Source organism: Mustela erminea, chromosome 1 (assembly GCF_009829155.1).
Source record: "Mustela erminea isolate mMusErm1 chromosome 1, mMusErm1.Pri, whole genome shotgun sequence".
NCBI lineage: Eukaryota > Metazoa > Chordata > Mammalia > Carnivora > Mustelidae > Mustela > Mustela erminea.
The window spans coordinates 55453594-55597772 of record NC_045614.1 but is presented as its reverse complement, the minus strand read 5'-3'; the positions used below and the strand labels follow the sequence as shown (position 1 = coordinate 55597772).

Below are 144179 nucleotides of genomic sequence, written 5' to 3'. Positions count from 1 at the left end.
AGAAGAGGTCCCCAAGGACTGGCTCAGTCCCTGGCATGGAGTAGTCTGCTCAAGGAAATCTGTAGAACGGCTGTCCCTGGGGTTGGTTGGGGGCTCAGAAATTACTATGCTTTCTGATCACTCATCTGTCCTGGCTAAGCTGGATGTTGAGTTGAACGTGTCTGTTCAGACCCCAGAGCTGCCCAACTGTCTGTGGCCCCCACTCCAGTGGACAGGCCTATTGCCAGAACCCAGCTGCTCTCCACTCCCCATCCTCTTCCTCATGTCTTTGCAGGAACAGGATAAAAAAATGTTACTTTGGTTCTTCATCCACTGTAATCATTATCTTTGTCAGCTGGGGCTGCCACAACAGAATGCCAAAGACTAGGTGACTTAAACCACCAAAATTTATTTTCTCACAGTTCTGAAGACCGGAAGTCCAGGATGAAGGTGCCATCAGGGTCAGTGTCTGGCAAGAGCTCTCTGCCTGGTGTGCAGATGGCTACCTTCTCACGCATCCTTAATGGCCATCCTTAATGGCTCCCCTGAAGAGAGAGTGCTCTGCTGTCTCTACCTCTTCTCATCATGAGGACCCATCCTCATGACCTCATCCAACTCTAATCACCTCTCTAAGTCCCCACCTCCAAATACCATCACACTGGGGTTAGGGCTTCAGCTTGAGAATTGTGGAGAGAGGTTGGGGGGGACACAATTCAGTCCACAGCCCCCATCTACTATGTGTTGGCTCAGGGCATAAAAAGTCAACAAGAGAGACATAGTCCCTGCCCTTGTGGAGCTTACATTCTAGCTGGAAAGGGAGAAAAAAATGGGAGAAAAGTTAAAATATATATGAGATACAATGAGTGATGAGGAGAACATAAATCGGGGGGGACAATGCAGGGCTAGTGTTTAAGGAGAGATCTGAGTGGTGAGAAGGCCATCATGGGACACATGGAGCACTGAGGAACGGCCCCAGCAACTGGAAGATCAGGAGGCAAGAGATGGCGGTCAACAATGAGGTCAGAAAAAATGACAGAACCTGATCCCACAGGCTCTGGAGGCCCCCATAAGGCATTTAGATTTCACTCTAAGGGCAACCGGAAACCACAAAGGGGGTTTAGGCAGGGGAGAGATATGGTCAGATTTATATTTCTAGAAGTTCCTTTGAGGTTTTGGGTGGGCTCCATTCTGCAAGGGAGTAGACTTCAAGAGGGATGAAAGTGGGGTGGCAGATGGAGGCCGGGTTGAGGTCTAGAACTGAGCTAGTGGCCTGGGGCAAAGCAGTGGCATTAGGGACAGAGAAGGTGGGGAGTTACACAGCAGTATCACTATACAAGGAAGCTGATACAGAAGGAAATAGGTTGGAGTGCACTGGAGGCAGAGTCAACAGAGGATGCTGATGGTTTGCTTGTGAGAGTGAGAGTTGGGGAGAGGTCAAGGAGGACCCCAAGGTTTCTGGGTGCACAGGGTCCCCTAAATCTCAACAAGGAAGAAAGAGTCCAGGAGGCTAGCAAGAGCACAGGTCTGATGGAGAAGATCAAAAGTCCCATTCTATTTGCTCTGACAACAGAGAGTCATTGAGGGCTCTCCAGGCAGGACAGTGACCTGGTGACAGTGACGAAGGGGATGCTCTCTTCGCTAAATGCCTTCCCTGCTGTGGGACTTTCCCAGAAGGCTGAACTTCAACAAATGTCTTTTGTCCATTTTGTTCCCGGAGAGAAACAGACCGTATCCCCCCTTTTCCAGTTGCTAGGACACTAATCTCTTTGAGAAAGGCGTGGGAACATCTGGTTGGTGGGAACAGTGCTTCTGGGAATCTCCTTTGTATCTGTGACTCTATTGATTCTCCCGGTGCTCCAGGGTTCTCCAACGAGGCAGCGTGGCGGCTCACGGCCAGTCCTGCAGGCAGCAGAGAGGAGAGCTGGCAGAGGGGAACGGAGTCCCTTTCAGTGAGCACTGATTGGATGCCAGGCCTGTGCTGAGGCACTTGCCTTTGTGTGGGAACCATCATTTATCCCAGAGGGGCCAGCGCTCAGAGAGAAGAAGTGGCATCCAAGCTTTAGCTTTCTTTCAAAGGAATATACTGGTTTTGCATCTGGTATCCTCCATCTCCTCACTAGAATTCCACGAAGCTGATCCTTTGTTCACTCCTGCACCCCTCGTGCATCGAGAAACGTCTGATGTGAAATAAGAACAGCACTTAGCATTTGTGGGGTGGTTCCTAGCTGCCTGGCACTTTGGTAAATGCTTTGCATGTCTTACTTCTCTTAGACTTCAACATGACTCCAGGAAGTGGATATTGTTTTGTCCCTGTTTTACAGGTGAGGAAGCTGAGCACAAAGAGATGAAATAGCCTGCCTAAGAAGTAGCGGAACTGGTGATCCCAGGCAGTCTGGCTCCAGAACCTGGGCTCAGAGCAGTAAGACAATTTATTGAATGAATCAATGACCCTGCCCCTGACACACAGAAAAACTGTGTTCCTCACTAGGACCTCCCATCCCCCTCCTTCATACAACAGTGGCAGGCTTCCTCTGCTGTCATCTTTGTGGGATATGGACTTCGGGGGTGGGGGGGCTAGGTTTCCCCACTGCTCCCTCTGGACCACAGGTGGATTCTGCTCAGAACCACCCAAGTGCAAGGCTGCTGGCTTCCCTTCAGGGCATGAGCAGATTGCAGGCTCCGGGCACTTTCATCACCACGGATGGAGTGGGCAAGTAGGGGGCTGTGTACCCACTAAGTCAGAGCCAAGAGATGCCTCAGGGCTCAGACAGTGTCCTTCCTGCTTCTCTGTCAAGCAATGGTTCTCATAGGGTACCATTGAGAACAACCAGACCCTTTCAGCCTCCGGCTCCTTGTGTAGACTCTGCTGACCTCATCCCTCATCATGGCCTCACCTCCCCTCTTCCTCAATTCAGAAAACTGTTCAATATTCTGAGGCCCAGGACACCTGGCTCTTCGACTGTTCTTCCCAAGTCTATTGATTAGAACATGAACCTATGCTCTGACTCAGGGTTTCAAACCCAAAAGGCCAGACTGAGAAAAATCAAAATGGCATTTGAAACTTACCAATCCTCGCCTTGGAATTGAGAGTTCCTGGCATTTGAAACTCCAAAGTCTAGGCTTTCAAAATGGAATGGGTGGTGCTGGGAGATAGGGAGAGGACCAAGGATTCAGGGATAGGGTAGGGTGTGTGTGTTCACATGTATGGGGGAAACATCAGTAAATATTTGTGGATGAAAGGTTAACAAAACCTTTTCCTTCTCTTAAGAATAGATTTGACCTTGGGTTAACGTACTAGCTCTGTCAACCCTAGAAACCAGAAAAAAAGGTGGAATGTTGGCTGTGTTGCCAGGCAACATTGCTTATGTTAAAAATGGCTCTTGACCGGTGAATTACATCTAGACTAGAAGGACAATGAATGAATGAATTATAAGTGCCTAATAGGGATGCCATAATGTTGAGCTTTCTTGTGTACAAAGACTCCTAGAACTGGGTGTGTCCTTGCAGGCACCCTAGAAGCTTTGATATGGAGCTGCTGTTACAAGAGACATAGGCTACTATGGCATGAGTCTGGATACCCACACCCGCCCAATGTACATCTCATTTCCTGGGCCAAAGTCGTCACCTGGGGACCAAACATGACTAGCTCTTGGACTGCTGTGGAGACTCCTGGGAACAGGAAAGTCCTGATGCTACCCTTAAGCAGGCTATTCTTGGACTGCAACAGGCAGGTCCTATGGTCAGGTATGAATTTCATTGTTTCCATGAATTCAAAGAAGACGCCTCCCCCCATAGACTTCCTCCGTTAGCTCATGTCTCTGCTTCAGTTACAGCTAGCGAAGCACTTGGAATAGTTAACTTAGCTAGAGCAACATCTAAAGGAGGGGAAGGCAATGCTCACTACTGGCCTAGGACTTCAACATACTGTATAAGACTTCATATCATCTCATATCACTCCATTCAGGTGAGGATAATCATGCTTGTTTTATAGATTAGGAGACTGAGACTCCCAGAGGTAGAGACTTGCTGAAGGCCATGCAGAAAACAAATGGCAGAGCTAACATCAGATTTAACTGCTGATCTCTTGGGGCGCCTGGGTGGCTCAGTGGGTTGAGGCCTCTGCCTTCGGCTCAGGTTGTGATCTCGGGGTCTTGGGATCGAGCCCTACGTCGGGCTCTCTGCTCAGCGGGGAGCCTGCGTCCACCTCTCTCTCTGCCTGCCTCTCTGCCTACTTGTGACCTCTGTCTGTCAAAAAAAAAAAAATACATAAATAAAAATCTTAAAAAAAAATTAAGTGCTGATCTGTTGCGTACAAGCTGGCAGGTCTTGTGGGCTATTGTGAACCTCAGTCTCTCCCTAGAAATAAGTGGATGTAATTACACTACCATACAAGGAGGCCATGAGGCTTGAGAAAGTCCACTTTTCAATGTCAAGTGCTAAGTGCAGCAGAATTTAAAATCTCCCCCCTCTATCATCATCCTGTCTGATGCCAACCCACCCCAGGGCTCTACTATCTAGCAACAGTCTGTAGTTGCCATTGGCTGCATGGCAGATGTCCCCAGTTCTGCAGAGCAGTGTTTCCAAGGCACAGATTATCCCAGATCACAGCTAGAACAGAGGTCCTGGCTGTGTCAATAGCCAAATCTGATTTAAAATGGGGACCCTGATTGCCAGCATTCCAGAATCACCTCTGGCAAATGTGAGTAAACATAGCTGTCATTAAAGCAGTTAGAGAGAGTCCATTCGTTCAATAAATATTTGATGAACACCTGCCACATGTCAGGCATTGTGAATACCATTTTCTATGAGCATGCATAATCCTTGCCCTTAGAGTTTCAGTCTGGTTAGGAAAACAGACATTGATCAAGTAACCACTCAAATTAATGTATATTTTTTCAACTCTAGCAAATGTTGCAAAGGCAAATTGCAGGGTACTACAAAAATTTGTAACAGGACATCTGTTGTAAACTGCTGTTGTTATTACCCACCAGCCTCATTCCCTCATTTTCTCAATTTTCATTTGGGGACCCATGTTTCTCTCTCATCAGCCCATGTGATTCAGATGGGTATGAGCTGAAGGTAGACACATAATGCCAACCAGTCAGAACATTCCACTTCCTCACCACTTCAATGATTGGTCAAAGATTTGCATGTGACCTAAGTCTGGCCAATGAGATTAAACTCTGGGACTTTTTTAAGGACAATTAGGGAAAGTAAGTTCTCTCTGTACTGGGGTTTCTAAATTTAGAAAGGTAGAAAATCTGGGTCTGCCATGGGGACCCCACGCCCCCGGGACAGACTACCTAAGCGTGGAGTCCCACAAAAGAAAGTTGAGAGATTTGTCATTAGGCAGCTTCCCGTGTCATCTGAGACCCGAGGTCCAGCTCTATCTGAAGCCATTATCCCTAGGCTTTTCTGTTATCTGAACCAACAGTCACTGTTTTTGGCTTAAGTCAATTTAAGTTTGCCTTTCCACCACTTGCAATTGAGAGCTCTGCCTAGTACAGGACCAAAGGATCTTGGAAGACTTCCCTGAAAAGTGACATTCACATTGAGTGCTGAAGGACAAGTAAGAGTAAACTAGGCAAAGAGGCCAAGTCTGAAATCAGGAGTTTTGGACCTTGAAGACCTTAAGAAATACAGGAAAGGGGAGGGCCCTCATCCTGTGTGCAGAAAAGGCATTCACAAAGGGAGATCATCATGGGGAAAAGGCAAATCACAAATCACACCTAACGCTTCAAAAACACATTGTCTTTTGTTCCAATAGGGACAGAAATGCTCATCTCTATTCACTTTTGATAAGACCTACCTACGTTATAACAATGAGTTCCTTTTGCAGACAGAAAGATGCCCTTCCCTGCACTGGCCATTCCCAAGAGGGCAAGGCCCAGGCATGCCTTTGAAGCTTCTCTCCTTCTGGCTTTGGAGGCAGGAAGTATTTTTTTAAAGGGAGGAGGAAATTAAAATAAAAAGTAATAACAGACTGAAAATGGGGCCTGTTTCAAATGCAAATAACCATTTCTTAATTTACCAGTTTTATAACACAGTGTAATTTTGTGTTTCAGATTTTTTAAATTTTTAAGTGTTAGTTTTTTTCATTATGAAAGTAATATAACCACATTTTGGGATATGCAGAAGAGAAAAAAAACCCAACTCTTTATAATTCCCTCATTTCCACTCAACCAAAGTTAGTTTCTTTGGTGTTTTTCTTCCTTTTGTTTGACTAGTTCCATGTTGTGTGTAGCCCAGCGCTTTTCAAACTCTGATATACCAGCAGATCACCTAAGGATTTGTTAAAATGCCAATTCTGACTCAGTAGGTCAGAGGCAGGGCCAGGGAATTTTAATAAACTCACAGGTGATGTCACTGCTGGTCCTGGACCACACGCTGAATCACACAGAGCTGGGGTAAACCCCAGGCTGTGTGGTTTTAGGCAACCCACTCAGCCTTTCAGCTCCAGTTCCTAAGTCCTGGTTCTTGGGGGGGGGGGTCTGCCACTGATGGTAAGAGACGTCCAAGGCACCCATGACTAAGCACTGCCAAAATGTCACTGGGAGGACTATGTGGGTTTGAGGAGCCACTGAGGTAGGGATGAGATTCCTGAGGAGCCCACTCCAGAGGGAAGCTCTAAGGAGGGTGAACCAGTAACTTCAGGGCTCTGTCTTACTGGGGCCAGAGTGGAACTGCTCAGGGTGTGGAGCGGAGGCGGAAGCTGCCACCCACATCTCCCATTCTCCATCCTCCTACCATGCCCGCCCCTCTGCCACATGAAGGTTACACAGATTTCATTAATCTTGGCTGCTGAAGTGGGACAGATGATTTCAGTCTCAGCCTTGCCCCTGTCCACTGGATGTGTTCCCAGCTAAAATCTTAGTTTATTAAACCCTAAGGTGTCTGGTTGGGAGGGGGCCACTTTCAATAAGAGATGTGTGTTAAGTCTCCACAGTTCTAGGGAGAGCTGATCATCTCCCTTATGCCTACCACACACAGCATCTGCTCCTCTCCCCAGCATCCCACAGCAGAAAAGCGCCCCCTCATAGCTTGGCGCTTGACGGTTTATGATCTGATCCCTTGTAGCTTTCCTGCCTCATTTTCTTCTGCCCCACACTCTAGCCACACTGAAAGGTTCCCAAGCCCAACTTCCATGCCACTGCCGTGTTACTTCCTCTGCATCAAATGCCCTTCCCTACCTTGATCATCGAAGAACGAGCTTCAGTTTATCCCTCGGAACCTGTCACAAGTCTCCTTCAGAAGCCTTCCAGAACCTCTCATGCAGGGGCTGACCTCTTGCCCCGAGCCTCCTTCGTGCCGTGTCTTGACCTTCGTGACGTGTCTTCGTGCACGGACCTGACACGGGGCACAACTCTTGTTACCAGGTGGCTTAGGAAAAAACGAGGGGGAGGATTCATTGGTTTGCCTATGGGAAAAGTCCTGGTGGTAGAGCTGGTTTTAGACACAGCTGAGACAAAGGATTAAACTGTGCCCCTGGAACCCTGCTTCTAGCTGTGGATTGGCTCTGCCTTCCTTTGTGTGGGTTTCTTCCTCACGAAGTCCCTCACAATCGCACACACCACCTCTTACCTCTAAGTTCCGGGAAAGACTTCACTCTCCCAGTAGCCCTGCAAAAGCCCCAGAATCAAGTCTCAGTGTCTGGCTTGGTCACGTGCTGATCCTTGAACCAATCACTGTGGCCGGGGGAATCAAGGGCTCTCATTGGCCCAGCCTGAGTGACGTAGCCACCCCGCTCAAGCAACAAGTACTAGAATAGGGAGGGGCCGTTTTTGGAGGGAAATCGGAGCTCTGGAACCAGAGGCCAAGTAGGCGCCAGGCAGCCCACCTTGGATGTCTTAGAGCACTTTTCACATTGTATTATTTGTTTATACCTCTCTCTTCCAGCTAGTTGGGAATGAGGGTCTTTCTAATTTTTAATTCCGGAACAGCATTCCAGCCTAAGGGGCAAGGAGCTTAATAAATGGCTATTAAATTGTACATTTTAGGCATTGCCTTGTGGTGTGACCTACATAGCAAGTAAATCAGAACAGGTTTTGACAACGAGTTTTGTGATATGTATATTAAGATAATGCTTCCTGACAATTTTTTAAAATTATAAAGTGAGTTTTTTGCTCAGTGTCAGTGCCCATACAGGGCGAGTCCGTGGGTCTCTTGTGGAATCCTCCGGATGCTGGAGAAAGCAGGGCACCCTCTGTCCTCAACAGGCGAGAAAACTGAGGGGCCCAAATCACTAAGTAGATTATCTGAGGTAACACGGTGGAATTGGTGGGAGTTAATCCCACCCAGGCTGACTTTCCAGGCCTGGCTGACGGTTTGCTGAAGGGGTTCTCAATTCAGGGGGACACAGAGAGAGAAAGATCTCAGAAGCACCTTCTGGGGCTTTTTGGAAATATTTCCCTTCGTTTGGGTTCCCTCAGAGGCAAACCCCGAGATGAAGATTGAAGTGTCCATGCTTCACTTGGGAGGGGATCCAGGGTGCACTGCTGAGAAGAGTGTTCGAGAGTGTTTGAGGGAACCCAAGAGGGGAAGGCAGCCAGTGGTGCAAGCGCCAGGCATGGACACCGCTGTGAACAACTGGAGCGGAAGGCCGTGGAGACCAGCTGAGGGCCAGGGAAGAGCTCAGAGCAGTCCCACCCCCGGGGAAAGGGATCTGGCCTGTTTTACCCTGACTCTCTTCAGCCATTGGTTGGGGCTGCTCCCTGGGACAATGCTTTGCCAGGCTGCCCAAGGCTAGAAAAAGGCCTCGCCACACCAGATGGACAGACCGGGGGCCTCACAGGGGGCACTGACAGAAGCTGCTGCCACCCTCGTCCTCCCAAGCTGGAAGTGGCTCTTCAACAGAAAAACAGACCAAGATATTTTAAATCGGGGCTGTTCCAGTCCCCCAACAGTGGAGCACATCAGGCGCTCACCTCATCGCCCAGAGCCTGGGAAAGCCTGAGGGGGAGGTGCTGGAAGGGCCAGTGTTTCCCCTAGGCTGTTGCTTCTTCCTGTTCTCCCTTCACTTTTCTTACTGTTTCCCTCAAGTATTAATGAGTGTCACACAAAGAGGCTCCTGAAGAGTGTCCGGAGGGTTTGAAATGTGGTTCCTGGGGTTCGGTAAACAACACAGGTTGATTCTTTTTCATTTCTTCTAAGAAAATAATGATCAAATATTTTAGACAAAGTGGAAGAACAGAAACGTCGCAGAAACCCATGTACCCACCCACAAGCTTTAGAGCTAGACCATTTCAAGCTGATTCCATCTTTTCAAGAACCACCATTAGAGGGGTGGAGGCAGGAGCCCGAGCTTCCAGGCTCCACTCTGCCCTTCTCGGCTGTGGTCTTACAGGTTCATTTCATTGAGTCTCAGTTTCCTTTTCTATGAAATGGGGATCATGGCAGAACCTACCTTAAGGGGAGAACAAGCTAATGAGGAAACATAGGCAGTCGGTGCCTTTTGTTCTGGTGAAATGTTTCATTGATTTCTTGATAAGCCTGAGAAGTCTTCATCTTTTTTCCTTCTTCAATGGCTGCAATCTTCACTCATGATGTTGGTAGCACAATAGAGTTCTTAGTGAAAAATGAGTATAGGCAAGGCTGGCCATTTCTCAAGTCTTGTCAGCAAGCAAGTACAAGGATATATATACTTTTCGCTATTCTAGGAGGGGGTCACATAGGTTAGCTCATGAGCGAGTATGGGTCTGTTCCAGTAAATATTCACTTATTTGCTTATGCAGGTGTCCTCATTGTGTGCGTGTGGGGGGCAAAACATGTGCATGAACTTCGTGTCAGTGGATACTATCCCCTGACACACTTTTATCTGGTTACATTTTTTTCCTGTCATGGCTAATTTTGGGTCATTTTAATCCTGTTATAGTAATATCCAAATATTCTGACATTCCTTCAAAAATCCTCCAGTTTTTATTTTCTCCTTACTGCCAAGAAAAAAGAGATAAAAAGACCTTACATTCTAAGTCACACACCCCGTGCCCTTCAAGAACAACTTCAGAACAGAGGGGCATCAGTTAGCTACTGCTGTGTAACAAACACTACAGTCTCAATGGCTTAAAACAATGAACACTGTTGCTCCTGAGACTACAGGTTAGCTGGGTGATACTTCTAGTCTCAGCTGGGCTCACTCACATGTCTGAGGTCAACTGAGAGTCCTGTAAGGAGCTTTTTGATCTGCTCTGGGCCCTCTTGTACTTTTGGAGGTCAGATGGCTGGAAGCTGGTCCAGGATGTGAGCTGGGACATCAGGGCTCTTCTCCAAGTGCTTTTACATCCAGCGGACTAACCTCCTTTGTTCACATGGTATGAGAGAGAGAGGAAGTGTGCAAGTACTCACAATTTACACAACTCACACCATCATTTCTGCCACATTCTGGCCAGAACAAGTCATGAGTTCAGCTCACTTTCAAAGTGGTAGAGAAATAGACTCATCTCTCAATGAGAAGGGCTGCAAAGTCATATTGCAAAGGGACATGAGGACAGGGAGGCCATTAATACAAAGAACCTACTACAAAAGGGAAGCGTTCTGGAATGGTCAGCCTATCTCCTTTGCCACTACCCACAGCTGAGGCATGCGGGTCTTCAAATTGGCAGGTTCAGCCTTGCTCCAGCGAAGAAGGGAGGGAAGGAGGGAAGAAGGAAGAGAGGACTGGGATCTTGGTAACACTATGTCCCCTCCCCATCCTCGCCAACAGCCAAGGGTCTGGGAGGGATTCACTCTGGCACTGAGTGTTCCAGGCATCCAATTTGGAGTTCCTAATACTTAGTGAATCCCTGAGACAGTGCTGTAAGTTGGTTTAATAGGGCATTACTGGTGCATAAACTAGCAACTAATTGTTTAGCATATTTACCCACGTCTTTAAGCAACAAGATAAACATATGCAGTCTGTTCCACTGTCATTGCTGCCATGATGATCATGTTCATTTAATCCCTCTTTCAAGAACCGTATGTTAAAGGGTGTTCCTTGTCTTAATTCGGGGTGCCTGAGCTTTAGGGTACTCCATCAGAGGGAGTTAAAGGCGGTATCCCTCCAGTCTCACTGACCATCCTGTGGACTTCAGAGTCTCCTCCATGCCAGCTTCCCCACCAGCTTCTGCCTTGTCCCTGGCTGGGCACTCAACCGTCCGTTGTCATCCCCCATGCCAATCACTTGTCTGCCTGACTTGGGTGACAGCAGCCCTGGGAGTCAGATTTGGCTCCAAATCTGGGCTCCACTGTTCTTCTGAGTTGCTTCGGGACATTTTTAAAAACCTCACTGAAACTCAGCTTTCTCATCTGGAAAATGGGCATTAGATGATCCAGATTGCTGGTGAGGTTCATTCAGAGTAAAAGAGGTTCACTCAGAGTCAAAGATGGCGAAGGTTGAATAATCTGGCCCCTGTTCCCTCCCTGAACTCTTCCGCTATTCAGCAACCTCTCACTCATTTTCCTCTGGCTACATGAGCCTCCTTGCTCTTCCAGGCAGGCTGCTTCCTGGGGGCTCTTAAACATGCCATTCCCCCAAGACAGCCACATGACTCTCTCCCTCACACCCTTCCTGCCTTTGCTGAAACTCACCTTCTCCCTGTCTGCCAGGTCTGTCTAGAGAACTTTGCGACACTCCCCATCTAGCTTCCCTGCTTGATTTTTCTCCTCATTACTTAGCACTGTATAATTTACTCCACAGTTCATCACATTCACACATCGTCAAAAGCAAAAGGAGCCATTAGTTTTGTACCACATAGGAGAAAAAAATACCACCAATTAAACCGTAGAACAATGCGAAGACACCATTGAAGGCAGGATATACTCTGATTTCAGACATGTTAAATGTGAGGAAAAAATCCCTGTCATAGAATTGATGAAATATGATGTATTTTACTTATTTAGGTGGTTTCTTTTCTGTTCTCCTCACTGAATGACAGCTCCAGAGGATCTTTGCCTGTTTTGTTCAGTGCTGGGTCCTTGGCACACATGGCACTGCCCAGCACCTGGGAGGTGCTCACGCAATATTGTTCAACGTTGAATGCTGTCTCTTCACTTCCTAGAAAGTGCAAAACCTTAGAATTGCCTTAATACTGCCCAAATGGGTTGTATGAATACCTGGCATGAGATACAGCATGTCAAGAAAGGGATCAGGTGGAAAAGCAGCCCCCTGGATAGTGGGAGGGAGGGAGCTCTACGCATGTTGTAAATGCTCACTAAGTATTTATTCATGTATGATTCGATGGTCTGAGATGTCTTGGATCCCAAACTAAACACTGGTGTGGGGCCTCTCCAGAGCGTGGGAGCAAAGGGCTTGCCTCTGCAGGAACTCATTGCTACAGTGTGGATGGCGCCCCCTAGGGTTGGGGGACACCCTGCTTGAATGGTCAAACACAGCCACCCTGGCTTCATGCCTCCTCCCTGTCCCCGGGACGGGACCCAATGAGAGAGGGGTGTGAACAAGTGAACATGGCGACTCATGGGACCTGTCACAGGTTGGGGAGTGGCAATTCGTCCCATCCTCACCACGGGCCTCTCACATTCAGAATTGAGACAGTCCAGGAAGGTCACATTCTGTGTGAATTTTTAGTCAGTGCTTTGTAAAAACATTAATGAAGTCTAATTTTAAATGCAAAACTGGAAATAATACAAATATTTCCCTTTACACACACACACACACCAGTAAGTGGAAGGAAATTCAAGAGTCAAACACTTTCATAGAGGGCAGGCCAAAAGAATTTTAAGTTGCCCTGCGCTGCTGCCACACGATGGCGCCACGCCAGCCATAGAAGAAGTTGCCTCTGTCCTGTCCTTGTTGGCCTCTAATTCTGAGAGTGTTGAATTATGCAAGGTCTTCAGGAACACTTCCCTCACATACCCCTTGTTGTCTTGTTCAATGCATTCATTTGTTGATTTGTGCCATTTAAAATATACCACTTTGTGACACCATTTCTTCATTATTTGCTCTATAGGAGCCCCCGAACATGGAAATGGCCCAGAGTCCGTTGGCTCTGAGATGCCCCAAAGATTTATTTTCATTGACCCAGAAGAGGCAGCATCCTCTTGGATGAGTTCCCCCATCCATACATCCCCGGAGACTTCCATGTGCACATGCACGAAGCAAATACTCCCCCACACATACCCTAGGAAAGTCTTCTGCTGGAAACCAGATGTCAGAGATGGACCAGATGGGCTCTTAGGCACCTAGAGGCTACAGGCTCCCAGGGGAGACCTCGTGGAGCAGATGATGTTTGAGCTGAGTCTTGACCTTTATTGGGTTGAGAGTGTGAACATGAACATAAAATTATTAATTACCCATCTAAGTCTTTGTCTCATTGGAAGAACTACAAGCTTCTTGTGATCAGGATACACATTTTATTCATTTATTTTTCTGCCCTTCTATTTAACATAGGAACTGGAAAGTGAATTAACTATGCAAAGCCCTGCCTGACATGTAGTAAAGACTGTGTAAGCATTTGCCACCGTTATTGGTCATGGTGTTATGTTGTAAGTAACCAGAATCAACTTATACAGAATGAGCGAGTGATGTGGTGGGAAAAGGCTCAGATCAAAGACCTAAGGTTTGGATTTGAATCCAGGATGTGTCCCTGACTAGCTCTGATCCTCAATTCAATATTGATAAAATGGGGATAATAAAATCTTTCAGCCCTGGCATTTTTATGGTGAAATGAAATTTGAGAACATGGACAGAAAGCAACCAGACTGTGGAAGGTGCTCCATGCTAACTCTGTTCACCCTTCTCATGTTATGGCCCCCTAGCACCTAGCATAGGACTGGGGGTGTGTATGGGCTCAATAAATGTTTATTAATGGATTGATAAGTAATAGTCTCATTGCTTTTAGAATGTTAGTCATGAGGGGCACCTGGGTGGCTCAGTTGATCATGAGTCTATCTTTGGCCCAAGTCATGATCCCAGAGTCCTGGGATTGAGCCCCATGGGAGCCATCTTCTTCCTCTGCCCTCTCCCCAGGTGCTCATGCTCACGCTCTCTCTTTCTCTCTCTCTCTCTCAAATAAATAAAATCTTAAAAAAACAAAGAATGTTAATCATAAGACATGTTCAGTGTCTTAAACTCTTAGGCAGGAATGGGAAGTATCTGACTTATGACTCTGCTCACTGCTCAGCACCCAAGGCAGACATTACTAATCAACCATGAGATTCTACCGGTTAGGACTGGCCAGTTAGGGTCAAGCACAACTGGCCAGATGCTTCAGGTGAGGGCAGTGAACAGAAGTGAAGAGTTGGCCCTCCTATGGGTCCAGGGGAAGAATAACCAGAAGCCTTCCTGAAACTCACTTTGGCTTTGTCCAGAACTGGTTGTGAAAAAATAAACTGGCTTCTGTGTTGACTCGCTTACATGAAGAGAAACCCAATTTCTTTATGATAAAATACCTCTCACACTAATGAGTCTCCCTAGAGTCTTTACAAGTTGGGGTTTGATTTGGCTTTTTGTTTGTTCTGAATTACCAGGAAGACTTTTTTTTTCTTTAAGTGGCAGGAAGCATCATTCCATCTGAAAAAAATCATCATGATGCCTCTCTTTCCTGGGTGGTTGACTCACTTGCTTGGCTCCAGGAGGCGCTGCCACTCAGTTCTGGTTAGGGGTGGTGCGCACGCCAGTGTGTGTGCACGCCCACAAACCACGGGCACACACACACACACACACACACGCACACACACATGCACACACACACCTGCTAGGGGCAAAAACACGCCATGCTTGAAGTGGGTGTGTCCCCCACGCCTGGGGCTGCCGACAGAAGCCATTCTGCAAAGGCTTGTTAATTCTTAGATGGCAGGGTGTGAATATCGTCTGACATTTCTAGCGCGTCTTCTCTGCGCTTCGTCTCGCCCACACTGAACCATGCACCTGCAGAAGGGAGCACGAGCGTGCTTGGAGCAGATGTTGTGTGCCCTGGGAATGCTTAAATATGTACTGTAACGAAGGCGTTTGTTATCCAAACACAGGACCAGAGGGAGGAGGAGCTGGTGGGGGGCATTGCTCTGGCTTCCCCAAGTCTATGTCTGAGTGACCTGGGTGGGTAGCTTGTTAAATCCCAGGCTTGGATAAAAACAAAAGGCTATCCTGGCTTTATTTTTTTTAAAACAAGCTCAGGGAGATGTTAGAGTTTATTATAGGGGGGGAAAAAAAAACCAAACAACACATGGGCTGTGGAGTCAGAGAACCCTGACTTTGAGTTCCAACTCTACCATTTAACTTAATGGGTGAGCTTAGGTCAGTTGTTTAGCGTCTCTGAGCCTCCTCACCTGATCTCTTAAAGGTATTTACCCCTCAGGATTGTGGTCAAGGCCACTAGGTTAGTGATTCATAAGCTGGATGCAGTGCTGGATATTATTTTCTTTATTTGAGCTGCTAAGTTAAGAGTGGCATGTCAGGGCAACTTTGTCCTGATACTAGAGATACTATGAACCTTTTCTAGTTGGCTCTGGTTCTCAGCTTCCTGTCCCCAACTCTCGCATTCCTGTGTGTCGTGGGGGTGGTTCCACAGGTCCACTCTCCTGCAGATCCAGCCCCTTCCCAGGCCTTGAAGGGAAAATGTATTATGTTGCTCAGTACTTTGCTGGTTGCAAGTGATGGAAAATGGGAACTTATTGATTTGTGTAATGAGAAAGTTCAGGGGTCTATCCGACTTCCTGAGGTTAGACATGAGGCACAAACAGGCCATCTGAACTTGATTTTACCCTGTCTCTGTCTTCTCCACTTTCTCCAGGTTGGCTTCATTCTCAAGATTTTCCTCATGGCCACAAGATGGCTGCCGGCAACATTGGTTCATACTTAGCCTGAAAAATGTAAGTCTCTGTCCCAGCATTCTTAACAAAATCTTGAGACATACTTTGACCAAGCAAGGTGAGGAGAGAAGGAACTAGGCACCGTGTCCAAGGAATGCATCCCACTCACAGGCTGATGACACCGGGCAGGAAGACAGTGTGCAAAGTTACCTCCCCAAAGAAAACTTGAGGGTTCTTGCTCGTCAAGGAGCGTAGGATGCTGGCAAGACACACTGCAACCATCTACTACCTGTGTCAGCCTGAAGCTGTGGTCCAAGGGGCTCAGCATTGAGCCTTCTCATTGGTGCACTCCCCTGGGACCCAGTGTCCCTGCTCTGACCACAGGTCCATGACTCAGAAAGTGTTGGGAAAATGAAATTAAAGTACCTGCTTGGGTGTTGTGAGTGATCAATGGGGTCATGTAATTAAATGCTTACTTAGCTCATTGTTTGGAGGCAGTGCTTTATGCCACCAAGGTTATTTCCATCTCTGGGATGCAGGAGGAAAGAACATCCCTGCCTCCCTGCAGGGAGATCGGGGCCTTGGGGCTGAGTTCTGGCCAATGGGCTGTAGGTGGGAATGGCATACATACTCATGTCCAGGCCTGGCTGCCTTCCATGCCGCCTCTATCCCCTGCCCGTCTGGTGGAAGCAAAGTGCTCCACCAGAAACTGAAGCTGCCTTCCGAACCAGCACTAATGCCTCAGTCACTGTGTGGAGGCAAGCCCCCCCAGGAGATCAACTGGCCCCAGGTACATGGGACTTTGTGAAAGCAACAACCAAACCTTTGATACGTTACATCAGTAGTTCTCCAAGTGGGGGGGCATTTGATAATATCTGGAGACATTTTGGTCTCCGTTGAAAAGTGGGGTGGGGTGAGGAAATGGCATCTAGGGGGTAGAGGTCAGGGATGCTGCTAAACACCCTACAGTACCCAGGACAGGCCACCGCAGAGAATTACTTGGCCCCAAATGTCAATAGCACCAGGGTTAAGAAACCCTGCCTTAAAATATGAACACCTTGAGAGAAAAGATTTGTTATGGCCCTATTTAGAACCCTCTAACAGCTTCTATCACACCCAGGAACAATTCTGGACCCTCCCTACCTTGATCTATAAGGCCCTGTAGGTCTGGGATCCTGCCCCGCCCCTCCTACCTCACATCCTGTCCTCTCCCCCTCCCTCACTCAATGCCAAGCACCTTTGCTTCTTCATCTGACCTTTTTTAGACCTCAAGGCCTTTGTACCTGCTGTTCCCTCTATCTTAAATGCATTTCCCCCTGCTCTTCCAATTATGCAGGTACAAGTTACATGTCACCTGTTCAGAGACACCTTCCCTGATCACACAGTCTGTTTGAGATTCCCTTCCACCACCTCATGATTCTCCATTATCCCACCATATCACCATTATTGGTGATCACGACAAGCCCGATCTACAGTGCGGGAACGTGCTGGTTACCCGGGAGGGGACGGATCTGTTTTCCCTGTGGAACGTGAGGACACGAGGAGAGTGCCATGCCTGTGTCAATTATTTCTGTCTCTCCAGCACCTGGCACAACAGCTGGTGCCCGTGCAAGGTAAAAAATAAATGTGTTGAATGAATGAGTAGATGAGTAATGGGTAGAGAGAGCAGAGTCTTTGCAGTCAGCCACCCCTGGACTGAATTCTGGCTCTTCCACCAACTGTGAGTCATCTTCCATCTCCAAACCTCCCATCTGCTCATCTGTAAAATGGACATTAAGAATCCCATCTCCCAGGCTGCTATGAGGATATAGGAGAACAGTGTATGCAGAGTGCCGGCAGGATTCCCAGCACAGAACAGACGCTTGTAAGATGTGCAGTGAGTATCAGGTACATGGATAAACACACTTCCCTGTGTGCTCTCATTTTGAGGATGAACACTGGGAAGGGAGGAAGGAAGATGGAGTTGGAATGCCAGAGCCCAGTTTATCCAGCGGCTTCTGCTTCTCTCTTCCTCAATGATCCTATTCTGTACCCCACCCCTTCCTGTAAGACCATGACCCTCGTCCTAGTCTGCCCAAAGTCACAGGACCCAGCCTGAAGCCCGGTTTCCCTGCAGTCTGCCTCTCCTTTGCAAGATCCAGGAACAAGGCAGCCAGCACTAGGGTCCCTCTAGTGAGAGTCACAGCCCCTCCCTGTGGGTGCCTCCCAGTCCCTGCCTCTATCTGCATCCATCTAGACCATGCAGGAAATGAAAGTAGGCAGCCATCCTTTGCAATAAAGAGCTCCATAACACCCTGTGATGTCTGCAAAAAGGAATGTGATTCGGGGCCTCTTTCTTTCAAGTACAGTTTCATAGCAAACTTGGGGCCATAAAGAAATTCTGAAGAGTGAGGACAGCAGGCAGGATGCAGAGAAGGGGTGAATTGGAGAGGTGGGTGCAGGAACCCCACCTTGTGAGACAGACAGGCGTGTGAGGTTAGGAGCTCCCGCATGGTCTCAGCGCGGACATGGAACCTCTCTGAGCCTCATTGCCCTCAGCTGTAAAATGAGATGGCAACAGGCCTTGCCAGGTTAGGTTATTGTGAAAATCAAATAAGGTAAAACTTGCATAGCTCCACTTGACTGTGGGCTGACCCGGGTGACTTGCTTCCAAAGAGTAGGGGTGCCAAAGGTTAAAGATGCCTTATTAGTAGAGAAACCTGCAAATCGGGCCTCAAGCCAGGTGAACAAAGTTAATGTCAGTGATGAGTGACTTCAGCAGTCCCCAGCAGGCTTCACAAGCTGGCCTCTGAGCAGCCTGAGCTGGACGGGGGGATACACACAAACAAGCTTTCTCTTGTCCCATCTCTGCAGCCAGGCTCTCTGGCCCTCCTTTGGCACTTCTTAATGAAGCCCCAGGCAGTTTACAACCCCAGGCTCTCTGGGGTGGAGATTTTACAGTCTCTCCTCCCAACCAGCACCTTGGCTCCATCAGCCGTCCTTTTCCAGACTGGCCATGGAGCCTGTTCTGGGTTGAAATCTGTCTCCTCCATCAAATGGTGTATTGAAGTCTGAACCCCAGTATCTCCAAATGTGGCCTTATTTGGAAATACGGTCATTAACAGATGTAATTAGTTAAAATGAAGTCATATGGAAGAAGCTGGGCCCCCTAATCCAATATGCCTAGCAGACTTACAAAGGCTTACAAAGGCCTTGTGAAGACAGACACGGGGAGAAGACCAACCAAAGATGGAGGATTGGAGTGATGCTTCCACAAGCCAAGGGACACCAAAGATTGCCAGCAAACCACCAGAAGCTAAGAGGAGGTAAGGAATGACTCCCCAGGAGACCGTAGGGCTGTAGCCCTGCTGTCACCTTGATTTCAGACTTCCATCCCCCAGAACTGTGAGACAGTATCTGTTGTTTTAAGCCACCAAGTCTGGGCCTGGGAAACTACCATGGGGCCAGAAGGAAGGGTCTGCTTTGCCCCACTTCATGGCCTTTACCATCCTCAGAGGTATATCCCGATCCAAACATTGCCAGGTCCCTGACTTGCCTTCTGTGCTCCCTCTCTGGAGCCCCTCATTTGGCTTCAGGCCCCCCTGTTCCCTCCCACCAGTGGGGATGGTGTGGGGGTGGGGTTGAGTGTGGTAAGGCATCTTCCCCTGCTCTTCTCCTCAGAGGCACTGGTTGAGGTTGGGGGCAACACTCGAGACCCCATGATGGGCCTTTTTCTCCAGGTATAGAATTCTTTGTACCCTTTGTGTTCAACTGTGGCCTCAAGCACCAATTTCCCAGGTGGCAGGACAAGCCCCACTCACCATCCCTTTACCCCAGATTTGCAAGCTCAGGTGGGTTTTCCAGACCACCAGATAATCCTTGTCCCACCCCAGCTGTACCTTCAGGCTTCTGCTGGTATTCACCTGCTGGGCCCCTTGCACCCACAGTGACCTAACGACAGGTGCCTCCTTCAGAAATATTCTGGGGTCTGCTCTTATATAACATTTTCTCCCTTCCTCAGTAGAGTTAAATGGATGAATGAATAAATGAATGAATGGAAATGCGCTGCGGGAAGACAGTGTGATGTTCCGGAATTAGACTGCCTGGGTTCGAATCCTGGGACCAAGACTAGCTGTGTGACCTTAGTCAAGTTACTTAACATCTCTGGCTCTCAGTTTCCTCATCTACAAAATAAGGATAATAACAATACATACTCTTGAAGTCATTGTGGGGATTCAGTGAGATCTTGCCAACAACTGATTTGGGGCCTGATGCCAATAAAGGTTAGCTTCTTTGTCATCCAGGGCCCAAGTCTCGGTATCTTTCTGCCTCATCCTGTGTCTGTGCTTAGAACCTAATTTCCTTAGGTCCAGCCTAATCTTTTTCCACCCACTGGGTTCAGCTAATTCATCCAGTGCTGAGTAATTTATTATCACAGGCAGTGCTCTGGAGACAGACCAAAGGTTAAGACGCTACAGGCTAGACTCATGGGGGAGAGACACATTTTTAGTCTGAGGAAACAGGATATGTAGAAAAATGGTACACATGCCAAAAGGGGGCTGGGATGAAGAACCTCTTAACTGCCCATTAAAGCCTCACATAGCAACACAGGTGGCAGCCTGCAACTAAGCGGCTCTGAGACTTTGTGTTGGAAAAAATGACTCCAGGACCCCCTTTAAAAAGAAGAGAGTGGTTTGGTGGCCGTGTCCACAGGGAACTAGCTGCTGTGTGTTTCAGAAAGTATCCTCTCTCCCCCTTCTTTAAAACACCTAGGAGATTTGACAAAATCCACTTAGGAGATGAGCAGGAAGAAGATAATTGGTCTCCCACCCAGTCCCACCCCCTGGGGACCCAGCAGGGGGACAAAATGGACCTCAGAACGCTGCAAAATATGCAGCGTCATAACACAGACTGTCTTCAAGTGTGTGCCTTCTGCTGTGAGAAAACCAGCACTGTGCAAAAACTTCTGTATTCTCCAAGTGATGCATGCACATCGCCCGTCAGCTGGCAAACCATTTCTGTACCCTGGATCTCCAACATCCTGTGGGTCCAACCGGGTGCAAGAGCTGAGGCACAGAGGGGTGAGGCGACGTTCTCGAGGTAACTGAAGGGGTGCAGCTGGGACCAATCTCAGGCTCCTTGGAGGACAACCTGTGCTCTCTCTCACCAGGCTGGAGTACCTCTTTTCCTCTAGAACAAACCCAGGTCTGTGGTGTGTGGTCTGGCATCCGGTTGAGAAGATGACACCCTAGGAAGAGAATGACCTGGTAAAGAACATAAGGGGCTGTGGCCTCAATTTTCATATTTGGTAGCAGAAGGCAATTCCAGATGGACCCAGACGTTTGGAAAGCATCGAAGGAAGAATTTGAGGAAACAGGATATGGGAAAAATCACGGGTGTGTTCAGAGGGCATTTCGATCAGTCCAAGATGAAGCTTTCTCTGCTTCTCCAGACCTTGAAGTGTGTGAGGCTGAGGGAAATAACGGAGGTTCCTTGTTTTCTTTCTTAGTAATTTCAGTGGCTTGGTAGGAATTAAAGTCAGCTGGATGCCACTCTGGTGAGAACTTCTGGTAAAGGTGATGGTATAAACCTGCCTAACGAGCATGAGGATGACAGCAAAGGACCATGACAGGCATTACACAGAGAAAGCTAAACCCTTGGGGTCTTCTGGGCATCCATAAACAACTAAACTTTCTTTCCAGCTGTCCAAGATCAGAACCCCCTGAATGGCATCATTGCCAGCGGTCAGCTGGGCAAGAAAATTAAAGTTCATGATTTCCAGTCCGTCTTTGTCTTCTCCTTCTCCCCCTTTCCCTCTTTCTTTTATGTAATTCCTTCCTAGCCATTTTCGGATGGTTCCCCTCTTGACAAGGAAGTAATGTGCACAAAATTAATCCAGTGTCTTTGAGTTATTCTTTGACTCTAGGCTCCAGCACAAGCTACCTTGCAAAGGCCCTCTGGCATGTCTCTTAACCTCTTGGGTCTTGTTTTTCTCCTCTGTAAAATGGGGATAATAGCTACCATCTCTGGAATTATTCTAAGGATTAAGCCAGATAGATAACGCATGAAAAGAGTTACACACATGCCTGACATCCACTAGTGCTACTGCTAAACTCATCATTTCTATCAGATTCCTATGGTAGCGGTTGTCAAAAACTGACCTCAGTGCCTCAGAGCCAAAATAGAATGCATGGAGAGTTTGGGGTTAAGAGGAACGACAGCTTTATTGCTTTGCCAGGCAAAGGAGGCTGCAGCAGGCTAAGGCCTTCAAAACTGCAAGCCCTCCCAAAGGATCTGGGCTGAGGTGTTTTCTAGGGAAATCAGGATCTAGCTGGTTTTGACAGGAATTGTGTATGTGCCGCCAGCCTCATTTGTCATGTCTTTGGGGGTGATATGGAGTTCCTGAAAGAAAAAAGCTAAGAAGGGAGGAGGGGAGGTTTGGGGAAGAGAAGAAAAGGTTGTTTAGTTTAAAATTAAGCCTGGCTGAAGCATTAGTGCAGCTATTTTGATTTTTGTTCAATTTTGTGCTTTTAAACCATTTCATAATGAATTACCACAGATATAGTGGCTTAAAACAACATAAATTCTCCTATGGTTCTGGAGGTCGGAAGTCTGAAATGAGCCTTACAAAGTGTGATATTATGAATTATAATAAATCTACATTTGGTCTTCAGCCCACTTCCTGACCCAGATCTCCTAAACCCTTGGAATTTCCTAAGGGAAGACAGCAATAAAGGAGTCTTGTTTTGTTGATGAGTGACTTTTGGAAAGCACTGAAAGACAGGGGCTGGTTGCTTGGGGAATCATAACCCAGGTATGATTAGAGGGTTGGGATGCTCAGTCCCACCTCTGACCTTGGTGGAGGTCTCTACAGTAAAATGTAGGTCTCTACAGTAAAATGTAGAGATTGAGTTCAATCACTAATGGCCAATGATTTAATTAGTCATGCCTATGTAATGAAGCCTCCATAAAATCCTCTAAAAAAGACAGATTTCGGAGAGCTTCCAGGTTTGTGAGCATGTAAAGATTTGTGGAGATTCGTAGCTTTCTCAAAGAGGGCAAGGGATCTCCATCCCCCTTCCCACATACCTTGCCTTAGTTTATCTTTTCCATCTGGCTGTTCTTCTTTTTTTTTTTTTTAAGATTTTATTTATTTATTAGACAGAGATCACAAGTAGGCAGAGAGGCAGGCAGAGAGAGAGGAGGAAGCAGGCTTCCCACTGAGCAGAGAGCCCGATGCGGGGCTCGATCCCAGGACCCTGGGATCATGACCTGAGCCGAAGGCAGAGGCTTTAACCCACTGAGCCACCCAGGCGCCCCCCATCTGGCTGTTCTTGAATTACATTCTTTTATAATACAAACCAGTAATCTAGTAATGTTTCTCTGAGCCCTGTGTGCTGCTCTAATAAATCAATCAAACCCAAGGAGGGGTTCATTGGAACCTCCAATTTAGAAGCATAGGTGACAGCCAGGACATGGAATCAGTATCTGAAGTGAAGGCACCCTTGTAGGACTGAGCCCTTAACCTATAGGATCTGAGGCTATCTCCAGTTAGATAATGTCAGAATTGAGTTGAATTGTAGGACACAAGAAGCCACTGGAGAATTGCTTGCTGGTGGGAAGACCTGCACACATTGAACTGGGGTGCGGAATCGCTGCAAGGATAGAACCTAGAGGTCATGATGCTATACTCCTAGAGGTTCTGGAAGAGGGCTTCTTTTCCTTCTAGAGGCTGCCTGTTTTCCCTAGCATGTGGTCTTTGATCCTTCTGCCTCCTTTATAAGGACCCTTTTGATTACATTGGGCCCATCCAGATAATCTCCCTATCCTAAGATCTTTAATTTAATCATGGCTGCAAATTCCCTTTTGCCACAGAGGTAACATATTCAGAGGTTTTGGACATTAGAAGATGGACACCTTTGACCAGGGGTCATTAGGCTGTCTAATACAATCATTAATATTTTTACCAACACTAGCTCATTTAACTTATTTCATTCTCATTAAGTCCCATGAAGTAGATACTGTTTTACTCCCATTTGGAAATTGAGGCACAGAGAAGTTAAGTAACTTTCCCAAAGTCACATAGCCAGTAAGTGCAATTGGAAACCAGGAAACTCGCCTCTGGAGTTCATGTTCTTACCAGCTGAAATATGTAAAGTGGAACATAGTAAGTACTATATTCATGTTACCTATTATTATTGTTATTTCTACCAAGAGTAATATAATAATCTTATATAATATAATCACATATGGTTCTTGTGAGAACTAGATAAGTTAACCTGTGAGAAGCACCAGACAGTGCCAGTCATACTGCAGGTCTTCTAAAGGCATTTAGATCTTTCCAGTCCTACCAACCCGCCTTTCTTTTCACCACGAAGAATATTTGTGGTCACTACGCCCTCCCCAAGATGGCGCCACCCCAACACCAAAATCCGCCCCACTCAAGATGGCGCCCATTGCTCGAAAGCGGCATTCGCCCTTCTCAAGATGGCGCCAACACTAACTCTTGTTATCCTTTCTCTTTCTTCAAGATGGCCTTAACACTGGCCATTCTTTGACTCTCTCAAAATGGTGGCAGGTGCAATACGCACAACATCTGACCTTTCCAAGATGGCGCCGGTGTCGCATACTTATCGTCGCTATTATTACAGACTCTTCCGGTTGTGCGGAACGCAGGCATTTGAGGCCTGCGGGAGACATTGCCGGGTCCAGCTTTTTGCTGAGACACGCTGGCGGCAGAATGGACCGGAGGAAAAAGCCTTTGGATGTTACGGCCTCCTCGGTGAGTGCGGGTACAGGTGATGCTACGGGGCTCCGAGTTCTCATCTCCAGTAGACAAGAATCTCGACCTTGTTTCTTCACTCGGGAGACCCAGACCTGGCCTTCCCTCAAACAGGAACCCGGACCTGGCTTTTCTCGGATGGGGACTCGGGCCGACTTTCTTACTTACACTACGCGGTACTTGGCTTCTCCCCTCGGATACAGGAGCAGGATTCCCTCTTTAGATACAGACCTGAACCTGGTGTCTTTTCCTGTTTGAGTGTCCCTGCCTTCCCCCTGCGGCAACCCGGCCAGGCCTCCTTGCCAGTCCTGTCTCCCTCTGTGCTTGCTGTACAGACACAAACCGCCTTCCTCGTTTCCTTTCCACTCCACGGACTAGAAGGGGCCTCCCAGAACATGAGGGAGGGTGACTTATTCCCGGGGATCCGAGAGCGCCCAGCGTCCCGACCAGGAGCTAAACAGTGTGAATGCACCCATAGGTTGCAGTGCCTGCGGGTTGTAAGGTCTAGCAGGATGTAAGCAGTTTTTGTTAAATTAGTTACTTCTAGGGAGAAAACCTGCTCGAGTACGTTTCTGTGCACTATCTCACTGAATTCTCCCAACTGCATTAGGGAGTAGGTGCTATTAGTAACCGTGTTTTATAGCTGATAAATTTGAGGCCCAGTAAAGGAGGTGGCTATTCCCAGCTTACATACAGAATTCTTAGAGATAGAACTGGTGCACTCAGGCTGTTCCTCATCAAAGCTATTGCCTTTTCTGTTACATCAGAGCAAATTGCCTTATATTTGATTTAATCTTCAGTTTACTGCAAAGTATTAGGATGCAAAAGGAGTGCAAAGGAAAACTACTACGTGTCCCAATATTCGGATCTCTTTTTCTAGTCTCATATTGAAAATTAGTACTAGTTATTATGGTTCAGCATAAGGAACCAAAAAGCTGTAAATATTAAGGTTATTCTATCTGTCAGGTTAAAATAAGCAATAGCCATCGTAGAAATGCCATCTGGAAATGGACAGTTTTCAGAGCATCTTCCTTTTAAAACTCAAAAGTGGTCATAGAAGAGGAAAATGTGTGGCTATAAAATTGTTGCAGTTAAGAAGGCTCAGAAGAAGGAACCAAAGTTGTTGTGTTTAGAAACTTAGGGTATTAGGTCTTAGGATGAAACTGCCCTTAGCATTATTAAATCTCTGCCAAGGCTGCTTTTAAATTGGTGTCTTCCAAAATAGAAATCATTGAACTCAGTCATTTTGATTTCCCTTAAAAGTCAGTCTGTGATGCTGGGTTCTATAAGTATCTGATTTATAGGGAGCTGTATCCGGACCTTTAAAAAAGGAACTGGCATTTTGTATTTCTTTGCAGAGTAGACAGTGGTGATAGGTATAAGTGAGAGGTAGGCATGGATATTCACCCAGGAGCCCTGTTCTTTCCTGTTTTTGAACCCAGTGATTCAACCAAACTTAGAGTTTCCAGAACATACATAAACCTGGAGCTCTTCTCATTCACTCAGTCCACTTTATTTCTAACTGTTGAAATCTTGCCGATGTTTTTTTTAAAAGTTTATTTATTTAAGTAATCTCTACACCCAACATCGGCCTCAAACTCATACCCTGAGATCTAGGAGTTGTACTCTCTTCTGACTGAGCCAGTCACACTCCCATTGCCTATCGTTTAAAGCTCGGCTCAAGGCTGTCTCTGATCACTGTGGACAGAAGGAAATGCCCCTGTAGCTGAACTTCTGTGCTTTTTATTCCACCACCACCCCTTTTTAAAGATTTTATTTTTAAGTAATCTCTACATACAATGTGAGGCTGGAACTCACAACCCAAGATCAAGAGTCTCATGCTTCACCCACTGAGCCAGTCAGGTGTCCCTGTTTTCTTTCACTCTTAAAGTCATTTATTACATTTTACTGATATTATAAGTTACCTTTTTTTTTTTTTTTAAAAATTAGGTTGTAACTCTTTGAGGCATGGGAGTGTGTATTTCATGTTTGTATCCTGCTCTTTAGTGCTCAGATAGTTGATGAACAAAGATATTTTTCTGCAGAAATAATAAATTGTGATGATTAAATGAGGTTACAGTATAAAAAAGCCAAGTAAAATGTCAGGCATGGAGAAGGTATTTTAAATTGTTAGTTCATTTTTTTAAAATAATTTATTTGTCAGAGAGAAAGCACAAGCAGGAGGAACAGCAGGCTTCCCGCTGAGCAAGGAACCTGATGTGGGACTCGATCCCAGGACCCTGGGATTATAACCTGAGCCGAAGGCAGCTGTTTAACCGACTGAGCCACACAGGTGCCCCTTAAAGTTATTAGTTCAGTCTGAATCTAACAAGTGAAGACTTCATTTACTTTGCTTAATCACCTTCCCCTTAGCCCAGTATTGAAGGTTAGGGTAGAAATATATTACCAAGAGAACTGGAATGCTGTAGGACTTGGTTTTATTTTGTACTGGATTATTCATTCAGAGACATTTAATTTTGTATCCATTTTTGTGCATTTATAGGAACTTTAAATTTTGCTTTGAGAATTAGAATAATTTGGAAATCTAGTCACTCATTAGAATTAACTAAATGTTTGCTCATTGGTTTTATTCTAGTTGGTAGACCTTAAGGCTGAACTCTTCCGAAAACAAGAAGAATTCAAACAAGAAAAACTTCTAAAAGATTCCGGAGTTTTGGGAAAACCAAAAACAACTAATAAGGTAAAAATAAGATCTGGTTATCTCCATTAATTCCAAACATGGGGAAATTATACCATACCTAGGTTTTTTGAAAATGTCCTTCTCTGCTACATATAAAAATTAAGAGAAAATCCCTGGTAGCTGAACATCTGCATAAAATGTTTTATATTAAAATAGAAATTAGAGCATTTAAAAGCACATTATAATACTGTAATTACACAGCACTTCTTTTGCAAGAGTGCGTGTTTTAATTAGTGGTTTGTGTACATTCTTAGGAAAGATCAGCTGTATAGGTATTATTAATACAAACATATAAGCAATTGGATGATACAGTAATATAGCAGAAAATATCAGGGTCTTTAAGAGTTGTGACTAGGTTATGGTATTTATCACTTCTATTAATCTATCGAATTAAGTGTAATCATTCAGGAGATAAGAGATAAGTAATTCTGTAGTCGTGTAAAGGAATTCTTTATATAATTTAGGGCTTTTTTTTTTCAGCACTAGCTTTTCCTTGTATAGTTTGTCTGCATGACAAAGGTTGGCTCTCATATCTAGTTTTCTTCATAGATTCGTAAGGTTAATCTGTTTTTCTTCTGATGCGTAAGTAGAGATTTTTTTTGCAATCACTTGGTTCTGTTTTGTCTTTTTAAATAAATATGCTGCAGAAACCCAGTATCTGGAGCAAACAGAATGCAGGAGTTTCAAATCGAGCTGAGAAGGATACAGAACAGAAGATCGAGGAACAGAAGACTTTAGACAAAGCAAGGTAAAGTTAAGCTGTGCTAACTATAGTTGCCTCTGGGGCTACCCAAGCAGAGAAGTGAGAGTTCCACTTTTACACTTCTGGGTTAACAGTTTTAATTTTGTCATTTTTTCAGCCATATGCTCTATAAATATAAAATAGACACTGAAAATAATATAATTTGCAGATGTATTTGTAGTCTTAAGAGAAGACATAACCTCAGTCTGAAAGATGAAACAAGTTTTCATCATCAAGTTTTCAAGGCTCCCACTTTGAGCCTTTAATGGGCACTAAGATGGTCATCAAGTGTTTAAGAAGTGTCCACATAGTGGTGTGGTTCTGGGCTACTAGGGAATATTACAGTAGCATTTAGAAACTAAATTATCCCCCTTTTTATTTTGAAAAACTTGGAAACAACAAAATAGTTGAAAGAAGAGCACAGTGAATCTTCTAATATTCTTTTTTTTTTTTTTTTTTTAAAGATTTTATTTATTTATTTGACAGACAAAGATCACAAGTAGGCAGAGAGGCAGACAGAGAGAGAGAGAGAGAGAGAGAGAGGGAAGCAGGCTCCCTGCGGAGCAGAGAGCCCGATGCGGGGCTCGATTCCAGGACCCTGAGATCATGACCTGAGCCGAAGGCAGCGGCTTAACCCACTGAGCCACCCAGGCGCCCCTCTTCTAATATTCTTTACCTAAGTTCACCAATTAATGTTTTTCCACGTTTGTTTTTGCTTCTCTCTCTCTCCCCTGCCTTGGTGTATGTGTACGTAGAGAAACTTTGGTAAACATCATGATACTTTGCCTCAAAAGATTTCAGTATATATCTCCCAAGAACAAGGATGTTGTCCTACATCACTATAATAATGCTATCATACCCGTGAAATTTAATACTAATAAAATAATATTATCTATTTTATGGTATATAGGCAGAGTTCACCAGTTATCCTGGTACAGTTAAGTCCTTCATAGTTTTGTTTTGTTTTTCAATTTAATCCAGAATTCAAAGATTGCACATTGCATTTAGTTTTCATATTTTTCTTTATTTTACTCTTTTAAGGGGGAGAAATTTTGTTTATAGCACAAGTTTCTTTTTTTTTTTAAGTTAATTTATGTTTTTCTTGAGTAATCTCTAGACCTGACGTGGGGCTCAAACTCACAACCCTGAGATCAAGAATTGTACACACCTCCAACTAAGCCAGCCAAGCAGCCCGGATGGTGTATTTCTTTAGTCTCCTTTAATCTAGACTAATTCCCAGGCCTTTTTGTTGTCTGTTATCCCATTGCTGTTCTTGAAGAGTCCAGACCTGTTGCTCTGCAGTGTATGATTACAGTCACGTTAACTGTTTTTGGTTAAGAATAAAATGTATATGGGCGCCTGGGTGGCTCAGTGGGTTAAGCCTCTGCCTTCGGCTCAGGTCATGATCTCAGGGTCCTGGGATCGAGTCCCGCATGGGGCTCTCTGCTCAGCAGGGAGCCTGCTTCCTCCTCTCTCTCTCTCTCTGCCTGCCTCTCCAACTACTTGTGATTTCTCTCTGTCAAATAAATAAATAAAATCTTTAAAAAAAAAAAAAGAATAAAATGTATATGATGTGTTCTTCCTATTGGATCACAGTAGGAGACTCACAGTGTCAGTTTGAGTTGTTATTGGTGGTGAAGGTTGATCACTTGGTTAAGAAAGGCCTGCTAGATTTTTCCACTGTAAAGGTGCTCTTCCCCATTTGTAATTAATAATCTAAGGAGGGAAACTGAGATTATGAATATCTTGTTCACCAACATATTTCCACATAGTTATTATATTGGTGATTTCTAAGTGATGATTTTTCTAATTCTTTAATTCCATCTTTTTCTTTATTTTCATTCCATTTATTAACTGGCATTCCTCTGTAAAGAAGAACTCTCCCTTATTTGCAGTGTCACCCTAGATTTAGAGAGAATCCCAAGTTTTTTTTTTTTAATGAAATGATCGTCTTTGTTCTTCTTTTTTTTAATTTAATTTAACTTATTTATTTGATAGAAAGATCATAAGTAGGCAGAGCGGCAGGGGGGGGGGGGGGGGAAGCAGGCTCCCTGCTGAGCAGAGAGCCTGATACGGGGCTTGATCCGAGGACCCTGAGATGACCTGAGCCGAAGGCAGACGTTTAACCCACTGAGCCACCCAGGCACCCTGAGAATCCCAAGTTTTAATGTCTTTCATGACTCATGTGCTTTTGATTTATTGCATAATAAAAAGTGCAGTTGCAAACAGTGGTCACTAAGGTTGCTCAACTCTTCTGGGTCTGAAAAAAAGAGAATATTAGCACATTTGGGACACTGTTTTTCTTTGCATTGAACTATTCCCAGCAGACTTGGGGTATATTAATTTTTGAGACATCTGTCTCACCTCCTGGACATATTCTCAGAAATCTAATTTGTTGAAGGGTAAAGTTTCATTTATACATTGGTAAATGTTTTCCCAGATACTTTGCTATGATTTTTTTCTGTCCAGTGACCTGTTAATATAATACTTTGGCTTCTCTGCACTTGTGAGGGGTCAAGTCTTTCCTTGGTTGGCAGGATTTCTGAGTCTCCCAGAGCTCAGAACAGACAGGGGCAGTTCCAGAAAGGTATAAGGCCTTAGGCAAGTTACTTCTCCATTGAGACTTTTCTTATCTATGAAGTGAGGTGGTGTCTTCTCAGCTTATGGAGCTCTTGAGGGGATTAAAGGAGATACATAGTGTCTGGCACATAGTGATTCCAGATAAGTATTCCATACTCTTGCCCTCTGAATTCCATCTTACTGAAGAAATTTTTCTTTGAAGTCTCTAATTACTTCCTCATCTACTAAATCCAGTGGCCATTTCTCAGGACATCTTCCTTGATCTACATTACTCACTTGTAGACTCTCCTGCCATATTCTGTTACTGTATCCAGACTCCATATCCTTTCTCACATGTTGATGTACCTGCCTTTCTCTGTCCTTATTTTGTGCCCCTCTCTCCTGTGCTCAGCATCCTCCACAGCTCTGGTCTCTGCTTGAACATATTGAGCTCATTCCCACCTCCTCTTTACTCTGCCTCACTTGCTTTCTTCCCAAGATCCTGTCATGGTGGACTTCTTGCTCTCTAGGCCTTAGCTCAAATGTCACCTTCAAAGAGGTTTCCCCCGGCTACCTTTTCTAGTGTCCACCGGTTACTCTGTTCTGATGCCTGCTCTGTGTGTTTTGTTTTTTAATTAAAGTGTTATTTTCATGGAAACAGTAAGATTCTACACAGGTTATTACAGTAAGTCCCCCTGATGTAGGGCAAGTTAACCTTTTGGAAGTTGAAGGGCCTCCGGTGGTGACAGCTGCTTTTATTTCCTCCCCTTCTCAGCCCTTCTCCAAAATCCTCATTCTCATTGATTTATTATTGTCCTTCTCCCCTTCTATAAGAAGAACTATGTGAGCGTGGGGAAGGAAGGAGGCATGGAAGCAGTACTTGTTGAATGAATGTGCAAAATGGGAGAGGACTCTTTCTGACCCAGATGGCAGAGAAGGAGATGACATAACTGACGGCATGCTTTCGTGTGTGGTCTGGGTACTCTCCATGATAATCCTAAGAGGCAGTGGTGTTTTTTTTTTTCATCTATTCCAGATTTAGGAATTGGGACTACAAGAAAGGTGAAGTAATTTGAAGTAATTTGTTCCAGAGCACATAGCTCTGTGACCAAGGGACTTTATTGTCTCAGAATGCCATTAGAAATGAAATTTTCCGGGGCGCCTGGGTGGCTCAATGGGTTAAGCCTCTGCCTTCAGCTCAGGTCATGATCTCAGGGTCCTGGGATGGAGCCCCACGTTGGGCTCTCTGCTCAGCAGGGAACCTGCTTCCCCCTCACTCTGCCTGCCTCTGTGCCTACTTGTGATCTCTCTCCCTGTCAAATAAATAAAATCTTTAAGAGTAAAGAAAAAGAAATGGAGTTTTCCATTGTGATTAAGTGTGATTCCTCACAAGCAAAAGCTCAGGTGACCTTTTTGGGACTTCTCTTTACCATCATTAAGTATTTCTAGAATAAAGAATTGCCAGCTGTCTTAGTCTGTGTCCACTAAAAAATAAATGTCACCAGAATTAACATGAGCAGAGAGGCGGCTTTATTGAAATACCAGGGGCTGATGTTTGTTTTTTATTAGCTATGTGTCTTGAATAAATTATTCATGCTCTGTATAAAACAGATATCTCATATATATATATATATATAACATTCTTTAATTTAAATTCAATTAATTTACATATAATGTATTATTGGTTTCAGAGGGACAGGTCTGTCATTCACCAGTCTTGTATAATACCCAGTGCTCATTACATCACATGCCCTCCATCACCCAGTTACACCATCCATCTATCCCCCTCCCCTCCAGCAACCCTCAGTTTGTTTCTTATGATTGAGTCTCTCATGGTTTGTCTCCCTCTCTGGTTTTGTCTTTTTTTTTTTTTTTTTTTAAGGATTTTATTTATATTTGACAGAGAGAGATCACAAGTAGGCAGAGAGGCAGGCAGAGAGAGAGAAGGGGAAGCAGGCCTCCCGCCAAGGAGGGAGCCCTATGCAGGGCTTGATCCCAGGACCCTGAGATCACGACCTGAGCCGAAGGCAGAGGCCCAACCCACTGAGCCACCCAGGCACCCCTCTTGTTTTATTTTTTCCTCTCTTTTCTATGATTGTGTTTTATTTCTTAAATTCCACCCATGAGTGAGATCATATGGTAATTGTCTCTCTCTGATTGACTTATTTTGCTTAGCGTAATAACCCTCTAGTTTCATCCATGTCATTGCAAACAGCAAGATTTCATTTCTTTTGATGCCTGCATAGTATTCCATTGTGTATATATACCACATCTTCTTTATCCATTCATCTGATGGACATTTGGGCTTTTTCCATAGTTTGGCTATTGTGGACATTGCTTCTATAAACATTCGGGTGCACGTGCCCCATCAGATCACTCATTTGTCAGGTATTGTATTTTTAAGAGACTTATAAGAAGTTGGTCTTTAGCCCCCTTAGAGAAGCCTAATAAGCCATAGATGATCAGGGACCCTTGTCTGAAACAGTAATGCAAAGAGTTTACATTGAATTTGGTGATCTGTCTAGAAGGTTGTATATAGAAAATGTTTTTGTTTAAATATCTCCTTTTTTTTTTTGGTATTTAATTCAGGTTGCACTTTTCATTTGCATCTGGAATCTTACTTCATTATTTATTTTCAGGTACTGATTGAGAACTTGTGCCAGACATTGTTTTAGGCCCTGGGATACAGTCATGAATAACAGAAACATGGGCCTGACATTTAGTTGGCAAATCAGGTGTCACTGGATCTGAGGATCCCCTTAAGGTGGAGCGGTCAGCTCAAGTTACAGCTGCCGCACCATCAGACTGGGTTTCTCTGGTGCAGGGCATCACAGTCAGACAGGATTAGCAGGAATGGCAGGTGTTGGACCATTTCTAATACTTGTCTTTTTTTTCTTCTAGGGAGAAATTGGAAGAAAAGGCCAAATTATATGAAAAAATGACTAAAGGAGACTTTATAGGTAAATACAATAATTTATTTATACTTCTCTATTTTCTGTAACTCATACAGCCCTGTAATATTTTGTTATTTGTTAAAATAACCATAAGAACGGGGAGGAAATTTAAGGAATAATACAGATTACTTCCTGTGCTGGCGAGACCAGAAAATCTGCAATAATTGCTGATTGCCCAGCGTGTACCAGGCTATGTTAAGTGCTCTGAGGGAACAAACAAGATTCTCTGCCTCTGCCCTTAAGGGGGTCATCATCAATGGAGGCCAGTGGTGCAAAAGAAAGGTAGGAAACAAGGTCCAAAGAGACTACCATTATAAACTATTATAGCTATGTTAAAAAAAAGATTTGGAGGAGTTATGGGTATACAGGGTGTTGAAGTTATCTTTCCTTTTCTCTGTTTTTTGTTTTTTCTGTGATGTGCCTGTAATTGCTTCTAAAATAATAAAAAGATCCCCCTTTCCTCATACTGTCCAGAAAAGTAAAACCCAGTCTACATTTAGATAGGAGTAAAGAGATTTTATTTTTTTTATTTTTTATTTTTTTAAAATTTTATTTTCTTTTATTTGACAGAGAGAGAGAGAGAGAGTGGGACGAGCAGAGGGAGAAGCAGACTCCCTGCCAAGCAGGGGGACCGATGTGGGGCTTGATCCCAGGACTCTGGGATCATGACCTGAGCTGAAAGCAGACACGTAACCGACTGAGCCAGTTAGGCACCCCAGTAGAAGAGATTTTACAAGGCAGTGTGTATTTTATTGCCAAAAGGCACTTGGGGAAGTTCTTAGGGAGAAGGTAGGCTCTGATAGGGTCTTAAAGGCTTTGAATAGCTGGAGAAAGGATTCTGCCGGGGGAGAGTGGTGAGAGCAGATCTGCAGAGGGAGGAGAGGGCCAGTGTTGGCAGGATGGACTAGTGTGACTAGGCCCAATGAGCTGGAAAAGGGGGCAGTGGGGCAGCAGGAGAGGCAGGGCTGGAAACCTGGTCGTTGGCTACCCATACAGCCAAACTCCCTCTTCCCGGATGGCAGAGGCATGTACCCTGCATGGCACTTAAGCCCCGTGTGGGAGAATCAGGCACTCTTAAAGCTAGGGTACAGCAGAGGGGCCCTGTCTTCTTCCTTAAGAAGCAGCAGGGTGTCGGTTAACCAGGAGGCCTCACTATTATGTGGTCTTACAACTCTGCTCTGGGAAAGTACATCTCTTTGTCATGTGAGTTATGTTGTGGCTTTAAGAAAAATTAAAATCTTTTACTTTTTTTTTTTTTTTTTTTTTAAATCTTTTACTTTTGATTCAGACTTCACTTGTACTGTTACTCTAGAGACCAGGTCCAAAGGCCTGTGGATGTGGGGATGTGGTCCGAAACAGCAGGCTTATCTTATGATGGGCATAGTGTCCCTGTGTGTTTGGGCAAGTTGAGTTTTGAGCCTCAGTTATTCTCCCCTGTATGCTGGGGCTTAACACCAGATACTAGGATAGTATCTGCCCCGTACAGCACAATATAGTCCTCAGAAAAACTGGAGCAGCTCTATAAAATCCAGCGTAGTGACACTTCACATCAGCCTTACTGTGAGTACGTCAACTGTCCTGGGCTAAATTAAAGTCATGGAGTGTTATTTAACTTCCAGTGTATTAGCTCAGGCAGGTCACAAGCCACACGTTTCTGTGTGCCCTGCAGATCCTGGCACCATGCCTTGCCTGAAGGTGCTGTTCGTTGGGTTGAAAATAATTCAGATGACTTTGTTTACCCTATACAGTGATGCTTAAAACACCATACCACCGCAGTGTAATTAGGGTTAAGTAAGGTAGCCCCTTGGGGGAGGAATACATAGCAACAAAGGTCTGTTGCTCCGGTCCGGCAACTGATCACTGTAGTTCTGCATCGACATGTCACTGGGTGGACAGGTCTCTTGAGATAAATGGTTTGATCTTAAAATTGCATTCTGAGACCGTATTGCTCACTCATCCTGTTGATGGGTCAACAGAAGACTTTAAGCACTTGTAAGAATTTTTTGTGTGGTCTGTGTTTCTGATGGCCTGTTTGCCGCTTCCCCGTCAGGTCCGTGATGGCTCTGTGTCTTTGAAGTGTTCAGGGGGAGGAGGAGGTAGTGAATGCATCCACTAGTGAACTGTCCAGGGCTAGCTGCCCAGTGGTGACTGTGACCACTTCATAGCAGTTCCATCTGCTTTGAAAAGAATGTCAAAAATCTAAAAATTGGGGCACCTGGGTGGCTCAGTCATTAAGTGACTGCCTTCAGCTCAGGTCATGATCCCAAGGTCCTGGGGTGGAGTCCTGCATTGGGTTCCCTGCTGGGCGGGGGGTCTGCTTCTCCCTCTCTCACTCCCCTGGCTTGTGTTCCCTCTCTCACTGTGTCTCTCTCTGTCAAATAAATAAATAAAATCTTCAAAAAATAAAATCTGAAAATTGATTTTTCTGTCTTAGATGAAGAAGTGGAAGATTTGTACCTTGTGGATTTCACACAGAAGATCATAGATAAACACAAAGAAATGGAGGTGTTTGGTGCCAATAGAGATTCTAGAAAGGCAGCAGAAAGAGATGATGATGAAGAAAATCTTTCTGAAAAAGATATACCTCCTCCCCAGGACCCCAGTGAAGAATGGTTGGTGATAATGACACAGTTTGGTCATGTTAACATTCTCAGACTTGTGTTTACCTTTTTTTCTTTTTTTTAATTAAAAAAATTTTTTTTATTAACATATAATGTATTATTAGCCCCAGGGGTACAGGTCTGTGAATCGCCAGGTTTACACACTTCACAGCACTCACTATAGCACATACCTTCCCCTGTGTCCATAGCCCAACCACGCTTTTTTTTTTTTTTTTTTAAGTAGTCTGTACACCCAACATGAGGCTCAAACTCACAACCCCAAGATGAAGAGTCCCTTGCTCTATCGACGAGCCAGTTAGGCACCCCGACTTGTATTTATTTTCCAAAAGTGTATTTGTTTGGATGTTGTCAAACCATTTTTCCTTATTGTTCCCCAGTTTTCTTTCTTTTAAGATTGGATTTACAGATGCAGAAATAGTAACTCTGAAGAAGAAGTAATCACAAGATAGCCAAGTATAAAAGGCATTAATACACCTGTTTCATTGGCATGGAAGAGTTGTTTAGACAGAAGCATGTTCTTTTGTTACCCAGGTTGCCCATGCCATTATTCAGACATGATGAGTCACTGTCTAGCTGGTGGTGATGTTCATTTCCATAGAAAAGAGGCAGACAGAGCTGGTCCAGTAAACCTTACCTGTGACTGGGACATTATCTGGCAGCGTGGTATAGGCACTGGGGACCTTGGACCTGTGTAACACTGGCTCCATCTTTCCGTGGTAACATGACCACTTGACCATGATCAAGTTCCATCCTTGCTGAGGCTCGGTTTCCTCACCTGTAAAACAGGTGATTATGTTGCCTTCAACTCCCTTCAGGAAGTCAAGCGTATTCTGAGCTGCCCAAGAAACTGCTTTCTGTGGGGAATAAGCGGGCATTTGGTAAATTTTTGTTGAAATTATCCTGAATTTTATCTACATGTAGGTGAATGATGGGGAAGCCAAACTTGTCTTTTCTTTATGAGACTGATACATCAATAAGAGACCAGAATGAAATCATCCGAAGGGAATTTTCTCTTCTTAACACTGTAAGACTGGTACTAACCCTGCCTGCCCACCCTACTGCCTGTGCAGAGCCTTACCCGTCTTCCCTTCCAGGCTCAGATAGCCTCATTATTGGGGTCTTTATTAGGAACTGTATTAGGATGGTTTGCAGCATTTGACCTTTGGTCAGCCATTGGCCCTGCTGGCAGGGGTGGGTTCTGAGTGTGAGAGCAGTGCCAGCTGCTGAGGATCACAGGGACCTCGCATCTTTGTAATACCCGGGGTGTCCCCAGTGGCCCAGAGATAACATTCACATTGGGATAGAACAGGTATTTGCTTAGCTGCTTTCTAAAAATTTATCTTGGGGCGAGGTCTTCTGGCTGCATACTTGCTACAAGCAACCCAAAGAGAAGCACGTACAATGCAGTCGCTCCCACTGATGCTTTTCCTCTTTGTTTTCATGTGAGTGAATTCTCCCTCACCCGGACCCTGGTAGCGCTTAGATGCGCTTCCAGTTCCTTTGGGTCTTACCTCTTCTTTAGTACTGGCACACAGCTAGCCTCATTACCAGAAAAAGATTTGAGACAAACTTTGGATCCTTTTCACATCCATCCTGCTATTTTTAGGAAGTGTTTCATGGGCATGTGCCATAACTTCCCCCCTTGGAGCTCATTGAAGATGACATGACTCTGAGTCGTCCTTTATTATTCTTGTACCTCAAGTAATTGTTTCCCTGGGGCTTGCTCCGTGATTGCTGATTACACAGAGCACTTGCTGACTACTGTCTTGCCACTTCTGTTTTGATGGGATCTGTACATTTTAGAGACCTTCTCCAGAAACAGAATAGCCTATGATTGCTTTTCATAGCAGAAATCTCATCTCCTCTGAAAGGTTTAATGTTTTTTTTTCCCCCTTACTAATGCCGTGTGATTACAAGCAATTTGTCAGTGATTTGAAGAGTTTGGAGGGCAATTGAAGGTGTCACATGCCACCATATGGTGAAGGAAGACGCACTGCAAGCAGTTCTAACGCTTTTTTTGTTTTTAAATTAAGCTCCAGAATTGTAACTAGTTGTAAAATCCTTTTGGTAGTTAAGTTCCAGGTGGTGGAAAATCTTGCTGCAAAAAATATTGTAAATAATTACTCAGACCATCTGGCTAGATGATTTTCTTTTTCGGTTCATTAGAAAAAGTGGGGGTAGGGAGGAAGAATGAAACTGCTTTCTAGAGTTGGAGGTTTTATTTCTTGTGGTAAGCAGTGTTAGGACAATAGTAATAGATTCTCCAACATTGTTTTCAAATCATGAGCTAACAATTGGAATCAGCATGTGTAAGAGGAAAGAAATGGCCAACAAAAGCAAAGCCACATATGTGAGACTCTGACCTTGAGCTGCACTATCAGTACTGACCCCTTTCTGTGTATTTAGCACAGAAATGGGAAATTCCTTTCCCATAATTAAGCAATAAAAAAAAAAATCTGTTGCATCATGGTGCAATTAAAATGTTTTCCATGAAAATCTGTCCATATTTCCTGTTGTGGGAAGTTGGTCTTTCATTTTGCCTTGCCGTCTGCCTGGTTCCCTTGGCTGTCTAGTTTGGGCAAATATGAGGAAAGAGGAACTGAGAGTGAAAGATAATAGACTGGCCCACCGCTAAGATGCTTTTGCAGTACAAAATGCGTGTTGCTTTGCTTCCCTCTAATTAATGGGTCCTCAAAATATCATGACTTGAGAAATTTCTAATTGGAAAGAAATGTACCAATTAGAAGAAATAAAAGAATAAAAAGTGAAATTTGGGAAGACTGAGAAAATGAACACGTTGAAAATGGTACAGAGCTCAGTTTTTCTGATGCTAATAAAATATGTGAAATTGTCTAAACCAGATTGAAGTCAGTTCTGAGATGTTGCAGCAGGGGTCTGTATGGGTTATTAATTTTTGAAATCAGATATACATGATCAGTCATTTTCTGCAGTTTCTAAACCTAGGGTTTAATAAAGGGCATAATGAGTTTATTGTGTGTCAACTTTAAACTTTAAAAAGCATTTTCTTATCGGTAGTAATGGTCTCTCAGGTGGAGGGTTTTTCTTGGTAGTGAGGCTTACATTAATTTTTTTACTGTGCACCAACTCCCTAACTTAAGGAACCATATGTCATGTACAAAGCCGCCTTCACATGTTTTCACTTTTATTTCAGGGTGGATTATGTGGATTCTTTGGGGCGATCTCGGCGCTGTATGAAAAAGGATTTGCCAGATTTGCTGGAAATGGATAAAAATCTTCAAGGGAGGCTGTAAGTATGTGATATGTGAGGCTTTGCCTGGGTTCTGAAATGCAGACACGAGGATTGTTTTTGAGTGAGGCTGCTTTTAGTTTATTATCTTTGATGGTCCAATGAGGAGGTTCTCTTCTTAACATATAAAAATATCTACTGAGGTGCTCTTTTGTGGCTAGGTACGTACACAGTCCGCACTTGGGACAACCTGAGTGGTCGATCATCCATACTGTATGGCTACTAAAATGGATGCGTTGGAGTTCTATCTGTTTACTTGGAGGGGTGTTGGATATCAGAACGAAAAATAGAGAATAAACCCAATCCAACAAACCTGCCTCTGTGGAGAAAGGTGTTTAGGAATATATACTAGGTTCCTAGTGGGAGCAGAGAGGTTGTTAGCCTATTAACTTTTTCTTTGTACATTTTTGTATTTTGAAGGGCCTGATAGCTAGATTTTTTTCTGCAGGGGCCAAGACACATCGAAGAGATAACTTGCTCCTATGCTCCAGGGAATAAAATTCCCCTCACCAAGGGCAGTTTTTATGAGGAAAATGGTGGGAGAAGGTGCACTGTATCCAAATCCTTCAGGTTCAGATAGGCCTGGGCTCAGTGCAGGGAAGGAAATGAAGAAGCCCTGAGCTGTCTGACAGAGGCCGTGAGGTGTGCCTGGGCTGTAACATTATGCAGCCTCCTCAGTACTGGGCAGGTGACTATGCAGAGGCGGCTCAGGTTCCTCCTTCCCTGAGCCAGGATGGGAAGGAAATGGATTTGTCTCAAACGCTGAGAAAAGATCCTGGTGTGCTCTTGTAACAAGTTGGCTGCTTGATTATAGAAAGGTGAAAACCTTCTTTGTAATTTCCCAGTGATATTGGGTCAGAAACTTCTGAAAGGAACTGTGTTCTTTATCAACTAGAGTTGCTTGTCTGTGATCCATCCTACTGAACTGAAGCATTGCTGTCTCACGTCTCTGAACTAAAGAGTTTTGTTCTTTTCCATTACTAGTTTCGTTAGTCCTGCTAATGAGAAAACCTTATTATCTGAAGATATGAGAAAAGAACTTCAGCGCCAGCAATGGGAGGAAGAAGAAAGAGAGGCCTTGAAAAGGCCAATGGGACCCATACATTATGAAGACATTCGTGAAAATGGTATGATCATCTTGCAGCTTTTTAAATCTTTTCTTTTTTTTAATCGTGAACTAATGGTAAGCATAAAGGGAAATATTCATAAAGCAGCAGCTCTTATGTAGAAAGAAAAGATTCCAATTTTGAAATTGAAAATATCCCCTTTGTTCACTTCATAGCCTAAAGAATAATCATATTGGAAATTTCTTTCTAAAAGAGGGTCTATTAATCACAAGGAGGAGATTTTTTTGGCTTAGCTGCTTTTTTTTTTTTCTAACTTGTGCTAGATATCATTGAGTTTCTTTCCCTTTTTTTTTTTAAGATTTTATTTATTTATTTATTTGATAGAGATCACAAGTAGGCAGAGCAGCAGGTAGAGAGAGATGGGGAAGCAGGCTCCTGTTGAGCAGATATCCTGATACGGGACTCAATCCTAGGACCCTGAGATCATGACCTGAGCTGAAGGCAGAGGCTTAACCCAGTGATCCACCCAGTCACCCCATCACTGTGTTTCTTTTTGCTTTGGTAGGAAAGTTAGCCTGAGTCTAATTCATTAATCAGGGAACTCTAATCTTTTGAATAATTTGACTTATTTCAGAGGCCCGGCAACTTGGTGTTGGATATTTTGCTTTCGCTCGAGATAAAGAGTTGAGAAGCAAGCAGATGAAAACATTAGAGATGCTACGTGAACAGGTAAAAATTAAATTCAGAATTGATGTTGAGAAGTGTTTGAGCAGTTGGTTTCTTTTTAGACAACATAACAAAAACAACCTAGTATTTATTTATTTAATTAAATCAGTTTTTAAAGATTTATTTATTTGAGAGAGAGAGAATGAGAACAGGTGGGTGGAGGGGCAGACAGAGAGGGGAAAGCAGACTCTTCTGCTGAGCAATGATCCTGATGTGGGGCTCAGTCCCAGGACCCAGAGATTATGATCTGAGCCAAAGGCAGGTGCTTAACTGACTGAGCCACCCAGGGATCTCACAATCTGTTTTTTAAATTGGTACTCAGAATGGCCTTTTTTTTTTTTTTCTTTTTTAAGAAATGTTATATTTAGGAACGCCTGGGTGTCTCAGTCAGTTAAGTGTCTGCCTTCGGCTCAGGTCATGATCCCAGACTCCTGGGATCAAGTCCTGCTTCGGGCTCCCTGCTCAGCAGGGAGTCTGCTGCTTTTTCTGCCTGCTACTTCTCCTGCTTGTATTTGGTATCTCTCTCTCTGACAAATAAATAAAATCTTAAAAAATAAAAAATGCTATATTCATTTCATAGTTAATATTCAGAGCAGTGATGGACAGAAGTGCATCAAATAAACTTCGAATGATTGATATTTCTGATATTTAATAAATACGATTATAGCCATAGACCAGATACTTTATTATTACTTTTTTTTTTTTAAGATTTTATTTATTTATTTGCAGAGATCACAAGTAGGCAGAGAGATAGGCAGAGAGAAGGGGGGAGGCAGGCTTCCCGCTGAGCAGAGAGTTCAAGTGTGGGGCTCGATCCTAGGACCCTGAGCAGGACCCTGAGATCATGACCCAAAGCTGAAGGCAGAGGCTTTAACACACTGAGCCACCCAGGTGCCCCTACTTTTTAATTGAAATAAAATTGACACATAACATTTTATTAGTTTCAGATGTATGACATAATTATTCAGTATTTGTGTCTATTGGGAAATGATTACTGCTTTGTCAAGTTAATATCCGTCACCGCATAGTATAAAATTTTTTTTCTCTCAATGAGAACTTTTAAGGTCCACTCTCCTGGCAATTCTCAAATATGCATTACAGTATTTTTTTTTAAAGATTTTATTTATTTATTTGATAGAAATTACAAGTAGTCAGAGAGGCAGGCAGAGAGAGGAGGAAGCTCCCCGCTGAGCAGAGAGCCCAATGCAGGGCTTGATCCAAGGACCCTGAGACCATGAACTGAGCCAAAGGCAGAGGCTTTAACCCACTGAGACACCCAGGCGCCCCTGCATTAAAGTATTATTAACTGTGGTTGCCATGTTCTATATTACATCCACATGACTTGTTTATTTTATAAGTGGAAGTTTAAATACCTTTTGATTCCCTTCACTCATTTTGCCCATTCCCCACCCCGCCCCCACCACTGGTTCTGTCAACTGCCAGTCTGTTCTCTGTATCTATAAGATTATGTTTTGAGATTTTTGGGGGTGTGGAGGTTAGATTCCATATATAAGTGAGATCATATAGTATTTATCTTTTCCTGTCTGACTTATTTCACTTAGCATAATGCTCTCAAGGTCCATCCATGTTGTTCAAATGGCAAACTTCCCTTCTTTTTTATAGCTGAATGATATTCTGTTCCACATATATGTATATATATAAACACACACACACACATACACAAATACACATGCCTTTATTCATCATTGATGGACACTTAGGTTTTTACCATATCTTGGCTATAATTCTGCAGTGAACATGGGGGTGCAGATATCTTTCAAATTAGTGTTTTCATTTTCTTCAAATAAATATGCAGAAGTGGAATTGCTGGATCATATGGTAGTTCCATTCTAATTTTTTAAGGAACCTCCATACTGTTTTCTGTTGTGACTGTCCCAGTTTGCATTCCCACCAACAGTGCATGAGGGTTCCCTTTTTTCTACCTCTTTGTCAATACTTGTTATTTTCTGTCTGTTTGATAATAGTCATTCTAACAGGTGTGAGGTTGATATCTCACTGTGATTTTGATTTGCATTTTCTTGATGATTAATGATGTTCTTCATCTGTTTATATGTCTGTTGGCCGTCTGTGTGTATTCTTTGGAAAAATGTCTATTTAGGTCATCTGGGTTTTTGTTTTGTTTTTGCCATCTGCCTGTTTTTTAATTGGATTGGTTTTTGTGAGTTTTTCTCACCTTTTTTGGGTCGGGGGTACTGTGTTGTATGAGTTCTCAGTATATTTTGGGTATTAATCCCTTATCAGATAATATGATTTGCAGATATTTGCTCCCGTTCAGTAAGTTGTCTTTTCATTTTGTTGATGGTTTCCTTTTGTTGGGCAGAAGCTTTTTAGTTAGATGTTATCCCACATGTTAATTTTTTGCTTTTGTTGCCTTTACTTTTGGTGTCACATCCAAGAAATCATGGCCCAGACTGATGTTAAGGAGCTTACTGCTTATGTTTTCTTCAAGAAGTTTGATAGTTTCAGATCTTATGTTCAAGTCTTTAGTCCATTTTGAGTTAATTATTGTGTATGGCGTAAGATAGTGGTCCAGTTTCATTCTTTTGCATGTGGCTATCCTGTTTTCCCAACAATTTATTTAAAGAGATTGTCCTTTTCCCATTACATACTTCTGGCTCTTTTGTCATAATTAACTGACCATATATGCTTGGGTTTATTTCTGGGCTTCCTTTCGTGTTCTCCTGATCTCTGTCTCTGTTTTTATGCCAATATCATACTGTTTTGATTATTGTAGCTTTGTAATATAGTTCAAAATCAGGCAGCTTGATCCTTCCATTTTTGTTCTTCTTTCTCAAGAATGCTTTGGCTCTTCAAAGGCTTTTGTGGTTCCATATAAATATTAGGGTTGTTTTTTCTATCATTGTGAAAAATATTTGTTGCAATTCTGATAGAGATTGCATCGAATCTTTTGATTGCTTTGGGTAATATGGACATTTTATCAATATTAATTCTTCCAATCTATGAGCATGCTGTATTTTTCCAGTTCTATGTGTCTTCAGTTTCTCTTGTCAATGTGTTATAGTTTCCCTTGGTTAAATTTATTCCTAGGCATTTTATTCTTTCTGATGTAATGGGAATGTTTTCTTAATTTCTCTTTCTGATAGTTTATTATTAGCCTATAGAAGCACAACATTTTGTGTTGATTTTTTATGTTAATTTTGTACCCTGTAACTTTTTAAAAAAATTTTTATTTATTTGAGAAAAAGATGACAAGCAGGCTGAGGGACAGAGGGAAAGGGAGAAGCAGACTCCCCACTGAGCAGGGAGCCTGACGTGAGACTATGTCCAAGGACCATGAGATCATGATCTGAGCTGAAGGCAGATCCCTAACCACCTGAGCCAGCCACCCAGGTGCCCCTGTACTCTGCATCTTTACTGAAGCCGTTTATTCTGATAGCTTTTGGGTGGCATCTTTAAGGTTTTCTATATATAATATCATGTCTTCTGCAAATAGTGAGAGTTTTATCACTATTATTTATCAGTATGCTATTATAGTTTCATGAAGGTAATTGCTGTTCTATTTTGGTGTTTCAGACTTTAAAATTATAGCTGCTCAGAAGTAACTTATGTAACTTTGATGTTTTAAATTTGGTTTTAAATATGGTACTTTTGGAGTGGCCTGGGTTAGAAAATAGAGAGTTATTTAAGGGATTTATTTAAGGGATTAAGGAGTGGAACAGAATTGTTGGTTTCCTTGAATGTGAAGATTCCAGGATGCTCTGTGAACACTCGCTAAACTTAGAAAACACGCCAGAGGACTTGTATAAGAGGACCTCTGTGTTTTGAAGATCTCAAGGCTAGCTTCCCAGAGGTGGCATGAAAAATGAATTAATTAGTCTGTTTTTTTTTTTTTAAGATTTTATTTATTTATTTGACAGAGAGAGATCACAAGTAGGCAGAGAAGCAGGCAGAGAGAGAGAGGAGGAAGCAGGCTCCCTGCCGAGCAGAGAGCCCGATGCTCGATCCTAGGACCCCGAGACCAGGACCTGAGCCAAAGGCAGAGGCTTAACCCACTGAGCCACCCAGGCGCCCTAATTAGTCTGTTTTTAAAATAAATTATTTTATCCCTTTAAGCAGAAATATTGTGAATTTGTCTTACAGTAAATGTTCTCATTTTCTTTTGTATTCAGACAACAGATCAGAGAACAAAACGAGAGAACATAAAGGAAAAGCGAAAGGCAATGTTAGAAGCAAGACTTGCTAAACTCCGACAAAAAAAGATGAAAAAGTCAAAAGAAGATGGAGTAGAGGAAGAAAATAGAGGTATATCATGGTTCATGTATCTGACCTTCAAAAGGAAAAATTTTAGTTCCATTGATGTCTCAACAAATAGGACTGGTGCTATGGAAATGAGCCATTTCATTTTATTCTCTAAGCTAAAGCAGAGTACCTCTGAGGTACTGCCAGGAGTAGGTTTTTATAACCAGAGTGGGGCCGGGTGACACTCCAAAGAAACTTTTTCTGTAGACAAAAGTATTAACAAAGAGGGCATTGTGTTACTTCAGAGGATGGGCATGGTTTAGTAACTGAGACTTAGAGAAGAGATGTTTTAAGATGAAGTTTAGTTGTGCACACGTTTCTTTTGCTATGGCTGTATGTTTTTTGTTTATTACATGTTAATTTGTTTTAAAGAAGAAGTATATTCACAAAATCAGATAAAAGAATTTACAAGTATTGAGTCTGGACAGTTCATGAAAGGTCACAGTGGAAACACTGTTACTTGCTGTGTTCCTGCTGGCTTGCTACCTGCAGCGGGAGTTACCCTTGTCTGGGGGCTAAGCTGTCTGGACTAGCTCACACAAGATGGAAGTCTGTTTTCTGTTTTAATGCTTTAGAGGTGGTGGGTTTCCAAGCAGGTAGTAGCCTTGCTCCAGACGGTCACCCAGTCCTAGCTTCCTCCTCTCTTCCTGCATCTGCCATTCCTAGAGTGTTGCTCTACCTGTAGGACAGAAACTTGCTCTCTGGCACCTGTTCACAGTCCAGCCCCAGGAAAGGGGAAAAGGGGATAGGAACCAGCTGCTTCTTTAGGAATGTGAATCAAAGGCACATGCCACCCACACATTTACATCCCACTGGCCTGAATGCAGCTATAAGGGGCTGGGGAATGGCCTGTCAATGAGGCAGCTGCATCCCCGGACTGAAACAGGGGCTTTTATGTTCCCAAAAGGAAGAAGGGGGTGTGTGGGTATCAGGGGCATATGCCAGCCACTCCAGCCCTCACAGAAACCTGTGCCAAGCCACTGGCCATCTTTTGATTCTGAGCACAGCTTCAGTTTAGCTCTGAAAGGAGACCAGAAACACTGAGGAATTGGGCAGTCATCTGTGCCATTTTATATGATGCTAGGTCCCTGAAACGTGTTAAGCACTGCATACTGTTTCTCTATTTTTACTCTACTCCTAAACATCTGTCATTTCCACAACATGTGAAGTGCCACCACAGTGGTTTTTTAAAAACCCATTTTCTTTAAAAATCTGACCAAAGTGACTAGCCTGCAGCCTGTTGCCATGCTTCAGCTCTTCATCACCCTAAATCCCCTTGCTTTGTCTGAGATTCTTCAGTTGAGTTATTAGGGATTTCTGGTCCTTCAGTTGGTCTGGGGAGTCAAACAGACTTTGAAATCCATCTAACCTGGGTTTGGATCCTGGCTCTTGTCATTTTCTCCTTGTGTGGCATTTCTGAGCTTAATTTTCCTCATTTATAAAATAGTACTACTGAAGTACTACTTTTACATTATAAAATAGTAATACTGACTTTGTTAGGGTTATTACAAGAATTACACGAACTGTTGTATACAAGATACTGAGTCCACTGCCTGGGCCATGATAGGTGCTCATTAAACACTGGTTATTACTTTTACTCTCAAGATTATCATGTTCTATTTAATGTTTATTTTCTAAATAGCTTTAAGCTTTATTATAATAATGTTATTCCCTTGCAAAAAAACAGATGTTATTGGACCTTTGCCACCAGAACCAGAGGCTGTGCCAACTCCACGTACTGCTGCCCAGAGTAGCAAAGTAGAAGTCATTGTTCAGGAGAGGAAGGATACCAGGCCCGGAGTGCCCCATGTTCGAGAGTGGGACAGAGGAAAAGGTAAAGGGGTGTGGGCTTCAAGGTGTAAATCCTTCCAGTGATGGGCCTTGCTCAGAAGATTTTTCTGGTTCATTTCAGTATGATTCTCATGAGTCTCTGTGGTCTCTCGAGGCTTAAGGAATTCTCCAGAAATTTCACCTGAGTTCTTAGGACCCAGACACTAGCTTATTTGTAAACAGGGCCACTAGAAAGTGTGATCATAAAAGACCAGGGTCTATAATACATCATTTCAAAGGGACAATTTTTTAGAAGCACTGGGTAAAGTTTTTTTTTTTTTTTTAAAGATTTTATTTATTTATTTGACAGACAGAGATCACAGGTAGGCAGGAGAAGCAGGCAAAGAGAGGAGGAAGCAGGTTCCCTGCCGAGCAGAGAGCCTGATGGGTGGGGCTCGATCCCAGGACCCTGGGATCACCACCTGAGCCGAAGGCAGAGGCTTTAACCCACTCAGCCACCCAGGTGCCCCTGGGTGAAGTTTTTTAAAATTTGTGCTACCCTCATGTGCCTTTACAGTTTTGGAATGCCCTTTCTCAGGAGCCACTTTTGAAAAATCTTACAAGGTTTGATATTTTAATGTCCTCTGTGTTTTTAGCAGTCTCTTTTTTTAAAAAAAATTTTATTTTTTTAATTTCTTTTCAGTGTACCAGAATTTATTGTTTATGCACCACACCCAGTGCTCCATGCAATATGTTCCCTTCATAATACCCACCACCAGGCTGACTCAACTTCCCACCCCCCGTCCCTTCAAAACCCTCAGATTGTTTTTTAGCAGTCTCCTTTGCATTCAGTTGAAAATAGTCAGTGTGCCACAGTATTAATTTGGATTTGCATATGGTTGTGTTGGGTCATGCAAAATTTCCTGTAAGTACACCATGGTGCCCACAGCAGCTTCTTGTTGGAGGCTATGATTTATGTCTTTCCAAATGAGATCATTAGATTAGGATATTAGCAGGGGCACCTGGGTGGCTCAGTGGGTTAAGCCTTTGCCTTCGGCTCAGGTCATGATCTCTGGGTCCTGGGATTGAGACTTCTGCTCAGTAGGGAGTCTGCTTCCCCCTCTCTCTGCCTGCCTCTCTGCCAACTTTTGAGCTCTCTCTGTTAAAAAAAAAAATAAAATCTTAAAAAAAAAAAAAAAAAGAATGGTACATTAACTCATGCTATATGAGCTGGTGAGATCCACAACTGAAGTAAAAGATAGGCAAATAGGTGAGTGCCTTAGGTTAGTGCTACTGTTAGAAGCAGAGCTGAAATACCAAATGAGATTTGGACAAGTGTCTTTTTGTGTCTTCTAAAACTCCCTAAAGGCCAAAGTTTGTGTCTCATTGTGAAGTACCTACATTGTGTCAAGCAAATGTTTTGAGGTTTGATTTTTCTAGATTACTCTCTGAAATACAATTTTAGTGCCTTTTTGGCAATACTTCCAGAACCTACCAGCCTTCTCCACAGAGCCTTCCTCGAATCATTCCCCATCTGGTAGTAAGCATTCCCTTTTCTTAGCCTGCTTCCTTTTATTTTTGTAGGCATTACATAGACCTTGTATTATGTTATTGCTATCCTTATTCTCCAGAGAATGGGAGTTGACTTTTAATATATAATAATTGAAAAGTAGTAATGGTAAAAGTTCAGCTGATTCTGTAATCAGTTCTAATAATACTCTTTTATTTTTACTAGAATTTTCCTTCGGGTACTGGTCGAAGAGGCAGGCAGATCTCCGGGCCGAAAGAGATCCTGAGTTTGCTCCACCATCAGATTATTTTGTGGGTCAAAAGAGAACTGGTACCTTCGGTAGCCAGACATGGAACAGATCCGCACCTGCACAGAGTGATCCAGGACAGTGCTCTGGCCAGAGCCATGACCCCAGTTCTTCACATACATCATCCACTCCTGCCCCCAGCAGCCCACCACAAGCCCCCACAGTCACTTTTGAAACTCTGGATGATATGATATCATATTATAAACAAGTGACATGAACTTCAAAACCATTCTCGCTTGGGTCTATACTATGATGGTGCCTTTTTCTCCCAAATTGGGGAAAATACAACTTTAAAGATTGAATTGTATCTTTCTCCTCCTGTTCTTTCCCTAGAGGATACAGACTTCTGTTGGATTTGTTGGATTTGTCAGCAAAGAAGAAGCTGAATGGTACTGTGGGAATTCTGTGGCCACTTGGCTGTTCATTTCTTTCTGATTGATATGAAGAACTGTCCTTCTGGATTTATGTGTAAGCTGTCATAACATGACCCTAAGGAGCTTGTAATCCTGTTTCCTACCCATTTCCTTGGCTTATTTGATTTAAGGGTTCCATTCCTTTCCTTTTGCAAATACAGGCATGCAGCTTTCTTTTTTCCAAGGAATGCAGCTTTCTTTTTTCCAAGGATTCAGCTTCCATATCACTTGATGGAGCTTCTGTCAGGAGGCATGTTTGCCTGTCAAAGTGGCAAATGAGGAAACACTGTGCAGGGCAAAGTAATCTAGTCTCCAAGGAGACCCTGAAGCTGGTGGACTATTAAGCAATAATATTTAAAATGATAAGGAAGACCAGGGAGTAGAACCTCATAATCCAAAAGGGTAGGAGGTGAAGTCACTTATATTGTCACCACACATGCCTGGTGGGTATTCATTAAGTGTGTGTGGAGTACCTGGGGCCCATGTGGAGGCTGTCGGACCGAGTCAGAGAGTGAGATGCTCTTCAGCTTAAGGGTTACTTTTTCAGCTCGGCCTGTCTCTCTGCTGTGCCCACTGTAGGCCCTCATCACTTTCAGGAGCCACATCACCTCAGAAGTCTTACTGAAGTAGATCTGGGCTGGAGTGCGAGGCAGGGAGGTCCCTTCATCTTTACTAACAGTGAATTAGTGAGCAGAACTCTGGAAGCCTTTTCTGTACCTGAATACATCCCATCCTCTGCCTCCTGCACCTCAGTGTCTTCATGGCTCCAGACAAGCAGTGGGAGTTGGCCACCAGATCTTCCAAGTGCCAGAAGGAGCCTATACTCCTGTGGGCTCCAATCCACATAGTCTCAGTGATATTGATGGGAGTGCTCATTATGGATTGCAAACTGGAGCCCAGAAAAGGTCAACAACTTGTTCAAGGTCATGTAGCATCCAAACGGCAGCTCTGGGACTTATATGTAGCTTGTTTAGGCTCACGTTTGCTCCAAATTCAGTTTCTCCACCGCCCTGTGCTCTCAGTGTTGTCACTCCACTATCAAGTAGTACTAGATGAAAATCCCAAATTCTTGCAAACTTAACTTCTGAACTCCATGTCAAGGGCAAAGTTGCCTGTCCTAAGGGTCATTCTGTCAGTCTGATCAGGCAAATCTCTTTTTAAAAATACACATTAAAATCAACTGACCCAGCCATCTTTTTGCAGAAATTGGTAAGCTGATCCTAAATTTGTGTGGAATTGAAGAGGCCCAGAATATCCAAAACAATCTGAAAAAGAACAAAGTTGGAGGACTCTCACTTTCTATTTCAAACTTACTACAAAGCTACAGGAATCAAAGCAGTGTTGTACTGACATAGGAATAGTACCTAGATCGATGGACTAGTGCTGAGAGTCCGAAAAGAAAGCTCTGTTTCTGTGGTCAGTTCATATTTGACAGTGGTGCCAAGGCCATCCAATGGGGAAAGAATAGTTTCTTCAAAAGATGATTTTGGGACAGCTGACTATCCACACGCAGAAGAATGAATATGGATCCCTAACTCAGGCGATAAGCAAAACCAACCCAATGTCAAAATGGATCAAAGGCCTAAACATAGGAATTAAAACTACATAACCAACTGAAACAGCTTTTGGGCACAAGGAGAAGAGACAGAAAAAAAATATTGGAATAGTAGAAAGAAAAAAATAGAATGATTAGTTATACTGGGAACATTGGAAAAATGGAAGGAAGGAAGAAAACAGACAAATGAGAAAGATGGAAAAGGTTTGATTATAAGGTAGAGAAGGACTTGGGCTGTATGTGGAGAGGGGATGGGAAGGCTGGTCAGGCAGCAGTAATCCCTGTGGGAGCCAGTGGTCATGAGAGGGAACCCGAAATAACCTTTTGTTGCTCAGGATGGCCCAACCTAGGGTGGATGGTGAAGCAGTCTGCACGTTGGCTCATGGTCACTGTCGACTAGGAACTGTAAGTCAGATTTTCTCTAGGATTTCAAAACTATTTTAACATTTCTCATCCTGTCTCAGCATACAGGTTGTTTAGTGTTTCAGGAGCCCAGTTAGTTACATCCTCTTGCCTTTCAGGCCCAGAGTTCAGGTGTTAACACTTTCAGTTTTACCATTTCTCATGGGCCTGTTTTGTAGAGTGAGTCCAGCAGATGGCGCCACAGCATTCTCAAGACTTCAGATTCACTGCAACAGCACCACCCAGTAGAAATATGATGTAAGCTGTTTTCAGTTTTCTGGGAACCACATTAAAAAAGTGAAATTAATTTCATGATATACTGTATCTAATCCAGTATTTAATCCAGTATATCCAAACTAGTTCAACTAGTTCAAATTTAATTATATTTAAAAATATCCAGATATTTTATATTTCTTTGCACACTGAGTTTTAAAAAATCCATATATCCACCAGTGGTACATCTCAATTCAGATGTTAAATTTTCATCAGGAATACTTGGTCTATATTTGTATTTCTTAGAAAATACAGTGAAAAGGTAGATTCACACACCCAAGTTCTATACACACAAACATTTCTAAGTTTGCCAGTAACTGTATCAAATATCAGGGTTTTTTTTAATTTTTAATTTTTTATTAACATAACATATTATTAGCCCCAGGGGTACAGGCAAATACCAGTTCTTAATACAATTTTACTTCCTTAGTCATACCACATTTCAGATACTCAGAAGACATGACGCTAGTGCTACCGTCCTGCATAGCACACCTCTGCATGATCTGTTTTTTATATGCTTTATGATCTGACTACACGTAATCCTCCCATTAGTAGCTAAAGGACTGATAAACATTTCTTCCAGTCATGCATTAAGCACTGAAGCTATTCTTACCGCAATGTTTAACTCGGAGGCAAGGAGTCATGAACTCTTCTGTCAGAAAACATGACCACACCTTACTCATATCTTTGTAGAGCTAAGCGAAATGTTTTGGATCAGAAATTGCTTTGAATTATTTGTTTTCGCTGTAATCTTTCCTCTAGGCCTTTGTGTGTTTTGATACAGTCCCTTTGAATTGGCTAAATAAATCATTTTGTTCGCTTGCAAAATTCCCAAAGGAGAAACTTTAAATCCATATACATGAGATTCCTGCTATGTTTAGCCATACATTTGCCAAAGACTTGTGGGATCATTTATTTCCTCTTAAAGCCACAGTGCAGCCTGCAGGATGGTTTTCAGCTAACCTTGTTGTGACATCGAGAGGCGGCAGTAGAATTTAGAATTTGGAACAGGGGTCAGTACTGGTCTTTACAGTTAATACAACATAGAGGAGCCACGCCATATGTGTTTTGTTTCTTTTTCAGCCAGTGAACTGAACTAAGTCAGTTATATGTCAGGCAGTTTGTGTAAAAAGCTATATGGCTAAGGTAAGTGATGATAATTAGAATTGTTGACCTGCTGGAAACAGAGAGAAAATGAAATCCCCAGGCCCTCCCGCCCAGCCTTTTTGAGCTGCCTTAGTGAGGCATTTAGCTAGTGTAGATTATGGACATCTAGCTTAATGTTTAATGTTTGGGGTTGGGGGTAGAGAATGATGTAATAGGTGTACATTATTGTGTAGGAAAACTGGAAGATTAATGAAATGAAGCAAGGTGTTTTAATGAAAACCTGGCACTCAGGCCCAGTATTGATCTGTTACCATGTTTCTTAATAAATCCCGGGCTGCATTTATATACACATGCATACTAAGTGCATTTTGTCCAGTGATGGGAATGGTCAGATATATTTCTTCTTTGTCAACCTCAATTTAAACAGCTGCTTTCTCCACCACATTTCTAACTGCCACGTTCTTCCTGACTCTGAAGCTCACCTGCTTAGTGGCAGTTTTGCCTCGTGGTAAGTGTTTTCACTGGGGCACGTTGTTTTCTGTTTCTCTTTCTGAATGTTTTTAGCAGTGAAGCTTCCATGAACTTGAACTTGGGGGTAGTTATAGACACTTGACCCCTCAGTGCCCCTTATCCATCACCATACATACAGATTTCCCTGCCCTGCCCCACACCTCTCTGTGCATGTTGTTCAGGATTGTTTGTGAAAACTAAAAACACAGAAGTACATCCTGTTCACAGCCCAGGTCTCCCAGGTCACAGGTACCTCTGAGAACAGTACTGCTGTCTTTATAGGGGACCCAGGATTGATTGTCTTCTTTTCAAAAATGAATTAATTTTTTAAAATCAAGGTTTAATTTACATATAACATTAGTTTCAGTTGTACAACCTAATGACTTGATATTTGTATATATTACAAAGTGATCACTGTAATAAGTCTAGTTACCGCCCATCACCATACATACAGAATTCTTTTCTTGTGATGAGAACGTTTAAGATCTATTTGCTTAGCAACTTTCAGGTAGGCAATACAGTATTAACTATAGTCACCGTGCTGTACATTACACTCCCATGGCTTGTTTATTTTGTAACTGGGACTTTGCAGTTTCTGACTCCCTTCTACCCATTTTGCCTACCCCCGCCCCCTGTCTCCAGTGACCACCAGTTGGTTCTCTTTTTGTGAGCTTGGCTTTTTGGCTTTCTGGTTTTGGGGGTTTTCAGATTCCACTCATAAGAGAGATCATATGGTATTTGTCTTTGTCAGACTACTTTCACTTAGCATAATGCCCTCATCCATGTTGGAAATGGTGAGATTTCCTTTTTTGTGGCTGTGTAATATTCCATTATAGCTATGAATCACATTGTCTTTATCCATTCATCCATCAGTGAACAATTAGGTTTCCTTCCTGTCTTGGCTCTTGAAAATTATGCTGCAGTGAACATGGGGGTGCATATATCTTTTCCAGATGGTGTTTTTGTTTTCTTTGAATAAATACCCAGAAGTGGAATTCCTGGGTCATACAGTAATTCTATTTTTAATTTTTTGAGGAACCTCCCTATTGGCTTCTATAGAGGCTGCACCAATTTACATTCCCAATAATGAGTGTACGAGGGTCCCAGTTTCTCCACATTCTCTCCAACACTTGTTATTTCTTGTCTTTTTTTTATGATAGTCATTCTAACAGGTGTGAGATGATATCCCATTGTGGTTTTTGATTGCATTTCCCTGATGATGAGGAATGTTGAACATATTTTCATATTCACAAAAATCATCTTTACCTTAGAAGAGGCTTTATAGCTCTGCTTCCCATTATAATCTACATGAGTTTTAAGGGATGTGTGATCAATGTAAACATACCATTAAAAAAAATAATTTTATTTATTTATTTATTTGAGAGAGAATCAGAGAGAGAGCATGAGCAGGGAGGAGAGGGAGAAGCAGGCTCCCCGCTGAGCAGGGAGCCTGATGCAGGGATCAATCCCAGGACTCCAGGATCAGGACCTGAGCCAAAGGCAGATGCTTAATCGACTGAGCCACCCAGGTGCCCCTAAAATAATGTTTTTAAAACTGAGCTGCTTAGATATTTTTTTAAAAGATTTTATTTATTTGACAGAGTGAGATCACAAGTAGACAGGCAGGAAGAGAGAGAGGGAAGCAGTCTCCTTGCTGAGCAGAGAGCCTGATGCAGGACTCGATCCCAGGACCTTGAGATCATGACCTGAGCCGAAGGCAGAGGCTTAACCCACTGAGCCACCCAGGCACCCTGCTCAGATATTTTTAATTGCTACCTAATAGTTCATTAAATTAGTCTACATTGTTGTTAAACATGTCCTCAGTTGTTGGCTGGCTGCATTATTTCACTATTAAGAATGAAGAGGCTGTAAGTATCTTTTTGTTTGGCTCAACCAGCATTGATCTGTACTAAAGTAGCTTCTCTCCCTCTTTTAAACCTCCCTCCACCCCCGCCTGGCATTACTTTCAGGAGTGAGATCACTTGGTCAAAGGGATGATCATTTTTATGTTTCTTGATGGGTCTTGCTGGGAGACCCATCTTAATAAGGGCCTTTCGTGTCATGACAAATCTCCCTGGTGGAGGTTGCAAGTGGCCGGCAAGAATGCTGCTCCAGGATGAGGTGTGACCATGAGGTTTCAGTCTCCTGGGTAAACCTTCCTTGGTGGCAGGCACTTAAGCTTAATCGTGTGTGGTGGCCCCCACTCTGCTTCCTGTCAGATCACTTCTCTAGCTCAGCCCTTCTCTCCTCCTCATCTGCTTAGAGAGCTCAAGCATCTGTCCAGAGCATGCTTTATGTACTGAACAACAGAAAGCACACTGTCTTCATTTTCCTAGTCCCATCTCCACTTCCTCATTGCACTGAACAAGGGCTCATTCTCCTGCCTGTCCTAGCCGACAGCTGGGCTTGCTCACAGACTGCAGGCATGCGGTTACATCTGCACTGCTTTCTGTCTTTACCAAAGCATTTCTGATTAAAACTATAGGGAGCCAGAAACTAGAGATAATAGCAAAGAAACCCAGGACCAAATGACCTGAGAGAGCTAAGTTTGATTTTGTTTTTAAGTATACAGTTATATGTACTTTTAAAAAAGTATTTTTTTATTTGAGAGAGAAAGAATATGCACAAGCTGTGGGGTGGGATTGGGCAGTGGGAGAGGGAGAAGCAGGCTCTCCACTGAGCAGGGAACTTGACTTGGGGCTCAATCCCAGGACCCTGGGATCATGATCTGAGCCAAAGGCAGATGCTTACTCAACTGAGCCACCCAGACATCCCCAGCTGTATGCATTTCTAAAAAGTATATTTTTGGGTCAGTGTCAGTAATGGGAGGGAAGGATGCCCTTTTCTTCTAAACCTATACCCAATGTCACCCCTCAGCTTCCTTCTAACTCCCATGTACTTGCTTTTCCCAAGGCCTGTTCACAATTTCCCTACTTTTCACCCCTGTTCTGCATCCCTGGCAGTTTGCTGTGTCTGTGCTTGCCTGCTTTCTTTCTTTCTTTCTTTCTTTCTTTCTTTCTTTCTTTCTTTCTTTCTTTCTTTCTTTCTTCAACAGGCAGAGATCACAAGTAGGCAGAGGCAGACGGGGGTGGGGGGTGGGGGAGAAGCAGGCTCTCCGCGGAGCAGAGAGCCCTATGTGGGGCTCGATCCCAGGACTCTGGGATTATGACCTGAGCCGAAGGCAGAGGCTTTAACCCACTGAGCCACCCAGGCACCCCTGTCTGTGCTTTTTAAGTACCCTTCCAGGTGCACCAAAGACTGGGAGTCCCTCTTCACTGTAGGTAGAAATCAGGGTACTGTGGGTGCGGCCCCTCTCCTTGGCTAATGCCTACAGCAGCTGGGCTGCTCACACTCCCACTGCACTGCCAGCGCCTGGGAGGAGCACCCTAGAATACAGATGCGCCCTCTGCTTACAGTCCTTCAGTGGTGTCCCGTCACCTGCAGGATGAAGTCTGGGATCATTGTCTCACAGCTGGCCCGGTTCTGCCCCTCCTGCTCCACACTAACCCACAGAATGCTCTGCTTGCTTCTTGCTCCCCAAACTTGCCAGTTTAGAGCCTCCACCTTGAGCAAGCGTTGTACCCACCACCTGGAATGTTCTTCTTTCCTTGTTCGCTAGTCTAACCTGTTTCTGGGTCAGTTTCTGTCATTTCCATTATGCAACCTTCTTCACGCACTCCAAATAATTTCCTTTTTCTATTTAACATTCACTGAGCACTTAACTGTGCTAGGCATTGTGCCAACTCTGTACAAGCATCGTCTCGCTTAATTCCCACAATCTGGGGAGGTGGGGACTAGGGCCCTTGAGATCATCACAGAGATCAAGTACCAAGCTCAAGGTCACATTGCCTGAGCTCTTAGCTGCCCAGCCACACTGCCTTCTCTGGACTTCCATTCTGCCTTGCAGAAAGCACTCTGACTTGTCATTGTAGCTTTGTGTGTGTGTGTTTCTCCTCTTGGATCTGTCCTCTGGGACAGAGCAGCCAGACAGAAAATGGAATGAAGGTGGCACTGGGCCTGTGGTCATCTTCTATATGCTTTTAAACTTCTCACACAATCTTTTCATTCCTTTGTGGGAGGTGATTCTTGAAACTTTGCTTATGGCCATCTGCATGGGTCCATTAGGCTATTCATGGGACTTTGATGCCACAAATATTTTTCAGCTTCTGGTATATAGCAGCACTGTATTTAGTAATATAGACATTATAAGAGGGAGAGAAGACATGACCTCTGCCATCCAGTTGCAGAGATGAGATTTACCACATGGGATATAACTGGTGACTGAAGACAATACATTTGAATACTTGATCATATAACACATGCAAATTCTTCGGTAGGACATAAAAGACGTTTTGGCATCTGATTCGAGACCACTTTTCCAACTTTATCTGCTACTTTCCTGGAGACCCCAGGCATATTACTGATATGGTTTGCAGTTCTCTGAACCTACCATGTTTCAAGTGCCTCTGCTCCCTTGTACATCCCATTCCTTTTGCCTAGAATGACAACTTCTGCTCATCTTTTATAACCATCTTCAACGCTGCTTCTGTTAGACCTTTTTCTTTGTACATTTTTCTATAGTGTGACCCTTATCATATTGTCTATAAGTCAGTTTTGTAAGTCTGATGTGTCTGTTAAACATTGAGCTGCTTGAGGGCAAGGCCTGTGTCTCAGTGATGGAAAAATGAATGACAGAATTAAAATTGGATACATACAAAGGAGGGTAGGATGATGTTCCAACATGGCTGGTTGTCAGGAATCACACCTGACTGCAAAGATAGAGGTCCAAACAAAGGGGCTCATTCTCTCCTGTGAAACAACTTTAGAGGTAGGTAGCCAAGTGCTGGTGCAAGGGTGCTGCTGTGTCATCAGGAGCCCAGGCTCTGCTGCTCTGCTCAGCCACCTTCATGCATGGCTTCCCTCTCCAAGCTAACTTCCTGGCTCTAAATGGCTGCTAGAGCTACAGCCACCTCATCCATTCCAACTGAGAGGAAAGAGAATGGCTGTGAGAAAAGAACAAAGTTCTGTCTGTGAAGGTAGCCTCCTTTAAAAACATGGCTCAGGGCCACACCTAGCAGCTCCACTTTCAACCCATAGGCCAGGATTTAGTCACATAAGCACCTCTAGCTGAATTTGAAGAGATATGTATATGGTGGTAAATACAGGTCTGGGCACCTGGGTGGTGCAGTTGGTTAAGTGTCCAACTCTTGGTTTCAGCTCAGGTTTCAATCTCAGGGTCATGAGATCAAGCCCCGTGTCTGGCTCTGCCCAGTGTGGAGTCAGCTTGAGTTTCTCTCTCCCTTTCCCTCTGCCCCATTACCCCTACTGTCTGAAATAAATAAATCTTAAAAAAAATACAGGTAAATATGTTATAAATATAACATTTATGTTGATTGTATTTATTATAGCACTTACATAATTAAATGTAAATGTAAGTAAATACATGATAATTATTTAATTTAAAATGACATTTCTTAAAAAAAAAATCAGCTTTTAGATCCATAGTCTTTTCTCCAAAGAAGGTATAAATTGCTCCATAAACACATGAAAGGATGCTCACCTTTATTAGTCATTAAGGAAATGCAAATCAAAATCATGATGAGATACCACTTCACACCCTCTAGAATGGCTCTAGAATCAAAAAGACCTATAATAACAAGTGTTCACAAGGACATGGAGGAATTAGAAGCCGCCTACATTGCTGGGGGGACTATAAAATGGTATAGCCGCTTTGGAAACCAATCTGACAAGTCCCTCAAAAAATTAAGCACTGAGTTACCACACGACCCAGCTATTCCACTCCTAGTGTACAGCCAAAAGAATCGTGGTGAGGATGTCTGTCCACACAAAAACTTATACAGGAATGCTCACAGTATTACTATTCATAATAGCCCCAAAGTGGAAGCAACCAAATTGTCCATCAAATAATGAATGGATCAACAAATTGTGGCATATCCACATAATGGGATATTATTCTGCTATAAAAATGAATGATGTAACTGACACATGCTCAACATGGATGAACCTCGGAAATATGCTGAGTGAAAGAAGCCAGTCACAAAAGACAACATAGTGTATGATTTCATTTATATGGAATGACCAGAACAGGCAAATCTATAGAGACAGAAACTAGATTAGTGGGTGCCTAGGAGTGATGAGGAATGTGGAATGACTGCTAATGAATTTCTTTTGGGGGTGATGAAAATGTTCTAAAATTAGATAGTGGTGTCCGTTGCAAAACTTTGAATATACTAAAAACCATTGTACACTTTAAAAGGGGCGCATTGTGTGAATTATATGTCTGAATTATATCTCAATAAAACTGCTTTAGAAAGCTTTTATCTGTTTGGAAGATATATCTTCATAATTAACCTCAAAAGAAATGAACTGGTAGGGGGTGGGATGGGGAGGATTTCCTCAGACCAGTTAACATTTCAAGGACTGTATTTGTCTTCTCTTCATTGGAGTCCTGCCTTTAAAAAAAAAAAACAACTGCCCTTCTTGGTCAGGGTCAGATCCCTCTGGCTAGTCGCCCAGATGACTGAGATTCTGAGTGGTGTCTTTGTTCTACAGACTTATCATTTTAAAAATGAAGTATTTTTCTGAGACTCCAAAGCTGAGGAAAAGATATGCTAGGGGGTCAGCAAATAGACATAGGAAGCCACTTATCTGGAAACCAGGATGTCAGAAGGGCTTGCTCTGTGGAACTCTTGTTCCTTGGAGATTTTGTTGCTGATAGATGGGCAGAGGCAGCTGAAGGGCTGTGAGGAAAAACTGTGTTTGGAAAGCTGTGCTGGCAGTCTGCACACAGGCAACTCCTGCCTGACCAGGAGTTCTGTATTGTCCTCAGGGAAATGGGAGAGAGAATAATCTTATCCTGGGTGGTCGCACCAGATCGTGCCTATGAACCTACTCTGCAAATGGGAGTGGTGCACCCCAGGGGTGAACTTGGAGTGGCTCCAGCGGACGCTGTTAAAAGTGAGGATTGTCTGACGGGAGAAGAGCATCATGGACATGGTGGGGAGTGGCTGTCAGGAGGGAAGGTAGAATTGACAGTGATAAGGCTGTGGTAATAAGGATTGTCAGAAAGCTGGCCAGCAGTCCTTCCTCAGCTCTAAAGGCTGACACTATAAGACCCTCTAGTACATTCCTAGTTTGTCTTTGGGGCCATTTAAGTTAGACAGCAGGGACAACTGGCCTACACTGCATGGGAATGTCAGCAAAGGTGATTCCCTTAGGTCTGCCTTTCCTTCATGTTCTGGATTCTTTCTTTCCTTCCTTTTTTTTTTTTTAAAGATTTTATTTATTTATTAATGTATTTATTTGAAAGAGCGTGCACACGCACATGAGTGAGGGAGGAGGAGAGGCAGAGGAATAAGCAAACTCTGCTCTGAGAGTGGACCCTGACATAGATAGGGCTTAATCCCAGAACCCTGAGATCATGACCTGAGTTGAAACCAAGAGTCAGACGCTTAACTGACTGAGCGACCCAGACACCCCTGTGTTCTGGATTCTTGAGCACCTTTTGCAGAGTCTCATGTTCTCACAAAGCCCCTCAGGAACTAAAAGAAATAAATCATCATTTTTGTGTAATGCAAGACCAAGAAGTGACCTCACATTTTTGTCAGTGTAGTGATCTATTACTAAAGAATGTCCTTACAGGGCTCATTTTGATCAGATAAATGAAACTTTCAGATCTGATTACAAAACCCTTGAAGTCTATTTGTGGATTTTCCCAGCCATTTTTGTGCTTATTAAATTGTGCTTCATACTCCCTTTCTTCAACCAGTGGTCTATTTTTTATATATATTAAGAAGACAAGAACAAAACACAGTCTAGGAATATGGCAGGGTAAAAACCACCAGAATACCTAGTGGTATTCAGCTGACTCAGACATGATTATGCTTTCTGCTAACCCACATATGTCTACTTGATGAGCACTCAGAGCCCTCGAGAAGTTCCATTAAAATGGGAAAATATTTATTATATAGTTCATTGATTTTAAGGTACGTGTTTTTTCCATTTTAACATCTCTTAAATTGTGATATATCTTATAGTCAATGGCATCTTACATTGATTTTTTTTCTATCTTGTAAGTTGGAGAATCTTACAATCAATTACATCAAACCTTGATTTGATGAAATGTGGCAAATATTAGTCATTGAATTGAGAGAATTTATATTCTCCTCATTCTTTCCCGTCTGCCTTTGGATGTACATGCTGAATAATCGCATGCCCATCCTTGCATTGCCACCAGGAACTACCACATCACCGTCTTCCAGAGAGCCAATAAAACATCTTTTTTGTGTTTGCAGGTTTTAATTCATAGACCACAAGCAGATCTTCCACCCCCAGATCTCTGACTTTAAAAGGTACAGTGGAACCTTTCTCCTTTCCATTCTTGCAGCACCCCAGGGTTCCTCCTAGAGGTACTCAGTTTGTATGACTGTACCTGGAACCATTTCTGGAATCCGGTTATCTCCAAGGCCCTTCCCAAAGTAACCCACTAACGTGGGTTCATCTGATGTTGTCTCTGGGAAGAAAAAGGAGGAAGGACATCCCTTTGCCTTCCTGTGTGAGGAGGAGTCTTATTCTTCCTGGATAGGACCTGCTGGCTCAATGACCTATAAAGGCCATTTCATCACTTCCATTCTGTCTGTCTCCAAGTTTTCACCCTAGGTGAGAGCTGTCCCTTTTGTTTACCTCTCAAGGGTAGCTGACTTTCTATAGCTGCACATCCATCTGGTCTGAGATGGACAGTATTACCTAGCAGGATGCACACTGTACCAACATGACTGACATCAAGAGCAACCGAGAATTGTACCTGCAGTACACAGCCTCGGCTCCCAGGCTGCTGGCCCGCATCTCCAGACTGCTCATCAGTTGCCGGAACGCAGGCATTTCTGTACCTAAGGGCATCAGGAACATCTTTGAGTTCACTTGGGAAGAACTCACTGCTGACCCCATGTTGCCTACCCCATCCAACATCGTGGGCCTAGAGATCAGCATTGGACCCCCACCCGTGGTGCTCATGGAATTAACCCCCGCACAGGCCCCTGTCCAGAAGAAGCCACCACCACCACCACCACCAGTACCACCACAGCAATTGCTACCCACATCCACTGGGTCAGCAAGGTTCACCCAGTCTCCCACCCGTGGCCACCTAGCACACTCTAGCCAGGAGACCCTGCACAGATTCCAGCGGCAGTCCATCCACCTGCTGACAGAGCTGCTCACCCTGAAGATGAAGGCCATGGTGGAGTCTGTGTCTGGTAAGGCTGGCTCACCAAATTCTTCTCCATTTTTTCTGAGCCCAGAAGGATCTGCCCAGACCAATGTGTGTGTGTCCACCACAGCCATCCCAGACAGGTATATAAGGGTATGCTGGGGCTAGGTGGCAGCCATGGGTCTGCTGTAGGAATCCAACCCCTTCCCACAACCCCCTCAGGAGTCATCCTCCCACCCCTTTCTGTTCTCCAGTTTTCCATCCCATTTCCTCAACATTGCTGAATCCAGACTGGAAGGTAGGCTGTGGAGAACAGTGTGAGGCCAGAAGTACTGAAGAGTGAGTTGTAGAAATGATGCAGCGGTAGAAGAGAGGAAGCACCCAGGAGGAGGGGGTAAATTGAGAGGACTAATTAGTGGTTAGCAAGATCATCCATGGCAAGGGTATAACCCCAAGATCAAGGAGGGGAAATAAAGCCGTACCAGTAACTGAGCCTTCTAGATGTTTCTAGAGGCTTCTAGATGTTATTTTACATACTAATGGCATCAGTACCCTGATCTGTGGGTAAGGAAGAAAGAAGGGTAAGCAGGGGAAGAGAGCAAAATACCACCTGACAGGTTTGGAGAGGTCAAGACCTTCCATTAGGAAGACCCTTATACTTGCTTACCCTAGGAGTAGATCTTCCATCTACCGTTATTTCCTTGGCCATTTACAGAGGTCCTTTCCTGGAAGCATTGGCCCCATGTGAGAGGAAAATGAGTTGCTTCAATGATTCTTTTAGTAGGTGCCAATCCCCTGGATATCACAAGGCGCTTTGTGGAGGCCAGCCAGCTCCTCCACCTCAATGCCAAGGAGATGGCTTTTGACTATCTGATCGGCACAATGGGAAGAAGTAGCCGGAGTGTTGGACAGATGGGAAAAGGTAGGTACCCAAGCTTCAGCCATTAGGTGGAAGTTCAAATAGTGCCAATAAGAATGCAAGATAGAAAGGTCAGATCACCATTTTAAACATTTGACCTCTCCAGAAGTTGAGGTGGGTTCTTAAACAGAGAGATTCTAGAGCAACATAGATTCTTAAATGCTGTAATTGAGTATGTAAAATGGTGCAGTTCCCCTGGAGAGCAGCTTGATGGTATCTGCAAGGCGGGAGATGATCTAGCATCTTATAGCCCAGCAATTTCTCTTCTAAGTCATTCCCTAGAGCTGTGCTTTTCAAACTATCTGTGGTGAAGGACCAATCTGTAAAACTGCCAATCTCATGTGGATTGACCTTTTCAAAAATATGATGTCACAGTAATGTCAGATTACCACCAAGTTTTCTAAATGTTTACTCTTAAGTTTTGAGCTCATCTGGTCATGGCCTGGTGTGGATTCACAGCAGTCCACTGGCCACACTTGAGAGTCACATTTGGCACACGTGCAAGTCATACCAAATGTTTATTGCAGAACTGCTTAGAATGGCAAGGAAAATAAAATTGGAAGCATTCTAAATGTCCCTCGACAGGAGAAATACAAATGGTAGTCTGTTTAGACAATGGAACATAGTGAGCAGTAAAAAACAAGCACTTGTACAGCATGGGGACTGTAGACAATAATATTGTAATAACTTTACATGGTGACAAGTGGTGACTACACTTACTGTGATGAACATTTTTAAATAAATATATTTTTAAAGTAATATTTACACCTGATGTGGGGCTCAAACTCATGACCCCAAGATTAAGAGTCACACACATCACCAATTAAGCTGGCAGGGTGCCCCCCTGGAGCATTTTGTAATGTACATAAATATCGAATCACTATATTGTACAGCTGAAACTAATAGTGTATGTGAACTGTACTTCAATTAAAAAGAAAATAATAAAAACCAAAACCAGAACTAAAACACAGAGATCAATATAGTTAAATCTCAACAAATAGTGTTAAGCAAGTAAAGCAAGTTTTAGAAAGATACATTTGGTATAATACTATTTAAATAAAAATTTAAAAATAAGTAACATATTGCATATGAGTACATTATGCAAAGTGTAAGTATAAAAGCGTGAAGGGGAATGCTAGGCGCAAAGTTGGAGGAAGTGTGCTCTGGAGAGGGGTGAAGGGGAACAGGATCTGGAAGACACAGCCATTCGGTCCTGTCTAATGTAGCTCTTAGGTGTGATGTGTGCTGACAGACCAAGCAGTTGGAGATATGCATGTAACTTCCGACTCACCCAAAACTCAACTACTAATAGCCTGCTGTTGACTGGAAGTCTTATTGATAACATCAACATGTTTGATTAACATGAACTTTGTATGTGTGTGTACCATACATTGTTTTCTTACAATAAAGTAAACTAGAGAATAGAGGATGTCATTAAAAAATACCTAAGGAATAGAGGGGTGCCTGGGTGGCTCAGTGGGTTAAAGATTCTGCCTTCGGCTCAGGTCATGATCCCAGGGTCCTGGGATCGAGCCCTACATCGGGGGGTCTCTGCTCAGCAGGGAGCCTGCTTCCTCCTCTCTCTCTCTGCCTTCTTCTCTGCCTACTTGTGATCTCTGTCAAATAAATAAATAAAATCTTTAAAAAAAAACCCTAAGGAATAGAAAATACATTTACAGTACTTAACCATTTTTATCAGAAAAAAATTTGAATGTAAGTGGACCCACACAGTTCAAAACCCATGTTGTTCAAAGGTTCATTTTGAATGCCTAAAAATCATGCTCACTGTTAGGAGGTTTCGTGGGGAAGCAAAAAACATTTTATCTCATCACCATTCACCCTTACCTGTAAAGTCCCTTCCCACCTAGCATCTCTCCCTGTCCACTGGATGTTGTCAGGATTCCCTAGATGGTCAGAGGCTCAACATCTGATAATATACATGTGCAGTACAAATAAATGGCACAGTAAAATTGCCATCCTTGGGGGGAAAAATGAGCTTCATGCGGTCAGTGGAAGTGATGTTGGGAAGCTGCTCAGCTCCCACGCAGAGCCTCTGATGCTGCCGCAGTGGAGCAGAACTAGTCAACTGCTGGAGACAGGAAGTTTGTCTGGGGCAGTGACCCCATAGAAAAAGGATGATTCGGTTATCAAAGGGTTAAAAATAAAAGCTGATAAAGGGGGGCACCTGGTGGCTCAGTCGGTTAAGGTTAAGGCTTACCTTAACAGTCTGCCTTCAGCTCAGGGCATGATCTCAGGGTTTTGGAATCAAGCTGGAGTGTGGCTCCCTGCTCAGCGGGGAGCCTGCTTCTCCCTCTGTCTCTGCCCCTGCTTGTGCACTCTCTGTCTCTCTTGCAAATGAATAAATAAAATTTTTTATTTTTTAATTTTTATTTATTATTTTTTTAAGATTTTATTTATTTATTTGACAAAGAGAGAGATCACAAGTAGGCAGAGAGGCACGCTGGGGGTGGCGGGGGGAAGCAGGCTCCCTGCTGAGCAGAGAGCCCGATGTGGGACTCGATTCCAGGGACCCTGAGATCATGACCTGAGCTGAAGACAGTGGCTTAACCACTGAGCCACCCAGGTGTCCTGGATAAATAAAATTTTTTAAAAAGCTGATAAAGCCTTTGGATATTTTTGCAAAGGCAAATATGGAGGGACTTGCGTTTTATTGCTCTATTGTATTTATTTTTCAGGAAAAAAAACCACCCCACCTCAAAAAAATGACACAGTCATTTTTATTGCTTTAAAGAACTAGTGTGTGTTTATAATACCAATAAAATTTTGTTAAATACAAGGTAAAATAAAATTATTTTGACAACATTTTTTTGAGAGAGAGAGCGTATGTGAGCATGGGAGGAGGGGTAGAAGGAGAAAGGAAAGAGAGAATCCCAAGCCGACTCCATGCCTAGCGCAGAGCCGGACTCAGGGCTTGATTACGAGATTGATTACTCAGGGCTATGATTACGAGAATCATGACCTGAGCTGAAATCAGGAGTTTGACACTAAACAGGTGCCTCTGTTTTGATAACTTCTGTGTTTTTTGAGCCTTAATCTAAGTATGCTTTTTTCTTTTTCCTTTTATTAAACTTTTTTACATTTTTAATTTTTAAGAAGATTTTATTTATTTATTTATTTGAGAGAGAGAGAGAGAGAAAACAAGCAGGGGAGCAGAGAGAGGGAGAAGCAGACTCCCTGCTAAGCAGGGAGCCCAATTTGGGGCTCAATCCCGGGACTCAGATCATGACCTGAGCCAAAAGAGCCACTTAAGTTTTTAATTTTAATTCCAGTATAGTTAACAACGTGTTATATTAGTTTCAGGTGTACAATATAGTGATTCAGTAATTCTATACATCACTCAGTGTTCATCATGATTCAGTGTACGTTAATCCCCTTCACCTGTTTAATTCCCCCACTTAATCCCCACCTCCCCTCTGGTGACTATCAGTTTGTTCTCTGTATTTAAGAATCTGTTTCTTGGGGTGCCTGGGTGGCTCAGTCATTTAAGCATCTGACTCTTGATTTTGGCTCAGGGTCATGGTATTGAGCCCTGTGTTGGGCTCCATGCTGAGCATGGAGCCTGCTTGGGGTTTTTTCTCTCCCCCTGCCCCTCCCCCTGCTTATGTGCTCCTCTGCGCCAGCATCAGAGGCTCTGCATGGGAGCTGAGCAGCTTTCCAACATCACTTCCACTGACCTCATGAAGATCATTTTTCCCCCAAGGATGGCAATTTTACTGTGCCATTTATTTGGACTGCACATGTATGGTTATCAGCATACATGGATTCCTGCACCTTGTGTTCTATATAGAGCTTAGAGATCCATTTCATTTGAGGGGGGATACTGTCTGATGGTCTGTTGCATGGGTAGGAAAGTCCCACCCAGCCCAGCTACCCACCCTCAGACCTGCCCATGATGCCCTCCTACCTGAATATAGTGTTCTCTCACCTTGAAAAGAAAATGGTTTTCACCATTAGCATTCTTCCTCATAAGGTGCTTGAGCATTCTTGCAGGATCGCAGACTTTCACCAGTGATACAGTGGTTTCCTGCATCCCTTTGTGGGTTGTGGTTAATCTGGTGCAGGAGAATTTGCAGAGAGCTGAGCTGAATTCTGGAGAGGCTTTGATGATTTCTGCATCCTGCTGCATTAGCAGACTGTTCCACCATACTCACTAGGAAATCTCTCACTTTTTGGCATGAGTGTTCCAGATACTCCTCTTTAAACAAGTCTAGAGTTTGAAAAAAAAAAAAAGTCTAACCAATAAAATATAAATGAAGGTGTGATCCATTTCTCTTAGAAAAGCACTGATCCAGGAAGGCCTTAAATTAGCCCTCATGGGGCATTAAAAAGAAGATTCAAATCCTGTTGATTTATTTTACATGACTTCTCTTTTTCTGGACCATCTTATTACATGAGGTAGACCAAAGCTGTAACTGGGTCTGGAGTAGTCGTCCCTTAAATCTATAGCCAGAATATTCCCCTTGCTAAGGTAGCATGTCCTTAGTGGTAATGGTAAGCCTGCATCCTGCCTTTTCTCCTTTCCAGTACATACTAATCCTGCCATGTCATGAAAGAAAACTCCTCCTTGATTTTTAGTTGATGGCAATATTATTAAGTAAAACATATACAAAAAAAGAAAGCAAATAATCTTGCTATCTTTACATAAAGCTATTTTTGATTTTTGTTGTCTCTTTTGTGGTTTTTCCATCTGTCTCTCCCTGTCTCTCTCTCTCTCTCTTTCTCTCCAAAAGTATTTTAACAATACTGCCATTTTCCTATTTCTCAGTTTCCTATACTGAGACACAGATGTTTGCCATCATAGTTATATGCTTTTAATAATTGTCATTTTAAGTGGATATAGACTTTAATGTTCTGTAATTAACCAAATGCTTATGTTTTCAGGTTTCTTACCATTAGTATAATATGCACTGTAATATGCAACTTTGGTTTCTATTGGTTATAAAGACTGATTTCCTAGAAGAGGGATTACTGGAGCAGAAAGTCTCAGTATGTGTACATCTCTTGCTAAATACTGTTTTCTAGATGGATTTTGTCTACACTAGCATGGTTGACCAGTTTTATCCTATCTTTATCAGTGTTAGCTTTTGTTAATTTCTGCTAAAATAGAAAATACTGAAAGTTGGTCCTGATTTCAACTTTTGGATCACTAGCAAAGGTTATTTTTTGCCTGTGTGCATTATCCAGTGTGCAGTCTCTGGTTACAGTCTTTGTCTATTTAGGAGGTCATGTTTGCCATTTTCTTTATGAATTTGAATGAACTGTAATAAATTGCTTAACATTTCCTAACAATTTTATGCCTAACTAGTGAAATGACCATATTTGGGGGAAGAATGAACAAATGATTTGATGAGGTTTTTGTAAGTGTGATCAAGATTTTCTACTAATGGGGTGCCTGGGTGGCTCAGTGGGTTAAAGCCTCTGCCTTCGGCTCAGGTCATGAACCCAGGGTCCTGGGATCGAGCCCCGCATCTGGCTCTCTGCTCAGCAGGGAGCCTGCTTCCCTTCCTCTCTCTGCCTGCCTCTGCCTACTTGTGATCTGTCAAATAAATAAATAAAATCTTTAAAAAAAAAAAAAAAGATTTTCTACTAGTGATGGGGGTACTAATTTTTTTTTAGACCTGAGCTGATCTCAAGAGTCAGATGCTTAACTGATTGAGCTACTCAGGAGCCCCAGGGGTACTAAATTTTAATTCTCAAGTGGTCAGATATCAAATGATTCTACATGAGACAGTGTGATTCTTCAAGAGACTGATCTGTTGAAGAAGCATCTGATTTCTGTGCCTTGGACAAGGGAATGGCCTGGTGTTACTCTTGCCACCTAGTGCAGCACTTATGTCTGCATTTACCCTCGCAGTTATCCTGTCACCTTTTGTGGTTGCTGCTCCCTGCTTCCTGCACTGGTGTCATTTCTCTCTTAAGGGATATTGTAGTGGGGAGAGGGTACTGTAGAAAGGAATCTCAAAGATTTCCCTTAGTTTCTCTGAGCCTCCTCATGCCTTAAAGAAGTCTTTTTCTTCCAAGATCTGGTTGTTTTGTAACAACCAGGGCACTTTAGGGTACCTACTCTACCACACCACTAGAACAGAAAGTCCATATTACATTTTTGGTTAAAAAAAAAATTGATTCATCACCCCCTCTGATTTCCATGAGAGACTAGACTCCAGGAATCAAACTGAGGGTTTTAGCAGGGAGCAGGGGTGAGGGATGGGTGAGAGCCCAGTGATGAGTATTAGGGAGGACACGTATTGCATGGAGCAGTGGGTGTTATACGCAAACAATGAATCATGGAACGCTCCATCAAAAACCAATGATGTACTGTATGGTGAGTAACATAATAAAAAATTATAAAATAAAAAAATAAAATAAAAATTGAAAAGTTGAAGAAAGAATCCCTTTGTGTTCCACTCCAGATTCCTTCATGAACACTCCAGCCATGGGAGTGAACATGCCTTACCAGCTTGTTTATGAGTCCTCCACTGGCTGTCTGAGCTTCTCCCTCTCAACTGGAAGAGAAGTCAAGAAGAAAACAGGTAACAGAAGATCCCATCAAGACCTCTTAGCCAATCTTTGGGGGTGGAGCTGGAGAGAGGGATAGAGGATTCCCAGTGTAGGTTGATGAGATGGCTTGATTTAGTTTTCTGATAGGAAGGATTAATGGCTGTCTTGGCTGTTGGCCGAAGCTATTGACAGATTCTGTCTCATGAAATTTGATATATCTAACCCAGCCACTCCGCAATGCAGTCTCATCATTTGACTGTTTACATGCCCTCCATTCCTGGTGGTGTGATTCACATCACATCATTTAAACACGTCCCTGATTCACCTGGGACAACATCCCTATCAAACCCACCTCTTCCACACCTTCAGTATCCCAAACTCATCTCCTCAGAGAGAGATCTGTGTTGCTCCTGCTCTCACAGTAGGTTGGACAACCAGTATCTGAAGAGAGGCATTTGGATACCAGACCTAACAGAATGTTCCAATTGGGCCAGTTAAGGAAGAAGAGAAAGAGAGAGGGCCCTGCTATTTCCACTGAGGAAGACACAAAACAGAAAGAAAGGCTTAAGAGAAAGAGCAGGTGGCAGATGAGACCAAACAGTATAGCAGCAACCATGCAGCCAGAAGCTCAGAGGAGAAAGAAGTTGGAGCTGGAGAGGGCAGGGCAGGGTCTCATGGAACTTCTGGTTATCTCCCGACCACTTTACTCAACCAGCTGTGATGGCAGATGGAGGAATGGGGAAGGCAAGGGAGGCATGTATTTGCAAAGAGGTGGTGGGAGGATCAGATAAGGTGGGAATGTTCAAAGACGGTCCATTTGATTCCCACAGACACTGGAGGTAAGTCTGGAAGTTGAGAAGTTTGGATATTACTTCTGACCCATCCTCATGGCTGTGTGATTTGCCTTCTGCCAGGCCTCATCTCCATATCAAGCTGATCCTATATCCTTTCAGTTAGTGAACAAATGTTTAGTGAACAATTACTAGTTGTCATTCACTGTTCTAAATCCTGGGGTACACATGTGGACTCTAAGACAATACCCTCCCAAATGGAGCTGACTTCTTTAGCTTCCTTGCTTGAAGTAGATTCAGCTGTCCTCTTTCCCCAGTTCCTTTACCCCTGCAGTAACCCACAGCATCATTTCTAACATCCTACATTATATGCTCCTGGTTTTATTATATCCACTCCTGAACTGGCCATAATTAAACACAATCCCTTTGAGAGAAAACAAAGTTATCTTCAAGATACACAGAGATTTCATGGTTTTTCTTTCTAATGACCTCGAGGGTGATGCTTTCTGTTTGTCTCTTTGTCTGTCTGGCTGTTTTCCTCTGCTACCCTACCAAGATGTGATTTGTCATCATGATATTGCATTTTTCTCACTAGATGTGTGTTCACAGTGCTGCATTTCTTATAGGTTCTTGATGTGTTCAGAAATTCATCTCATACATGCATGCTAGAATGGATGGTTAACTTTTCCTAATAGTTTATAAGTAACCATGTGATGTATCTTCCCCAGGAATGTGCCAATTTATGCTTATTTTCCTGACATAACAATTAGTGATGCCCATTTTCACTCTAAAAATTACTTTCCCAGTTTGGACATATTGTAGAATTATTCTGGCTTTAGACCACTTTGAATTTTGGACCTCTGTTATCTGTTCATGCACATGTGCTATGATACCTTACCAACTGCCCCCTTTGCAGTTCTAGGGCCAGGCACACTTGGAGCAGACAGGCTTCAAGAGTTGAGCCTACTCCCTGAGCTATGTCTGGAAAGTAGCCCAGCATTATGAAGAAGAACTGAGAGAAGTATATCAACAATGGTTCCTGGCTGGAACAAGAGGCTGTCATCCTCAAGAACTCAGGGCACCTAGGGCCAAGCCAGACATGAATGGTCAGACTAGAAGATGTTCCAGGAGGTCAGACAGCTGCTAGCTGGGCCTCTGGTCTTTGGTGGCAGGAGGATTGGGGGAAGAGACCAGAAACCAGTCATGGTGCAGATACCAGAGATGGTATTCAAGCACCAGCCAGAAAACCCAAGGCTTGATGACAGTGAGAAGACTTCATTCTGAGGTGCTCAGGGCTCAGTGGGTGCCTGAGCAGAGGCTTTGGCTTAGAACCAGTTTTCATTCATGAAGTTGAGCCTGCATATATTAAGGGAGAGCATGTGGCTCCAGTTGGGTGGGCAGCAGAGGCTCAGAAACATGTGGACCTCAGCAGATGTCACTGGAATTTCAGTCATGGAAGACCACCTCCACAATTTCATGTCACCATATCCTTACACCAACTAATACTTGCCATAAGGGGTTAACTGTGAAAATAAGTGCAATAGGCACAAAACATTGCCACCCACAGATTTGAGCAGGCAGAAGAAAGAATAAGCAAAGTTGAAGATAGAACTGTTGAAATTACTGAATTTGAAGCACAGAAAGAAAATGTTTTTAATAAAATGAATGGAGCCTAAGGTTACCTGTGGGACACCATCAAGGAGAATACATGTGCATTGTGGGAGTCTCAGAAGAAGAGAGAAAGGGACAGTGAGAATATTTGAGGAAATGTTGGCTGAAAACTTCCCAAACTTGATAAAAGATGTGAATATAAACATCAGAGAAGCTTGACAGACTCCAGGCAACATGAACTCAAAGAGACCCACACCAAGACACATTATAACTTTCGAAAGACCATGACAGAGAACCTGGAAAGCAGCAAGAGAAAAGCAAATCATTACATCCAGGGAATTCTCAACAACATTATCAGCAGATTTCTCATCAGAAACTTTGGAAGCCGCAAGGCATGTGGCCTCTGGGCATGTATATTCAGAGTGTTAAAAGGCGGGGGGGACCCAAAACCTGTCAGCCAAGAATCCTATATTCAGCAAAACTGTCCTTCAAAAGTGAGGGAACTATTAAAACTTTCCCAGATTGTCAAAACCCAAGGGAGTTCATGATTGCCAGACCTACCCTTCAAGAAGTGCTCAAGGGAGTCCCACAAGGTGAAATGAAACGACACTAGACAGTACCTTGAAGTTGTATGGAGAAATAAAGATCTCAATAAAAGTAAAGATATGGGCAATTATAAAAGCTAATATTATTGTAACTGGTTTGTAACTATACTTTTTGTTTTTTACATGATTTAAGAGACATACGTTTAAATAAAAATTATTAGTGTAAAAGTATTACTGTAACTCTGGTTGGTAAGTACAATTCTTATTTACTACGTAATTTAAAAGACATACATTTAAGAGCATTGTTATTTTGTGTTTTGGTGCACGTAGTATGTAAAGCTGTGATCTTGTGATGGCTGAAAGGGTTGAGGATGAATCTGTAAAAGAGGAGAGGTTTTTTGTGTTACTGAAGTTAAGCTAGCAAAAATTCAAATTAGAGTTTTAGAACTTTAGGATGTTAAATGTAAGTCCCCATGGTATCCCCAATGTAACCACAAAGAAAATAGCCATAGAATATACCAAAAAGCAAATGAGAAAGGAATTTAAACCTTTTATGACAATCAATATAAAGGAAACAGTATTGAAAGATATGAGGGACAAAAACCATAAGGCATATAGTAAACAAAAACTACAATAACAGAAGTCCTTCATCAGCAATTACTTTAAATTGAATGGATTAAACTATCCAATCAAAAGGCAGAGATTGGCAGAATGGATAAGAACACATGATCCAACAATATGCTGTCTATAAGAGAGTCACTTGAGATCCAAAGATTCAAACAGGTTGAAGGTGAAAGAATGGGAAAAAATCTGAAAGCAATGATGTTTTATATGTTGGCTAATTGAATTAAAATTTCTCAAAAAGGAAAAAAGAAAGGATGGAAAAAGATATTCTATGCAAAGAGTAACCAAAGAGAGCAGGGATAGCAATACTAGTATCAGACAAAAAACTTTAAATCAAAAATGTTTACAGGAAACAAAGGACACACTGTGTTAATAAAAGTTTCAATACAACAAAGAGATAATATAAATGTTTGTGCACCTAATGACAGACCATAATACTATCTGAAGCAAAAACTGACAGATTAAAGACAGTTCTACAATAATGTTTGGAAATTTCAATACCCTTCTCACAATAATGGAAAAACAACCAGGCAGAAGATAAATAAGGAAATAAAGGACTTTGGGATGCCTGGGTGGCTCAGTTGGTTGGACGACTGCCTTCGGCTCAGGTCATGATCCTGGAGTCCCGGGATCGAGTCCCGCATCGGACTCCCAGCTCCATGGGGAGTCTGCTTCTCTCTCTGACCTTCTCGTTCATGCTCTCTCTCACTGTCTCTCTCTCAAGTAAATAAATAAAATCTTTAAAAAAAAAAAGAAATAAAGGACTTAAATAACACAATAAATCAATTAGAAAACAACAAAAACAATACACATTCTTCTCAAGTGCACATGGGCCATTTTTCGGAAGAGGCCATATGTTAGGCCACAGATTGTCTCAATCAATTAAAAGAGAGTATCTTTTCTGACCAGAGTAGGATGAAGTTAGAAAGCAATAATGGAAGGAAAATTAGAAAAAAAAAATCACAATATTGTGGAAAGTAAATAATACATTCTTTAAATATTTTACTTATTTTTAGAGAAAGAGAGAGAGAGAGCAGGGAAAAGGAGGCGGGAGAGGGAAATTCAAGCTGACTTGCACTGAGAGCAGAGCCTGACACGGGGCTCAATTTCATGACCCTGAGATCATGACCTGAGCCAAAATCAAGAGTCAGATGCTTAACCAACTGAGCCACCCAGGTGCCCTGTAAATAACATTCTTAAACAACCAACACATGAAAGAAGAAACAAGAGCAGTTAGAAAATATTTAGAGACGAATGAAAATGAGAACATCATAAACCAAAACTTACAGGATACAGCAGAAGTAGTACCAAGGGGGAGAATTTATAGTCACAAATGATTACATTTAAAGACAAGAAAGATATCATATTAAAAAGCCCAAATTTACAACTTAAGGAAAAGAAAAATTAAAACCAAAGCTAGAAAAGGAAAGAATAAAGATTAGAACAGAGAGAAATGAGAGAATTAAAAAGCCACTGAAATCAAAAGTTGATTCTTTGAAAAGATCAACATGATTGATAAACTTTTAGCTAGATCAACTAAGGAAAAAAGAGATAAGACTCAATTACTAAAATGAATTGAAAGTGGGTACTCTACCGCTGATTCTACAAAAAAAAAAAAGGATTATGATAGCATACAATGAACAATTCTACACCAACAAATTGGATAACTTGCATGAAATGGACAGATTTCTAGAAACACAAAACCTACACAAACTGAATCAGAAAGAAGTAGAAAATTTTGATAGACCTATAGATACTAAAGAGATTAAATCAATAATCAAAAATCTCCAGCAAAGGGGCACCTGGATGGCTCAGTAAGTTGAGCATCTGATTCTTGGTTTCAGCTCAGGTCATGATCTCAGGGTCCTGTGGTTGAGCCCCACATCGAGCTCCCTACTCGGCCAGGAGTTTGCTTGTCTCCCTCCCTCTCTGCCGCTCCCCCCAACTCACACTCTCTCTAAGGTAAATAAATAAATCTTAAAAAAAAAAAAGACTCCCAACAAAGAAAAGTCCTAGATTTGACAGCTTTAGTGGCAAATTCTACCAAAGATTTTAATAACTAATTACAATCATTCTCAAACTTTTCCAAAAAAAGAAGAGGGAACACTTCCAAACTCATTCTGTGAAGCCAGCATCAGACAGAGGCATTACAACAAAAGAAAACCACAGACAATATCCTTTATGAACACTGAATCAAAAATATTCAACAAAACACTAACAACAGAGTTCAACAGCACATTAGGAATTATACACCATGACACCAAGCAGGATTTATTCTTGGAATGCAAGGGTGGTTCAACACACAAAACTCAGTCACAGAGTGAAGGGGAAAAAACCACAAGATCATCTCAATTGATGCAGAAAAATCATTTGACAATTCAACACCCTTTCATGATTTAAAAAAAAGTGAAGTAAATAGAAGTAAACTACCTTCACATGGTAAAAGTCATATATGAAAAACATAAAGACATAAACATCATACTCCGTAGTGGAAGACTGAAAGCTTTTAAGATCAGAAACAAGGCAAAGATATCCACTTTCACTCCTTTCTATTCAATACCAAACTGGAAGTCCTAGCCAAAGCAAGATTGACAAGAAAGGGGAATAAAAGACATTCAAATTAGAAAGGAAGAATTTATCTGTTTGCAGATAATATGATCTTTCATACAGAAAACCATGAAGATTCTACACAATAAAACCTGTTAGAATAAATGAATTCATCAAAGTAGCAGGATATAACACACAAATCCATTCATTTCCATATGCAAACAATGAACACTCTGAAAAGGAAATTACAAAACAATCCCAATAGCAGAAAAAAGAGCAAAATATTTAGGAATTAACTTAACCAAGGAAATGAAAGACTTGTACAATGAAAACTGCAAAGCATTGCTGGGAGTAATTAAAGAAGAAACAAATAAATGGAAACATATGCTATGTTTATGAATTGGAAGAGTTAAGATTGTTAAAATGTTAATACTATCCAGACTGATCTACAGATTCAAAGCAATCCCTATCAAAATCCCAATGATTTTTTTTATAGAAATAGGAAAATTTATCTTAAAATACATATAGAATCTCAAGGGACCCCTGAAGAACCAAAACAATCTTAAAAAAACAAGAAAAAATTGGAGGACTCACATTTCCTGATTTCATTACTTACTACAAAGATACAGTAATCAAAATGGCATGGTATTGATGTAAAGACAGATGTATATACCAACAAAATAGAAGAGAGACTCCAGGAATAAATCTTTGTATATATGGTCAGTTTTGACAAGGATGCTAAGATCATTTAATGGGGTATCCAGTCTTTTCAACAAATAGCACTGAGAAAACTGGATTTCCACTAGCAAATGAATGAAGTTGGATCTTTACCTAAAACCATATCTGAAAATTAACTCAAAATGGAACAAGGTACTAAATACAAGACCTACAACAATAAAATTCTTAGAAGAAAATATAGGCAAAATTTCATGACACTGGACTTGGCAATGATTTCTTGGATATAGTACAGCAACAACAAAAAAAAATAGACAAACTGTGGAGGGCACATATTGCATGGAGCACTGGGTGTGGTGCATAAACAATGAATTCTGGAACACTGAAAAGAAATTTAAAAAATAAAATTTAAAAACAGACAAATTGGACTTTGTGAAAATGTTAAATTTTGTACATTGAAAGACACTATCCATAGAGTAAGAAGGCAGAATGGGAGAAAATATTTATAAATCATATATCTGATAATTATAATTCGGACTAAATCAACAATGGGTATACAACAGTGTAAATGTATTTAATACCACTGGGCTGTCCACAGTAAGAATGGTAAGGATGGTAAATTTTTGTGAAGTGTATTTAACCACAATATATATATAAAAAAAATAATTTCAGTCCAAGTCTCAGTTGATATACACTACCCTTCATTGAAGGTCTGAGGTTAGCCAACATCAGAAAAGTGTTACAGTTGATTGAGATGGAGTTGAGACATTCTGCCTTTTTGTTTGTTTGTTTGTTTGTTTGTTTGTTTTGAGAGAGAGAGAGAGAGAGAGAGAGAGTGTGTGTGTGTGTGTATGTGTAGGGGGGTAGGGAATAGGCAGAGGGAAAGGAGCAGACTTCCCACCGAGCACAGAGTCTGATGCAGGGCTCCACGAGGGATTCCATTTAGGACTCCACATGGGGCTCAATCCCACAATCCTGAGATCGTGACCTCAGCAAAAAGCAAGAGTCAGATGCTTAACCGACTGTACCACCCAGGTGCCTTGGGAGAGAATCTCAAGCAGGCTCTACACACAGCTGGAGCTTGATGGAGGGCTTGATCTTACAACCCTGAGATCATGACCTGAGCCAAAATTAAGAGTCAGACACAACCAACCGATTGAGCCACCCAGCTGCCCCTGAGACCTTCTGTCTTTAATCAGAAATGTCAGAAGAGAATCACTTCAGCCCCCATGGCAGTCATGTGCACAGGCCGTCCTGGGGAAACATGGCTGGGCTCATCACTCTGCACACATTTGTTCCTTATGCATGCTTAATTGACTTGCAGAGCAACGTCTCTGTGTTACAAGTGACCTGCCAGGGATTCCTGTACCTGGAAACCATGAATGATGCCCACAGTTACTTTGACCCTCCGAAGATACTGCTCTCCTGCTCTCCCTGCCACCGCATCCCCCATCTGAGCATGATGTCTTAAGAAACCACTCCCTAAAACCCCCTCTCTAACCTCTTACTCTCCAGTAACAGGTAAATCAAAAAACTTAGAAGACATAACCGTGTCGTCCTTTCCACGAGGAGCTGGAATGTCTGCCTCTGACAGCGTGGAGTTCAGCGATCCCTGCCCCGAGGTCCGGGAGAAGCTGCAGGAGATGTGTCGCCATATGTGAGCACCTCAGTGGTTGGGGGCAGATGTGAGAGTTGCGTATGACCACCAGCTACCTGTTTGTGCATGAAGGGGAATTCACAGAAGTGCCTGAGCAGTGCCAGGAAGCGCTAGCTACCCAGTGCCCCCAACGACAGTATCAGGGGTCATAGCTGTCCCTCACACACTCTCCCATTCCCAGTCTCTCCCCCCACACAGTCCTTTTCAGTCCTTACTATAACCTGATGAGGAAGAGGAGGTATGCCCATTTTGCAGATGAGGAAACTGAGGCAGCCCAAGCAGATGGGTAGGTAAGCCATTGCCAGAGGTCCCACAGTTTGGTGGACCTGACACCAGGGTATTGATCTTTGCCTCCTCACAATTTGCAGGGCTCCTTACACTTTTAAGGCTTTGTGCCCTGAACATTTATTTCTTAACATAATTTGTCAGATGTTTTCCTATAACAATAGCAGCAGCAAAAATCCTTTCAGAGGAAAAAAAAACGTTGACATGGATGATTAATGATATCTATGATTCTGGGTCCCACGAGTCTTAGCAAGTTAGTCTATATTTCTCCAAAGACTCAGACCATTGGTCATAAAGGATTTAAAACCTAGCCCCATTTAAGGCAGACGTCTTGGGCTCCCCTGGGCCATTAATGCAGCTACAGAACACGCGAGGAGGGAAACCACCCAGCTTGCCCCTTATTGTGATATTCTGGAAGGAAGCTCTTTTATAACCTCAGGAGTGGGGAGTGTGCAGCACCTCCAGCTCCCCTACCAGGTCCCCCTTCTGTACTCGGTCCCACTCCATGGGTCCTTACCCTATTGCTGAAGGTAGAAGTTAGGCAGAGACTAGCTTCAGAGGACAGTTTCCCAGTTCTACCTAAAACTCCTGCTTTTAAGGATAGGGGGGAATGGGGCAGGCAGAGGTGCTCTGGGGACAGGGAAATGGGATGGGAGTCTTGGGAACTGGGCAGGGGCTGTAGAGAGAGTGTCCCTGGTGAGTAAGAGCCAAGTGGCTAGAAGATATGTTGGTCTCCTTCCCTGCAGAGAAGCGGAAAGGGCCTCGTGGAAAGGGAGGACTTTCTCCTGCCCCCTGATCTTTCGCAACTACAGGGCAAAGGTGCCCCCTCATCTAATGTCAGCCCCGAAAGGGGATGCTCAGACCCCGAGCTCCCACCACCCTCACCCTTCAGGTGCTCAGACCTCCGCTTCCACCCTTCACCAGCCTCCCGCCTACCACCACCCTCACTTTGTCCGGCATTCTCAAGAGTGGAAGGTATCCAAGAAGATCATCAAGTTCCATTACGCCTTCTATGATGGGTCCTCCTTTGTGTAGTATCCTTTTATTTGCTGCTGCCCCTTCTCCCCAGCAACTCAGCCCCAGAAAAGCCCTGGGTTTGAATAAGCCTGAGCATTTACTTTGGCTTTTCAACTGACCAGAAAAGCCTGGCGATATGTTCTTTAGGATATTAGGCATTTTTTGTTCAGGTCAGAGAGGCTCCCTTTGGAGAATGTCTGGGTGGGAAGCAATGCATCAAGAAGCCACCTCGGACCCCTGTGTTCCTTGCAGGGGTCCTGTTGCCCACTCCCCAACAGACAGTGGGGCTGGACCGGATGCCCAGCCCATTTGGCAGCAAGGCTCTGAGGCTGATTCTAGGTTTTGCAGTCTGAGTTGGATGAGACATCAAAAAGAGGAGCCACTAAGCCAGACATCCCTGTCCCTTCCTTGTAGGAATGGATGGTGTCACTCACTTCAGTGTCACAAAAGGAATTTGGTGGCAGAGCCAGGCCTTGATTCAGGGCCACTTCACCTCTATTTAGGTCTGTCCTCCTGGCGCAATTGTTTGGCCTCCCAGGATTCTTTCGTGGAGCAGAGAGCAGGAGATGGGGGGAAGGAAGATGGCCTTGTTTAATAATAAAACCACAGGGTACTCGGTGTCCCATACCTTTGGAAGAGAGGGAGCTCTCTGAACTGTCAAATAGGCTGCCAAGCCAAGCCTGCCCGCCAGTAGCCCCTCCACCGCCGCCCGCCCTCACTTCATTTGGCCTCTTCTCCAGCTGAACTGGGAATTCAGAATTTAAGTGCCTTGTCAAAGGCATCCTATTGTTTCTCTGACCGTAAATGAATCCATTCATCACACTCCTCTTGGCCCTGCTTCCAGGGAGGCCTGTGATATTGAACACAGCAAACTCCTTCCAGGGTAACTGCTGCTTACTGGGAGTCATGGGCTCTCCCTCCCCCCTTTCCTGATTCTTCATTGCCTTGAATAGGATCATCTCCCTGATCTCGAGAAACTGTGTGAATTCTGTTGCTCTCAGCAGAACCACAGTGGGTGACCTAGAGCACAGCCCTCCTCCTCTTCCCTCTGTCCCAGAATCCCGAGGTCCCCTCAGGTGGGACCACCCCAAACCTGCAGGCCCTGCTACTGGCATGCTTGACCCATATGCCACCAGTGACCACATCCTATCCTCCAACGCATTTCGTCTTTGAAAGTCCCAAGAGGCTGGGTTCTAGGCCCAGTTCTTCTTGGTGTCCCTGCCAGGTCACTTCATCTCTCTGGGCTTCACTTGCCAGAAAGCTGCCAGCCCCAATTGGTTTGTTCTTTGTCCACATCAGACCCCAGAACCATCCCAGTATTCATTTCATTTGGGTGTCATTCCCTCCATTGTCAGCATCTCCCGGATATCTTCCCACAACTGCTGATTCTCCCATCAAACTTCCCTCAAAGCCTTTTTTCCTATGCACGGACTCATCATACTTAAAACAAACTTTATTCACTGTGCTTAGCACTGTTCCCTTAGAAATACTCTGAGGTACTTATTTTTTTTTAAATATGAAAAAATGTACATTGCATAAAATTTCTCATTTTAACCAGCTTAAAGTGTGTAATTGAATAGCATGGACTATACTCATAATGCTGAGCAGCCATCTCCACAACCTAGTTCCAGGGCTTTTTCATCACCCTGAAAGCAAACCCCATGTTTGTTAAGCAGACACTCCCCGTTTCCCCTCCCCTACAGTTCCTGGCAACCGCTAACATGCTTTTTGCTTCTTTGCATTTACCTGTTCCAGATAGTTCATATAAATGGGATCATGCAGCATGTGGCCTTTTGTATCTGGCTTCTTTCCCTCACCATTATGTCTTCAAGGTTCATCCACATTTTACTATACAACAGTGCCTCCTTTTTAAAATTGGGGTATATCCAATTGAGTGGCAGTCAATGCATTTACAGTGATGCTTCCATCACTTTTCTCAAGTTCCACAAACTTTTCATCACCCCAAAAGAAAACCCTATGCCCATTCAGCCATCACTTTCTGTTTTCCCCTACCCTAGACCTAGCAACCACCAATATGTTTTTGTCTCTTTTGATTTGCCTCTTCTGGACATCTTATAAATCCTACCATATGTGACCTTTTGTGTCTGGCTTCTTTCACTGAGCATAATGTTTTCAAGGGTCACACATTATGGCACAACTCACAATTTCCTTTTTGTGGCTGAATAATATTCTATTATATGGATGTTCCACTTTCTTCTAATCCATTCATTTGTTTATGGACATTAGGTTTTCCCCACCATTGGACTACTGTGAACACCTGTTTTTAATTCTTTTGGGTCTATACATAGGAGTGGAATTACTGGGTCATAGTTCTATGTTTAATTTATTTAAGGCCCTCCAAAATGTTTTCCCCAGTGGCTCTGTGCCACGGTGCTATATTCCCCTACAATCTGTAAGAGTTCCAGGTTCTCCACATTCTTGACTATGCTTGATATTTTCCAGTTTTTAAATTCCAGCCACTCTAGTGGATGTAAAGTAATATCTCATTGTGGCTTTGAATGGTTTTCCTAATAACTAATGATTTCAAGCATCTTCATGTGCCTTCTTGGCATATCATCTTTGTAGAAATGTGTATTCAAGTCCTTCACCCATTTTTTTATTGTCCATTACTTATTGAGTTCCAAGGGTTGTTTATATATTATAGATACTAGATCCTTATCTGATAAATGATTTACAACTTTTTTCCCATCCTGTGGGGTGTTTTTTCATTCTCTTGATAGTATGAAATACTCTTTCATTCTCTTGAAGTATGGACATTTTTAATTTTTTTTTTAAAGATTTTATTTATTTATTTATTTGACAGAGAGAAATCACAAGTAGATGGAGAGGCAGGCAGAGAGAGAGAGAGGGAAGCAGGCTCCCTGCTGAGCAGAGAGCCCGATGCGGGACTCGATCCCAGGAACCTGAGATCATGACCTGACCTGAAGGCAGCGGCTTAACCCACTGAGCCACCCAGGCACCCAGGACATTTTTAATTTTTATGAAGTCCAATTTTTCTTTTCTTTTTTTGTTCCTTCTGCTTTGAGTTTCATATCCAAGAAACTATCCTTATGCCTGTATTGTCTTCTAAGAGTTTAATGGTTTACAGGTCTTACATTTAGGTCTTTGATCCATTTTCAGTTGATTTTTACATATGGTGTGAGATCAGGATCCAACTCCATCCTTTCTCAAGTGATATCCAGTTGTCCCATCTCTATTTCTTGAGGAGACTATTCTTTTGCCATTGAATGGTCTTGGCACCTTTGTTGAAGATCAGTCAATCGTTGATACATGAGTTTATTTTTGGACTCTCAGTTCTAGTCCATTGATCTGTATGTCAGTGCCACAGTGTTTTGATTATTGTAGCTTTGTAGTGAAGTGTTGAAATTAGGAAGTTTGACTCACCTTTTTCTTTTTTCAAGATTATTTTGGTTATTTGGGGTCCTGTGCAAGTCCATATGATTTTTAAAATCAAATTTCCTGTTTTTGTAAGAACAGATGAAATTTCTATATGCATTGTGTTGAATATCTATAGGTCACTGTGGGACATTTTGCCATGAACAATATTAAGACTGCCAATCCTTGAATACTAACAACAAATTATGTGAAATGCTCTATGAACAGCTGCAAGAATAAAAAAGTGATGAACCAAAGGAAATAATGTCATTTACACTAGCATCCAAAAGCATAAAATACTTTGGAATAAATTTAACCAAGGAGGTATCAGACTTCTACATCAAAAACTACAAAATACTGTTGAAATATATTAAAGAAGACTGAGATAAATGGAAAGACATCCCATGTTCATGAGGGACAACTGGTTTCTGTGTGTTGATTTTGTATCCTGCAACTTCCTTTGTGTGTTTCTAGGATTTATTTTTTACAAATGGACTATATCAGTTGTAGATATACAATTGTTCATATACATCTCTTATGATGTGTGTTTTTTTTATTTCTGTAAAGTCAGTAGTAAAGTCTCCACTTTATGATTTTAGGAATTTGAATTTTCCTTTTTCTCTAACTCAGTCTAATTAAAGGTTTCTCAATTTTTTTGATCTTTTCAAAGAATCAACTTTTGGTTTTGTTTGTTCTTCCCAGTGTTGTTCTTTTCTCTGTTCTATTTTTCTCTTTTCTAATCTTTATTATTTCCTCCCTTTGGCTAGTTTTAACTTCAGTTTTCTCTTCTTTTTCTAGTTCCTAAGGTGAAAATTATGGTTTTTGATTTGAGATCTTCTCTTTTAATGTGGGTATTTATAGCTATAAATTTCTTCCTGAGCTGCTTTCACATCATCCCATAATGCTGTTGATATATTACTCCTTTATTAAAAATTATAAATGAGAAATAATTTCAATACACAAAGACCAAACTACAACAGATTATTCCATAGGTTCAAGATTTTGAGACATTTTGGAAAGAGTTTTTTCTAAAGTATATCCTTTCCATGCATGGCATGGCAACATCATTCTTCTTTTAAATAGTTACTGGACAGGCATCAATTTTCACATCACCTATATTAAAAATTTGTATATAATTCACAAGTTGTAACTGAATCTACAAATTCTACCAAAACTACATTTTTGCAAAGATTCTCTGGGCACCTAATTGCAAGAATGAGTTTGATAATTTTTCAGTGAGATGACCTTTGTTATCAAAAACTGCTGGTTTTGCAAATACTTTATCAAACACATCATGAAAACTCGTAGCTCCTAAAGCCCAATATATGGAAACTGATTTTGAATCTGAAATAATGATGCAGTAAAATTTATCCTTGTCCTTCCTTATAAAGTTCAAAATTTCCACCATCCCTAGAATGAAAGATATTGATGTCCCTGCTTTTTTCACTTCATCTTCTCTTATACCGGCAACTTCCAAATACTTAAAAGATTCTGCCCTGAACCCTTTTTCATAAGAATTTTGTAGAAGATTTTTCTCTGGAGTGCACTGTACAATCCAGGTGTCACTATTGTCATCTATGATTGTATTGTCAAAACAAAAAATGAGCAGTTTTCATGGTTCCAAAAGCAAATTTGAGTTACCAGTATATTGTGTTCTTGTGGGGATGATTCTCTGAGCACTCAAAATGAAACCAACATAGTATTTCCAAGACAATTAGTTTTACTTCAGAATAGAGCTTATGTTAAACAGTCATGATAATCTTCAGCTTTAAATGTCAGCCAGCTTCTACGTACATTACTCCTACTCTGTATGCAGAGAACAAAGTCTTCTGGTTTGGAGCAAAGAAATGGAGATTTCCTAACTCCAGCATTATTACAGTGGAACACTTGACAGTCTGCCCTGAATGTAGGTGTGAGCACCTGGTTGGGGGTCATCCCCTGTGAAGAACACGTTGGATGAGGATGGGAGCACGAGACTGGGCCAGATTCCCAGGGCTCCTCAGTGTCCCAGCCAAAATGTCAACTGCTGTCCTGGCCTCTGTGGCTGCTTCCTCAGACTCTGCCCTCTGACCTCATTCCCATGCCTTATTCCATAAGTTTTGATATATTGTATTTTTGTTTTCACACTTTCAGCTGTTTTCTAATTTCCCTTGTGATTACTTCTCTATCCACTTGTTTAAAGGTGTATTGTTTAATTTGCACCTGAGAATTTTCTAAATTTCCTTCTGCCATTGATTTCTAATTTCATTCTGTTGTCAGAGAAGGTACTTTCTATGATTCCAATCTTTTCAAATTTATTGAGACTTGTTTTGTGGCCTAACGTGTTGTCTCTACCAGAGAATGGTTCTGTGGACTCAAAAAGAATGTGTATTCTCTATTGTTGGGTGGAGTGTTCTGTTAGGTCTAGTTGGTTTATAGCAGTGTTCAAATTCTTTATTTTCTTTATTGATCTTCTGTGTAATTGTTCTATCCATAATTAAAAGTAAGGTAGTGAAGTTTCCCAACTTCTATTGTAGAACTATTTCTTTTTTTAACCCTGTAAGTTTTTGCTTCATATTTTTTGGGGCTCTGCTGTGTATATGTCTATAATTGTATCTTCTTGAGGTATTGACCTTTTTCTCAATGTGCAGTTTTCTTCTTTGTCTCTTATAAAAAATGTTAAAGTCTTTTGTCTCTGATATAAGTATAACCACCTCTGCTGTCTTTTGGTTACTAGTTGGATGGAATATCTATTTTCCACCATCTGGCTTTCAACCTAATTGTGTCTTTGTATCTAAAATAAGCTTCTTATAGACAGCATATATATATTTAAACATATATATGTATATATATTTAAATGGATTTTAAACATAATCCATTCTGTCAGTCTGCCTTTTTGTTGGAGAATTTAATCCATTTTTATTTAATGTAATTGCTGATTTGGAAGGGCTTGATTCTGTCATTTTACTATTCATTTTCTATATGTGATATCTTTTTGTTGTTGTTGTTCTTGAGTTCCTATACTATTACCTTCTTCTCTGTGTTGAACTGATTTAGTATGCCATTTTTATTCTCTCTCATTTTCTTTAGTCCATATCTTTTGGGTTTTATTTTGTTTTGTTTTGTTTTAGTGTTTACTCTGGTATAATGGATTGAATAGTGTCTCCAAAATGTATGTTCATCTGGAGCTTCAGAATGTGATCATATTTGGAAGTAGGGTCTTTGCAGATATGATTAATTAAGATTAAGTCATATTGGCTTAGGGTGGAGCCAAATCCAATCAAGAGAAAACAGACACACAAAGAGGAAAGAAAGATATGGGCCCTGTCAACACCTTGTTTTCAGACTTCAAACATCCAGAACTGTGAGAGAATAAATTTCTCTTGTTCAGGTTATCAAGTTTGTGGTCTGGATATTATGGAAATCTGAAGAAACTAATACATTTGATTATTACAGCTGACAACAAACTAGTTCATACTAATACCAATTTAGGCTTAATAGTACACAAAACTCTGCTGCTAAACAGCTCACCCTTCCTCCTTTATGTTGTTATCATAAATTACATCTTTATATATGAATGTGTGCCATTAACATAGATATACAATTAGTGTTTTGTATCTTTGTCTTTCAACTTAGCTGGGGTAAAAAGAGAAATTATAAACCAAAAATACAATAATATTGGTTTTATATTTACTTTTATAGTTACCTTTACTGGTATTTTTTTTTTTACTTGTATTGCTTTTAATTATTATCTAATATCCTTTCATGTCAGCCTAACATTTCCTATAGGGCAGATCTACCTATGGTGAACCGCCTCAACTTATGTTTATCTAGAAAGTCTTAATTTCTTCATTTTGTAGGATAGTTTTGCTCAGTATAGAATTATTGGTTGATAGCTTTTTTTTTTTTTTTTTTTTTTGGCTGTTTAAATATTTCATCCCAGTGCCTTCTGGCCTCCATGGTTTCTGATAAGAAATTGTCCATATCTTCATTAAGTATCCCACATACATGATGAATCTCTTTTCTCTTGCTGCTTTCAAGATTCTTTGTCTTTGTCTTTTGGCAGTTTGATAATAATGTGTCTCAGCATGGCTCTCTTTGCATTTATTCTCCTTCCAGTTTGTTAAGCTTCTTGAGTGTGTACAGTCATGTCTTTCATCAAATTTGTGGCACTTTTAATCATTATTTCTTCCAAATATTCTTTCTTCCCCTCTTCTCTCTCTCTCTCCTGTCCTTCTGAGATTCATGTTATGGATATGTTTGTATGCCTCATGGTCTGCCATGGATCTCTTAGGCTCCATTAACTCTTCTTCATTCTTTTTTCTTTGTGCTCCTCAGGCTGGTTAACTCTACTGATCCATCTTCAAGTTCACTGACACTTCTGCTCCAATATGCTGCTAAACCCATCTAGTGATTTTTTTTTCATTCCAGTTATTGTACTATTCAGCTTTATAATTTCCATTTGTTAATGTTTATGATTCCTATATGTTTATTTTTTCCCCCATCAGTGGGGAAGCATTTGAAAGCAGTTGAGCCCTGGTGCCAACCACTAAAATTCTTCTGGGGTACTATTGAAATTCCTGCCGTAGCTGTCCACACCATATTCCTTTAGGCTGAGACCAGTTCTTCTTGGGGTCACCTTAGTAGGAAATGAGCAAGGAGATGTTGCCTCCTCTCCTAAACCAATCATAAGGGGAGGCAGTTCTGACAACATTAGAAAGATACTTCATATTTCAGGTACAGGTTCTGCCACTTCCCTGTTCTGTCATGTGGGATGATCATTTCTTTGCACCTTGGATTCCTCATCCTACAGATCCAACTTGCCCTGATTTGCCAGAGACTTTCCTGGCTTTAGCACTGAAAGTCCCACATCCCAGGAGGCCCTACTCATCTGTGAAATGGAGATAATACTACCTACCATAGGGTGGTTGTGACGAATGGAAAGAAGATACAGGAAGGCACATGGGGCATGGTTTTGCTCCATAATTATTTAGTTGTTACTTATGCAAAGTGCAGGGAGGGTCTTTGAAGACTGAGAATGATGCACCAAATAACTATCATTTTGACATGAGATCTGGAGCACCTGAGAGCAGAACCTGGAGAGTTTTCTGTTCTCCTTGACTATCTGCCAGCTATCCCTCTGGAAACATCGCCATGTGTCAGATCCCCACGTGCTGCAAAGGAAGAACCATCACCTGCCTCTTTAATGATACACCTAGCTTCTTTCTGGCTCTGCTCAATGCTGAAGGACAGGGCTGTGTTCAGTACAACATGAAGGCCCGGTGAGTGGTTTGGGGGAATCCTGGTCCCATGGAAGTGTTTCTGGAGGTTACAGAGGAACACACTGAGGTGGTGGTCCACAGGAAAAGGAGGGGCCACCAGTGTCCAGAGGCCTGGGAAGGCCGTGAGGCAGGGCTAAATTGGGACCTGCATGGATATAGGTATGTTGAGGGCTGACCTTTGCTTGCTAGATCCATGTCATAGCAAAAGAGAAGTGCACCTCCCCAAGTCCTGCTCCACTTTTACCCCCAGAGCACTAAGGTCTGGATTGTTTGCTGGATTCATGGGAAGAATTAGTGGAGAAGAGTGTTTTATACCAGAAGTGAGTGAAGGAGAAGCCATGGGTACAAATTCCATGGGGGTTTTTAAGAGAGGCACATATTCTTGTCAGTCAAAAGTCAATGTCATAAGGAACTGTTTTCAGAAGGAATGCCTTATTCTTCTGCTATAGATGTTCTCATTCCCATTTTGGTGCCTGAGATCTTATACACCCAGGCTTTTGGGCACATATCTCATTTCTTCTCTTTTGGGTTTGGCCTGAGCCTTTGTTATCTCTCTCAAACCTGCCCTTTCTGACTGACATTCCTATAGCATCAACAGATGTGTCAACAGATGTGTCAACAGAGGTGTCAAACCGTATTAGGCAGAGGAAGTGAGGCTGCCCACTGGCTGTCAGGGTTCTTCTAGTCTAGGACAGAGTCTCAGAGCCCTGCCTGCCTATAGTCTGTGGTAATGAGGCTTCCTTCAGGGGCTTGACATCAACTTCTCACTGCTATATTTCTTCTAGTTGCCCATACGTCTTGGTCTTGGATGAGGAAGGTGGGACTGCCAATGACTTCAAAGGCTACGTAGTTCACAAATGGAGCTGGACTTCTAAGACAGAGACTTTGCTTTCCCTGGAATATAAGGTGGGCATGGACAGCACAGGTGGGGTGGCTTCAGCAACCTTTCTTGGGCTTCCCATCATTTAGAGTCAGAGTGCTACCTGTAAGACAAATGCCTTACCCTCAGGAGCTTTATAATCTCTTTCAAAAGTTCCTCAGTTGATGAGTAGTGGTTGGGAGTTGGCTGAGGTAAGCTTTTCACCAGCCTACAGCAACTGTTGGTTTCTGTGCTGAATCTTTCTAGTAATATCTGTCCTATCTTGTTCTTATTGTTAATATTACTACATTTTGATGGTTTAAATACCCCTCACTTTATGAAGGAATCATTATAGTAGTTGATAGCTTTGTTTTTAATGCCTATACATGGAAATAAGAATAGTTAGTAATTCTATGTTGGTCTGTCCAGTTTCTTTTATATCTTTACTATGTCATGAAATAAAAAACCTGCAAGTCAAAGGTGGCTGATGGACAAGTCTTTTTTTATTATTCATTTGATTGTTCAGACAGCCATTCATCAAAGATTAAATAATAAATTAATAAAATTTATTTTATTAAGTAAAATAAATTAGAGTGGAATTACTATTATTAAATAATAATAATAAATTTATTAATAAAGTAACTAAATGTGCTTGTTACTTATTTAAGGCAGAATTTCTCATCCTTGGCAGAAATGACATTTTAGGATGGATAATTCTTTTCTATAACTATGCACTGTAGGATATTTATCAGCAGCCCACCAGATACCAGTAGTATTACCTCCCCAAGCTGTGACAGCTAAAAATATCCTCAGCCATTGTCAAATGTCTCTGGAGGGAGTATTTGCCCTTGATTGAGAATCATTGATCTAGAGGGTAGAAAGATAAGTAAACCCTCCAAGGAACCCCAAAGTCCAGGAGATTAATAAGAATACAAGATAGAGAAGAATAAGGGCAATGAGAGAGAGACAAATTCATAGGGTTGGGATTCAGAGAAAGATCACAGAACACAGAATATACTCAAGGTGGCTTGATATTAAGAGCCCCAGTGTAAGTGCTATGGATAGAAGTACTCTTGAAGTGTGTGGCAGGGCTCAGGTGCCCTACCCCTGATCGTCTGTCTCATGCCCGTCTTGTTCATCCTCTGCATTGGCCACTGGATTTTCATCCTTATATCCTAATTCCTATAGATCAGACCTCTGCTCAGAAACATTCAATATCTTGAACATATCTCACCCTTCCTATCCCTTGACCTGAAATGTGCCCCCTCCTCTCTCTGTCAAACCAAATTTCCCCTCCTTCACAGCCCAGCTCATGCTTCTTCTCCATCATGGCACTGCAGTCCACATCCATTTTTCTTTTCTCACAGTACCCACATTCTGGGTTAGTCATATGATAATTAACCATGCTCTGTTTGCATATCAGAATCCTATGGAACCTTAAAAAATGAAGATACCCAGGCACAGCCTCAGAGAGATTCTGATTCAGGTGGTCTGTTATAAGTGTTAGATTTCTGTAGTTTTCACAAGTATTTCTGATACTTGGCCATGTCAGAGATTGTCAGTCTAGGAGTGTATTGAGTTATTGTCTTAATATTAAGCTTTTTGTAGCTCTATGAAAAGTTTACAGTTCATGACAATTATAAATTGGTTGCAGACAGACACCACATATTGTGTATCAGTGTGACTTAGTGGACAGAATGGAATGGGAGCCTGAGAAGCCTTGTGCCAGCTAGCCGGACTCTGGCTATGAAGCTTTGTGAAAATCACTAAGCTCCTTTGAGTCTGGGTGGTCTAATCAATGCAGAGTAGGTCTGTCTCACACTGCTTTTGTGGGAACTAAATAAAATAATGGCAGGGAAGTTGCTTTGACATCACTAAAGTGTTTTGACAATATAGTTCAGTTCGTTGTTTTATCCCCTGGAGCTACATACAGAGAAATGCATAATAGGGCTGGTGCAGTCAGGAGAGGCCAGGAAGACAAAGTGACCCTTGAGTTGCAACAGCAGCATGTGTGCATGTGATTCATGTGGATAGAAGGGGGAAGGGAAAGCATTCTGGGCAGAAGGAATAGCATCTTTAAAGGCTTAGAGTTAGGACTTAGTGTGGCAGCTTTAAAAGTCCACAGGTGCTTCTTGTGAAAAAAAAAAGGGGCAGAAGGTATATATGCTGTGGGGTGGAGGTGAGAGGTGTTGGATGTCAGGCTGAGGAAATTGCTTGCTGTTTTGTAGGCTGCAGTGGCCAGTTTGTTTTCACCCAGATATTAACATTTCCAGTGTTCTTCATTCCTCTCCGAAAATCCAAGTTTTTCTCCAGTATTCTTTCTCTTCAGTCTGAAGAAGTTCCTTTAATCATTTCTTGAAGTACAGATCTGCTGACAACAAATTATGTTTGCTTTCATGTTAAAAGTGTCTTTAGGAAAGGATATCTTTGCTGGGCATGGAATTCTGGGTTGACTGGTTTTTCCCCCTTCCTTCCAGCAATTTAAAGATACTTTTCTACTGTGTATGTCCTCCAAAGTTTACAATGAGAATTCTGTAGTTATTCAAATCATTGTTAATTTTTTTAGCTGCTTTCTAGATTTCCTCTTTAATCTGATTTTCTAAGTTTGACTACGGTGTGTCTGGGTATGGTTGTCTTTGTTCTGTTTGGGATTTCTTGAGCTTCTTGAATTTGTAAATTTTTGTCCTTCACTGAATTTGGAAAGTCTTGTGTCATTGTTTTAGGGGAAAATGTGCTCAATCTCTCTCCTTTTCCCCTGAGACTCCAATTACATGTATTTTAGAGATTTTAATATTGTCCCAAAGGTCTCTGAGACTCTGTTAATTCATCCTTTCTTCTTTTTTAAAAAAATTTTTGAGAGAGAGAGAGAGAGAGAGAATACAGCCAGGTAGAGGGACAGAAGGAGAGAGAGAGAGAGAGAAAGAAAAAAAAAATTTTTTTTTAAGGCTACCTTGTGTGGACGTTCAAGTTGACGTTGCCTCTTAAAAAAAAAAAAAAAAAAAAGATTTATTTATTTAAGAGAGAGAGAGAGTAAAAGCAGTGGGGGGATCTCAAGAAGACTCCCTGCTGAACATGGAGCCCATCACAGGGCTTGATCTGACGGTCCTGAGATCATGATCTGAGTGGAAATCAGGAGTCACTCCTTAACCTACCAAGCCACCCAGGCACCCCCAGAGAGAATCTTAAGCAGGTTCCATGCTCATTGTGGAACCCCATATGGGGCTTGATCTCACAACCCAAGATCATGACCTGGGCCAAAATCAAGGGTTGGATGCTTAACCAACTAAGCCACCCAGGCACTCCAACTCTGTTCTTTTGTTCTCAAATTGGATAATTTCTATGGATCTAAGTCTCAAGTGCACTGACTTTATTCTGATATCTTCATTCTGCTGTTATGCTAATCCTGTGGCTCTTTAAAATTTCATATATGTATTTCAAGTCTAGGATTTCCATTTAGTTTTTTCTTTATATTTTCTATTTTCTCTGCTTAGGTTGTTTATTTTTTATTTATTACAAATATATTTTCCTTGGCTTCATTGAATACAGTTAAATTAGCTACTTTAAAGTTCTTTTCAATTTCAACATCTGGGACATACCACACATTTATCTGTTACCTTGAGAATAGCTCACACTTCACTGGTTCTTTACATGTTGAGTAATTTTAGATCATTGACATTGTGTATGTTGTCTGAAAATCTGTGGATTGTGGAGTCTGAATTTTGGTATATTTCTCTGAAAGGTGTTAACATTTTTGTTTTAGCAGACAGTGATCTTGGTCAGACTCACACCACAAACTCTGTTTTACCTGCAGGAGGCAAGAGTTCACATCTCAGTTCAGTTTTTCTGTTTCCCTATAAGTGAGCTGTCTGGAGTCTTCCCTGCTTATGCATGATTCAGGGATTAGCCAGGGATATGGATGGTTTATTCATAGAATTTGGGCCTCTATTTCTTTGGCAACATCCCTTCTGGAATTTTATCCTTACTTTTCTGTGATTGTAGTTTCCACAGGTTCAGTCTTTCCCTGGGCCAGGCAGATAGTGGCGTTTTGGCCATGATTGTGGCTTGCCTTCAGGCTAAATCTATAAAGTAGAAATTCATCCTATGTTGGCCCTTTCTTTTAAGTTTTTTTTTTTTTTTTTTTTTTTTTTTTAGTTTTTTATTTATTTATTTATTTGACAGAGAGAGATTACAAGTAGGCAGAGAGGCAGGCAGAGAGAGAGAGAGAGAGAGAGAGAGAGAGAGAGAAGCAGGCTGCCTGCCGAGCAGGAGCCCGATGCGGGACTCGATCCCAGGACCCTGAGATCATGACCTGAGCTGAAGGCAGCGGCTTAACCCACTGAGCCACCCAGGTGCCCCTCTTTTAAGTTTTGATTCTTCAAAATTTGCCCATTTTTGTTTATTCTTCAGAGTCTTTGGGATGTTGTTTTATTGTATTTGTGTCAAGTTCTGTGGTTGGGTCAACCTGGTAGGAACTGACTCAGCTATATTGGAAGTACAACCAGCTGGTTAGTTTCTAAGTTGAGGGCTGCCATGCTTGGGTCAGCTGTGTGTAGAAAGTTGACTAGAAAGGGAAAAATCAGTGGATGGGCTAGTACAAAGACTAGTTATAGAGTTACTAGTCAGACCTGACATGATGAAGGGTAGCAGCAACATTTCTTAAAGGAACCATTTCAGTAGAAGGATTCAGTGGCATTCAAATATCAGCTGTAGGGGCTAAATAAGAGGAGAGGGGAGTATAGATGACCACAATGGAGTATGTGTCTGTGTGGAAAAAGAAGTTTCTGAGAGAGTCAGAAATCAATGTAGTTTTAGATGTGCTGATTGGGCTCAGTGGCTTCTGTGATATAATCCTCTCTTAGGGTGAGAGATTAGGGATGATGGATATATGTGATGAGTTGGCTCATGAATTCCCAAGAGATGAGTAGTGGATGAGCTTGTAGAGCACCCATATTTGGGGCATGGGGGAGAGGAAGAGAAACCGCCCGGGGAGTTGGCATAATAAAAAACAGTTGTACTGTGTTAAGCCCTCTGCATGTTTTATCCCATGAAATCTGCTCAGTGCCTTAGGAAAAAACTTGTGTTACAGCCCCCAGGTTCAGAAAAGCTAACCAACTTGCCTTAAATTGCTCCACTGGTAAGTAGCAACACTGGTATTTGAAACTTTTCAAGCTGTAGCACTTGAGCTCTCAACCACAGCTCTATTCTACACTCCATAGAAGAAGAACAGGAGAAGGTAGGGTTTTTCCTTAAGTGGGAGTGATCAACAAGTTTGAGGATGTCAAGACACTTGGCAAGAAGACAGCCATGGATCAGATGTTTTCCAGATGCTGGATAGTGCTAGCACACTGACTGCAGAGTATGAGGAAGGGACTCAGTGGTGCGGAAACTGAAAGTAGACCTTGGGGCCAATAAGTGGAATAGCAGAAGGAAATGGAAGGACCAAAATAAAGAGTATTTCCTTACTACAGAGGAGTCTGGGGCACACATAGGTCAGGGACACTGAAGACAGAACAGCAGCAGGTGGGGCTATAGATTCCTAGCCCCTTGGGTAGGGTCACTGTGCACACATAACTCTCTGCACATGTGAACCATCCAGGGACCCCATGGGATTGCACTGCTGCATCCTGACAATATCTGCTCATGTGTTTTATGGACCTATGTGGCATGTGAAGCCACTTCCATAATCTTTATCTTGTTTGAACCTAATACTAGCCTTTCAACTCTTCCTGTTGAGGAATTTGAGCTTCAGAGAAGCTGGCTTGCTAACAGAGTCTGAACTCGAACTTACTTCTAGAACACAAATTTTTCAGTAAGGAGTGATTTGCTGGAAAGGCAGCTCATCCTCCCTCTTTCTGTCTAGGACTGATACATAGGAAAGTCTCCCTTTTTGGAAGTGACTTTTTAAAAAAGCTCCTTTGGCTCCTCAGGGTAAGAGTAGTGACATATTTGGGGATTGAGGGGAGGGGACTGAGCATGTGTAGCTCAGCCCCTGCTGGGTTTGCCTTTGTCAACTGCCCATGCACCCACAGAGTGCGCTCTGGTGCCTCCTGCCATGTTGTCAGCTTCCCAAGGCAGCTCTGCATACTCTAGAGCAAGGCTCATAGTCAGACCTGGTGCCTGGGTGCACATGTCTGACTCATAGAGAGTGTAGGCTTATGACCCAAGCTGCATCGCCATCTAGTTCTGCTAGAACCAAAGCTGATTTACCTCCAGACACCTATGTCTCTTTCATAGTTGGTTCTAAGCTTGGGCTGGAAAGGGAAGGAGCAGGGATGGGAAGGCATCAGTTACTTTTTCTGTCAGTCCCCAAAGAAAGACTGGAATTCTTTCTTCTCCATGAAAGCTAAATTCCAACTGAAAAGATCTTACAGCTTTCTTGGCCCCAACCCAAGAGGAGTTTTGTGCTTTGTGGTGGAAGGGTGGATAATAGAAACAGAGATTCCCTACGTACCGTTTCTTCTTCTGCAGGTGAATGAGCAAATGAAGCTGACGGTGCTAAGCCAGGACTCCATCACGGTCACCTTCACCTCCTTAAATGAAAGAATAACACTCTCCGTTTCAGCCAACAACTGTCCCCATGGGGTAACACATGAAAAACGGGTAAGTCAAAGCAGACCAGGTCCCCAGGCCTGACCCCAGGCTGTCTCACTGTGGGCTGCCAGTCCATATCTCAATGCCTGTGCTCCTCCTATCCCTCTATCCCTTATCCCTCTGCATGGGGCAGGGCCCTATCTCTTTCTCTGACTAATGAGTGAACTGCTATTCATCATTCACTGTCTGATGTTAGCACTGCCTTCTCTGTGAAACTTCTATCAGTTAGGAGTCTTTCAGTTGTAATAGCGTCCAAAGCAGATTAGCTAACATGGAGAGAAACAATATTGGCTCAGCAAACTGAAAAGTCTGTCAGTAGGCAGCTTTAGGCATGGCTGGATCCAGACTCTCAAATGACTCCATCAACTCTTCCCGTCCCTTGGCTCCTACTTTCCTCTTTGTTGGCTTCACTCTCAGGGAGTTTCTCTCCTTATGGTGACAAGATGGTCGTGAGCATCTCTGGGCTCACGACCATCTACCAGCTTTGTTCTTCCTAGGAGAAAAAGGACTTCTCTTTCCTAAGTGCCCCAGTAGAGGTGGCAACACCAACATTGCTGCCTCTGCCTGAAGCGGCCCGCATGACCAGGAGAACATGTTGCTCTCACAGGCCAGGCTCAAGTAGGATGGCCATCCTGAAAGCCAAAGGGTGTGATCAGCCTCAGCTATGCCACCTGGCAGGAACATCATGGTGCTGTTACCAGAACAGGGAGAGATGATACTGGAAAGAATAACTACCAATGTGTGTTGATGACCCTCTCCACCACTCCCTTTCCCATCCCTAGGAGAGTCTGCCTCTCCCTCTGCTCTGCCCTCCCAACCATGACTCATCTCTATTCTAGCACTCCTTTATTTATAAACCCATTTTTTCTACCAGATTGAGAATTCCCTATGATTCCTACTAATGTCTGTTTACCCAAGGCTTCAGCACAGGACTGCTTCAGATTAAGTACTTACTAAATGTTTGTTGGGTGGGTAAGAAAATGGTGGAGACTGGAAGCCCAGGTCTTCTATTCACTGGGTCTTATTACTGTGTGTCTGATCCTGAATCAGCATCATGGAGATAGATGGAGAGGATGGAGGGCACATGGTCCCCAGTTTCTGAGGGGTTTCTGGTCTAGCTGAGAACACTTGACATATACCGTGAGACTGGTGTAAACAAGGGTTCATTGAAGGAGCAGGCCATTTTCATTGCAAACAGGGTGCTTTGCTGGGATTAGTTCACTGCGGAAGGTTCTTGGAACAGGGGCAGACGACACCACCTAGTTTCCGCCGGCCCAATCCCAGTTTATACCTGCCAGCCTGGAGCAATTATTAATAATGTCCTCTTTCACTCTCAAAAGTGTCTTGGTTTGGATGCTCATTTATATGATTATCCACAGGGCAGTTCACCCTCCCCATTTTCCTATCTAGGGCTGAGCAAGGCTTTTTTTTTTTTTTTTTTTTTTTCCCCAGTGTGCTGCAGGGACATTTGCCAGCAGCATGCCACAGGCTCATAGACTCACAGAGCTGACAGAGCCCATTAGGAACAGCTAGACCAATGTTCTCACTTTACATGGGGACATGGAGGCAGTAATTTGTTAGGGACCCATGCTATATGAACAAGATACAGAGAACACCTGTGTTTCTCTCAGAGGAGAGGATTGCACCTGTTTTCCCACTGCCTTTTCATTTGAGCAGCATTTCAACTTTATTAATTCATTAAATAATTCAATAAATGTTGATTAGCACTTGCAGTGTGCCAAGTTGGCTGTTGAGATGTAGAAATGGAAGAAATCTCACTCCCTCTAGTCTAGAATATTTTCTGTCTAATGGAGGGGGGTAAATGCGCCAGGGAGAGGGGCACCATGGGAGCCACTAGGGTACCAGGAGTGGGTGTTCGTTAAAGGGACCGCAAAGGAGCACCCAGGAAACTCAGATGCCTGTGACTTCAGACTGCACTGATTACTTCAAGAGCAAAAGAACCCCAAGTTTTGACTCTATTTGAGCTAATATGATGATCATGCTTATGGGTGAGTCCACCCTGCCCATTTGGTTCTATGCCATTACTCTAAAAATCACTATTATATGACTAAGCACTCCTGATGTATGAGGTCCTGTGTCTATATTTCTTAAAAACCTTTTAGAATGTGTTAAAAAAATGTGAGCTTAATTTTCTTACCAAAGGCAGTAGTTATTAGAGAATTGTTCTTTCCCATAAAATGGTAGTAATGCTTCGTTTTCCTAACAACCTCTTATCTGGTAATCACTGGAGCCTGGATCACAGCTAAGAACCAGGATGTAAGCAATTAAAGACACCCATGAACAACCAAGAGAGATCACTCTCTGCCCATGTACCAAACATTACCTCTGGGCCTAGGAAAACCCCTTTATAATTCAAGTTTTATTTTATCTTACCTGAATCCAATCTTAGAAGAGAGAACTAGAAGTCCAGGGCTATGTCGTCTAATGTGGTAGCCACACGTCACAAGTGGCTACTGGAGACATGCAATGTGACAAGTCCAAATGGAGATCAGCCATAAGAGAAAATATGCATAGCATTTCAAAAACTTAACATGAAAAGAAAATGTAAAATTTCTCTTGAGAAATTTTTTGAGTTAGAGTATGTGTTAAAACAGCCACCTTTTTGATATATTAGGTTAGATAAATATGTTTCTAGAATTAACTTCACCTTTAAGAACTTTTTTATGTGGCTACAGGAACGTTTACAACCACACGTATAGCTTGCATTTTATTTTTAGTGGACTGTGCAGGACTAGAAGGGGACATCTTCATCAGCAAAACTCATAGAGGCATTTTGACAGCGTGAGAGAAAGCTGGAAGGTTATTTAAAGGGACATCACAACTCAAAACGTGTAACTGTCTCGGACATTAAACATAGGGCTAAGCAGACCAGTACATTAAAACAGCTTCTGGAAACAGTGCTAGGTTCTAGTCAGTAGTCGCTGATGCTGTCCCAGAAGACTGACTTGCCTTACAAGTGTCAAGGTCATAACCCCTTCTGTCTGAGAACAGATTTCAGACTAGATAAACAACAGCAAATGAGGAACTATCAGATTTATTATAGGGAACACAATTTCCAAATGTTGACTTTACCTGCCAGGTTAAGCATCTTGGAATGCTTTTACACGAAATCTGGAGGCCCAGAAAACTGGCTCATGTTTGGTTCTTGGACTTCCTGAGCTGCAAGGGGCCCCGGAGAAAATTTTCTGACTGTGCAGGCTGGCCCAGGCTAGGAAGAGCCCATAGAGCCTTAGGCTGGTCCCTTCCATTTCTAGGTCTCAGTGTCCCCATCTGTACATGTAAGGAGGTGGCTTCCACACTCTCCTGTTTGGGACTTTTGTAGTCTGGGCAACTTCTCCCTAGGTCTGTGTGTTGGGGTTGGGTATGGTTCATCAGCAAAATCCATGGCAGTCTAGAAAAGCTGAGGGTGGGAGGTAGGGTGACCTCCTCCCACTAAGTTTCTGTCACTGAGACGCTTGTTAAATGGCTTCCCCAGAAACGCATCACCTTGAAAGGAGCCACCTATCAGAGCGACAGGCAGAACAGCAGCCCCAGCTTTTATGGCCCTGCAGCCAGGCTCCTCACTAAATATTTCTGTCAAGCAGCACTTTGAGAGTGAGGCAACACCTCAATTTAAATGTTTTTTGTTTTTTGTTTTTAGCCCAGAGCATCACCTCAAATCCTTTATGGAAGCAGGCTAGGTATAAATTACAAGTAAATAAATAAAATTAGCCTAGAAGCAGCAGCTGGGGCCAAAGACCAGAAGGATGGTTGAGGCTTTGCTATTAATTGAGGGCATCCTTTATAGAAGTCCTGCCTGTAGGGTAAAGAAGGACATGTAGAGTGACCATCAGTCTTCAGAAAATCTGTCCACTGTCCACCCCATTCTCTCTACCTGAGGCTTCAATTCCACAGAAATTGGACCGATATGCAGGAATTCACTGAGCAGAGGGGGAGAGAGGTGTGTCTCTGCAGAGGGGACAGTACCTCTTCCAAACAAGAGCAAAGCCTAGTTGTTCGTGGGCTGGGCTAATAGCTCCTGGTGGGGAGGCAACAATGCTTTCTCTTCCTTGGCCTTTCCCCAGCTGCTGACCCGCGTGGATGACAAAATATTTAAGATGAACCGGGCTCTGGCAGAGATCAAGAAGCGGTTTCAAAAGACAGTTTCACAGTTTATGAATTCTGTCTTGCTGGCAGCAGGTAAGGGGCAGAAAGGTGGGAGATGCCTATCCGATAACTTCCTAAATCTTGAGTCACCTCCACTGCTGAGAACAACTTTTTACCACTCAGGGAGGTGGGGGGGGCAGGGTGATTTCCTCATTGATAGAGGGAGTGACAAAGCTTGGGCTGTTGAAGCAGATACTTGCTCAGGGCCATGTTGCAAGTAATGGTGGCCTTAGCCACCTTCAGTTTCTGAGCACCATCCTGTGTGTCCTCAATGTTTCCCTGGCTGTTTTATTTTCCTGGGCCTCCTGTCATTGTTCTGTAACTCTCTCTGACCCACTTCCAACTGGTTCACCTTTTGGCAGTCTCTCCTGTATTGTCAATCAGCCATTTGCAGACCCTGTTCCTCTCCTTGCAGACAATCTCAGCAGAAAAGAAACAAGCAGCCAGCTCAGCAGGCTGTCCCTGTTAGGCTACAGGGCACCCTCAGGGCCAGCATGGTGACCCCAGGACCCCTCCCATATCTAGGCTCTCCTGCTGATGGGCCTGGGGACAAAGGAAGAGTGACTTCCATTCTATGCCACCCCCTGGTGGGTTACCAGGGAACTGTTCTTGAAGGAGTTTCTCTCATCCCTAAAGACTCAGTTCAGCTGTATCCCTCCTCCAGAGAGCCTTCTCTGATTTCCCCTGCAGAATGAGTCTTATATTCCTCTGGGTTCCCACAGCACATACAAAATGTACTCTAATTACAAATCTTACTACCTAGCATTGTGAATATTTCTTTGTTTGCCCAACACCCCTGTACCCCAACTTGGAGTTCTCAGAGGCAGGGAACCCTGTCTGGGTCATCTATATATTCCCAGCATCCAAGGAATGTTTTGTAGGTGAATGAAGGAATGAAGATCCCAGGCCTCAGAAGTTTTCAAGTCTAGTAGGGAACTAAAACAAGAATACAAATAAATACAACAAAGAAAGTAGACGGAAATGACTTAAATCCAGAGATATAGGGAACAGCATTCTCAGGAAAGAGAACAGTATGGATGCATTGTGTACCCAGCCTCTATGAGTGCAATGGAGGACACAGAGCTGAATGAAACACAGACTTCTTGGTGGAAGAGGGATCTCAGTTGGGTCTTGACGAATGAATAGAAACAAGATTGATTTGTTCCTACATTCAGCCAGCATTTACTGAGCCACTAACTGTACTAGGGTTGAAGCTCTGTGCCAGAGAGTAGAGGGGAGGCAGCCCAGCCAGAGAACATGCAAGGGTGGAGGAGTGGCGTGGAATATGAGCTGAAGGAAGGGCTACTGATATATAGAGCTCCATGGCAGGACAGGAAAGGTTGGGCCATGAGGGAGAGTGACGTGTCTTCTGTTAACAGGGCTGTTCACCATAGAATACCCGGTTAAGGAAGAGGCAGAAATCAGTCGAGCCAAGGTAAAATCGAGTCCCTATCTTGAGCGGAGCATCAAGCCAATTTCATACCCAGGAGAAGCCGTTTTATTACGATCTCAGTCAGCCCGACCTGAATCCTCAACTGGAGAGTCTTTGAGGGAAGAGCATGGGTCTGCTTCTATAAGCCCCACTCGGAGGAAAAGCATCAGGATCCAAGCCAAAGCCGTGGTCACACCCAGGTGGGCTTGGGCCAGCATTTCTTCTGGCCTCCCTGTGTCAGGCATGGTGATGGGCAGTAGTCTCACAATGGGGAACAAAAGAGATGAGGCCCCTTTCTCTGGGAGCTGAAATGTTAGGGGCAGGAGAAGATAGAAAATAAACACATGACTGAATGAAGTCATTTTAGATAGAGATAAGGTCTAGGAATTAAGTAAATCAGGGTCATAGGTTAAAGCAGAAGTTGGCAAACTGGGGCCATTCACCAAATCTGGCCTCACTGCCTGCCTGCCTTTTTATGAGGCAGCCCCCCTGCCTGCCTTTTTATGAGTTTTTACCTTTTGAAATGCTGGGGGGTGGGGAAGGGAGATCAAAATAAGATTAATGACATGCACAATGATAAAAAATTTAAATGTTAAGATCCATAAGTAAGGTGTTATTGGAATAGCCATGCCCACTCATTTACATATTGTCCATATCTGCTTTCCTGCTAAGGCAGTAATGTTGAATAATTATGACTGAGACTATCTGGCCTGCAAAAACTAGAATATTTACTATCTGGGCCTGTATAGAAAATGTTGACTAATGCCAGGGGTGGGAAGTGACTGGGAAATGGGGTGGGATGTGCTAAAGGACATAGCCAGGCCAGGAAGGCATTTCTGAAGAGGTGGTATTTAAATGGGGACCCAGGGTGAGAGATGAGAAATAGGCAGCCACAGAAAAGGATGGGGAAGGAACAGCAGGCAAAGGGTAGAGCAAACAGAGACCTGCGACAAGAACATACCACCATGCTGGTATGTGTGAGGGGGAAGAAAGACCAGTGCAGAGCATGGTGATGAAGAGGGGGCAGGGCTGTGAATTGAAGATAGAGAAGTAGGCAGGAGCCAGATCAGGTGGCCTTGTTAGTAGTGTAGGAAACCACCCCATAACTTTAAGACAGGAAGTGGTACCATCTGACTCATGGTGTTTTTTAACTTAAAAAATATATATATATATTTTTTCTATTTTAATTTTATATAATATTAATTATATGCATTTTATTATATTAAAATGCTGGGAAGGAAAGCATTTTGAGGAGCTCATTCAAGTATTTTAATATAATATTAGTAGAATATTTCTATATAAAAATACAGGAAAATGAACAAATCCTAAGCGTATAGCTCAATACATATCATGAAGTGAACACACCTTATAACCAAAACAAGGAATAGAACATTACCAGGTCCTTAGAAGTGTGCTCTTGTCCTTGCCCTCCGAAGCCTTCCTCCTGAAAGGGAAGAGTTCTAGCTTCATACGTTAGTGGGTTTTTTTAAAAACTTGACTGAATTGGAACCATTCAGTATGTGTTCTTTGGCATCTAGCCTCTTTTGCTCAACATTATAATTGTGAGTTGTGTGTTGCAGTAGTTTGCTTATTCTCGTTGCTGTGTGGTAACCTATTACTTGAATACATTGTGAATTATGCCTCCTAATGTTAATGGATTTTTTGGGTTGTTTACAGTTTGGGTAATGATAAACTTTGCTAGTGTTAGCATATGTCCTTATTTATGGCTGGTATATGCCTGGGTGTGTGATGGCTGTCCTAGAGTAGGTACATATCTCACTTGTAGTAGGGCCTGGCCATTTTCAACGTGGCCATGTTCTTGGGTGGTGGTATCAAGTTCGAATCCAACCAGCAGCAGTGAGAGCTCCAGTTACTCCACATCTTCACTATGCTTGATGTTGCCAGTCATTTTAATTATAGCCATTCTGTAATGATGATATGGGCTTTCATTTGTATTTCCTTGGTGACTGTAGAGGTTGAGTACCTTTTGTTTGCTCATTGACCATATTGGATATTCTCTTTTGTAAATGGCCTGTTTAGCTCTCTCATCTATTTTTCTACTGGTCATTTGCCTTTTCTTGATTTATATTTTGGAGTTATTTGTATGTTGTGGGTACAAGACTTTTCTCAGTTTTACGTGCTGCAAATGATCTTACACTTACTCTGATAATGATGTCTATTAAGGAAGAGAAGATGGCAAACATAATGTCCAATTTTTAATATTTTTCTTTATAATTAGCTTTTTATATCTTATTCAAGAACTTTCCCTATTCAGAGACGATGACAATATTCAATGAAGTAACTTTTTTAGTAACCTTTTTAACTTTTACATTATATTTATCCTCCACCTGGAAATATCTATGGTGATGTGAGATAGGAAGCAAGTTTTAATTTTTTTCCATATATAGTATATATATATGTGTGTGTGTGTGTGTGTGTGTGTGTGTGTGTGTGTATAGATAGATAGATAAATATATGGATATAGACATAGATATATAATATACAAATATTCCAATGTATATAAAAGATTGTAATTTCCCCCAATGTTTTTTGGTGCAAATTCTATAAAAAATTAAGGGGCTCTATGTGTATAAATCAGGGGACATTTTCTGGATTCCCTATTTTGCTTCCTATTTGTCCAATCTTTTACCAATACCAAACTATCTAACTAAGTATTACAGCTTTATAGTAAGTATTGATATACAGGAGACTAAGTACTCAAACTTTGTTGTTCTAAATTTTTTTTGCTATTTTTCACCCTTTACTTTTCCATATAATTTTATAATCGCCTTGTCAGTTTGAAAGATGTATCTTATGATTTCAACTAGATTGCTAATGTCTTTGTAATAGAGTATTTCAATCCAGGAACATGGTATATCTTCTTTAAATTAAAATATAATGTATTATTTGTTTTAGGTCTGTGATTCATCAGTCTTACACAATTCACAGCACTCATCATAGCACATCCCCTCCCCAATGTCCATCACGCAGCCATCCCAGCCCTCCCACCCCCCTCCACTCCAGCAACTCTTAGTTTGTTTCCTGAGATTAAGAGTCTCTTATGGCTTGTCTCCCTCTCTGGTTTGTCGTGTTTCATTTTTCCCCTCCCTTCACCTATGATCCTCTGTCCTGTTTCTCAAATTCCTATCAGACCTACATGATATATCTTTTTATTTATTTATTTATGTCTTCTCTAATCTCTCTATAGTTTGTAATTTTCAACATAGAGTCTTTCATTAGGTTTATTTTAGGGTATTTAATAGTTTTGTTGCTATTATAAATTATGCTATTTTTTTAATTTTTAAAGATTTATTTATTTTGAGAGAGAGAGGGAGAGAGGGAGAGAGAGCATAAGCCAAGGGAGAGGTAGAGGGAAAGGGACAGAAATCCTCAAGCAGATTCCCCACCAAGCATGGAGTCTGGTGTGGGGCTTGATGCCAGGACCCCAAGATCATGACCTGAGCCAAAATCAAGAGTTGGACACTCAACTGACTGAGCCTCCCCGGTGGCTCTATAAATTATGCTTTTAATTTAATTTTTCTATTTGTTGCTGCTTACAGAAAGGCAGTTGATTATATCTCAATTTAGATTTACTTTTAATTTACTTCCAGTAAACTTTACTCTTTTTGGTGTAAAAGTCTGAGTTTTGATAAATGCATAGAGCTGTGTAACCACCACCATAGCCAAGACACAGAATGGTTCCATCACCTCCCACTGCCCACCCCCATACTCCTTCGTGTGGCACCCTTCCATAGTCAAACTCTTCACTCACCCTTAGTCTTCAGCAACTACTGACCTGTTCTTTGTAGCTATCGTTTTGTGTTTTCTAAAATGTCATAATTGGAATTATACTTTGAGTCTAGTTTCTTTCACTTAGTATAATGCATGCAAGATTTATCCATGTTGTAGCACATATCAACATTTCATTTATTCTTATTGCTGTGTAGTATTATCTTTCAGGGGGCATCAACACTATCCCCACATTCAGAGATTTACCAGAACTCATGGGATTCAGCATATAGTTGCATGAATGTGTGAGGTTTATTATAATGAAAGGATATGTGGTATCCCCTTTTATTTCTTTTTTCTTTTTTTTTTTTTTAAAGATTTTATTTATTTATTTGACAGAGAGAAATTACAAGTACACTGAGAGGCAGGCAGAGAGAGAGAGAAGGAAGCAGGCTCCCTGCTGAGCAGAGAGCCCGATGTGGGACTCGATCCCAGGACCCTGAGATCATGACCTGAGCCGAAGGCAGCGGCTTAACCCACTGAGCCACTCAGGCGCCCTCCCCTTTTATTTCTGATAGTAATTTGGATCTTCTGTTTTATGTTGGCCAGTCTGGTTATAGTTTCATCAATTTTATTAATCTTTTCAAAGAATCAGCTTTTAGTTTCATTGATTTTTGTCTATTGTTATTCTGTTTTCAATTCCATTATTTCTGCCATCTATTTTTTTAAATTTATTTTTTATTTATTTTTGGCATAACAGTATTCATTATTTTTTCACCACACCCAGTGTTCTATGCAATCCATGCCCTCTATAATACCCACCACCTGGTACCCCAACCTCCCACCCACCCATCAATTCAAACCTCTCAGATTGTTTTTTAGAGTCCATAGTCTCTCATGGTTCACCTCCCCTTCCAACTTCCCCCAACTCCCTTCTTCTCTCTAACTCCCCATGTCCTCCATGCTATTTGTTATACTCCACAAATAAGTGAAACTATATGATAATTGACTCTCTCTGCTTCTCTGCCATCTATTTTTATCTTCCTTTTGCTTGTTTTGTGTATAAATTGCTTTTTACTAGTTTCTAAATTGTAAGTTTGGATTATGAATGAGGCCCTATTTCCTAATATGTATTTAATTCTGTGAACTTCCTTTTAAGTATATTTTGCCTGAGTTTTATAAATTTTGAAATGATGGATTTTAATTTTTATTCCATTTAAAGTGTTTCCTAATTTCCCTGTGATTTCATCTTTGGCTCATAGGTTATTTAGAATCCAATCTCTAATTTCCAAATGTTTGAGGATTTTCTAATTATCTTTTTGTTATTTATTTTTAGTTTATTTCTGATATAGTCTGAGAAAATATTTTATATGATTTGTATTCTTTTAAATTTGCTAAGGTTTGTTTTATGACCCCAGAATGTGGTCTATCTTGGTAAATGTCACATGTGCACTTGAAAAAAAAAATGTATTCTGCTCTTGATGGGTGGAATCTAAAGCAAATCAACAGAGTATCATTGACAAGTGTCAGTGAGGTCCAGTGATAGTGTTGTTTAGTGCCTCTGTTTCCTTGCTGATTTTCTGTCTTCTTGTTCTGTTGGTTACTGAGAATAGAGTGTTGATGTCTCCAAGTATGATTGTGGATTAGTTTATTTTACCTGTTTCTTAAAATATGTATGACTGTTGAAAGCAAAAATTATAACATTTTTGAGGTGTATAGATATATGTCTTCAATATATTCAAATTTTATCCTATTTTTACTTCAAGAATCTTGGAGCCATATTGTTAAGTATAACACATCTGGCACTTTTATTATTATGTAATTTCCTCTTGATACCTGGTAATTTTTCTTTTCTGAAGTCCACTCTGTATAATAATAATACACTCACTTCAGATTTCTTTTGATTAGTATTTGCTTGGCAAAACTTTTCCATTCTGTTACTTTTAATCTATCTGTATCATTATATTTAAAGTATGTGTCTTATATATAGCATATAGTTAGGTCTTATATTTTTATCCAATATAACACTCTTTTAATTGGTGTATTTAGACCATTTACACTTACTATAATTATTGATATAGTTAAATTAAGTCTATTATTTTATTATTTTTCTGTTTATATCTTGTTTTTATCTTTTGTTTTGCTTTATTTTGTTGTTTTTTTTTCCTGATCTATTTATTTATTTATTTATTTATTTTTAACTTTTTTTTTTTTAAAAAAACATGTATTTTTATCCCCAGGGGTACAGGTCTGTGAATCGCCAGGTTTACACACTTCACAGCACTCACCAAAGCACATACCCTTGCTTTATTTTGTTTTTGCTCCTCTCTTCTCTCCTGCCTTCTTTTGAACTGCTTGAATATTTTTAATATTCCATTTTGATTTGACTATTGACTTTTTAGTATATCTCTTTGTATTTTAATTTTCCTTTTAGTGTTTGCTTTAGGATTTACATTCTACATGCCTTACCTTAAAAAGCCTATTTAAGTTTAATATTGCCACCAATTTAAAGGAAATGTAGTCATCTTACAACCATCTGTTATGTCTCTTTATTCTCCCCCCACTATAGTATGGTTGTCAAATATATTACATCTACATATATTGAAACCCCTTAACAATGTTATAATCTTTCCTTTCAACAGTCATAAACTTTAAAGAACTTAAGAAAAATAGTTTATTATATTTACTCAGATATTTATATTTAGCCTCCATGTATTTGAGTTCTTTCCAACTTTCCTCTTGTGGTTGAGTTCTAGCTTCAGAGTATTGTGGTCTGAAAACATGCAGGGAATGATCCCAGTCTTTTGGTACTGGTTGAGACCTGATTTGTGACCCAGGATGTGATCTATCTGGAAAATGTTCCATGTGCACTAGAGAAGTATGTGTATTCTGTTGCTTTGGGATGGAATGTTCTAAATATATTTGTGATGTCCATCTGGTCCAGTGTGTTATTTAAAGGCTTTATGTCCTTGTTGATCTTTTGCTTAGAAGATCTGTCCATTTCAGTGAGGGGAGTGTTAAAGTCCCCTACTATTATTGTATTATTGTCAATGTGTTTCTTTGATTTTGTTATTAATTGGTTTATGTAATTGGCTGCTCCCATGTTAGGGGCATAGATATTTGAAACTGTTAGATCTTCTTGTTGGACAGACCCTTTAAGTATGATATAGTATCCTTCCTCATCTCTTATTATAGTTTTGGCTTAAAATCTAATTTATCTGATATAAGGATTGCCATCCCAGCTTTCTTTTGATGTCCTTTAGCATGGTGAATTGTTTTCTACCCCCTTACTTTAAATCTGGAGATGTCTTTGGGTCTAAAATGAGTTTATTGTAGACAGCATATCAGTGGGTCTTGTTTTTTTGTTTTGGTTTGTTTGTTTTAATCCATTCTGATACCCTGTGTCTTTTGATTGGGGCATTTAGCCCATTTACATTCAGGATAACTATTGAAAGATATTAATTTAGTGCCATTGTATTGCCTGTAAGGTGACTGTTACTGTATATTGTCTCTGTTCCTTTCTGGTCTGTTACTTTTATTCTCTCTCTTTGCTTAGAGGACCCCATTCAATATTTCCTGTAGGGCTCGTTTGGTGTTTACAAATTCTTTTAATTTTTGTTTGTTCTGGAAGCTTTTTATCTCTCCTTCTATTTTCAATGACAACCTAGGTGAATAGTATTCTTGGCTGCATATTTTTCTCATTTAGTGCCCTGAATATATCATGCCAGTCCTTTCTAGCCTGCCAGGTCTCTGTGGATAGGTTTGCTGTCAATCTAATATTTCTACAATTGTATGTTACAGACCTCTTGTCCCAAGCTGCTTTCAGGATTTTCTCTCTGTAATGAAGACTTGTAAGTTTTACTATTAGATCATGGGGGGTGGACCTATTTTAATTGATTTTAAGGGGTGTTCTCTATGCCTCCTGGATTTTGATGCTTGTTCCCTTTGCAATATTAGGGAAATTCTCTACTATAATCTGCTCCAATGCACCTTCTGCCCCTCTCTCTCTTTCTTCTTCTTCTGGGATCCCAATTATTCTAATAGTGTTTTGTCTTATGGTATCACTTATCTCTCGAATTCTCCCCTCATGGTCTAGTAGTTGTTTATCTTTCTTTTGCTCAGCTTCTTTATTCTCTGTCATTTGGTCTTCTATATCACTAATTCTCTCTTCTGCCTCATTTATCCTAGCAGTAAGAGCCTCCATTTTTTTATTGCACCTCATTAACAACTTTTTAAATTTCAGCTTGGTTAGATTTTAGTTCTTTTATTTCTCCAGAAAGGTATTTTATTTCTCCAGAAAGGAATTCTCTAATATTTTCCATGCTTTTTTTGAGCCCAGCTAGCACCATCATTCTGAACTCTAGTTCTGATATCTTACTAATGTCTGTATTGACTAGGTCCCTAGCCATCGGTACTGCCTCTTATCCTCTGTGTGTGTGTGTGTGTGTGTGTGTGTGTGTGTGATTTTTCTGCCTTGTCATTCTATCCAGATAAGAATAGATAAATGAGAGAACAAAATACTAAAAGGGTGGCAAAGACCTCAGAAAAATATTCAGTAATGAAATCAGGAGAGACCTGAAACCAGGGGGAAAAGGAAGGGGGGAAATATATATATATATAAATAACTGGTATATGGGGCAGAGCCACCCACTTGATTTTGGGTGTATTCTAGTCTCTTAGAAGAAACTACCTCCCAAAATTTTAAAGAAAGAAAAACATATATATACAAAAATAAGGGTAAACATGATGAAGGGATGGAATATGACTGTAAAGATGAAAATTTAAAAAGATTCTAAAAAAGGAATTGATAAGATAAGAAGTTGGTTGGAAAAAGAAAAAAAAAGAGGAGAGAATGTGATCAGACTGGAGACTAGAACAAAGCCATGCACTAGACTTAGGGTATATTTTGATCTATGAGAAGAAATTGTATCCCAAAATTTTAAAGAAAAAAAACCCTATATGTATACAAAAAATAAGGTTAAATACAATGAAGGGATAAAATATGACTGTAACAATGAACATTTTTAAAGATTTTTTAAAGGTATTGATAAGATAAAATAGAATAGTTAAAATAGTGTTAAATATGAAAGAGGAAAGGTTAAAAAAATAGAATAAGAAAAAAATAAAATTTTAAAAATTTAACTTTGAAAGACTAAAGGATCATAGGAGAAAAGCCATGAATTCTATGGGTTGCTTTCCCCTAGCTCTGGAGTTCCACAGTTCTTATTGATCAGTGAACTTGGTCTTGGCTGGATGTTCTTGCTGATCTTCTGGGGGAGGGGTCTCTTCCAGTGATTCTCAAATGTCTTTGCCTGAGGTGGAATTGCACTGCTCTTGCCAGGGGCCAAGCTAAGCAATGTGCTTGGTCACACTAGGTAGCTTTTGTTCCGTGGATGCTTTCTGTACAGCTTTGGAGGATAAGAATGATGATGGTAGCCTCCAAATCTCTGGCCCAGAGGATCCAAGAGCTCAGGGCCCCACTCCTCAGTGTGCTCTCAGAGAAAAGCAGTCAATCTCTCCCATCTCCCTGGTCTCCAGCTGTACTCCGTGCTAACCTGGCCTGTGACTGAGCATTTCTATCTCTGGCACACAGCACCATTTGGAGTCTCCAAACCCAGTAGATTACTGTAGTGTGCTTCTGCACCACTCCTCCTGGAGGAAGAAGGTGAGTCTCTCTGGACCTGCCACTTGTGGGGTCCCTGCTTGAAGAACAGTGGTCCAACTGCACCTCGGATCACAGTTTAAGGTAACCCTTAGAGAGCCCCCTCCGTGGCTCCATCTCTAGCCGGCTTCCCCACTTAGATACCTGGAAGCTCTGCCACACTCAGGAACTCCCAGTCTTTCTGTGACCCTGAGGGTCCTGAGACCACACTGTCCCCACAAGGGCCCCACCCCTACTTAGCCTCTGGAGCAATGTCCCTCAGCAGAGCAGACTTCTAAAAGTTCTGATTCTGTGCTCCACTGCTCCATCACTTGCTGGGAGCCGACCCCCCACCAATCACGGTCTCTTTTCCCGTTGCTTTGGATTCACTTCTCTGCCCTTTCTGCCTTCCAGGAAATAGTCAATTTTCTGTTCCTAGAATTGCTGCTCTTCTTCTTTTCTATCTCCTGTTGAGTTTGTAGGTGTTCAGAATGGTTTGATAACTAAGTAGCTGAACCCTGGGACCTGATGATATTTCAGTCTCCCACTCCTCTGCCATCTTGCTTCCTTCTCTTTTAAAAAAATTTTTGAGGAACCTCCATACTGTTTTCCAGAGTGACTGTACCAGTTTGCATTCCCACAAAATGTGTAAGAGGGTTCCCCTTTCTCTGCATCCTTGCCAATGTCTGTTGTTTCCTGTATTGTTAATTTTAGCCATTCTGATGGGTGTGAGGTGATAGCTCCTTGTGGTTTTGATTTGTATTTCCCTGATATTGAGTGATATTGAGCATCTTCATGTGTCTGTTGACCATCTGAATGTCTTCTTCGGAGAAATGTCGTTCATGTCTTCTGCCCAATTTTTAATTGGATTATTTGGTTTTGGGCATTGAGTTTTATAAGTCCTTCATATGTTTTGGATAATAACCCTTTATAAAATATGTCATTGGCAAATGTGTTCTCCCATTCCATAGGTAGTCTTTTTTTTTCCTTTGCCTTGCAGAAACATTTTATTTTGATATAGTCCCAACAGTTTATTTTTGCCTTTGTTTCCCTTGCCTCAGGAGCCATATTTAGAAAAATGTTACTATGGTCAATGTCAGGGAAATTACTGCCTGTGCTCCCTTCTAGGATTTTTATGGTCTCTCATGTCATATTTAGGTCCTTAATCCATTTTGAGTTTATTTTTGTGTATGGTGTAAAAAAGTGATCCAGTTTCATTCCTTTACATGTAGCTGTCCAGTTTTCCAAATATCATTTGTTGAATGAGATTGTCTTTTCCTCATTGTATATTCTTGCCTGTTTTGTCGAAAATCAATTGACCATGTAATTGTGGTTTTATTTCTGGACTCTCTAAGGTGTTCCATTGACCTACATGTCTGTTTTTGTGCCAGTACCATACTGTTTTGATTACTGCAGCTTTGTAATATAACTTGAAGGTGGGATTGTGATACCTCCAGTTTTGTTCTTTTTCAAGATTGCTTTGGATATTTGGCTTCTTTTGTGGTTCCATGCAAGTTTTAGGATTATTTATTCTAGTTCTGTGAAAAATGCTGTTGGTATTTTGATAGGGACTGTGTTAAATATGTAGATTGTCTTGGACATTTGATGGACATTGATGGACATTTTAACAATATTCTTATAATCCATGAGCATGGAATATCTTTCCAATTTTTTGTGTTGTCTTCAATTTCTTTCATCAGTGTTTATAATTTTCAGAATGCAGATATTTCATCTCCTTTTATTAAGTTTATTTCTAGGTATTTTATTATTTTTGGTGCAGTTGTAACAATTGGGATTGTTTCCTTAATTTCTCTTTCTGCTATTTCATTATTAGTGCATAGAAATGCAATGGATTTCTGTATGTTGATTTTGTATCCTGCAGTCTTACTGAATTTATTTATCAATTATAGTAGTTTTCTTATGGAGTCTTTAGGGTTTTCTATATCTAGTATGATGTCATCTGCAAATAGTGGAAGTTTTACCTCTTCCTGACCAATTGGATACCTTTTCTTTTTGTTGTCTGATTTCTGTGGATAGGACTTCCAGTACTATGTTGAATAGAAGTGGTGAGAGTGGACATCCTTGTTTCTGACCTTAGGAGAAAATTGCCCAATTTTTCCCACTGAGTATAATATTTGCTGTAGATTTTTCATAAGTGGTCTTTATTGTGTTGAGGTGTGTTCCTCTAGAGGAACTTGCTGAGGATGTTTGTCATGAATGGATGTTGTGCTTTGTCAAATTTTTTTTCTGCGTCTATTGAAGTGATGATATGGTTTTTATCCTTTCTCTTGTTGACGTGATATATCTGTTGATTGATTTGTGAATATTGAATCACCCATGCATTCCAGCAATAAATCCCACTTGATAGTGGTGGATGATTATTGTTGGGTTTGGTTTCCTAATGTTTTGCAAAGGATTTTGCTGAGGATTTTGCATCTATGTTCATCAGAGATACTGACCTATAGTTCTCTTCTTTTGTAGTGCCTTTGATATCAGGATTTTGCTAGCCTCAGAATAAATTCAGAACAGCTTTCCTTCTTCTTCTATTTTTTTGAATAGATTGACAAGAATAGGTATTAACTCTTTAAATATTTGATAGAACTTACCTATGAAACCATGCGGTCCTGGACTTTTGTTTGCTGGGAGCTTTTTGGTTTCTATTTCATTGATTTCTGCTCTGATCTTTACGATTTCTCTTCTCCTGCTGGGCTTAGGGTTTCTTTCTTGTTCTTTCTCCAGCTCCTTTAGGTGTAGGGCTAGGTTGTGTACCTGAGACCTTTCTTGTTTCTTGAGAAAGGTTTGTAGTGCTATATATTTTCCTCTCAGGACTGCCTTTGTTGTGTCCCATAGATTTTGAACCGTTGTATTTTCATTATCATTTGTTTCCATGATTTTTTTCAATTCTTCTTTAATTTCCCGGTTGACCCATTCATTCTTTAGAAGGATGCTGTTTAGTCTCCATGTATTTGGGTTCTTTCCAAACTTCCTTTTGTGGTTGAGTTCTAGCTTCAGAGCATTATGGTCTGAAAATATGCAGGGAATGATCCCAATCTTTTGATACCAGTTGAGTCCTGCTTTAGGACCGAGGATGTGATCTATTTTGGAGAATGTTCCACATGCACTAGAGAAGAATGTGTATTCTGTTGCTTTGGGATGAAATGTTCTGAATATATCTGTGATGTCCATCTGGTCCAGTGTGTCGTTTAAGGCCTTTATTTCCTTGCTGATCTTTTGCTTGGATGATCTGTCCATTTCAGTGAGGGGAGTGTTAAAGTCCCCTACTATTATTGTATTATTGTTGATGTGTTTCTTTGATTTTGTTATTAATTGGTTTATATAGTTGGCTGCTCCCACGTTGGGGGCATAGATATTTAAAATTGTTAGATCTTCTTGTTGGACAGACCCTTTGAGTATGATATAGTGTCTTTCCTCATCTCTTATTATAGTCTTTGGCTTAAAATCTAATTGATCTGATATAAGGATTGCCACTCCTGCTTTCTTCTGATGTCCATTAGCATGGTAAATTGTTTTCCACCCCCTCACTTTAAATCTGGAGGTGTCTTCGGGCTTAAAATGAGTTTCTTGGAGGCAACATATAGATGGGTTTTGTTTTTTTATCCATTCTGATACCCTGTGTCTTTTGACAGGGGCATTTAGCCCATTAACATTCAGGGTAACTATTGAGAGATATGAATTTAGTGCCATTGTATTGCCTGTAAGGTGACTGTTACTGTATATGGTCTCTGTTCCTTTCTGATCTACCACTTGTAGGCTCTCTCTTTGCTTAGAGGACCCCTTTCAATATTTCCTGTAGAGCTGGTTTGGTGTTTGCAAATTCTTTCAGTTTTTGTTTGTCCTGGAAGCTTTTGATCTCTCCTTCTATTTTCAATGATAGCCTAGCTGGATATAGTATTCTTGGCTGCATGTTTTTCTCATTTAGTGCTCTGAAAATATCATGCCAGCTCTTTCTGGCCTGCCAGGTCTCTGTGGATAAGTCAGCTGCCAATCTAATATTTTTACCATTGTATGTTACAGACTTCTTTTCCCGGGCTGCTTTCAGGATTTTCTCTTTGTCACTAAGACTTGAAAATTTTACTATTAGGTGACGGGGTGTGAGCCTATTCTTATTGATTTTGAGGGGTGTTCTCTGAACCTCCTGAATTTTGATGCTCATTCCCTTTGCCATATTGGGGAAATTCTCCCCAATAATTCTCTCCAGTATACCTTCTGCTCCCCTCTCTCTTTCTTCTTCTTCTGGAATCCCAATTATTCTAATGTTGTTTCATCTTATGGTGTCACTTATCTCTCGAATTCTCCCCTCGTGGTCCAGTAGCTGTTTGTCCCTCTTTTGCTCAGCTTCTTTATTTTCTGTCATTTGGTCTTCTATATCACTAATTCTTTCTTCTGCCTCATTTATCCTAGCAGTGAGAGCCTCCATTTTTTATTGCACCTCATTAATAGCTTTTTTGATTTCAACTTGGTTAGATTTTAGTTCTTTTATTTCTCCAGAAAGGGCTTTTATATCTCCCAAGAGGGTTTCTCTAATATCTTCCATGCCTTTTTCAAGCCTGGCTAGAACCTTGAGAATTGTCATTCTGAACTCTAGATCTGACATATTACCAATGTCTGTATTGATTAGGTCCCTAGCCTTCGGTACTGCCTCTTGTTCTTTTTTTTGTGGTGAATTTTTCCGTCTTGTCATTTTCCCCAGATAAGGGTATATGAAGGAGCAAGTAAAATACTAAAAGGGTGGCAACAACCTCAGGAAAATATGCTTTAACCAAATCAGAAGAGATCCCAAATCGTGAGGGGGGAGAAAGGGGATAAAAAGAGGTTCAAAAAGGAAGAAAGAAAAAAAAATAGAAAAAAAGAAAAGAAAAGAATTTTAAAAAACGAATAAAGAAAAATATAAAAAAGAAAAAAAATATATATTAGATAAACTAGTTAAAAAACGTTAAAAAACGTTAAAAAAGAAAAGGGTAATAATTAAAAAAAAATTTACCCAAAGGCGAGAAAAATTAAAAAAAGAAAAAAGAAAAAAGAAAAATTTAAAAAATTACATTAACTGCAAGACTAAAAAAAAAAAAAATCACAGGGAGAAAGCCATGAGTTCCGTGCTTTGCTTTCTCCTCCTCTGGAATTCTGCTGCTCTCCTTGGTATTGAAACCGCACTCCTTGGTAGGTGGATTGGCTGGATTTCTTGTTGATCTTCTGGGGGAGGGGCCTGGTGTAGTGATTCTCAAGTGTCTTTGCCCCAGGCGGAATTGCACCGCCCTTACCAGGGGCCGGGCTGAGTAATCCGCTCAGGTTTGCTTTCAGGAGCTTTTGTTCCCTGAGCGCTTTCCGTAGAGTTCCGGAGGATGGGAATACAAATGGCGGCCTCCTGGTCTCCGGCCTGGAGGAGCCGAGAGCCCGGGGCCCCACTCCTCAGTGCGTCCTCACAGAACAGCGCCCAGTTACTCCCGTCTGCCTGACCTCCAGCCACGCTCCGAGCTCACCGAGCCTGTGGCTGGTTCAAGGTAACACCGAGCTGTGAGCTTACTGTCAGCTCTGTCTCTGTAGCCGGTTTTCCCGTTCCAATACCCGCAAGCTCTGTGACACTCAGACACCCCCCGATCCTTCTGTAACCCTGCGGGACCTGAGGCCACGCTGACCCCGCGTGGGCTTCGCCCCGGTTTAGCCTCTGGAGCGATGTCCCTCAGTGGAACAGACTTTTAAAAGTCCCGATTTTGTGCTCTGTTGCTCCGCCGCTTGCCGGGAGCCAGCCCCTCCCCCCGGGGTCTATCTTCCCGTAGCTTTGGATTCACGTCTCCGCCAGTCCTACCTTTCAGAAAGTGGTTGTTTTTCTGTTTCCAGAATTGCTGTTCTTCTCTTCGATCTGCCAATGGATTTGTAGGTGTTTGCAATCTTTAGATAAGCTATCTAGCTGATGTCTGGCTAGCTGATGTAGTCTCAGCCTGCTACTTCTCCGCCATCTTGCTACTTCTCCGCCATCTTGACTCCTCCTCCCTGCTGGGAGCTTTTTGATTACTGATTCAATTTTATTCCATATTTGGTCTGTTCAAATTGTCTCTCTCTTTCTGATCCAGTTTTGAGAGGCTATATGTTTGTAGGAATTTATCCATTTCTTCTAGGTTTTCTAGTTTGTTAGCATAGTTTTTCATAATATTCTCTTTTAATCTTTTGTATTTCTGTGGTGTTGGTTGTTATTTCTCCTCTTTCATTTCTCATTTTGTCTATTTGAGTTCTCTCTCTCTCTGGTTTTGTTTGTTTGTTTAATGAAGGTATATCAATTTTGTTGCTCTCTCAAAGAACCAGATCTTGGTTTCATTGATCTGTTTATTGTTTTCTTAGTTTCTATTTTATTTATTTCTGCTCTAATCTTTATTATTTCTTTCTACTGGTTTTGGGTTTTCTTTGTTCTTTACTAACTCTTTTAGGTGTAAGTTTAGTTTGCTTATTTGATTTTTTTCTTGTTTCTTGAGTTAAGCTTACATTACTATATACTTCCTTCTTAGAACTGCTTTTGCTGCATCCCAAAGATTTTGGACCATTATGTTTTCATTTTCATTTCTTCCCATGTATTTTTTTAATTTACTTTTTCATTCCTTAATTGATCCATTTATTATTTAGTAGCATGTTGTTTAAACTCCATGTATTTGTAGTCTTTCCAGATTTTTTTTGTTTTTTATTTCTAGTTTCATAGCATTGTAGTCAGAAAAGGTGCATGGTATGACTCCAGTCTTTTTCAATTTGTTGAGACTTTTTTGTGGGCTAATATGTGATCTATTCTGGAGAATGTTCCATGTGCAGTTGAAAAGAATGTATATTCTGCTGTTTCAGGATGGAATGTTCTGAATATATCTATTAGATCCACTTGATCCAATGTGTCATTCAAAGCCACTATTTCCTGTTGATTTTCTGTTTGACAATCTATCCATTGATGTAAATGGGGTGTTAAAGTCTCCTACTCTTATTGCATTACTAATAATTACTTCCTTTATGTTTGTTATAAGCTGCTTTATGTATTTGGGTGCTCCTATGTTGAGTGAATAAATATATACAGTTATATTTTTTTTTGTATTGTTCCCCTTATGATTAATTATATAGTGTTTTCCTTGGTCTCTTGTTACAGTCTTTGTTTTAAAGTCTATTTTGTCCAGTATAAGTATTGTTATCCTGGGTTTCTTTTCAATTCTGTGTGCATGATAAATGCTTCTTCATCCCTTCATTTTTAACCTGCATGTGTCTTCAGGTCTGAAATGAGACTCTTGTAGACCATTACTTTAAGTTTTTGGTCAGGTATATTACTTATCTCCACTTTGTTTAGGTGTCTTGCTGTGATTTGTCCTGTTCTTTCATTTGGGACATATTCCTCTGCCTCTTCATTGTGTCTCACTTTTTGTCTGTTACTGTGTGTTAGGAAATTCAGCTACATCTCCTGCTCTCAAAAGTAGTGGTCTTATGAAGAAGATGTCCTCTGGTGCCCCGCCATGCAGTGTTCCCTATTCACCAGAACTGGCGCTTTAGGACTAGTGTATGTGTTCTGTGTACCCTGCTGTTGTGGCTGAGCCACTTTGCCTTCAGTCTAGTCATCTGCAATGGCTCTCTTTACCTGTTATGGGCAGGGTTTGGTTCCTGGTTGTTAATGGGGTCTCCTCGGGCCTGAGTTAAGTCAGACCAGGCATTTTCCAGAGATGCAGTAGCATTGATGTAAAGGATGCTTTCCCTGTGTTGTCCCCTGAGAAGCTTTTTTTGGTGGCAGGGCCTATAGTCAGACCTTTAGTCTACTCCCGGCCCATTGCTGGGCCACAGTTAAACTGGTGTGGATGGTTATCTTCCCCTCTCCCTAAGGCAAGGGTCACTTTGGAGTGGTGCCGGTCCTTGTTGGGACTGCTTCCATGTTGCCAGCCATGTGGCACTGCTTTGGATGGGCTCTAGCCAAGATAGTATTAGTGGGAGCCTCTCTGAAGGAGAACACAGGACAGTGGTGTTACAAGGTCTGAGAAGGTTTGCCATGGGAGGGGACCTACAGCCCTTGGAAACCATGGCCTGCCACGTTAAAAGAGGTGTATCTGCAGAAGTGTGTTGGGGTAGGGTGCACTGTTAGCAAGTTTGGTAGCAAATGTCAGCATGTTGGCACTGTGCTAGTTGTAGCTATCTGTGTGTCTAAGCTGGGGGTAGGGAAGGGAAATGGCACTTGCCAGCTTCTTTGTTCCTAGAGAAGTCTCCCAACAATGACTGCCCCTTTAGCACACACTCTGAGATTGGTAAACAGATCTCCTTCCTGTTTATCTTGGGCAGTTTTCAAATGACAACTTCTCTGCTGTATCTCCATGGGACTCTTTGTTGTGCTGTCTCTTTAAGGGCAGGGACTCAGTTTCCTACTGATGAAGTTCTTGAACCTAGGTGAGGTTCAATGGGGTGAGGTTCGGACCCGACGGCTAAGAAAGAATTCTTAAGATGTCTTTGGTGCAAAAAGGTGGTTTATTAGAGCATGGGGACAGGACCCGTGGGCAGACGGAGATGCTGCAACGTTATCCTGAGGAGTGGCTGATTATATACACAGGAGTTGGGTAGGTGAGGACAAAGAGGGTGATGTTAGTCTCTAAGGAATTTTGGAAGCAAAGTCTCCAGGACCTTGAGGGGCTAGCTATTGCTGGGAGAAAGGTTATTCATTACTAGTAGTAAAAATCTTCTTGTGAGACCCTTTAGATGTCTATCAGTGGGCCATATGCTTGGGAATGATTCTCGACACTATCTTGGAGATCTAGAGATAAAGTTTCACATTTCTCCTATCAAGTGTCCTTGTTAGTGAGATTTGGGTTTTAGAAGAAATTTAACTTTAGGGCTTGAGGAACTGAGTTATTTGCCTGGAAATTGTGCTATTGTTAGATAGCTTCTTTGTTGTAAATCACTAGGACATTGGTAAACCAAGGGAGACTGTCTTGCAGGATTGTGATCTCTGCAAGTTAACTATTTTTCTTTTAGGGCAGCCAGAGGTGCCTGAGGAATGTCACACATATTACTGAAGGGAGCGGGTGGAGAGGGGGTGCAAGATACCAGCTTTTGCTTTGTCCTCAGTCAGCCTCCTGCTCCCTCATCACTATTGTCCTCTCCCAGCTCTCCCAGAGCTGAGCTCACTAATTTTTAAAGTTCCAAGTGGTAAGCCCCACTGATTGTAAGAACACAAAATTCAGCTCATCTGGTTTCTAAAGCCAAATGTTACGGGGATTTTTCTTCCCTTTGTGGGTTCCCTGTGATTTGCGTGCCTGATGTGAGGGTCTATTTCTTTCCCCTTCTTTACCCTGCAGGGTCCCTCCCTCCATTTAGTTTCTGACCATGTTTCCACTCTTCCCATCCTCTTTGATATGGTCATCTCTCTACATTTAGCTGTGGATAGTCTATTTTGCCAGTTTTCGGGTTTTCTGAATCTATTACATCTATATACACTGATATGGGTGTTATCTAGTTGTATCTGTGGGACAGGTGAGCTTAAGATCCTCCTACTCTCCCATCTTGTGCATTTATTTTATTGTAAGTGAAGTCAAGCATCTTTTATAATTTCTTTTTTCAATTTTTTATTGTGGTATAAAATGCATGTAAAATAAAAATTATATATCATATTTAAGTGTATTCATTTCAGTGGTATTAAATACACTCATAATGTTATATGACAATCACCACTGTCCATCTCAGAACTCTTTTCATCTTATAAAACTGAAACTCTGTCCCCATTAAACACTAACCCCTCGTTTCCTCTCCCCCAACCTCTGGCAACCACCCCTCTACTTTGTTTTTATTACTTTGACTACTGTAACTACTTTGTATAAGTGGAATCACACAGATTTTTTTGTGTGTGACTGGCTTATTTTATTTAGCATAATGTCTTCCAGGTTCATCCATGCTTTGGTATGTGTCAGAATTTCCTTCTATTTAAGGGCTGAATAGTATTCCATTGTATATATAGACCACATTTGGTTTATTCATTTATCTGTTAATGGATACTTTTAAAAACAATTTAAAATTTTCTTTTAAAAAGAAAGAAAGGAAAAGGGGAGGGGAGAGAGAAACAAACCAAAAGAGAACAAACTGAAGGCTGATGGAGGGAGATGGGTGGGGGATGGGCTAGATGGGTGATGAGTATTAAGGATTGTTAAGATGAACACTGGGTGTTTTATGTAAGTGATGAATCATTGAATTCTCCTCCTGAAACCAATATTGCACTGAATGTTAACTAACTAGAAATTAGGTAAAATTTTAAAAAGAAAAAAAAACAAACAAAAACAATTTCTTTCAGTATTTTGAAGTATTCATTATGTGAGTCTTTCACTATCTTGGTTACATTTATTCCTAAGTATTTTATCTTTCTTGATGCTATTATAAGTGAAATTATTTTCTTAATTTCCTTTTCAGATTGTTCTTTACTAGTATATAGAAATATAACTGACTTGTGCTTGTTAATCTTTTATCCTGACATTTTTCTGAATTTGTTTATTAGCTCTTATTGTTTGTGTGTGTATGTGTGTGTGCTCTTTAGGATTTTCCATATATAAATCATATTATCTGTGAATAGAAATAGTTTTATTCTTTATTTCCAATTTAGATGGCTTTTATTTCTTTTTCTTGCCTAATTGCTCTAGTTAGAACTTCCAGTACAGTATTGAATAGAAAAAGTGAAAGTGTACATCCTTGTCTTATTCCTAATCTATAAGGGATAAAACTTTCAGTCCTTTAATGTTGAGTATGATGTTAGCAGTGAGTGTTTCATAAATATCTTTCATCATGTTGAAGAAGTTCTCTTCTAATTCTAGCTTGTTGAATGTTTTTGTCATGAAAGGGTGTTTGAATTATCAATTTTTTTTCTGTATCAATTGAGAGGATCTTGTGGTTTTTTATCTTCATTTTATTAAGGAGATGTGTTACCCTGATCGATTTTTATAAGTTGAACCACCCTTATGTTCCTTAAGTAAACCCTGCTTAGTTGTGGTGTATAATCCTTTTAATAGGCTGTTGGACTTGGCTTCCTAGTATTTGTTTCATTGAGAATTTTTACATCTATATTCATAATGGATATCCACCTGTATTTTTCTTTTCTTGTCTTTGGCTTTGTTATCAGGGTAATGCTTCCCTCATAGAATGAGTTAGGAAGTGTTCTTTCCTGTTCCACTTTTTAGATGAATTTGAGGACAATTGGTGTCAGTTTTCCAAGTGTTCGGTATTATTCAAAAGTGAAACCACCTGGGGGCACCTGGGTGGCTCAGTGGGTTAAAGCCTCTGCCTTTGGCTCAAGTCATGATCCCGGGGTCCTGGATGGAGCTCCACATTGGGCTTTCTACTCAGCAGGGAGGCTCCTTCCTCCTCTCTCTCTCTCTGCCTGCCTCTCCACCTACTTGTGATCTCTGTCAAATAAATAAATAAAATCTTAAAAAAAAAAAAAGTGAAACCATCTGGTCCTGGGCTTTTCTTTGTTAGAAAGCTTTTTTGATTACTCATTCAATTTTTTTACTTATTAGAGGCTTATCCAGATTTTATAATTCTTCTTCAGTCAGTTTTGGTAGTTTATTTCTAGGAATTTATCCATTTCACTTAGGTTATCTAATTTGTTGATGTATAGTTCATAATAACTTCTTATAATCCTTTTTAGTTTTGTAAGATCAGTAATAATGTCCCACTCTCATATTTAATTTAGTAATTTAAGTCTTCTCTCTTTTTTCTTAGTCTAACTGAAGATTAGTCAGCCTTACTGATCTTTTCAGAGAGCCAACATTTTTTCATTGTTTCTCTATATTGCCTTCTATTTCTATTTTCTTTATCCTCACTCTATTGTGACTGATTTCCTTCCCTCTGCTAGCTTTGAGTTTAGATTGTTTTTGTTTTGCTAGTGTAATGTTAGGTTTGGTTATTGATTTGAGCTCCTTCTTTTCTCTTAATCAATGTATCCTATAAATTTTGTTATTTTGGGTTGTTTTGTTTTCATTAATGTCAAAGTATTTCCCAATTTTTCTTGTGATTTCTCTTTGCTCCATTGACTGTTTAAGAATGTTGCTTTGGAATGATTTATCCAAATTTCTTTCTGTTAATGATTTCTAATTTTATTCCACTGTTGTTAGAGAAAATATTTTGTATGATTTCATTCTTTTTTAAATTTACTGGGACTTTTTGATGAGTGAATATATAGTTTATGCTAGAAAATGGTCCCTGTGCACTTGAGAAGAATGTGTATCTGCTATAGTTGAGTTAAATAATCTATCCATATCTCTTAGGTTAGTTGTCTACAGTGTTCTTTATTTTATTTTATTTTATTTTATTTTTTGACAGGCAGATCACAAATAGGCAGAAAGGCAGGCAGAGAGAAAGGGGGAAGCAGGCTCCCTGGTGAGCAAAGAGCCTGATGCAGGGCTCAATCCCAGGACCCTGGGATCATGACCTGTGCTAAAGGCAGAAGCTTTAACCTGCTGAGCCACCCAGGCACCCCTACAGTGTTCTTTAAAGTGTCTATTTTCTTGTTTATCGTTTTTCTAGTTGTTTTGTCTGTTATTAAAAATAGGCTGTTAAGATGAATGGATAAAGAGGATGTGATACACACACACATACACACACACACACACACACACACACACATATAATGGAATACTATGCAGCCATCAAAAGAAATGAAATCTTGCCATTTGCAACAACGTGGATGGAACTAGAAGGTATTATGCTTAACGAAATAAGTCAGTCAGAGAAAGACAACTGTCATATGATCTCCACTATCATATGAGGAAGTGGAGATGCAACATGGGGGGTTTGGGGGGTAGGTAAAGAATAAATGAAACAAGATGGGATCGGGAGGGAGACAAACTGTAAGAAACTCCTAATCTCACAAAACTAACTGAGGGTTGCTGGGGGGGAGTGGGGGAGAGAGGGGGTGGTAGGGTTATGGACATTGGGGAGTGTATGTGCAATGGTGAGTGCTGTGAAGTGTGTAAACCTGGAGATTCACAGACCTGTAACCCTGGGGCTAAAAATACATTATATGTTTATAAAATAATAATAATTTTTAAAAAAATAACAAAAAAATAGGCTGTTAAAATATCCAACTAGAATTAGAGTAGGATTTTCTGTTTCTCCTTTCAATTCTGTCAGTTTGTGCTTCATATATTTAGAGGCTGTATTATCATATTGCATACATATTCATAATTGTTGTATTTTTAATGAGAGTGACCCTGTTCTTAATATATAGTGCTTTATTTGTCTCCTGAAATAATATTTTACTCAAAGTATATTTTTGTCTGGTGTTAGTTTAACCATCCCTGTTCATTTTTGGTTACTGTTTCCTTGGAATTTGTTTCCATCTTTTTTACTTGCAACCTAGTTATATCTTTGGGTCTTCTGTGGAGAGCGTATAGTTAGATCATGGGTTGTTGTTTTTCTTTTCCATTCTGCCAATCTCTGACTTTTGTTGAAGATTTCAATCCATTTACATTTACAAGTAATTACTATTAAGGACTTATATCTTCCATTTTATTATTGGTTTTCCATAAATCTTATATATTTTTTTGTTCCTCAATTCCTCCATTGTTGACTTTTATTTTTGTTTCTTCTTTTTACATATGTTGGTGTGTGGTGTGATGCTTAATTTTGTTCCAACTTGATTAGGATAAGGGGGAAACGGTATTGTTGGGCATGTCTGTGAATATGCTTCTGCACTTGATCTTAGCCAAAAGGCCAAGAAGTGATTGTGAATGTGCTTCTGGAAGACATTGGCATTTGATTCAGTAGACAGAGTAAAGAGATTCATCTTTAACAATGGGGATGGGCATCATCCAATCCACTGAGGACCTGAATAAAACAAAAAAAGCAAAAGAAAAGTGAATCCTTTCTCTCTATTCTTGAGCTGGAAAGTCCATTTCTTCCTGCCCTCAGACATCAGAGCTCCTGGTTCTTGGGTCTTTGGATGTTAGGACTTACACAGCAGCCTCCCAGTTCTTAAGCCTTTGGCCTTGGACTAGGAATTATACCATTGGCTCCCTTGGTTCCCAGGTTGTTGGACTCAGATTAAATTATACTACTGGATTCCCTGGCTCTGCCACTTGTAAACAGCAGATTTGGTAATTTTTGGCTTCTGTAATCACATGAACCAACTCCTATAATAAAAATCTTCTCTGATATATATCCATATATATCCTGTTGGTTCTGTTTCTAGAGAACCCTGGGTAATACATATAGTTTTCTTAAAAAGATTTTATTTATTTGTTTTATCTGAGAGAGAGAGAGAGTGTGTATGTCTGTGTGTATGAGTGGGAGGGGGCCAGAGAGAGAGGGAGAGAGAGAATTTCAAGCAGACTCCTTGCTGAGCATGGAGCCCACATGGGGCCCAATTTCATAACCCTGAGCCAAAAATCAGGAGCCAGACACTTAACCAACTGAGCCACCCAGGTGCCCCACATACAGTTTTTGTTCCCTTCTTATTTCCTTTTCTGTATAGTTTTTAATTATTTTCTTAGTAGTTGGTCTGGGGATTACAATAACAATCTATCTTGAATTAATATAAATTTAGCTTCAAAAGTCTACAAAATCTCCACTCCTATACAAACTCACCACCCCACCCTGTTGTTTTTGTAAAAAACTACATCTTTATGCATCATGTGCCCAACTAACATATATTTAGAATTATTGTTTTATGTGTTTGTCTTTTAAATCATATAGGAAAAGAACAGAGTAGTTGTAAATATAATTATGCTGGTTTATATTTACTTTTATAGTTAGGTTTATAATGTTTTTTATTTCCTCATATAGTTTCAAGTTACTGTCTAGTAGTCTTCGATTTCAATCTAAAGGCACTTTAGCATTTCTTTTGCAGCAGGTCTACTAGTGACAAAATCCCTCAGCTTTTATTTATCTTGGAATGTCTTGACTTCTCTCTTATTTTTGAATGATAAATTCGCTTAATAAAGAATTCGTTGTTGGAGAGGTCTTTTTTTTTTTCTTTTAGCACTTTACATATGTCATTCTGGTGCCTTCCAGCCCATGATTTTTTATGAGAAACTGGCTGTTAACTTTATTAAGAATCCCTTGTAGATGATGAACCACGTTTGTTGCTTTCAAGATTCTCTTTTTGTCTTTGACTTTCAACAATTGTATTATAATGTGTCTTTCTGTGGATCTCTGAATTTATCTTACTTAGATATTGTTGAGCTTCTTAGAAAGACATATTTTGGAGAGTCTTTGGCAATTATTTCTTCAAATATTCTTTCTGCTCCTTTCTTTCTTGTCCTTCTGGAACTCCCATTGAGTGTATCTTGGCATTCTTGATGGTGTCCCACATGTAACTGAAGCTCTCCTTATTTTTCTTTGTTCTTTTTTCTTTCTGTTCCTCAGACTGGATAATCTTAACTGGCCTGTTTTCAAGTCTGCTGATTCTTTTTCCTGACTATTCAGATCTGTGGTTGAATTTTTCATTTCATTTATTATACTTTTCAACTCCAAAAAATTTCTAGTTAGCTTATTTTATACTTTTTATTTCTTCGTTGATATTCCCTGTTTGGTAGGACATTGTCTTCCTGGTTTCCTTTAGTTATTCATTCTTAGTTTCCTTAGTACTTTGGACATAATTAGGACAGTTGATTTATAGATCTTTATCTAGTAAGTACAATGGCTGGAATTCCTCACGGATAGTTTTTCTTCATTCCTTTTTTCTTGTTTCTTTTAGTGCTTCATTTTTAATATCATTTTTAATATCATAATGTGGTAATTCTAGAAATCAAATTATTCCCTCTTTCCAGGGTTTATTTTTGTTGCTCATAGTTTGTAGTTGTTTAGTGACTTTTCTAGACTACTTGTATAAAGACTACATTCTTTGTCATGTGTGGTCATAAAGTCTCTGTTTAGCTTAGTGGTCAGCTAGTGAAATTTGACAGACTTCTTAAATACCTGGAGCCAAATAATAAATAAATTAATTAATTAATTAAATTAAATTAAAAATACTCTCCTAGTCTTTGCAGATTAACTGTGTTAAGGTACACCCCTTCAGTGCTTTCAGTCAGGCTGTTTACGTCTCTGCTTTGTCCTTCATGTCCCACATTGGCAGAGACCAAATGTCATCCAGATATGAAAGACTAGAGTATTCTCAGGTTTCTCTAAACATGGTTCCAACCCTGGACATGTATGTGCCCCTTTATATTCCCTAGTATTTGTGGAAACTTTCAAAGTCTTTATACCCACCCCTCTGTGTATTTTTCCCCCAGCATCATCTTCCCAGGTTTTTTCATTTGTGTGCCATGTGCCTGTCTGCTATCCCTTAAACCAGGAGGTTGTATCTCCCATACTTCCTTTTAAATGATTTTAACAGATGCTGTCCAGGAGAAAGTTCCAAGGTGAGCGAAACAAAGGCAAGCCCCTTAGCCAGTCCTTTAGGGAATCTCCAGGCATTCCAAACCACATAATCACAGTTCCTTGAGAGCAAAATCCATATTACCCTCTCTGGTATTGGCAAACCACACTAGGAACATGGGCTGCCATCCTCATGTTCAGTTAGATGCCACCAAGGTGGGGAGCAGGGGATAGGAAGTGAGTAAGTTAAAACACCACAGTACTCTCTTACCAAAATATAGCAGTTTCTTTATTCGTTAAGCATTCCTTGACTGTGGTAAGCTTTTAAATTCATTTCCAATCGAGTCCCGCATCGGGCTCTCTGCTCAGCAGGGAGCCTGCTTCCTCCTCTCTCTCTCTCTGCCTGTCTCTCTGCCTACTTGTGACCTCTCTCTGTCAAATAAATAAATAAAATCTTTAAAAAAAAATTCGTTTCCAGAGTTCTGATAAAGTTGATTCTGACAGTTTTTGCCAGCTTAATTGTTGCTTTAGTGAAGGGACATAGATTTGGGGTTCTCTATGCTATTCTTATATTCTTCTATGCCACTCTTATATTAGTATAATTTTAAAAATCATTTTTGGGGCACCTGGTTGGCTCAGTTGGTTAGGCATATAACTCTTGATTTCAGCTTGAGTCATCATCTCAGGGTCATGGGATCAGGCCCCATGTAAGGCTCTGTGCTCAGCAGGGAATCTGCTTGAGGATTCTCTCCCTCTCCCTCTGCCCCTCCCCCTGATTACACTCTCTTGCTCTCAAATAAATGGGCGAATGTTTTAAAAAATCATTTTTATATAATTTTCTGTGAATTGTGTATTCACTTACTTGTTCATATTTTGCTGGGTTATTACTTTTTCTAACTCATTTACAGTATTTTACTTAGTAGGGAAACTAACCACTTGTCTGTGATAGAAGTTTCATATACATATTTCCCAGTTTGTCATTTGTCATTTGTCTTTGTGATGGTCTTGCCACTCAGGTTTTTTCATTTTTCTTCTGTGTAGTTAAATTTATCAGTATTTTTCTTTCATAGCCTTTGGACTTAGGAATCCTAATTATCAAAGGGTCTCCCTACTCTAAAACTATAAGATGATTCTTTCCTATTTTCTATTAGAATGTTCATGGATTAATTTTCTCACATTTAAATTCTTGATCCATTTTGGATTTGTCTTAGTGTGAGTTGTGATTAGCAGATCCAACCTTTTTTCTCCAATATATTCATGTTCTTAAAAAAGAGATATTCTTAAGTTTAGCAAGTATTTATTAGTATCAGGCAGCTTCTGTGAAAATATGAATAGTTAAATTACTGGCATTGATCTTGTTTTAGGTTGACCTGGTTTTTAATCCTAGCCCTTGTCATTTAATCATTGTATGAACTTGGATAACCCATTCACCCAGTGGGAATCTTCTGTTTTCCAATCTGTAAACAATGATAGTTGTTTCTGTCCAGACTATCACATAGGGTTATTACAAAATTAGCCAAGACAATGTCTATGCCAGGGGCTGTAGGTGCTTACAATGCTAACCACAGTGTAAGACAGTGGTAATGATAAGAATAAAATCATAGCAGCACTTTGTATTTGAATGGTACTCATTCCCACCTAAATACAATAATGCTGAGACAACCCAATGCAATGCCTGGCACATAATAGGTACCTAATAAGTATTTGTTTACATATTTATTGAATTTCTATTGACTCTATTGAATCTACTATCTGCCAAGAACTATTATTTCACTGAGCAAAACAATCCAAACTCATGAACTCATGAAATTTTTGTTCTGTTGGAATGAACAAGTACAATAATCAAAATAAATAAAAAGTATGATATGTGCTCTAGTGAGCAATGCTAAGGAGAAAAAATAGCCAGGGAGAGGGAAAGAGTATCGAGAGTTGAGAGGTGCAAATCCAAATAGGACAGTCAGGGAAAGCCTCTCTGACAAGTTGACATTTGCACGAACATATAAAGGAGGTGGGAATGAAAGTGAGTTCTGTGGTGGCTGCCCAGGGGGAAAGCCAGGCAGGTAGAAGGAACAGCAAGAGCAAAGGCCCTAAGGCTGGGGGATAAGCAGAGGTTGGAGCAACTGAGCACAATAAGCAAAGGTGAGAATATTGGAGAGTAAGAGAGGGCAAGAGACTGAGGAAGGAGACCAGAACATGTACAGCATGGGAAGATAGGATTTTATCCTGTGAAAGGTGGAAGGCCACTGGGGGGTTTCAAAGAGATTAGTGACATGATATGACTTGGGTTCTAACAGGAGCCAGGATCCTTCCATCTGGTGTGTGCAGAATAGATTGAAGGGGGGCTAGGGAAGAAAGCAGAGTGCCATTAGGAGCTCTTGCAGGCATCCAAGCAAGAAATAATGGTGACTTGGGCCATGTCAGTAGGAGTGGGGGAGAAGGAACGTGGGTGGATTCTAGATCATTCATGAATACAGAGCAGACAGGCTTATTGGTAGATTGGATGGGATGTGAGGTGTCAGAGAGAGAAAGGGGTTCGGGATGACTCCAGATTTTTTGTTGAGTGGATGAAGGAGTTACCAGTTTTATACCTGTGGAAACTGAGGCACACAGAGTTTAGGGGGCCCCATCCAAGGCCTGAGCCCTGGCCTACTGAGCACTGGCGCATTGTCCCTCATTGCAGAGGAAAGGCTGGAGAGATGCGCAGCCCCACCAGGTGGGCAGCCTCACCCTCCGACTGCCCGCTGGTGCTGCGGAAGCTCATTCGCAAGGAAGACATTCGGGCTGGCTGCAGGTGCATGGTGAAGGCACCGCTGGTCACCGACGTGGAGCTAGAGCGCTTCCTGTCTGCACCCCGTGACCCTGGCCAGGTCCTGGTTTTTGGGATAGTCTCAAGCCAGAACCCCACCAGCACTGCACAGCTCCAGTGGCTGCTTGACACACTCTATAGTCACCGGCAGCAGGGCCGTGCCTCACCCTGCATCCAGGTGGGTCCTGGGCCCAGCTGAGGAGGTCCCAAGGTCCAAGCATCAGGAGCCCCAAGGGGGAGACACCCACAGGGATGCTAGGACTGAACATCTGGCAGAGAGACTGTCCTTCAACCTCAGCACATGGGCCCCCTCTCACTTCCTTTTCTTTTTGGGGCCTTTGCATATACTCTTCGACATGCTGTCTGCCATGTTTTGCCTCTCTTCTCTCTCTCTGACTCATCCTCTTGTCCTAAGACGAATGTTACCACATTGAAGTGGGCACTCTTTCTGACTAAGAACTTTACTGCCATTTTCATCCAGAGCACTACCCCCCTAGCTTGTGGTTATGTATTGGGATGCATGCTTGGGGCAGAGATGGACTCACAAATGGATACTCAAGACACAAGAATGTTCACAGACTATGGCCAAGTTCCTACTGTGTGCTGGCCTCGTGCCAGACCCCCAGAGGGGCCTCCCAGCATGGTGAAGCAATAGCTATAGCAGCCCTGAGCAGGACCATGAAAGGCCAGCTCCAGGGGCTCAGGAGCTGGGAGCAGGACCTGCCACCTTCAGAGAGCCAGGGAGTCTCCCAGGATGAGAGGGTTTGGGCAGGTGGGTGAGTGTTCCTGTCAGAGGCAGCAGCCTGTGCAAAGGTGGTCAGGGGGTCCCTGTTCATTGTGGTTGAAGTCTCAAGGATCTGTCAGGGGAACATAGAACACTCCCAGTCCTGTCCTGGCTACAGGGTCATTCCTGAGTCTCATCATCATTCTCCCTCAGTAGCCATCCCTAGCAGGGTTAGCAGAGTTCAGGGGTAACACAATCCCCACCCTAACTGGAGCAGAGGATGCTGTGTGAGCATGTCAGCTTCATGTCTACCTGCTGACTTCCTTCAAGTCCTCTGGCCCTATGTCCTCTCTGGTCCACCATCTGCCCCTTCTTCCTGCTTGGCATTGGAACCCTTCTGATTAGACTCCCAAAGCCCTTTTACTGGTCTTGTACATCCAAGCTGTATCTGTTTTCTAGAGTCGGCCCCAACTTACACAGACTTAGTGAACACTTATTGAGTCCTGCCCTATGCTCATTGCTATATAGATATAGGATCCCTGCCTACGTGGGAACTTAGAGGTGCCTTTAATCTACCTCAAGGCCATTAGTTATCTGTAAGCATAGAATGCACAGCAGTCCAGCCCAGCATGAGTAGCGTGAATGGGGACGGGTCCTGACCTTGAATCTGAGGGAGGAGTGGGCAGCCCACATGTAAGGGATGTGGAGGATGGATCTGGAGAGAGGTGTTGGGTTTCGTAGCGACTCTGGTTTCACCATTCCAGTGTATGTGATTAAGGCTGAAATGTTCCCTAACATAGTCTTGCTCTGAAAGCTAGAATCCCAGATACAGTTCTGGATTTCACATTTTAAATTGAAACATTAGGGAGGACAGCTGGAGGCACCTGGAATAAAAGGCAGATAAAATCAGGAAACATTATACATTAGCCATTTTAAAGGGTGTGTCAATGTGGTGTGTCACCACATTGAAGTGGGCACTCTTTCTGACTAAGAACTCCAGAAAGAAGGAGGGGGAGGAGACCAGCATTACTCTGGATTGACGAGGCCCCACCTTGTGATGTAGGTTTGACTCAGGTCCCAGCACTGGATCTAATGACAGGGAACTGTCCAGAGAGGCAGCCAGCAGTGGGTAGAGGGTGGAGGAATCCTGAAAATGGGGACACCCATGAATATGGTATGCCTTCAAATCTCCAGTAGGGCTTCTTCCAGGCAGAGGGAACAGTCAAGTCCTGCAGACCCTAGAGGGTGGAGCTAGTGGCTGTCATGTGGTGAGGGGCAGTCATCTCCATGACACCCTTCACCAGCAAAAGGCCCTAGATAGACCCAGATGCCTCGATGGTCATGGCAATGGTCACGGGAGGTGTGTGTGCAGGAGTTGAACAGCCCATTTAGCAGGAGTTGGGAGGTGGTGTTGAATGGGGATCTGGGACTTCACAGGAAGCTGGCTAGCCTGAGAATGCAGAAATCAGTGCATCCTCTTGGCGTAGGATGGATGGGCGCTTACTTCTGTCTTGGCAGTGTCGGCATGACCCCTACCGCCTGCTGCGGTATGACCTGGACAGCTCCCTGCAGAAGGACCCACCCCTGCTGGTGAAGAAGTATGCTGTGTTGCCAGGGATGATTCTGGTGAGCTGGGGCCCACCAGGGATACAGCGCCAACCACTTGCCAACGTAGTCTCCTGCAGTCCCTACCCTTGTGGAATCAGAAATGGGAGGGGAAAGGAGAGAGCATCTGTGAGATCTGAGGCCCAGAGAGCTGAAGGCCTGACTGAGAGTCACCCAACACACAGAGTCAGGGCGGGAGTCCAGTCTCCTGTTCCCACCTGACCCCATGCATCCCTCATCCTGGAAGACTCAAGGGAGCAGGCCATACCCAACCTAAAGAACCAAATTCTCTTCATCTGGTTTGTTTTGTTTTGTTTTAGAGATTTATTTATTTACTTATGAGGGGGAGGGGCAGAAGGAGGAAGAGAGAAAGAATCCTCAAGCAGACTCTCCACTGAGCATGGAGCTTCATGCAGGGCTTGATACCAGGACCCTGAGATTATGACCTGAGCCAAAGTCAGGAGTCGGACATTTAACTGACTGAGCCACCCAAGTGCCCAAGTGCTCCCTTCTTCATCTGTTTTTAAGTAACTTTTTACCAAAAACAGGGGATTGTAAAAAAAAAATATATATATATACATATACATGTTATGCCCCAATAATGGGTCCGAGATTAAAGGAGCGAGACTGATACAAAGCAAAGGTCAAGCAAAGCTTTATTTCGCACCAAGCATCAAGAATCTAACCGAATGTTCAGGGCTGCACTTCTTACAAGAGAGGGCGACCCTTCTCTGTTTCACAGACTAGCTTTTAAGGGCAAAGGCCATGCAGTCAGGCCTGGCCACGCACAGGTGGCCAATGAGATTGTAACACACACAGGAAACTCCACAGTGATGCTAGGTGACCAATTGAGTTACAATTTACCCTAGTAGACATTTGAACCAGCCTATTACACCTTGATTGGGATTGGCACCCAAAAGGCTCCCAAAGGGCGGGGCCCATACTCCTTGGTAACCAGGGAGACAGTATGCATCCCCCCCACTGATCAGATGTCTCCACCTGGCCTAACCCACCTTTGTATCTGGGCTTTGTTACCTGAAGCTGGTTTCTGGGACTTGTCTCCAAGTAAATCCCCTGGGGGGAAGGGGAGTAGGGACAGTTTCTAAATAGGTCCTAACAATACATATACATATACATATACATATACATATACATATACATATACATATACATATACATAATATATGCACCATGTATGTACTGGACTCCTGCTAGATCCAGCACAATCGGAACATCTAGGCCATACCCGTGGTGTGCCTTTGGCTTTTTCAGTCTTTTTTCTGACTTTGGGGTTCTGCTTTTGTAATTGTGATTTTAACCATTACATGAGAATCTGTCATTTGATTTCTCTGCCTGTGAGCCTTTTGTTGGACATTTAGGTTTTTTCTGGGTATGGTTACATAACAAATAACACGCTAATGGATATCCTTGCACAGAAATCTTTAGACAGATGTTTATTTGCTGGAGCCTGACATTAGAGAGTGGGGGTACAGAGAGCAGTAGGACAAGATCCCAGCCCTCCAGAGGCTCCCATCCCATGGGACCAGCTGATCAGTGCACAGGGATAAGTGGGCCAGCCAGCTGTAGGTGGGTGTGGTGGGACCCTCTGAGCAGGAAGAAACCCTTCCGGCCCCAGGACCCTGGAACACTTGTGTGTGAAGGGGCATCTGAGCAGGTGGGCTGGCAAGGGCAAAGGTTGGAATGGTGGGGCTGCCCTCTGACTTGAGAGGCCTGGGTGAGGAACAGGCTCAGCCACACCTGACTGGGCAGCTTGAGGAAGGCAACAACACCCTTTCCCCCCCCACCAAAACCACCAGGGAAAGGCCTGGCTTCATGCATAAGCTCTGAGGGCCCCGGGCACGGGCCTGAGATTCAGTGCTGGTGTGCTGAGGGCCCCTCCCACCGTGTGCTTCCTGTGTATCCACAGATGTTTGCCGGGGGGAAACTCCTTTTTGGTGGCTGTGTTTTGAACGGTTATGGCTTCAGTAGGCAGAATCTGCTGAAACAGATCTTCCAGGCTCGACAGGACTGCAAGATGGGCTACTTCCTGCCAGACAACTACAAGTTTAGGTAAAATGGGAAAAACTTGGGATGCAGGACAGGCACGGGGTGGGCCTCATTATGGGAGGGACACTGGTGAGGACAGAAGCTGGCAACAAGCAGAAGACTTCTCAGGTTAGCAAGGGGGAGTGAGGTCATGCTGTTGGTTTCTCTGAAACACAAGTTGAAGAGAAGGTCCCTCTGGAGAAAGGGGAACATGGGATGGTTTGCCCAGTGCTGGAAATCATGAAGACACGTTTGAGTAGGCGTCCTAGTGATACCTCCACCTTTTTCTCCATCATGACCTATCCCATCTTCTTGTGTGTAATCCCTGTCCTGCTTCTCTGTTTACATCAGGGCCTCGTAGATAAGGGTCCCTCATGAAGTGAGCTCAGGCCCTTGGGAAGGGAAGTGGGGTGGTGCTGGCTTGAGGCTGCCTCTTGGCCACTGAGTGTAGGCTTTTCAACCAGGTGACACCCATCTATTGAGTGCCTCCCAGGCACAGCTTGGGTGAGATGAACAAGGGTTGGTCTCTTAGCTCAAGAAGCAGGCAGCCTTGTCCAGGGAAGGAGCCCACAGTTTATGACATTGCTGGAGGCTATGTTAGGAGTGGATTCTGAAATGCCTGGGTTGTACAGTGAAAACCTTACTGGGTCAGGGGTCCCAAGAAAAGTCAGGAGCCCCAACTCTGGTCTTTATAGGCCGGGGGACCATTTGCCTCCCTAATCCTCACTGTCCTCACCTTTAGAATGAGGATGATAATTCCCACCTCTTATGAAAGTGTGTTTGCCAAAGTGTCATATAAACTATAAGGTGAGGGCACCTGGGTGGCTCAGTCATTAACTGACTGCCTTTGGCTCAGGTTGTGATGCCAGGGTCCTGGGATTAGGTCCCGTGCGGGGCTCCCTGATCAGCGGGAAGCCTGCTTCTCCCTCTCCAAATCCCCCTGCTTGTGCTTCTGCTTTCTCTGTCTCTCTGTCTCTCTCTCTCTCTTTGAAATAAATAAATAAAAGCTTAAAAAAACATAAAGTGAGGAGCAAACACATATACAAAGCATTACCTGCCTGAACACAGGGGCTCCCTGTGCCTGCACCCCTAGCACACAAAATCCAGACAGCAACCCTACCCCACTCCCACCGGGGCCCCTCAGCTTTCTAGGAGCCCTGGAGTCAGTTTTTCCCCAGCTCACTGAGTTCGAGCCATGCCAGAACGTCTGCCAGACCCTAAAGAAGTTCCTCTAGGAGGAACTGTAGCTGTCACATCCTGGACCACTTACTAGAGAAGGCAGGATCCCCAGGAGCCCAGAGACATCAAGAAAGGCAGATGCTGCCAGGTGCAGAGAGCAAAGTCACTGAGCCCCCACCACCTGAGACTAGAGGACGGCTTGGGGTATCTTACTGACAGTCCCAAGGAAAAAGAGAAATGGAGGCTCTGGGTCTGCTCAGGTTCAAGAAAGAACTACACCAAAAACAGAGGGGGTAGGAGGATGCCATCCAGAAGGCCCAAACTGAGGATGAGTGGAAGCCACTGGAAGGTGCTGAAGACAGCAAGCAAAGGCATATTCAGAGACATTTGACTAATGGGGTGTTTGGGCGTGTGGTAGATGGGGAGTGAGAGAGGCCCAAACTAGTGACAAGCAGATATAGCTCTTTATTTGGCTGCCAGTGTCCTTACAAGAACTACTTACCCTCCCTGCCTCAGCTGCTTTGTCTATAGAGCAAGAATTAGCATAGTTTTCACTGCACTGGGTCCTGAGGATTGGATGAGTCAGGCATGTGTGAGATCCTGGCACATCACTACCACCTGTTGACACGTTACAAATTACAGTTGTGACTGCTGTCACCGTTACTTAATGAATTCTAGGCTCCTAATTTGTTACATGCAAGGGTTCGGAAAGAACTTCATGCTCACAAATTGAAGATTTCAGTAAGTTTTTAGGAACGGTGGCGAGAGAATTAACAAACTACACACACATGGGCACACGGAGATACACAGACGCACACACAGATGCAGACAAAAACCCACACATATATACACACACAGACACATACACAGAGAGACACACAAACACAGACGCACACAGACACACTCATGTGTGCACAGTCCAGGTTTTTGCAAGTGGAAAGGGGAGGATTCCTGAGACTATAAACCAGTAGGACTCCTCTTAATTCTAGAATGGCCTATTAAATTGGCAGTTTAAAGGCACTTAGAGAAAAAAGGGAATGGATTTCAACAAGAAAATGTTGCCATAACAACAGTTCTTTTATCTACATCTGTGAAAGGAACCACCTCAAGCTCAGTGGTGTAAAACCACACAGCCATTTCCTATTATTGTCTCTGAGGGTCTGGGGGCTGAGGGGCTCAGCTAGGTAGTTTTTGCTTGGGTTCTCTCATGTGGTCATGTCAGAAGATGACGGTGGCCGGAGTCATCTCAAAGACTTGCTCATTCCCATGCGTGGCCGTCCCTGCACTTGCAGCCAGAACACTTACACCTGGCTTTTCTGTGTGGCCTGGGCTTCCTCAGATATGGCAGCTGGGTTCCAAAGCGAGTGTCCTGAGATGCAGCCAGGTGGGAGCTGTGTTTCCTCCTAAGTCAGGTAGCATCCTCTTGCACTGCCTGTGGGTCCCTAGGGCCAGCCCACACGCCTCTCGATGGGAGGGGTGTCAAAGAATTTCTGGACGTGTTCTATAGCCAGCCACTTGTCCAATTCCTCTTCCAGAAGGGTAACTGGAATAGTAGTAAGACGCTGTCAGCCTAGAGTATCTAACTTTAAGGAAGACACTGGGTGAGATCGCTTGTGAGACTTTGGTGAGATCCTTACGAACAAGGTGGATCAATGTGGCTCAGGCAGCTGCTTGTTCGGCTTGTTCTGCTACACCCAGCAAGTGGTGATCAGGCTGAAGGGCAAACCTCTGTGTTCGGCCTGTCCACTTTTCCCCAAAATATGTAACTTGGATGTGTTCCTGGAAGGCTAACCGATTAGTTGGCCCCTAGATGGGGAAGGATGACAGAATGGAGGTTTGCAGTAAGCTCAGCCACCAACGGTGGTTTGGAAGGAAGTAGAGCAAATGTTCACTTTTTGGTTTGAGAGGTATATGGTCAGTGGATGTGGAAAGAGCCAGCGTAATAGACCACTTTGTTGAAAAAGCATCTTAGAAGTCAGAGCTTGCGGTGTAGCACAAAGGAGATGCAGTTTCTGGAGTGCTAGTGTTTTCATTTCTGGGTCCTCTGTTACAAGAGGGAGCTGGCAGGCACCCTCACATCCAGAGCTCTGGTGGGAGGGTGCCCTCACTGTCCCTGGGTGGGAATAATTTCTTCCTTGCCAGAGTAGACTTTCAGTGTACTTGGTTTTGTACAGCTCTAGTGCAAGGATTCAAGGCAGGGACCTGAGAGGGAGAGGAGACAGGTCTACAGAGTAAATGCAGTGAGGTGGGCAGAGCTGGAGGACAGATCCAGAAGGCCTGGGCTGCTCACTGGGCACTCAGGGGGGCCAGCCACAGAGACAGCCCTCAGTCTGGATTCAGAGTCTGTGAGCCCACCATGGAGGAGCAAGGGCTATGAGCAGGAAGAAGAGCTAGGTCTGTCTGTGGCCAGCGAAGGAGCTTGGCTGACCAGGCCTGAAAGCCCCAGCAGAGAGTGAGATGGCTCCCTGCTGGGAGTAGATGGGTTGTGGCAGAGCAGAAGGAGAGGGGCAGGCCAGGCCAAGGACAGCTGAGGGGAGATTCATGAGGGCCTGACAAGCCAGCTCTGCCCTGGGGAGCAGGCCGTGGGTGGGGAAGGGGCTGCAGGGCCTTCTGCACCTGTTAAGCCGGGCCAGCCTCAAAGGCCTACCTCCCTTTTTTGTGTCCTTTGCTCAGTCCCAGGGCACGGCATACAGAACCCTCTTGGGCGTTTTCATTGAATGATGACCTAGAGCTGATTTTTATCCCTGGGAGGCAGAGGTCAGTTCAGACTGAAGAAGGATTGCTTGACAGAGTGTCCACTGATAACCAGCTGCCCTGGTCATCCAGCCGCCCCTCATGTGCCTCCAGTGATGGGAGGCTCCTCTCCCTGGAAGCAGCCCCCACTTTTATGTAAAAGTCCTGCCACTCTGAGTGCCTGCCCGGGCTTGTGCTCAGCACTGGGGATTTGGAAGTGAACATGATCTCTACATGCTTCACCTTGGCCGATCCAAAGATGCGGAAGTCAATGAGAAAATGAGTGAAGGGGACTGATCCTTAGAAGAAAGCAAGTCACAACCACAGTGAAATACCACTTCATACCCATTAGGATGGCTACCATCAAATAAGCAAAACCAGCACGTTTTGGTAAGGCTGTGGAGACACTGGAATGCACATGTGCCGTAGGCAGGACTGTGACATAGAACAGCAGCTGTGGAGAATAGTACGGCATGTCCTCAAAAAGTCAGAGAATGATGATCCAACAATTTCAGTTGTGGGTAGATACTAACAGAATTGAAAGTGGGGTTTCGAAGAGGTATTTGTATACCTGTGTTCATAGCAGCACTATTCATAACATCCAAGAAGAGGAAGCAACCCAAGCGTCCATCAGTGGATGAACGGATAAAGATGTGGTCTGTGCATACAGTGGAATATAGCCCAGCCTTAAAAAGGAAGGAAATTCTAGCATAGGTCACAACACGGATGCGACTCAAGGACATTATGCTCAGTGAAATGAGCCGGTCACAAGAGGACAAACACTTACCTGAAGTCCCTAGAGAGTCAAATGCACAGAGAAGAAAGGAGGGTGGTGGCTGTCGGGCTGGGGGAGGAACAATGGGGAGTTGGTGTTTACTGCGGACAGAGTTTCAGTTTGGGAAGATGAAAAAGTCTGGGGGTAGATAGCGGTGATGGCTGCACGGCCATGCAAGTGTACTTAACACCGCTGAGCTGGGCATTGGCAAATGGGTCTATTTTATATTATGTACTTTCAATCACAACTTAAAAGTGGAGGGTTGGGCGCCTGGGCGGCTCAGTGGGTTAAGCCGCTGCCTTTGGCTCAGGTCATGATCTCAGGTCCTGGGATCGAGTCCCACATCGGGCTCTCTGCTCGGCAGGGAGCCTGCTTCCTCCTCTCTCTCTGCCTGCCTCTCTGCCTACTTGTGATCTCTCTCTGTCAAATAAATAAATAAAAAATCTTAAAAAAATAAATAAATAAAAGTGGAGGGTTAGGGAAGATGCTCTGTGCGTGCTTGCAGCTGAGGGAGGGGGAAGGAAAGGGGCTGATTTGGTCTCCAGAGCCCACCCTCCCCACTCTGGTAACACCAGGTCCCATTCTCCATCCGCCCAGGGCCAGGCAGAGGAGACCGTCTCCCAAGCTGCCAGCATGTTTCATTTGCCAACACAGCCCCAGGCCTGGTGGAGGGCCTCACCTGGGGACACTGCCGATGCTGCCTGCATCCCGGTCACCCTGACTCTCTCATTGTGTAACCTGCTATCAGTAGCTCTTATCTAGGATTCCTTTACCAGTGTCCCACTTGGCTGGACTCCCATTTCTCCATTTACCTGTGCTTTGAGTTCCTAGGAAATGCTGAGCTGTGACCCATCCAGGGTGGTGGACATGGGGTTGGGGACAGGAGGAAAAACCCTTAGCACCACCATGGTGCTCAGGAAGTCCCAAGAGACTCACTCCCAGGATCTACTTCCCTAACACCTCTGTCCACCTGGGACCAGGAACAGGGGAGACTGCTCAGCCCATACCTCCATTTTTTATCTTTCTAGGGTTTTCTAAACAATGGAGGATGCCCTCCTCTCCCCTCCCCTGCTTGTCTTTTGTCCCTGAAATGCGCTGCCCTCAAGCAAGTGGCATAGAAGGGGCTCAATAGATAGGAAGAAACAATGAATAAAAGGGCCTGTCCTGTCTCCTATTGATTAGTTTCCTAAGACTCCTGTAACAGTGGTCCACACACTGAGTAGCTTAAACTGAAATGTATTGTGTCATGGTTCTGGAGGCCACAGACAGAGGTACAGGCAGGGAAGTGCTAGGGTGCTAGGGAAGGCCTGGCTCCAGGCCAGTCTCTGGGCTTCTGGTAGTTCCTTGACTTTATGGCAGCATTATTACTCTAGGCTTCACGTGATATTTTCCTGTCTGTGTGTCTGTGTCCACATTGCCCCCATTTTTTAAAAGACTTTGTTTATTTATTTATTTATTTATTTGAGAGAGAGAGATCACAAGTAGGCAGACAGGCAGGTAGAGAGAGAGGGGGAAGCAGGCTCCCTGCTGAGCAGAGAGCCCGATGTGGGTCTTGATCCCAGGACCCCGAGATCATGATCTGAGCCGAAGGCAGAGGCTTTAACCCACTGAGCCACCCAGGCACCCCCTCCCCTTTTTTATTATAAGGACACCAGGTATGTTGAATTAGAGGTCCACCCTACTCTGGTATAACTTCCTCTTGACTCATGACATCTGCAGTGACCCTATTTCCAAATAAGGTCACAGTCTGGGGTACTGGGGGTTAGGACTCCACCAATCTGTGAGTTTGGGGAGGGGACACAAGCAGCCCATAAGGCTGTGCATGATGGCTTACTTCCCTGGCCTCCTGTGCTCTCTCCTTTGCTCACTTTATGGAGCCCTCCTGCCTCTCTGATGGTCTGTGCTGGGTGCACAGGTGTTGCTGACATAGAGTTAAGGTGATTCCACCGAGGCCAGAAAAACCAAGCTCCAGGGGTCTCTGGGTCAGGGGTCAGACTCTTCCATTACTCACCGTGGGGAAGAAAAGCCCCGCACCCTTTTTTCTGTTGGAGCTGGAATGTTAAATGGTAGCACCAAGCAGTGCTGCAAACTCGGGACTCCCTCTGGCTATGCCGCTGCTGAGCCTTGCCCTCCCTTCCCTGCCTCCCTTACAGCATTCCAACCTCCACCCCAGTCCCGGAAGACCCTGACTCAGCCAAGAAAGCAATATCGGAAGATATCCAACAAAGCTTCTCCTCGTTGGCCATGGGGGACAAGGTGGAGGAGTCCCCTCCTGAAGCCGAGAAGAAGTAGGTGGCCACCCCAGCCCCGGGGCCGAGGGGCCCTCCTGTGGTCAACAGAAGGGGCATGGCTCACAGCAGGACCCCTGGCTCTGCCACAGTCCACAGAGTTCCTGTGGGGCTAAGTGGCTTTGGGCAAGTCACTTCCCCCTCCCCCCTACCCTGGGCGTGGGTCATCTCCAGCCATCCCTGATCTGGCCCATTTCATCACCACCATGTCCAGCTGGGCACCAAGCCTGCTCCCTGGAGCTACAGGCAGTAGTCTGGGTGGTGGAGATTGAGGTCTTGTGTAGACTCTGCTGTGAAACCCTACAACCCAGACCATCAATCTGAGAAGGGTAGACACTGCCTGTTGTCTCCCTACAGGAAACTTTCTAGACCTGTCAGAAGTCTACTAACTTGGCAACATTGACTGAAGCGAATTACATATTCTGTAAGAGTGTAAAAATCACACATTTCTTATGAAAATAGAAAAGCAAACTTGTGAGCCCCTAGAAAGGTCACAGGTACCGCTGGGACCTCCAGGTTGGAGCAACACGCAGAGGGCTTCAGCTGTGCAAGGCAGAGGGCCAGGCCCACTTCTGCTCAGGCCAGGGCAGGGCTCTGAGCGCTGTTTACACCAGTTCTCTCCATCCATTTCTCAGCATTTGCTTCTCTCTATTTTGATTTTTAGAATGAAATCGCCTGAAGTGGATTTGCCTGTTCTCAGAAAAGTCAGGAGGGGCAGTAAGAAGGTGGTCCCCTGGAAAAAACAGGCCTCCAAGCGGTGATGCTGTCCCTGTGGCTACCCAGAGCTCTAGGCCTGGACACAGCTCCTCTCACGTCCACCCAGCCCTGCCTCCCAACTCCCCTCCCCCCTTTCTCTGAGCCTCTGCATAATAAATAAGCATGTCTCCAGCATCTGGGTGAGGCCATGGGATAGGCTGGCTCCTACAAGGCCCCTCAGCCCTGTTCTAGGCTGAATTCATGGAAACTTGGTTTCTCTGACCCAGAGCTTCCTCTGTAACCAGTTAATCAGCCAGAAAATCCTACATTCCCAAGGAAACAGATGTCTCACTGCAAGGGGGCCAAGCCAAAGGGTGTATTAACTCTGAGGAGGTCGTGGATGGGACTAAAGTGTGCCCTCCTACCCTTAACAGGGTGGAAAAGGGCTCTGCTTCTGGCCCAGGTGGGTAAGAGTGGATGAGAGAGAAGAGGGAGGAGAGAGACCGAGACGGAGAGGAAAAACAGATGGAAGAAAAGACGGAGGGAGAGATAAGAGAGCCACTGAGAAGTGGGCAGGGCAAGGACTGAGGGAGGAGGAAACTAGGGAAGAGGGAGAATAAGGGAAAGGGGCACAGAATGGGATGGAAAAGATGGCGGCAGACCGTGTCTGGGGACCCTTTGGTGGATCCCAAAAGCCAGAATTCCTGCGGCACCCCCGTGTGTAAATGTCCCCATGGAGGCCAGCCTCAGTACTCTTTGGTGGATTAGAAACCCCTTCTCGAGCTGACAGGCCTGAAGAGTCCTTACCAGCATCAGGAGCCCTGAGATGGCAGCCCCCTCTGCACCTCTCAGGTGTTGACTACCTCCCCAGTGGTAGTCATCAGCTCTGGGTCTGTTTGTCTGAGTCTCCCGAGAGCCACTTGCCAGAGCAGGGCCTGGACCCCAGAGGGTCTGCCTCGTTCTCCACACTTTGAAAAGAGTTTAGGCCCTGATCTGTGGGCTGTGTTTGGTGATGAGCTCTACACTTAACTACTTGTGCTCCTTTGGAATAGATGTTTTTCTCATCTGAATTTTTTGAGGTTTAATTTTTATCCTTTATATCATTCAAAGGCTTGTTTTGAATTATACATATATTCCCCTAAAAATGGATTTGAAATGGCATGCTATGTTCTGAAGCCTGCATCTCTTCATACATAAGGGTTTGATATTTTCTAGGGGTCCTGGGCATCTAACTACTCTCCCCTCCATAACCCCTTCTCCGAGCACAAGGGCATATAAGGATTAGAAGGCAAGGGAAAACAAGTTCTACCTCTGTCCTGGCATGCAGGCACTCTGAAGCCCCTCAGGCAGGACATTGGAATGGAGACACTGGCCCTCCTACCTTCCTTCCTGAACTGAACCCTTGGGCCTGGATGCTAAGTTGTGTACTTCAGAAGCTGTGTGCACAGGGACCACAGAACTATCTCTACAGGGCAGGCGCCAGTTGACTCAGGGTGCTTGCCACATTGAAAATGGGCCCAAAATATGCAGACTTGAGAAGGGAGGTCTCCCACTTGTGAAATAGGGCCCAGTGAATATCCAGTGCTACATAATCAAATTGTCCCTTGAGGAGGGAGAAAAGGAGGAGCCCCTTTCTCCAGAGAAACACCAGGAGAGGAGGATAAGGCTTCACCCCCTCAACAATGCCCTCAACAAACTAGGTATGATGGGAAGATGTGAAATTATCTGAAAGAGTCTTAAACTCTTGTCTCACTAGAGCAGCTAGACTTTTCCTCAAAGCTCCCTCCTGTCATCTTCCTTGGATTAGGGAGGTCCAAGGCTTTCTAAAGCAAAAAGATGTAGCATGACTTGAGTGGACACTCCAGAGATGGCAAATACATGTCATCCATGGTACTGTGTGTTCTGCCCAGGCCCCTGCAGGCATCATTAATCAATCACAACACTTTGAACTCAAATGATGGTTCAGAAAATATCCTTAGCACAAAGGTCCAGGCAATTTTTGCCATCCATGGAGTAGTCCTCTCCTCTATCTGGATGTCAGTTTTTAGAAAGATTTCTTGGTGGAAGTGAGGGTGAAATTAGAGCCAGAGCCTAGATGTAGGTTTTGTTAGGAGGACTTGCTGTGTGCTATCTGTGCCAGTAGGGAAGTAAGGAGTAACCCAATTACTCACCTCCTAGATACTCAGTCCATTGGGGGACACTTAATGGTCAGTAGCCCCAAGGCGTCTCGGAAATGGGAGGAGGATGCCCTTATCACTGAGCACTCTTTCC

At 42.5% G+C, this 144179-nt stretch overlaps 2 protein-coding genes, 1 long non-coding RNA gene and 1 pseudogene across 5 annotated transcripts; 3 read left to right on the top strand and 1 right to left on the bottom strand.

Moving 5' to 3' along the window:
* Nucleotides 1-3370: 3370 nt before the first annotated feature.
* Nucleotides 3371-17124, top strand: LOC116600674. The gene is made up of 4 exons (XR_004289748.1): nt 3371-3723; nt 3807-3943; nt 15702-15780; nt 17057-17124. It is a non-coding gene; the product is annotated as an uncharacterized LOC116600674 (long non-coding RNA).
* A 7216-nt stretch (nt 17125-24340) lies between these two features.
* Nucleotides 24341-49541, top strand: CCDC174 (coiled-coil domain containing 174). Its single transcript, XM_032311001.1, has 11 exons — nt 24341-24481; nt 27078-27182; nt 27830-27930; nt 33385-33443; nt 35872-36049; nt 39231-39326; nt 40311-40453; nt 41028-41122; nt 45271-45403; nt 47088-47234; nt 48906-49541. The coding sequence occupies exons 1-11, from the start codon at nt 24440-24442 to the stop codon at nt 49202-49204; spliced, it is 1398 nt and encodes a 465-aa protein (XP_032166892.1). The 5' UTR covers nt 24341-24439; the 3' UTR covers nt 49205-49541.
* A 3156-nt stretch (nt 49542-52697) lies between these two features.
* C1H3orf20 (chromosome 1 C3orf20 homolog) lies at nt 52698-142266 on the top strand. 3 transcript variants are annotated; one of them, XM_032308346.1, is made up of 19 exons: nt 52698-52776; nt 53215-53245; nt 61563-61619; nt 61959-62519; nt 63255-63395; nt 69824-69943; nt 70742-70750; nt 78220-78361; nt 79393-79680; nt 88171-88320; nt 89106-89226; nt 95648-95779; nt 99856-99970; nt 101317-101569; nt 129737-130040; nt 132105-132212; nt 134119-134261; nt 141078-141212; nt 141877-142266. In XM_032308346.1, the coding sequence occupies exons 4-19, from the start codon at nt 62039-62041 to the stop codon at nt 141971-141973; spliced, it is 2739 nt and encodes a 912-aa protein (XP_032164237.1). In that variant the 5' UTR covers nt 52698-52776; nt 53215-53245; nt 61563-61619; nt 61959-62038; the 3' UTR covers nt 141974-142266. The 3 variants fall into 3 exon arrangements, with proteins under 3 accessions (XP_032164237.1, XP_032164927.1, XP_032165672.1); XM_032309036.1 differs by lacking the exons at nt 52698-52776; nt 53215-53245; nt 61563-61619 and having other exon boundaries at nt 62018-62519; nt 63258-63395; XM_032309781.1 differs by lacking the exons at nt 52698-52776; nt 53215-53245; nt 61563-61619; nt 70742-70750 and having other exon boundaries at nt 62018-62519.
* Nucleotides 83975-84671, bottom strand: LOC116567050 (annotated as a pseudogene).
* Nucleotides 142267-144179: the final 1913 nt, after the last annotated feature.

Excerpts from the sequence above, each read along its gene's own strand:
- C1H3orf20 (XM_032308346.1), top strand. The coding sequence starts at position 62,039 with ATGACTGACATCAAGAGCAACCGAGAATTGTACCTGCAGTACACAGCC. Across the intron at positions 63,396-69,823 it reads TGTTGGACAGATGGGAAAAG|ATTCCTTCATGAACACTCCA; the intron begins GTAGGTACCCAA and ends GTTCCACTCCAG. Across the intron at positions 132,213-134,118 it reads TGTTGCCAGGGATGATTCTG|ATGTTTGCCGGGGGGAAACT; the intron begins GTGAGCTGGGGC and ends GTGTATCCACAG.
- CCDC174 (XM_032311001.1), top strand. The coding sequence starts at position 24,440 with ATGGACCGGAGGAAAAAGCCTTTGGATGTTACGGCCTCCTCG. Across the intron at positions 27,931-33,384 it reads AAGACTTTAGACAAAGCAAG|GGAGAAATTGGAAGAAAAGG; the intron begins GTAAAGTTAAGC and ends TTTTTCTTCTAG. Across the intron at positions 40,454-41,027 it reads TGAAGACATTCGTGAAAATG|AGGCCCGGCAACTTGGTGTT; the intron begins GTATGATCATCT and ends GACTTATTTCAG.